The sequence below is a fragment of the Eupeodes corollae genome, chromosome 3, assembly GCF_945859685.1.
Source record: "Eupeodes corollae chromosome 3, idEupCoro1.1, whole genome shotgun sequence".
Lineage (NCBI taxonomy): Eukaryota > Metazoa > Arthropoda > Insecta > Diptera > Syrphidae > Eupeodes > Eupeodes corollae.
Genome location: NC_079149.1, coordinates 74,164,039 through 74,276,068, shown reverse-complemented (window position 1 = coordinate 74,276,068; position 112,030 = coordinate 74,164,039). Strand labels below are relative to the sequence as shown.

Sequence of the window (112,030 nt, the reverse complement as noted above, 5' to 3'; positions counted from 1 at the left end):
ATTTTATATTATTGTTTTTTAAATATTTTTTACAAAAGAAAAAACACAAGAGAGCTCACTATTTCACTGTTCACTGTATCACTGCACACTGTAGAATGACAAAATTTTCGAACTGTGCGCTGTCTTTTATCTAAATTTTCGTATGCTCGCACACAGAAAAAAGAGGGTTGTGGCCTTAGAAAGCCGTTGTGGAAAGAGACAATATAATTCGTGAGTTTTTCAGAAAAATTCACAGTTCTCGTTCAGTCGTCATTGTGTGCAGTTCGTTAATAGTGAAAGTGAAGTGAATTATAAAAATAAAATGCCGCCAAAAACTAGTGGTAAAGCAGCTAAAAAAGCCGGAAAGGCACAAAAAAATATCACCAAGACCGATAAGAAGAAGAAGCGCAAGAGGAAGGAAAGCTACGCAATCTACATTTACAAAGTTTTGAAGCAAGTTCATCCTGACACTGGAATTTCATCGAAGGCCATGAGCATCATGAATAGTTTTGTGAACGACATCTTCGAAAGAATTGCTGCTGAAGCCTCTCGCTTAGCTCACTACAACAAGCGTTCAACAATCACAAGTCGGGAAATCCAGACTGCCGTGCGATTGTTGTTGCCTGGTGAACTAGCCAAGCATGCTGTTAGTGAAGGAACAAAGGCGGTTACCAAATACACAAGCTCGAAGTAATTTTTTTTTTATTGAATTTCTTCAAAAATGGCCCTTTTCAGGGCCGCAAAAATATCAATAAGAGATTAGAGAATTGAAAAAAAAATATTTTTTCTACCTGCGGAAAAATTCGTTAAATAAATATTTTTATTTGTGATTGAAGTAATTTTTTTTTATTTAATTTCTTCAAAAATGGCCCTTTTCAGGGCCGCAAAAATATCAATAAGAGATTAGAGAATTGACAAAAAAATATATTTTTTTTTCTACCTGCGGAAAAATTCGTTAAATAAATATTTTTATTTGTGATTGTAAGAGTATTTTCTATGAAAAAAATAAATTTTGTAAATTGTTCCAGACGCCACGTGAATCATGTCGCGTCCAATAGAAACACAAACATTTTTTTTATTGTTCTACGCATCGTGTACAGTCTCGAAGCGTCGCAAAAGTTTTAATAAGAAACTAGAGATTTGAGAAGAAAGGTATATACATATATTTTTTTTGCCTGTGGAATGATTTTATGAATCTATTTTGTTTTTCTTTGTGATTTTTGATTAGAAAATATATTTTCTATCAAAAGAAATACAAAAGTTAGTTCTGTTAATTGTTCCAGACACCACGTGTATCGTGCCGAGTCAAGTAGAAACGAAAAACATACAAAAAATACATTTTATTAAATAATTTTGTTTGTTTTGTTCTACCCATCGTGTCCAGTTATGTCGCTATGTGTACAGTGTACAGTCACGTAGCGTCACAAAAATATCTATAAAATATTAGAGAATTAAATTTGTTTGTGTTTTTTGATGTCAGATGTATGTAATTTCTATGAAAAGAAATACAAAATTCTTGTTATTTTGTTTAAGATTTTTTTTATTGTTCTACGCATCGAGTACAGTCTCGAAGCGTCACAAAATTTTTAATAAGAAACTAGAGAATTTAAAGAAATGTATGTTTTCTTTGCCTGTGGAATACATATTGTTTTTTGTTTTAATTTTTGATTACAAAATATATTTTCTATGAAAAGAAATACAAAACTTACTTTTGTTGATTGTTCCAGACACGACGTGTATCATGCCGAGTCAACTAAAAACAAAAAAATATAAATTTTGTTTGTATTGTTCTACCCATCGTGTCCAGTTATGTCGCTATGTGTACAGTCACGTAGCGTCGCAAAAACATCTAGGTATAAAATATTAGAGAATTAAATTTGTTTGTGTTTTTTGATGTCAGATGTACGTATGTAATTTCTATGAAAAGAAATACAACACTCTTGATATTTTGTTTAAGAATTTTCTTAATTGTTGCGGATATACTTCATGTCGCGTCCAGTCGATAAAAATATATGAAAATATATGTAATTTCTATGAAAAGAAATACAAAACTCTTGATAAATTGTGTAAGAATTTTTTTATTTGTTGCAGGAATGCGTCATGTCGCGTCCAGTCGATAAAAATATATGAAAAACATATGTAATTCCTGAAATAAAATACAAAACTCTTGATATTTTGTTTAAGAATTTTGTAAATTGTTGCAGGTATACGTCATGTCGCGTCTAGTCCATAAAAATACATGAAAACAAATACCTACATTTTGCCAAAGTATTTCGTTTGTATTTTTCTACGCATCGTGTACAGTCACATAGCGTGGAAACATTTCAATAATTACGTAGGTATTAGAGAAATGCAAAAAAAGAAAAATATGTTGTTGTCTTATTTGATAGTAAAAGTATTTTCTATGAAAGATATTTATTGTTGAAGGCATCGCATCGCGTCCAATCACAAAAAAGTAGAAAATAAACAGTACAGTCTCGCCCATACATATCGCATCGTACCTAGTAGCTGTAGTTAGAAAATAGGCGCAAAAATATATATTATTTATTTGTATTGATATTTCCTTTCTTTCTGCCCAATGAGAAATACATATGAATACAAATAAATTAAGTTTGCTTTTGAATACCTATTTCATAAAAAAACTATTTTCTGTAGAACAAAAAAAGGACGAAAATAAATGCAAAACTAAATACGTTTTCGGTTGTTCAGTCTCGCCCAGACAAATCGCATCGTGCCTAGTAGCTGTAGTAAGAAAATAGGCGCAAAAATATATTATTTATTTGTATTGATATTTCCTTTCTTTCTGCCCAATGAGAAAAACATATGAATACAAATAAATGAAGTTTGCATTTGCAATACCTATTTCATTAAAAAAAGTATTTTCTGTAGAACAAAAAAGCGCGAAAATAAATGCAAAACAAAATACGTTTCCGTTTGTTCAGTAGTGGTAGTCCCGTAGCGGCGACAGCGCGCGCCGGCCGCGCGGCGGCGTCGCATCGCATCCAGCCACTTCACCACCTATCCCGTCGCCGTTGCTCCACCAGCCCATCGCATCTCAACGCTATCATCGAGATAGTCCAAAAATTCTCCCTCCTTTTTAATAAAAAAAAGTTTTTATATCTCATTTTAGTATATTTTTTGTAGCCCTGAAAAGGACTGTGGATTTTTGTTTTGATTTCAACTTTGTTTTTCATTGAAATGGAAATTTTACTTCTTTGCCTTTTTAACAGCGACTGCCTTTTTTGGCTTGGCTGCTGCTGTGGCTGATTTTGCTTTTGGCACTTTAGGTTTAGGCGCGGCTGCCTTTGCTTTTGTTGGCTTTGCCTTAACTGCACTCGTTTTTTTAACACTTTTCACTTTTGGTTTTTCCACCTTCTTTTTATCTGCACTGGCACTTTTTTTTGTTGTGGCGGCTACTTTTTTTACTTTCTTTTCACCAGACACTTTTTTTAATTTTTTGTCACCAGCAGCGGCAGCTTTTGGTTTGGCGGCAGATTTTTTCTTCTCAGCAGACTTGGCCTTTGGTTCCTTGTTGGCACTAGGCGACAATTTAAAAGAACCCGCAGCTCCTTTTCCTTTGGTTTGCACTAATTTACCACTTATTACAGCACCTTTTAAATATTTTTTTATAAACGGAGCAAGTTTTTGTACATCAACTTTGTAAGTAGCAGCAATATATTTTTTGATTGCCAAAAGGGAAGAACCACCGCGATCTTTCAATGTTTTAATTGCCGCATCCACCATTTGCTGAGTCGGAGGATGAGTTGGTGCCGATTTTGGTTTTTTTGACCCACTTGCGGCGGCAGCTTTTTTTGGTTTTTTTTCCGCAACGATTGCAGGAGACGTAGCTACAGTATCTGCCATTTTGAATTCACTATTATTAATCACTTTAGAGCACAATTTTAAGAAATAGAAACACGTTTTTGTTAAAATTGCGCCAAATCCGCACCTACAGAAACGGCTAAATGAGAATCAAAGAGAGCGAAGGTATACAAAAAATTCATTTTGTACATAATTTGTACACTTTTGCAACTTAGTTTCCTCTTAAAACTTCAAAAATTTACGTCTTTTCGACCTAAATATTATAAAACAATTGACAAAATTTATTCTTACAATAATAATAGATAATTTAATAAATAATTTGATTGAAAAAACACTATCTATCAATGCATTAATAACAATTAAAGTAAATGTTTGGTGGTATTTTTTTAATACTTACCAACAAGAATGTTTATATTTAATAAATTAAACATATTTTCAGCTTGAAATTATTTTTAACATAAAGCTGATAGTTTATTTAAACTAAATAACTAAAAATTTCATCAAATTCTTACTTAATTTCTTTTTAATAAAATTAAAACAATATGGGTAATGAAACGCGTAGCATTTTTTCCCTAGGCTGTGACTTTTTCTTAGAAAATTTGTTAAACATTATCCCAAGCAAGAAAACAAATGAAAAACTATATTTATATTATTTTGTTCATAAATATTAAATATTTAATCCATAACAAACATTAAAATACCAAAAATTTAAACAAATAATCAAGCAATCAAAACTCATAAACTATCGAATATTCGCTTGCCAAGGTTTACAAATTCACATTTGTATTACAAAAATCTGTACATTGAAAAAAAAACTTTCTTGCTTCAAAATTTGCCTTCAGATATATAAAAAAAAACAAAGCATAGACTTATAAAATACATCATTGAAATATTAAAAATTAAAACACACAAAACTCAAACATTTTCGAGTATTGACTTGCTTAGTAGACAAATTCACATTTTTACGAGTATTACAAAAAACTGTACATAGAAAAAAATTCTTACTTGAAAATTTGCCTTCAGACATAAAAAAAAGAAGCAATGCCTTATAAAATAACTATAATTAAAAAAGAAAAACAAAATTCATAAATTTTCGAGCATTGGCTTGCGTAGGTATAAATATTTTCATTTGTATGATAAAAACTATGCATAGAAAGCAAGCAATAACATTTTCAAAATTTGCCTTCAAAGTAAATTATCACATTATCTTTCTACCTAAAATAAAAAAAAAATCGTGGAAATCGATAGGTACGTAATTACTAGATTGAATTAAAATTCATTTATATCTCTTTTAAATATTTTGTGGTCCTGAAAAGGACCGTTGAATATTTTTTTTAACCTCGATGATTTAAGCACGTTCGCCACGAATGCGTCTGGCCAATTGAATGTCTTTTGGCATAATTGTGACACGTTTGGCATGGATGGCGCACAAATTTGTGTCTTCAAACAGGCCAACCAAATAAGCTTCACTTGCTTCTTGAAGCGCCATAACAGCTGAGCTCTGGAAACGCAAATCTGTTTTGAAATCTTGAGCAATTTCACGAACTAAACGTTGGAAAGGCAATTTACGAATTAACAATTCGGTGCTTTTCTGATAACGACGAATCTCACGAAGAGCCACTGTTCCAGGACGATAACGATGTGGTTTCTTTACACCTCCTGTTGCTGGAGCACTTTTACGAGCTGCCTTTGTTGCCAGTTGCTTACGTGGGGCTTTTCCACCAGTCGATTTACGGGCAGTTTGCTTTGTACGAGCCATGATTTCACTTTTTTTCACTTCACTAATAAACACAACACTTTTGTTCACAATTTTTTTAGAAAAATCGAATGTAGATTTCTGTTTAAGTCATTAAATTGGCTATTCATGTTTCCGTTCGACTGTTTTTTTCATTTTCGTTGTCGATTTATTTGGCCAATCAAAATTAAGAATTGTTATGAAAAATAAGTATAAATACTTGTGGTATTTCGAGCGAAGAGCCACAGTTTAACAGTGACTCTTGTGCAGTGCAGTTCTCTAGTTCAGTTTAAGTGTTTTTTTAATTAAATAAATAAAAATGACTGGTCGTGGTAAAGGAGGAAAAGGTTTGGGCAAAGGCGGAGCTAAGCGGCATCGTAAGGTATTGCGTGATAACATTCAAGGAATCACGAAACCAGCAATTCGTCGATTGGCTCGTCGTGGAGGTGTAAAACGTATTTCTGGTTTGATTTACGAAGAAACACGTGGAGTGTTGAAAGTTTTTCTGGAAAATGTTATCCGAGATGCCGTTACTTACACCGAACACGCTAAGCGTAAGACAGTTACAGCTATGGATGTAGTTTACGCTTTGAAGAGACAAGGGCGTACTCTTTACGGTTTCGGAGGTTAAGAATTTTATTCGAAACAAACAATCGGTCCTTTTCAGGACCACAATTAAATATAAAAGAGATTGAAAATAGAAATCATACACCGTTGACGAACAAAATACCTAATTTTTTTTCATTTGCCAATGAATATATGTATGTATATACTAAATACCTGATGATTATCAAAAAAAATTATTTTGCTAATTTACTTACTTTTTTGTACCAAAATATTTTTTTTGAAATGGAAACATAAAATAAAATTCCTTTTTGTGAAAAAATTTTTTTTTTGCTTTAGTCGCAAAAACATATTTTATTCCTTGTATTATTCTTTTTTCGAAATGGAAACAAAAATTAAATAAAATTCCTTTTTCTGAAATTTTTTTTGTTGCTTTGCACATTTTATTCTTTTTTCCGTAGAAAAAATTTTTTTTTTGCTGCTTTACGGATTGGATACGAACAAATATTTCTTTTTCCAAAGGAAGAAAAAACATTTGTTTGTTGCTTTCTTTTTCTTCGTACGAGAATATTTTAGAATATATACAAAAAATTGAAAAATAAACACATCTCTTAATAGAAATTATTGGATACGAACAAATATTTCTTTTTGCAGAGGAAGAAAAAAACATTTTTTGTTTGTTGGTTTCTTTTTCTTTGAAAAAAAATAAAAAATATTTTTTCCGAACTGAAAAAAAAATGTTTTGTTGCTTTACGGATTGGATACGAACAAATATTTCTTTTTCTTCGTACCAGAATATTTTAAAATTGCTATATACCTACAAGAAATTGAAAAATAACCACATCTTTTAACAGAAATTAGAATTGCATACGAACAAATATTTCTTTTTCCAAAGAAAGAAAAAAACATGTTTGTTGGTTTCTATTTCTTTGAAAAAAAAAAAAATAAAAAATATTTTTTCCGAACTGAAAAAAAAATGTTTTGTTGCTTTACGGATTGGATACGAACAAATATTTCTTTTTGCAAAGGAAGAAAAAACATTTGTTTGGTTTCTTCTTCTTTGAAAAAAAAATGTGTTGCTTTACGGATTGGATACAAACAAATATTTCTTTTTGCAAAGAAAGAAAAAACATTTGTTTGTTGGTTTCTTCTTCTTCGTATTTTAAAATATATAAAAAAAATGAAAAATATACACATCTCTTAATAGAAATTATTTGTCGTCCTGAAAAGGACGGTTTTTTTTTTTGTTTGCTGTCACTACATAGATTTAAGCACTTTTCTCTGTCTTCTTTGGCAACAAAACAGCTTGAATATTTGGAAGAACACCTCCTTGTGCGATTGTGACTCCAGAAAGTAATTTATTCAATTCCTCGTCGTTCCGAATAGCCAATTGCAAATGGCGGGGAATAATTCTAGTTTTTTTGTTGTCACGAGCAGCATTTCCCGCCAATTCCAAGACTTCTGCCGCCAAATATTCCATCACAGCTGCCAAATACACAGGGGCACCGGCTCCGACGCGCTCAGCATAGTTTCCCTTTCGCAGCAGACGATGAATACGACCAACAGGGAATTGTAATCCAGCACGATTAGAGCGGGACTTTGCCTTTCCCTTCACTTTTCCACCTTTACCACGACCAGACATTTTATATTATTGTTTTTTAAATATTTTTTACAAAAGAAAAAACACAAGAGAGCTCACTATTTCACTGTTCACTGTATCACTGCACACTGTAGAATGACAAAATTTTCGAACTGTGCGCTGTCTTTTATCTAAATTTTCGTATGCTCGCACACAGAAAAAAGAGGGTTGTGGCCTTAGAAAGCCGTTGTGGAAAGAGACAATATAATTCGTGAGTTTTTCAGAAAAATTCACAGTTCTCGTTCAGTCGTCATTGTGTGCAGTTCGTTAATAGTGAAAGTGAAGTGAATTATAAAAATAAAATGCCGCCAAAAACTAGTGGTAAAGCAGCTAAAAAAGCCGGAAAGGCACAAAAAAATATCACCAAGACCGATAAGAAGAAGAAGCGCAAGAGGAAGGAAAGCTACGCAATCTACATTTACAAAGTTTTGAAGCAAGTTCATCCTGACACTGGAATTTCATCGAAGGCCATGAGCATCATGAATAGTTTTGTGAACGACATCTTCGAAAGAATTGCTGCTGAAGCCTCTCGCTTAGCTCACTACAACAAGCGTTCAACAATCACAAGTCGGGAAATCCAGACTGCCGTGCGATTGTTGTTGCCTGGTGAACTAGCCAAGCATGCTGTTAGTGAAGGAACAAAGGCGGTTACCAAATACACAAGCTCGAAGTAATTTTTTTTTTATTGAATTTCTTCAAAAATGGCCCTTTTCAGGGCCGCAAAAATATCAATAAGAGATTAGAGAATTGAAAAAAAAATATTTTTTCTACCTGCGGAAAAATTCGTTAAATAAATATTTTTATTTGTGATTGAAGTAATTTTTTTTTATTTAATTTCTTCAAAAATGGCCCTTTTCAGGGCCGCAAAAATATCAATAAGAGATTAGAGAATTGACAAAAAAAATATTTTTTTTTCTACCTGCGGAAAAATTCGTTAAATAAATATTTTTATTTGTGATTGTAAGAGTATTTTCTATGAAAAAAATAAATTTTGTAAATTGTTCCAGACGCCACGTGAATCATGTCGCGTCCAATAGAAACACAAACATTTTTTTTATTGTTCTACGCATCGTGTACAGTCTCGAAGCGTCGCAAAAGTTTTAATAAGAAACTAGAGATTTGAGAAGAAAGGTATATACATATATTTTTTTTGCCTGTGGAATGATTTTATGAATCTATTTTGTTTTTCTTTGTGATTTTTGATTAGAAAATATATTTTCTATCAAAAGAAATACAAAAGTTAGTTCTGTTAATTGTTCCAGACACCACGTGTATCGTGCCGAGTCAAGTAGAAACGAAAAACATACAAAAAATACATTTTATTAAATAATTTTGTTTGTTTTGTTCTACCCATCGTGTCCAGTTATGTCGCTATGTGTACAGTGTACAGTCACGTAGCGTCACAAAAATATCTATAAAATATTAGAGAATTAAATTTGTTTGTGTTTTTTGATGTCAGATGTATGTAATTTCTATGAAAAGAAATACAAAATTCTTGTTATTTTGTTTAAGATTTTTTTTATTGTTCTACGCATCGAGTACAGTCTCGAAGCGTCACAAAATTTTTAATAAGAAACTAGAGAATTTAAAGAAATGTATGTTTTCTTTGCCTGTGGAATACATATTGTTTTTTGTTTTAATTTTTGATTACAAAATATATTTTCTATGAAAAGAAATACAAAACTTACTTTTGTTGATTGTTCCAGACACGACGTGTATCATGCCGAGTCAACTAAAAACAAAAAAATATAAATTTTGTTTGTATTGTTCTACCCATCGTGTCCAGTTATGTCGCCATGTGTACAGTCACGTAGCGTCGCAAAAACATCTAGGTATAAAATATTAGAGAATTAAATTTGTTTGTGTTTTTTGATGTCAGATGTACGTATGTAATTTCTATGAAAAGAAATACAACACTCTTGATATTTTGTTTAAGAATTTTCTTAATTGTTGCGGATATACTTCATGTCGCGTCCAGTCGATAAAAATATATGAAAATATATGTAATTTCTATGAAAAGAAATACAAAACTCTTGATAAATTGTGTAAGAATTTTTTTATTTGTTGCAGGAATGCGTCATGTCGCGTCCAGTCGATAAAAATATATGAAAAACATATGTAATTCCTGAAATAAAATACAAAACTCTTGATATTTTGTTTAAGAATTTTGTAAATTGTTGCAGGTATACGTCATGTCGCGTCTAGTCCATAAAAATACATGAAAACAAATACCTACATTTTGCCAAAGTATTTCGTTTGTATTTTTCTACGCATCGTGTACAGTCACATAGCGTGGAAACATTTCAATAATTACGTAGGTATTAGAGAAATGCAAAAAAAGAAAAATATGTTGTTGTCTTATTTGATAGTAAAAGTATTTTCTATGAAAGATATTTATTGTTGAAGGCATCGCATCGCGTCCAATCACAAAAAAGTAGAAAATAAACAGTACAGTCTCGCCCATACATATCGCATCGTACCTAGTAGCTGTAGTTAGAAAATAGGCGCAAAAATATATATTATTTATTTGTATTGATATTTCCTTTCTTTCTGCCCAATGAGAAATACATATGAATACAAATAAATTAAGTTTGCTTTTGAATACCTATTTCATAAAAAAACTATTTTCTGTAGAACAAAAAAAGGACGAAAATAAATGCAAAACTAAATACGTTTTCGGTTGTTCAGTCTCGCCCAGACAAATCGCATCGTGCCTAGTAGCTGTAGTAAGAAAATAGGCGCAAAAATATATTATTTATTTGTATTGATATTTCCTTTCTTTCTGCCCAATGAGAAAAACATATGAATACAAATAAATGAAGTTTGCATTTGCAATACCTATTTCATTAAAAAAAGTATTTTCTGTAGAACAAAAAAGCGCGAAAATAAATGCAAAACAAAATACGTTTCCGTTTGTTCAGTAGTGGTAGTCCCGTAGCGGCGACAGCGCGCGCCGGCCGCGCGGCGGCGTCGCATCGCATCCAGCCACTTCACCACCTATCCCGTCGCCGTTGCTCCACCAGCCCATCGCATCTCAACGCTATCATCGAGATAGTCCAAAAATTCTCCCTCCTTTTTAATAAAAAAAAGTTTTTATATCTCATTTTAGTATATTTTTTGTAGCCCTGAAAAGGACTGTGGATTTTTGTTTTGATTTCAACTTTGTTTTTCATTGAAATGGAAATTTTACTTCTTTGCCTTTTTAACAGCGACTGCCTTTTTTGGCTTGGCTGCTGCTGTGGCTGATTTTGCTTTTGGCACTTTAGGTTTAGGCGCGGCTGCCTTTGCTTTTGTTGGCTTTGCCTTAACTGCACTCGTTTTTTTAACACTTTTCACTTTTGGTTTTTCCACCTTCTTTTTATCTGCACTGGCACTTTTTTTTGTTGTGGCGGCTACTTTTTTTACTTTCTTTTCACCAGACACTTTTTTTAATTTTTTGTCACCAGCAGCGGCAGCTTTTGGTTTGGCGGCAGATTTTTTCTTCTCAGCAGACTTGGCCTTTGGTTCCTTGTTGGCACTAGGCGACAATTTAAAAGAACCCGCAGCTCCTTTTCCTTTGGTTTGCACTAATTTACCACTTATTACAGCACCTTTTAAATATTTTTTTATAAACGGAGCAAGTTTTTGTACATCAACTTTGTAAGTAGCAGCAATATATTTTTTGATTGCCAAAAGGGAAGAACCACCGCGATCTTTCAATGTTTTAATTGCCGCATCCACCATTTGCTGAGTCGGAGGATGAGTTGGTGCCGATTTTGGTTTTTTTGACCCACTTGCGGCGGCAGCTTTTTTTGGTTTTTTTTCCGCAACGATTGCAGGAGACGTAGCTACAGTATCTGCCATTTTGAATTCACTATTATTAATCACTTTAGAGCACAATTTTAAGAAATAGAAACACGTTTTTGTTAAAATTGCGCCAAATCCGCACCTACAGAAACGGCTAAATGAGAATCAAAGAGAGCGAAGGTATACAAAAAATTCATTTTGTACATAATTTGTACACTTTTGCAACTTAGTTTCCTCTTAAAACTTCAAAAATTTACGTCTTTTCGACCTAAATATTATAAAACAATTGACAAAATTTATTCTTACAATAATAATAGATAATTTAATAAATAATTTGATTGAAAAAACACTATCTATCAATGCATTAATAACAATTAAAGTAAATGTTTGGTGGTATTTTTTTAATACTTACCAACAAGAATGTTTATATTTAATAAATTAAACATATTTTCAGCTTGAAATTATTTTTAACATAAAGCTGATAGTTTATTTAAACTAAATAACTAAAAATTTCATCAAATTCTTACTTAATTTCTTTTTAATAAAATTAAAACAATATGGGTAATGAAACGCGTAGCATTTTTTCCCTAGGCTGTGACTTTTTCTTAGAAAATTTGTTAAACATTATCCCAAGCAAGAAAACAAATGAAAAACTACCTATATTTATATTATTTTGTTCATAAATATTAAATATTTAATCCATAACAAACATTAAAATACCAAAAATTTAAACAAATAATCAAGCAATCAAAACTCATAAACTATCGAATATTCGCTTGCCAAGGTTTACAAATTCACATTTGTATTACAAAAATCTGTACATTGAAAAAAAAACTTTCTTGCTTCAAAATTTGCCTTCAGATATATAAAAAAAAACAAAGCATAGACTTATAAAATACATCATTGAAATATTAAAAATTAAAACACACAAAACTCAAACATTTTCGAGTATTGACTTGCTTAGTAGACAAATTCACATTTTTACGAGTATTACAAAAAACTGTACATAGAAAAAAATTCTTACTTGAAAATTTGCCTTCAGACATAAAAAAAAGAAGCAATGCCTTATAAAATAACTATAATTAAAAAAGAAAAACAAAATTCATAAATTTTCGAATATATTTATACCTACGCATTTTCATTTGTATGATAAAAACTATGCATAGAAAGCAAGCAATAACATTTTCAAAATTTGCCTTCAAAGTAAATTATCACATTATCTTTCTACCTAAAATAAAAAAAAAATCGTGGAAATCGATAGGTACGTAATTACTAGATTGAATTAAAATTCATTTATATCTCTTTTAAATATTTTGTGGTCCTGAAAAGGACCGTTGAATATTTTTTTTAACCTCGATGATTTAAGCACGTTCGCCACGAATGCGTCTGGCCAATTGAATGTCTTTTGGCATAATTGTGACACGTTTGGCATGGATGGCGCACAAATTTGTGTCTTCAAACAGGCCAACCAAATAAGCTTCACTTGCTTCTTGAAGCGCCATAACAGCTGAGCTGTGGAAACGCAAATCTGTTTTGAAATCTTGAGCAATTTCACGAACTAAACGTTGGAAAGGCAATTTACGAATTAACAATTCGGTGCTTTTCTGATAACGACGAATCTCACGAAGAGCCACTGTTCCAGGACGATAACGATGTGGTTTCTTTACACCTCCTGTTGCTGGAGCACTTTTACGAGCTGCCTTTGTTGCCAGTTGCTTACGTGGGGCTTTTCCACCAGTCGATTTACGGGCAGTTTGCTTTGTACGAGCCATGATTTCACTTTTTTTCACTTCACTAATAAACACAACACTTTTGTTCACAATTTTTTTAGAAAAATCGAATGTAGATTTCTGTTTAAGTCATTAAATTGGCTATTCATGTTTCCGTTCGACTGTTTTTTTCATTTTCGTTGTCGATTTATTTGGCCAATCAAAATTAAGAATTGTTATGAAAAATAAGTATAAATACTTGTGGTATTTCGAGCGAAGAGCCACAGTTTAACAGTGACTCTTGTGCAGTGCAGTTCTCTAGTTCAGTTTAAGTGTTTTTTTAATTAAATAAATAAAAATGACTGGTCGTGGTAAAGGAGGAAAAGGTTTGGGCAAAGGCGGAGCTAAGCGGCATCGTAAGGTATTGCGTGATAACATTCAAGGAATCACGAAACCAGCAATTCGTCGATTGGCTCGTCGTGGAGGTGTAAAACGTATTTCTGGTTTGATTTACGAAGAAACACGTGGAGTGTTGAAAGTTTTTCTGGAAAATGTTATCCGAGATGCCGTTACTTACACCGAACACGCTAAGCGTAAGACAGTTACAGCTATGGATGTAGTTTACGCTTTGAAGAGACAAGGGCGTACTCTTTACGGTTTCGGAGGTTAAGAATTTTATTCGAAACAAACAATCGGTCCTTTTCAGGACCACAATTAAATATAAAAGAGATTGAAAATAGAAATCATACACCGTTGACGAACAAAATACCTAATTTTTTTTCATTTGCCAATGAATATATGTATGTATATACTAAATACCTGATGATTATCAAAAAAAATTATTTTGCTAATTTACTTACTTTTTTGTACCAAAATATTTTTTTTGAAATGGAAACATAAAATAAAATTCCTTTTTGTGAAAAATTTTTTTTTTTGCTTTAGTCGCAAAAACATATTTTATTCCTTGTTCTTATTCTTTTTTCGAAATGGAAACAAAAATTAAATAAAATTCCTTTTTCTGAAATTTTTTTTGTTGCTTTGCATATTTTATTCTTTTTTCCGTAGAAAAAATTTTTTTTTTGCTGCTTTACGGATTGGATACGAACAAATATTTCTTTTTCCAAAGGAAGAAAAAACATTTGTTTGTTGCTTTCTTTTTCTTCGTACGAGAATATTTTAGAATATATACAAAAAATTGAAAAATAAACACATCTCTTAATAGAAATTATTGGATACGAACAAATATTTCTTTTTGCAGAGGAAGAAAAAAACATTTTTTGTTTGTTGGTTTCTTTTTCTTTGAAAAAAAAATAAAAAATATTTTTTCCGAACTGAAAAAAAAATGTTTTGTTGCTTTACGGATTGGATACGAACAAATATTTCTTTTTCTTCGTACCAGAATATTTTAAAATTGCTATATACCTACAAGAAATTGAAAAATAACCACATCTTTTAACAGAAATTAGAATTGCATACGAACAAATATTTCTTTTTCCAAAGAAAGAAAAAAACATGTTTGTTGGTTTCTATTTCTTTGAAAAAAAAAAAAAATAAAAAATATTTTTTCCGAACTGAAAAAAAAATGTTTTGTTGCTTTACGGATTGGATACGAACAAATATTTCTTTTTGCAAAGGAAGAAAAAACATTTGTTTGGTTTCTTCTTCTTTGAAAAAAAAATGTGTTGCTTTACGGATTGGATACAAACAAATATTTCTTTTTGCAAAGAAAGAAAAAACATTTGTTTGTTGGTTTCTTCTTCTTCGTATTTTAAAATATATAAAAAAAATGAAAAATATACACATCTCTTAATAGAAATTATTTGTCGTCCTGAAAAGGACGGTTTTTTTTTTGTTTGCTGTCACTACATAGATTTAAGCACTTTTCTCTGTCTTCTTTGGCAACAAAACAGCTTGAATATTTGGAAGAACACCTCCTTGTGCGATTGTGACTCCAGAAAGTAATTTATTCAATTCCTCGTCGTTCCGAATAGCCAATTGCAAATGGCGGGGAATAATTCTAGTTTTTTTGTTGTCACGAGCAGCATTTCCCGCCAATTCCAAGACTTCTGCCGCCAAATATTCCATCACAGCTGCCAAATACACAGGGGCACCGGCTCCGACGCGCTCAGCATAGTTTCCCTTTCGCAGCAGACGATGAATACGACCAACAGGGAATTGTAATCCAGCACGATTAGAGCGGGACTTTGCCTTTCCCTTCACTTTTCCACCTTTACCACGACCAGACATTTTATATTATTGTTTTTTAAATATTTTTTACAAAAGAAAAAACACAAGAGAGCTCACTATTTCACTGTTCACTGTATCACTGCACACTGTAGAATGACAAAATTTTCGAACTGTGCGCTGTCTTTTATCTAAATTTTCGTATGCTCGCACACAGAAAAAAGAGGGTTGTGGCCTTAGAAAGCCGTTGTGGAAAGAGACAATATAATTCGTGAGTTTTTCAGAAAAATTCACAGTTCTCGTTCAGTGGTCATTGTGTGCAGTTCGTTAATAGTGAAAGTGAAGTGAATTATAAAAATAAAATGCCGCCAAAAACTAGTGGTAAAGCAGCTAAAAAAGCCGGAAAGGCACAAAAAAATATCACCAAGACCGATAAGAAGAAGAAGCGCAAGAGGAAGGAAAGCTACGCAATCTACATTTACAAAGTTTTGAAGCAAGTTCATCCTGACACTGGAATTTCATCGAAGGCCATGAGCATCATGAATAGTTTTGTGAACGACATCTTCGAAAGAATTGCTGCTGAAGCCTCTCGCTTAGCTCACTACAACAAGCGTTCAACAATCACAAGTCGGGAAATCCAGACTGCCGTGCGATTGTTGTTGCCTGGTGAACTAGCCAAGCATGCTGTTAGTGAAGGAACAAAGGCGGTTACCAAATACACAAGCTCGAAGTAATTTTTTTTTTATTGAATTTCTTCAAAAATGGCCCTTTTCAGGGCCGCAAAAATATCAATAAGAGATTAGAGAATTGAAAAAAAAATATTTTTTCTACCTGCGGAAAAATTCGTTAAATAAATATTTTTATTTGTGATTGAAGTAATTTTTTTTTATTTAATTTCTTCAAAAATGGCCCTTTTCAGGGCCGCAAAAATATCAATAAGAGATTAGAGAATTGACAAAAAAATATATTTTTTTTTCTACCTGCGGAAAAATTCGTTAAATAAATATTTTTATTTGTGATTGTAAGAGTATTTTCTATGAAAAAAATAAATTTTGTAAATTGTTCCAGACGCCACGTGAATCATGTCGCGTCCAATAGAAACACAAACATTTTTTTTATTGTTCTACGCAGTGTACAGTCTCGAAGCGTCGCAAAAGTTTTAATAAGAAACTAGAGATTTGAGAAGAAAGGTATATACATATATTTTTTTTGCCTGTGGAATGATTTTATGAATCTATTTTGTTTTTCTTTGTGATTTTTGATTAGAAAATATATTTTCTATCAAAAGAAATACAAAAGTTAGTTCTGTTAATTGTTCCAGAACCACGTGTATCGTGCCGAGTCAAGTAGAAACGAAAAACATACAAAAAATACATTTTATTAAATAATTTTGTTTGTTTTGTTCTACCCATCGTGTCCAGTTATGTCGCTATGTGTACAGTGTACAGTCACGTAGCGTCACAAAAATATCTATAAAATATTAGAGAATTAAATTTGTTTGTGTTTTTTGATGTCAGATGTATGTAATTTCTATGAAAAGAAATACAAAATTCTTGTTATTTTGTTTAAGATTTTTTTTATTGTTCTACGCATCGAGTACAGTCTCGAAGCGTCACAAAATTTTTAATAAGAAACTAGAGAATTTAAAGAAATGTATGTTTTCTTTGCCTGTGGAATACATATTGTTTTTTGTTTTAATTTTTGATTACAAAATATATTTTCTATGAAAAGAAATACAAAACTTACTTTTGTTGATTGTTCCAGACACGACGTGTATCATGCCGAGTCAACTAAAAACAAAAAAATATAAATTTTGTTTGTATTGTTCTACCCATCGTGTCCAGTTATGTCGCTATGTGTACAGTCACGTAGCGTCGCAAAAACATCTAGGTATAAAATATTAGAGAATTAAATTTGTTTGTGTTTTTTGATGTCAGATGTACGTATGTAATTTCTATGAAAAGAAATACAACACTCTTGATATTTTGTTTAAGAATTTTCTTAATTGTTGCGGATATACTTCATGTCGCGTCCAGTCGATAAAAATATATGAAAATATATGTAATTTCTATGAAAAGAAATACAAAACTCTTGATAAATTGTGTAAGAATTTTTTTATTTGTTGCAGGAATGCGTCATGTCGCGTCCAGTCGATAAAAATATATGAAAAACATATGTAATTCCTGAAATAAAATACAAAACTCTTGATATTTTGTTTAAGAATTTTGTAAATTGTTGCAGGTATACGTCATGTCGCGTCTAGTCCATAAAAATACATGAAAACAAATACCTACATTTTGCCAAAGTATTTCGTTTGTATTTTTCTACGCATCGTGTACAGTCACATAGCGTGGAAACATTTCAATAATTACGTAGGTATTAGAGAAATGCAAAAAAAGAAAAATATGTTGTTGTCTTATTTGATAGTAAAAGTATTTTCTATGAAAGATATTTATTGTTGAAGGCATCGCATCGCGTCCAATCACAAAAAAGTAGAAAATAAACAGTACAGTCTCGCCCATACATATCGCATCGTACCTAGTAGCTGTAGTTAGAAAATAGGCGCAAAAATATATATTATTTATTTGTATTGATATTTCCATTCTTTCTGCCCAATGAGAAATACATATGAATACAAATAAATTAAGTTTGCTTTTGAATACCTATTTCATAAAAAAACTATTTTCTGTAGAATAAAAAAAGGACGAAAATAAATGCAAAACTAAATACGTTTTCGGTTGTTCAGTCTCGCCCAGACAAATCGCATCGTGCCTAGCAGCTGTAGTAAGAAAATAGGCGCAAAAATATATTATTTATTTGTATTGATATTTCCTTTCTTTCTGCCCAATGAGAAAAACATATGAATACAAATAAATGAAGTTTGCATTTGCAATACCTATTTCATTAAAAAAAGTATTTTCTGTAGAACAAAAAAGCGCGAAAATAAATGCAAAACAAAATACGTTTCCGTTTGTTCAGTAGTGGTAGTCCCGTAGCGGCGACAGCGCGCGCCGGCCGCGCGGCGACGTCGCATCGCATCCAGCCACTTCACCACTTATCCCGTCGCCGTTGCTCCACCAGCCCATCGCATCTCAACGCTATCATCGAGATAGTCCAAAAATTCTCCCTCCTTTTTAATAAAAAATTAAAAAAAAAAAGTTTTTATATCTCATTTTAGTATATTTTTTGTAGCCCTGAAAAGGACTGTGGATTTTTGTTTTGATTTCAACTTTGTTTTTCATTGAAATGGAAATTTTACTTCTTTGCCTTTTTAACAGCGACTGCCTTTTTTGGCTTGGCTGCTGCTGTGGCTGATTTTGCTTTTGGCACTTTAGGTTTAGGCGCGGCTGCCTTTGCTTTTGTTGGCTTTGCCTTAACTGCACTCGTTTTTTTAACACTTTTCACTTTTGGTTTTTCCACCTTCTTTTTATCTGCACTGGCACTTTTTTTTGTTGTGGCGGCTACTTTTTTTACTTTCTTTTCACCAGACACTTTTTTTAATTTTTTGTCACCAGCAGCGGCAGCTTTTGGTTTGGCGGCAGATTTTTTCTTCTCAGCAGACTTGGCCTTTGGTTCCTTGTTGGCACTAGGCGACAATTTAAAAGAACCCGCAGCTCCTTTTCCTTTGGTTTGCACTAATTTACCACTTATTACAGCACCTTTTAAATATTTTTTTATAAACGGAGCAAGTTTTTGTACATCAACTTTGTAAGTAGCAGCAATATATTTTTTGATTGCCAAAAGGGAAGAACCACCGCGATCTTTCAATGTTTTAATTGCCGCATCCACCATTTGCTGAGTCGGAGGATGAGTTGGTGCCGATTTTGGTTTTTTTGACCCACTTGCGGCGGCAGCTTTTTTTGGTTTTTTTTCCGCAACGATTGCAGGAGACGTAGCTACAGTATCTGCCATTTTGAATTCACTATTATTAATCACTTTAGAGCACAATTTTAAGAAATAGAAACACGTTTTTGTTAAAATTGCGCCAAATCCGCACCTACAGAAACGGCTAAATGAGAATCAAAGAGAGCGAAGGTATACAAAAAATTCATTTTGTACATAATTTGTACACTTTTGCAACTTAGTTTCCTCTTAAAACTTCAAAAATTTACGTCTTTTCGACCTAAATATTATAAAACAATTGACAAAATTTATTCTTACAATAATAATAGATAATTTAATAAATAATTTGATTGAAAAAACACTATCTATCAATGCATTAATAACAATTAAAGTAAATGTTTGGTGGTATTTTTTTAATACTTACCAACAAGAATGTTTATATTTAATAAATTAAACATATTTTCAGCTTGAAATTATTTTTAACATAAAGCTGATAGTTTATTTAAACTAAATAACTAAAAATTTCATCAAATTCTTACTTAATTTCTTTTTAATAAAATTAAAACAATATGGGTAATGAAACGCGTAGCATTTTTTCCCTAGGCTGTGACTTTTTCTTAGAAAATTTGTTAAACATTATCCCAAGCAAGAAAACAAATGAAAAACTATATTTATATTATTTTGTTCATAAATATTAAATATTTAATCCATAACAAACATTAAAATACCAAAAATTTAAACAAATAATCAAGCAATCAAAACTCATAAACTATCGAATATTCGCTTGCCAAGGTTTACAAATTCACATTTGTATTACAAAAATCTGTACATTGAAAAAAAAACTTTCTTGCTTCAAAATTTGCCTTCAGATATATAAAAAAAAACAAAGCATAGACTTATAAAATACATCATTGAAATATTAAAACACACAAAACTCAAACATTTTCGAGTATTGACTTGCTTAGTAGACAAATTCACATTTTTACGAGTATTACAAAAAACTGTACATAGAAAAAAATTCTTACTTGAAAATTTGCCTTCAGACATAAAAAAAAGAAGCAATGCCTTATAAAATAACTATAATTAAAAAAGAAAAACAAAATTCATAAATTTTCGAGCATTGGCTTGCGTAGGTATAAATATTTTCATTTGTATGATAAAAACTATGCATAGAAAGCAAGCAATAACATTTTCAAAATTTGCCTTCAAAGTAAATTATCACATTATCTTTCTACCTAAAATAAAAAAAAAATCGTGGAAATCGATAGGTACGTAATTACTAGATTGAATTAAAATTCATTTATATCTCTTTTAAATATTTTGTGGTCCTGAAAAGGACCGTTGAATATTTTTTTTAACCTCGATGATTTAAGCACGTTCGCCACGGATGCGTCTGGCCAATTGAATGTCTTTTGGCATAATTGTGACACGTTTGGCATGGATGGCGCACAAATTTGTGTCTTCAAACAGGCCAACCAAATAAGCTTCACTTGCTTCTTGAAGCGCCATAACAGCTGAGCTCTGGAAACGCAAATCTGTTTTGAAATCTTGAGCAATTTCACGAACTAAACGTTGGAAAGGCAATTTACGAATTAACAATTCGGTGCTTTTCTGATAACGACGAATCTCACGAAGAGCCACTGTTCCAGGACGATAACGATGTGGTTTCTTTACACCTCCTGTTGCTGGAGCACTTTTACGAGCTGCCTTTGTTGCCAGTTGCTTACGTGGGGCTTTTCCACCAGTCGATTTACGGGCAGTTTGCTTTGTACGAGCCATGATTTCACTTTTTTTCACTTCACTAATAAACACAACACTTTTGTTCACAATTTTTTTAGAAAAATCGAATGTAGATTTCTGTTTAAGTCATTAAATTGGCTATTCATGTTTCCGTTCGACTGTTTTTTTCATTTTCGTTGTCGATTTATTTGGCCAATCAAAATTAAGAATTGTTATGAAAAATAAGTATAAATACTTGTGGTATTTCGAGCGAAGAGCCACAGTTTAACAGTGACTCTTGTGCAGTGCAGTTCTCTAGTTCAGTTTAAGTGTTTTTTTAATTAAATAAATAAAAATGACTGGTCGTGGTAAAGGAGGAAAAGGTTTGGGCAAAGGCGGAGCTAAGCGGCATCGTAAGGTATTGCGTGATAACATTCAAGGAATCACGAAACCAGCAATTCGTCGATTGGCTCGTCGTGGAGGTGTAAAACGTATTTCTGGTTTGATTTACGAAGAAACACGTGGAGTGTTGAAAGTTTTTCTGGAAAATGTTATCCGAGATGCCGTTACTTACACCGAACACGCTAAGCGTAAGACAGTTACAGCTATGGATGTAGTTTACGCTTTGAAGAGACAAGGGCGTACTCTTTACGGTTTCGGAGGTTAAGAATTTTATTCGAAACAAACAATCGGTCCTTTTCAGGACCACAATTAAATATAAAAGAGATTGAAAATAGAAATCATACACCGTTGACGAACAAAATACCTAATTTTTTTTCATTTGCCAATGAATATATGTATGTATATACCTGATGATTATCAAAAAAAATTATTTTGCTAATTTACTTACTTTTTTGTACCAAAATATTTTTTTTGAAATGGAAACATAAAATAAAATTCCTTTTTGTGAAAAATTTTTTTTTTTGCTTTAGTCGCAAAAACATATTTTATTCCTTGTATTATTCTTTTTTCGAAATGGAAACAAAAATTAAATAAAATTCCTTTTTCTGAAATTTTTTTTGTTGCTTTGCATATTTTATTCTTTTTTCCGTAGAAAAATTTTTTTTTTTTTGCTGCTTTACGGATTGGATACGAACAAATATTTCTTTTTCCAAAGGAAGAAAAAACATTTGTTTGTTGCTTTCTTTTTCTTCGTACGAGAATATTTTAGAATATATACAAAAAATTGAAAAATAAACACATCTCTTAATAGAAATTATTGGATACGAACAAATATTTCTTTTTGCAGAGGAAGAAAAAAACATTTTTTGTTTGTTGGTTTCTTTTTCTTTGAAAAAAAATAAAAAATATTTTTTCCGAACTGAAAAAAAAATGTTTTGTTGCTTTACGGATTGGATACGAACAAATATTTCTTTTTCTTCGTACCAGAATATTTTAAAATTGCTATATACCTACAAGAAATTGAAAAATAACCACATCTTTTAACAGAAATTAGAATTGCATACGAACAAATATTTCTTTTTCCAAAGAAAGAAAAAAACATGTTTGTTGGTTTCTATTTCTTTGAAAAAAAAAAAAATAAAAAATATTTTTTCCGAACTGAAAAAAAAATGTTTTGTTGCTTTACGGATTGGATACGAACAAATATTTCTTTTTGCAAAGGAAGAAAAAACATTTGTTTGGTTTCTTCTTCTTTGAAAAAAAAATGTGTTGCTTTACGGATTGGATACAAACAAATATTTCTTTTTGCAAAGAAAGAAAAAACATTTGTTTGTTGGTTTCTTCTTCTTCGTATTTTAAAATATATAAAAAAAATGAAAAATATACACATCTCTTAATAGAAATTATTTGTCGTCCTGAAAAGGACGGTTTTTTTTTTGTTTGCTGTCACTACATAGATTTAAGCACTTTTCTCTGTCTTCTTTGGCAACAAAACAGCTTGAATATTTGGAAGAACACCTCCTTGTGCGATTGTGACTCCAGAAAGTAATTTATTCAATTCCTCGTCGTTCCGAATAGCCAATTGCAAATGGCGGGGAATAATTCTAGTTTTTTTGTTGTCACGAGCAGCATTTCCCGCCAATTCCAAGACTTCTGCCGCCAAATATTCCATCACAGCTGCCAAATACACAGGGGCACCGGCTCCGACGCGCTCAGCATAGTTTCCCTTTCGCAGCAGACGATGAATACGACCAACAGGGAATTGTAATCCAGCACGATTAGAGCGGGACTTTGCCTTTCCCTTCACTTTTCCACCTTTACCACGACCAGACATTTTATATTATTGTTTTTTAAATATTTTTTACAATACAAAAGAAAAAACACAAGAGAGCTCACTATTTCACTGTTCACTGTATCACTGCACACTGTAGAATGACAAAATTTTCGAACTGTGCGCTGTCTTTTATCTAAATTTTCGTATGCTCGCACACAGAAAAAAGAGGGTTGTGGCCTTAGAAAGCCGTTGTGGAAAGAGACAATATAATTCGTGAGTTTTTCAGAAAAATTCACAGTTCTCGTTCAGTGGTCATTGTGTGCAGTTCGTTAATAGTGAAAGTGAAGTGAATTATAAAAATAAAATGCCGCCAAAAACTAGTGGTAAAGCAGCTAAAAAAGCCGGAAAGGCACAAAAAAATATCACCAAGACCGATAAGAAGAAGAAGCGCAAGAGGAAGGAAAGCTACGCAATCTACATTTACAAAGTTTTGAAGCAAGTTCATCCTGACACTGGAATTTCATCGAAGGCCATGAGCATCATGAATAGTTTTGTGAACGACATCTTCGAAAGAATTGCTGCTGAAGCCTCTCGCTTAGCTCACTACAACAAGCGTTCAACAATCACAAGTCGGGAAATCCAGACTGCCGTGCGATTGTTGTTGCCTGGTGAACTAGCCAAGCATGCTGTTAGTGAAGGAACAAAGGCGGTTACCAAATACACAAGCTCGAAGTAATTTTTTTTTTATTGAATTTCTTCAAAAATGGCCCTTTTCAGGGCCGCAAAAATATCAATAAGAGATTAGAGAATTGAAAAAAAAATATTTTTTCTACCTGCGGAAAAATTCGTTAAATAAATATTTTTATTTGTGATTGAAGTAATTTTTTTTTTATTTAATTTCTTCAAAAATGGCCCTTTTCAGGGCCGCAAAAATATCAATAAGAGATTAGAGAATTGACAAAAAAATATATTTTTTTTTCTACCTGCGGAAAAATTCGTTAAATAAATATTTTTATTTGTGATTGTAAGAGTATTTTCTATGAAAAAAATAAATTTTGTAAATTGTTCCAGACGCCACGTGAATCATGTCGCGTCCAATAGAAACACAAACATTTTTTTTATTGTTCTACGCATCGTGTACAGTCTCGAAGCGTCGCAAAAGTTTTAATAAGAAACTAGAGATTTGAGAAGAAAGGTATATACATATATTTTTTTTGCCTGTGGAATGATTTTATGAATCTATTTTGTTTTTCTTTGTGATTTTTGATTAGAAAATATATTTTCTATCAAAAGAAATACAAAAGTTAGTTCTGTTAATTGTTCCAGACACCACGTGTATCGTGCCGAGTCAAGTAGAAACGAAAAACATACAAAAAATACATTTTATTAAATAATTTTGTTTGTTTTGTTCTACCCATCGTGTCCAGTTATGTCGCTATGTGTACAGTGTACAGTCACGTAGCGTCACAAAAATATCTATAAAATATTAGAGAATTAAATTTGTTTGTGTTTTTTGATGTCAGATGTATGTAATTTCTATGAAAAGAAATACAAAATTCTTGTTATTTTGTTTAAGATTTTTTTTATTGTTCTACGCATCGAGTACAGTCTCGAAGCGTCACAAAATTTTTAATAAGAAACTAGAGAATTTAAAGAAATGTATGTTTTCTTTGCCTGTGGAATACATATTGTTTTTTGTTTTAATTTTTGATTACAAAATATATTTTCTATGAAAAGAAATACAAAACTTACTTTTGTTGATTGTTCCAGACACGACGTGTATCATGCCGAGTCAACTAAAAACAAAAAAATATAAATTTTGTTTGTATTGTTCTACCCATCGTGTCCAGTTATGTCGCTATGTGTACAGTCACGTAGCGTCGCAAAAACATCTAGGTATAAAATATTAGAGAATTAAATTTGTTTGTGTTTTTTGATGTCAGATGTACGTATGTAATTTCTATGAAAAGAAATACAACACTCTTGATATTTTGTTTAAGAATTTTCTTAATTGTTGCGGATATACTTCATGTCGCGTCCAGTCGATAAAAATATATGAAAATATATGTAATTTCTATGAAAAGAAATACAAAACTCTTGATAAATTGTGTAAGAATTTTTTTATTTGTTGCAGGAATGCGTCATGTCGCGTCCAGTCGATAAAAATATATGAAAAACATATGTAATTCCTGAAATAAAATACAAAACTCTTGATATTTTGTTTAAGAATTTTGTAAATTGTTGCAGGTATACGTCATGTCGCGTCTAGTCCATATAAAATACATGAAAACAAATACCTACATTTTGCCAAAGTATTTCGTTTGTATTTTTCTACGCATCGTGTACAGTCACATAGCGTGGAAACATTTCAATAATTACGTAGGTATTAGAGAAATGCAAAAAAAGAAAAATATGTTGTTGTCTTATTTAATAGTAAAAGTATTTTCTATGAAAGATATTTATTGTTGAAGGCATCGCATCGCGTCCAATCACAAAAAAGTAGAAAATAAACAGTACAGTCTCGCCCATACATATCGCATCGTACCTAGTAGCTGTAGTTAGAAAATAGGCGCAAAAATATATATTATTTATTTGTATTGATATTTCCTTTCTTTCTGCCCAATGAGAAATACATATGAATACAAATAAATTAAGTTTGCTTTTGAATACCTATTTCATAAAAAAACTATTTTCTGTAGAACAAAAAAAGGACGAAAATAAATGCAAAACTAAATACGTTTTCGGTTGTTCAGTCTCGCCCAGACAAATCGCATCGTGCCTAGTAGCTGTAGTAAGAAAATAGGCGCAAAAATATATTATTTATTTGTATTGATATTTCCTTTCTTTCTGCCCAATGAGAAAAACATATGAATACAAATAAATGAAGTTTGCATTTGCAATACCTATTTCATTAAAAAAAGTATTTTCTGTAGAACAAAAAAGCGCGAAAATAAATGCAAAACAAAATACGTTTCCGTTTGTTCAGTAGTGGTAGTCCCGTAGCGGCGACAGCGCGCGCCGGCCGCGCGGCGGCGTCGCATCGCATCCAGCCACTTCACCACTTATCCCGTCGCCGTTGCTCCACCAGCCCATCGCATCTCAACGCTATCATCGAGATAGTCCAAAAATTCTCCCTCCTTTTTAATAAAAAATTAAAAAAAAAAAGTTTTTATATCTCATTTTAGTATATTTTTTGTAGCCCTGAAAAGGACTGTGGATTTTTGTTTTGATTTCAACTTTGTTTTTCATTGAAATGGAAATTTTACTTCTTTGCCTTTTTAACAGCGACTGCCTTTTTTGGCTTGGCTGCTGCTGTGGCTGATTTTGCTTTTGGCACTTTAGGTTTAGGCGCGGCTGCCTTTGCTTTTGTTGGCTTTGCCTTAACTGCACTCGTTTTTTTAACACTTTTCACTTTTGGTTTTTCCACCTTCTTTTTATCTGCACTGGCACTTTTTTTTGTTGTGGCGGCTACTTTTTTTACTTTCTTTTCACCAGACACTTTTTTTAATTTTTTGTCACCAGCAGCGGCAGCTTTTGGTTTGGCGGCAGATTTTTTCTTCTCAGCAGACTTGGCCTTTGGTTCCTTGTTGGCACTAGGCGACAATTTAAAAGAACCCGCAGCTCCTTTTCCTTTGGTTTGCACTAATTTACCACTTATTACAGCACCTTTTAAATATTTTTTTATAAACGGAGCAAGTTTTTGTACATCAACTTTGTAAGTAGCAGCAATATATTTTTTGATTGCCAAAAGGGAAGAACCACCGCGATCTTTCAATGTTTTAATTGCCGCATCCACCATTTGCTGAGTCGGAGGATGAGTTGGTGCCGATTTTGGTTTTTTTGACCCACTTGCGGCGGCAGCTTTTTTTGGTTTTTTTTCCGCAACGATTGCAGGAGACGTAGCTACAGTATCTGCCATTTTGAATTCACTATTATTAATCACTTTAGAGCACAATTTTAAGAAATAGAAACACGTTTTTGTTAAAATTGCGCCAAATCCGCACCTACAGAAACGGCTAAATGAGAATCAAAGAGAGCGAAGGTATACAAAAAATTCATTTTGTTCATAATTTGTACACTTTTGCAACTTAGTTTCCTCTTAAAACTTCAAAAATTTACGTCTTTTCGACCTAAATATTATAAAACAATTGACAAAATTTATTCTTACAATAATAATAGATAATTTAATAAATAATTTGATTGAAAAAACACTATCTATCAATGCATTAATAACAATTAAAGTAAATGTTTGGTGGTATTTTTTTAATACTTACCAACAAGAATGTTTATATTTAATAAATTAAACATATTTTCAGCTTGAAATTATTTTTAACATAAAGCTGATAGTTTATTTAAACTAAATAACTAAAAATTTCATCAAATTCTTACTTAATTTCTTTTTAATAAAATTAAAACAATATGGGTAATGAAACGCGTAGCATTTTTTCCCTAGGCTGTGACTTTTTCTTAGAAAATTTGTTAAACATTATCCCAAGCAAGAAAACAAATGAAAAACTATATTTATATTATTTTGTTCATAAATATTAAATATTTAATCCATAACAAACATTAAAATACCAAAAATTTAAACAAATAATCAAGCAATCAAAACTCATAAACTATCGAATATTCGCTTGCCAAGGTTTACAAATTCACATTTGTATTACAAAAATCTGTACATTGAAAAAAAAACTTTCTTGCTTCAAAATTTGCCTTCAGATATATAAAAAAAAAACAAAGCATAGACTTATAAAATACATCATTGAAATATTAAAAATTAAAACACACAAAACTCAAACATTTTCGAGTATTGACTTGCTTAGTAGACAAATTCACATTTTTACGAGTATTACAAAAAACTGTACATAGAAAAAAATTCTTACTTGAAAATTTGCCTTCAGACATAAAAAAAAGAAGCAATGCCTTATAAAATAACTATAATTAAAAAAGAAAAACAAAATTCATAAATTTTCGAGCATTGGCTTGCGTAGGTATAAATATTTTCATTTGTATGATAAAAACTATGCATAGAAAGCAAGCAATAACATTTTCAAAATTTGCCTTCAAAGTAAATTATCACATTATCTTTCTACCTAAAATAAAAAAAAAATCGTGGAAATCGATAGGTACGTAATTACTAGATTGAATTAAAATTCATTTATACCTCTTTTAAATATTTTGTGGTCCTGAAAAGGACCGTTGAATATTTTTTTTAACCTCGATGATTTAAGCACGTTCGCCACGGATGCGTCTGGCCAATTGAATGTCTTTTGGCATAATTGTGACACGTTTGGCATGGATGGCGCACAAATTTGTGTCTTCAAACAGGCCAACCAAATAAGCTTCACTTGCTTCTTGAAGCGCCATAACAGCTGAGCTCTGGAAACGCAAATCTGTTTTGAAATCTTGAGCAATTTCACGAACTAAACGTTGGAAAGGCAATTTACGAATTAACAATTCGGTGCTTTTCTGATAACGACGAATCTCACGAAGAGCCACTGTTCCAGGACGATAACGATGTGGTTTCTTTACACCTCCTGTTGCTGGAGCACTTTTACGAGCTGCCTTTGTTGCCAGTTGCTTACGTGGGGCTTTTCCACCAGTCGATTTACGGGCAGTTTGCTTTGTACGAGCCATGATTTCACTTTTTTTCACTTCACTAATAAACACAACACTTTTGTTCACAATTTTTTTAGAAAAATCGAATGTAGATTTCTGTTTAAGTCATTAAATTGGCTATTCATGTTTCCGTTCGACTGTTTTTTTCATTTTCGTTGTCGATTTATTTGGCCAATCAAAATTAAGAATTGTTATGAAAAATAAGTATAAATACTTGTGGTATTTCGAGCGAAGAGCCACAGTTTAACAGTGACTCTTGTGCAGTGCAGTTCTCTAGTTCAGTTTAAGTGTTTTTTTAATTAAATAAATAAAAATGACTGGTCGTGGTAAAGGAGGAAAAGGTTTGGGCAAAGGCGGAGCTAAGCGGCATCGTAAGGTATTGCGTGATAACATTCAAGGAATCACGAAACCAGCAATTCGTCGATTGGCTCGTCGTGGAGGTGTAAAACGTATTTCTGGTTTGATTTACGAAGAAACACGTGGAGTGTTGAAAGTTTTTCTGGAAAATGTTATCCGAGATGCCGTTACTTACACCGAACACGCTAAGCGTAAGACAGTTACAGCTATGGATGTAGTTTACGCTTTGAAGAGACAAGGGCGTACTCTTTACGGTTTCGGAGGTTAAGAATTTTATTCGAAACAAACAATCGGTCCTTTTCAGGACCACAATTAAATATAAAAGAGATTGAAAATAGAAATCATACACCGTTGACGAACAAAATACCTAATTTTTTTTCATTTGCCAATGAATATATGTATGTATATACCTGATGATTATCAAAAAAAATTATTTTGCTAATTTACTTACTTTTTTGTACCAAAATATTTTTTTTGAAATGGAAACATAAAATAAAATTCCTTTTTGTGAAAAATTTTTTTTTTTGCTTTAGTCGCAAAAACATATTTTATTCCTTGTATTATTCTTTTTTCGAAATGGAAACAAAAATTAAATAAAATTCCTTTTTCTGAAATTTTTTTTGTTGCTTTGCATATTTTATTCTTTTTTCCGTAGAAAAATTTTTTTTTTTTGCTGCTTTACGGATTGGATACGAACAAATATTTCTTTTTCCAAAGGAAGAAAAAACATTTGTTTGTTGCTTTCTTTTTCTTCGTACGAGAATATTTTAGAATATATACAAAAAATTGAAAAATAAACACATCTCTTAATAGAAATTATTGGATACGAACAAATATTTCTTTTTGCAGAGGAAGAAAAAAACATTTTTTGTTTGTTGGTTTCTTTTTCTTTGAAAAAAAATAAAAAATATTTTTTCCGAACTGAAAAAAAAATGTTTTGTTGCTTTACGGATTGGATACGAACAAATATTTCTTTTTCTTCGTACCAGAATATTTTAAAATTGCTATATACCTACAAGAAATTGAAAAATAACCACATCTTTTAACAGAAATTAGAATTGCATACGAACAAATATTTCTTTTTCCAAAGAAAGAAAAAAACATGTTTGTTGGTTTCTATTTCTTTGAAAAAAAAAAAAATAAAAAATATTTTTTCCGAACTGAAAAAAAAATGTTTTGTTGCTTTACGGATTGGATACGAACAAATATTTCTTTTTGCAAAGGAAGAAAAAACATTTGTTTGGTTTCTTCTTCTTTGAAAAAAAAATGTGTTGCTTTACGGATTGGATACAAACAAATATTTCTTTTTGCAAAGAAAGAAAAAACATTTGTTTGTTGGTTTCTTCTTCTTCGTATTTTAAAATATATAAAAAAAATGAAAAATATACACATCTCTTAATAGAAATTATTTGTCGTCCTGAAAAGGACGGTTTTTTTTTTGTTTGCTGTCACTACATAGATTTAAGCACTTTTCTCTGTCTTCTTTGGCAACAAAACAGCTTGAATATTTGGAAGAACACCTCCTTGTGCGATTGTGACTCCAGAAAGTAATTTATTCAATTCCTCGTCGTTCCGAATAGCCAATTGCAAATGGCGGGGAATAATTCTAGTTTTTTTGTTGTCACGAGCAGCATTTCCCGCCAATTCCAAGACTTCTGCCGCCAAATATTCCATCACAGCTGCCAAATACACAGGGGCACCGGCTCCGACGCGCTCAGCATAGTTTCCCTTTCGCAGCAGACGATGAATACGACCAACAGGGAATTGTAATCCAGCACGATTAGAGCGGGACTTTGCCTTTCCCTTCACTTTTCCACCTTTACCACGACCAGACATTTTATATTATTGTTTTTTAAATATTTTTTACAAAAGAAAAAACACAAGAGAGCTCACTATTTCACTGTTCACTGTATCACTGCACACTGTAGAATGACAAAATTTTCGAACTGTGCGCTGTCTTTTATCTAAATTTTCGTATGCTCGCACACAGAAAAAAGAGGGTTGTGGCCTTAGAAAGCCGTTGTGGAAAGAGACAATATAATTCGTGAGTTTTTCAGAAAAATTCACAGTTCTCGTTCAGTCGTCATTGTGTGCAGTTCGTTAATAGTGAAAGTGAAGTGAATTATAAAAATAAAATGCCGCCAAAAACTAGTGGTAAAGCAGCTAAAAAAGCCGGAAAGGCACAAAAAAATATCACCAAGACCGATAAGAAGAAGAAGCGCAAGAGGAAGGAAAGCTACGCAATCTACATTTACAAAGTTTTGAAGCAAGTTCATCCTGACACTGGAATTTCATCGAAGGCCATGAGCATCATGAATAGTTTTGTGAACGACATCTTCGAAAGAATTGCTGCTGAAGCCTCTCGCTTAGCTCACTACAACAAGCGTTCAACAATCACAAGTCGGGAAATCCAGACTGCCGTGCGATTGTTGTTGCCTGGTGAACTAGCCAAGCATGCTGTTAGTGAAGGAACAAAGGCGGTTACCAAATACACAAGCTCGAAGTAATTTTTTTTTTATTGAATTTCTTCAAAAATGGCCCTTTTCAGGGCCGCAAAAATATCAATAAGAGATTAGAGAATTGAAAAAAAAATATTTTTTCTACCTGCGGAAAAATTCGTTAAATAAATATTTTTATTTGTGATTGAAGTAATTTTTTTTTTATTTAATTTCTTCAAAAATGGCCCTTTTCAGGGCCGCAAAAATATCAATAAGAGATTAGAGAATTGACAAAAAAATATATTTTTTTTTCTACCTGCGGAAAAATTCGTTAAATAAATATTTTTATTTGTGATTGTAAGAGTATTTTCTATGAAAAAAATAAATTTTGTAAATTGTTCCAGACGCCACGTGAATCATGTCGCGTCCAATAGAAACACAAACATTTTTTTTATTGTTCTACGCATCGTGTACAGTCTCGAAGCGTCGCAAAAGTTTTAATAAGAAACTAGAGATTTGAGAAGAAAGGTATATACATATATTTTTTTTGCCTGTGGAATGATTTTATGAATCTATTTTGTTTTTCTTTGTGATTTTTGATTAGAAAATATATTTTCTATCAAAAGAAATACAAAAGTTAGTTCTGTTAATTGTTCCAGACACCACGTGTATCGTGCCGAGTCAAGTAGAAACGAAAAACATACAAAAAATACATTTTATTAAATAATTTTGTTTGTTTTGTTCTACCCATCGTGTCCAGTTATGTCGCTATGTGTACAGTGTACAGTCACGTAGCGTCACAAAAATATCTATAAAATATTAGAGAATTAAATTTGTTTGTGTTTTTTGATGTCAGATGTATGTAATTTCTATGAAAAGAAATACAAAATTCTTGTTATTTTGTTTAAGATTTTTTTTATTGTTCTACGCATCGAGTACAGTCTCGAAGCGTCACAAAATTTTTAATAAGAAACTAGAGAATTTAAAGAAATGTATGTTTTCTTTGCCTGTGGAATACATATTGTTTTTTGTTTTAATTTTTGATTACAAAATATATTTTCTATGAAAAGAAATACAAAACTTACTTTTGTTGATTGTTCCAGACACGACGTGTATCATGCCGAGTCAACTAAAAACAAAAAAATATAAATTTTGTTTGTATTGTTCTACCCATCGTGTCCAGTTATGTCGCTATGTGTACAGTCACGTAGCGTCGCAAAAACATCTAGGTATAAAATATTAGAGAATTAAATTTGTTTGTGTTTTTTGATGTCAGATGTACGTATGTAATTTCTATGAAAAGAAATACAACACTCTTGATATTTTGTTTAAGAATTTTCTTAATTGTTGCGGATATACTTCATGTCGCGTCCAGTCGATAAAAATATATGAAAATATATGTAATTTCTATGAAAAGAAATACAAAACTCTTGATAAATTGTGTAAGAATTTTTTTATTTGTTGCAGGAATGCGTCATGTCGCGTCCAGTCGATAAAAATATATGAAAAACATATGTAATTCCTGAAATAAAATACAAAACTCTTGATATTTTGTTTAAGAATTTTGTAAATTGTTGCAGGTATACGTCATGTCGCGTCTAGTCCATAAAAATACATGAAAACAAATACCTACATTTTGCCAAAGTATTTCGTTTGTATTTTTCTACGCATCGTGTACAGTCACATAGCGTGGAAACATTTCAATAATTACGTAGGTATTAGAGAAATGCAAAAAAAGAAAAATATGTTGTTGTCTTATTTGATAGTAAAAGTATTTTCTATGAAAGATATTTATTGTTGAAGGCATCGCATCGCGTCCAATCACAAAAAAGTAGAAAATAAACAGTACAGTCTCGCCCATACATATCGCATCGTACCTAGTAGCTGTAGTTAGAAAATAGGCGCAAAAATATATATTATTTATTTGTATTGATATTTCCTTTCTTTCTGCCCAATGAGAAATACATATGAATACAAATAAATTAAGTTTGCTTTTGAATACCTATTTCATAAAAAAACTATTTTCTGTAGAACAAAAAAAGGACGAAAATAAATGCAAAACTAAATACGTTTTCGGTTGTTCAGTCTCGCCCAGACAAATCGCATCGTGCCTAGCAGCTGTAGTAAGAAAATAGGCGCAAAAATATATTATTTATTTGTATTGATATTTCCTTTCTTTCTGCCCAATGAGAAAAACATATGAATACAAATAAATGAAGTTTGCATTTGCAATACCTATTTCATTAAAAAAAGTATTTTCTGTAGAACAAAAAAGCGCGAAAATAAATGCAAAACAAAATACGTTTCCGTTTGTTCAGTAGTGGTAGTCCCGTAGCGGCGACAGCGCGCGCCGGCCGCGCGGCGACGTCGCATCGCATCCAGCCACTTCACCACTTATCCCGTCGCCGTTGCTCCACCAGCCCATCGCATCTCAACGCTATCATCGAGATAGTCCAAAAATTCTCCCTCCTTTTTAATAAAAAATTAAAAAAAAAAAGTTTTTATATCTCATTTTAGTATATTTTTTGTAGCCCTGAAAAGGACTGTGGATTTTTGTTTTGATTTCAACTTTGTTTTTCATTGAAATGGAAATTTTACTTCTTTGCCTTTTTAACAGCGACTGCCTTTTTTGGCTTGGCTGCTGCTGTGGCTGATTTTGCTTTTGGCACTTTAGGTTTAGGCGCGGCTGCCTTTGCTTTTGTTGGCTTTGCCTTAACTGCACTCGTTTTTTTAACACTTTTCACTTTTGGTTTTTCCACCTTCTTTTTATCTGCACTGGCACTTTTTTTTGTTGTGGCGGCTACTTTTTTTACTTTCTTTTCACCAGACACTTTTTTTAATTTTTTGTCACCAGCAGCGGCAGCTTTTGGTTTGGCGGCAGATTTTTTCTTCTCAGCAGACTTGGCCTTTGGTTCCTTGTTGGCACTAGGCGATAATTTAAAAGAACCCGCAGCTCCTTTTCCTTTGGTTTGCACTAATTTACCACTTATTACAGCACCTTTTAAATATTTTTTTATAAACGGAGCAAGTTTTTGTACATCAACTTTGTAAGTAGCAGCAATATATTTTTTGATTGCCAAAAGGGAAGAACCACCGCGATCTTTCAATGTTTTAATTGCCGCATCCACCATTTGCTGAGTCGGAGGATGAGTTGGTGCCGATTTTGGTTTTTTTGACCCACTTGCGGCGGCAGCTTTTTTTGGTTTTTTTTCCGCAACGATTGCAGGAGACGTAGCTACAGTATCTGCCATTTTGAATTCACTATTATTAATCACTTTAGAGCACAATTTTAAGAAATAGAAACACGTTTTTGTTAAAATTGCGCCAAATCCGCACCTACAGAAACGGCTAAATGAGAATCAAAGAGAGCGAAGGTATACAAAAAATTCATTTTGTACATAATTTGTACACTTTTGCAACTTAGTTTCCTCTTAAAACTTCAAAAATTTACGTCTTTTCGACCTAAATATTATAAAACAATTGACAAAATTTATTCTTACAATAATAATAGATAATTTAATAAATAATTTGATTGAAAAAACACTATCTATCAATGCATTAATAACAATTAAAGTAAATGTTTGGTGGTATTTTTTTAATACTTACCAACAAGAATGTTTATATTTAATAAATTAAACATATTTTCAGCTTGAAATTATTTTTAACATAAAGCTGATAGTTTATTTAAACTAAATAACTAAAAATTTCATCAAATTCTTACTTAATTTCTTTTTAATAAAATTAAAACAATATGGGTAATGAAACGCGTAGCATTTTTTCCCTAGGCTGTGACTTTTTCTTAGAAAATTTGTTAAACATTATCCCAAGCAAGAAAACAAATGAAAAACTATATTTATATTATTTTGTTCATAAATATTAAATATTTAATCCATAACAAACATTAAAATACCAAAAATTTAAACAAATAATCAAGCAATCAAAACTCATAAACTATCGAATATTCGCTTGCCAAGGTTTACAAATTCACATTTGTATTACAAAAATCTGTACATTGAAAAAAAAACTTTCTTGCTTCAAAATTTGCCTTCAGATATATAAAAAAAAAACAAAGCATAGACTTATAAAATACATCATTGAAATATTAAAAATTAAAACACACAAAACTCAAACATTTTCGAGTATTGACTTGCTTAGTAGACAAATTCACATTTTTACGAGTATTACAAAAAACTGTACATAGAAAAAAATTCTTACTTGAAAATTTGCCTTCAGACATAAAAAAAAGAAGCAATGCCTTATAAAATAACTATAATTAAAAAAGAAAAACAAAATTCATAAATTTTCGAGCATTGGCTTGCGTAGGTATAAATATTTTCATTTGTATGATAAAAACTATGCATAGAAAGCAAGCAATAACATTTTCAAAATTTGCCTTCAAAGTAAATTATCACATTATCTTTCTACCTAAAATAAAAAAAAAATCGTGGAAATCGATAGGTACGTAATTACTAGATTGAATTAAAATTCATTTATACCTCTTTTAAATATTTTGTGGTCCTGAAAAGGACCGTTGAATATTTTTTTTAACCTCGATGATTTAAGCACGTTCGCCACGGATGCGTCTGGCCAATTGAATGTCTTTTGGCATAATTGTGACACGTTTGGCATGGATGGCGCACAAATTTGTGTCTTCAAACAGGCCAACCAAATAAGCTTCACTTGCTTCTTGAAGCGCCATAACAGCTGAGCTCTGGAAACGCAAATCTGTTTTGAAATCTTGAGCAATTTCACGAACTAAACGTTGGAAAGGCAATTTACGAATTAACAATTCGGTGCTTTTCTGATAACGACGAATCTCACGAAGAGCCACTGTTCCAGGACGATAACGATGTGGTTTCTTTACACCTCCTGTTGCTGGAGCACTTTTACGAGCTGCCTTTGTTGCCAGTTGCTTACGTGGGGCTTTTCCACCAGTCGATTTACGGGCAGTTTGCTTTGTACGAGCCATGATTTCACTTTTTTTCACTTCACTAATAAACACAACACTTTTGTTCACAATTTTTTTAGAAAAATCGAATGTAGATTTCTGTTTAAGTCATTAAATTGGCTATTCATGTTTCCGTTCGACTGTTTTTTTCATTTTCGTTGTCGATTTATTTGGCCAATCAAAATTAAGAATTGTTATGAAAAATAAGTATAAATACTTGTGGTATTTCGAGCGAAGAGCCACAGTTTAACAGTGACTCTTGTGCAGTGCAGTTCTCTAGTTCAGTTTAAGTGTTTTTTTAATTAAATAAATAAAAATGACTGGTCGTGGTAAAGGAGGAAAAGGTTTGGGCAAAGGCGGAGCTAAGCGGCATCGTAAGGTATTGCGTGATAACATTCAAGGAATCACGAAACCAGCAATTCGTCGATTGGCTCGTCGTGGAGGTGTAAAACGTATTTCTGGTTTGATTTACGAAGAAACACGTGGAGTGTTGAAAGTTTTTCTGGAAAATGTTATCCGAGATGCCGTTACTTACACCGAACACGCTAAGCGTAAGACAGTTACAGCTATGGATGTAGTTTACGCTTTGAAGAGACAAGGGCGTACTCTTTACGGTTTCGGAGGTTAAGAATTTTATTCGAAACAAACAATCGGTCCTTTTCAGGACCACAATTAAATATAAAAGAGATTGAAAATAGAAATCATACACCGTTGACGAACAAAATACCTAATTTTTTTTCATTTGCCAATGAATATATGTATGTATATACCTGATGATTATCAAAAAAAATTATTTTGCTAATTTACTTACTTTTTTGTACCAAAATATTTTTTTTGAAATGGAAACATAAAATAAAATTCCTTTTTGTGAAAAATTTTTTTTTTTGCTTTAGTCGCAAAAACATATTTTATTCCTTGTATTATTCTTTTTTCGAAATGGAAACAAAAATTAAATAAAATTCCTTTTTCTGAAATTTTTTTTGTTGCTTTGCATATTTTATTCTTTTTTCCGTAGAAAAATTTTTTTTTTTTGCTGCTTTACGGATTGGATACGAACAAATATTTCTTTTTCCAAAGGAAGAAAAAACATTTGTTTGTTGCTTTCTTTTTCTTCGTACGAGAATATTTTAGAATATATACAAAAAATTGAAAAATAAACACATCTCTTAATAGAAATTATTGGATACGAACAAATATTTCTTTTTGCAGAGGAAGAAAAAAACATTTTTTGTTTGTTGGTTTCTTTTTCTTTGAAAAAAAATAAAAAATATTTTTTCCGAACTGAAAAAAAAATGTTTTGTTGCTTTACGGATTGGATACGAACAAATATTTCTTTTTCTTCGTACCAGAATATTTTAAAATTGCTATATACCTACAAGAAATTGAAAAATAACCACATCTTTTAACAGAAATTAGAATTGCATACGAACAAATATTTCTTTTTCCAAAGAAAGAAAAAAACATGTTTGTTGGTTTCTATTTCTTTGAAAAAAAAAAAAATAAAAAATATTTTTTCCGAACTGAAAAAAAAATGTTTTGTTGCTTTACGGATTGGATACGAACAAATATTTCTTTTTGCAAAGGAAGAAAAAACATTTGTTTGGTTTCTTCTTCTTTGAAAAAAAAATGTGTTGCTTTACGGATTGGATACAAACAAATATTTCTTTTTGCAAAGAAAGAAAAAACATTTGTTTGTTGGTTTCTTCTTCTTCGTATTTTAAAATATATAAAAAAAATGAAAAATATACACATCTCTTAATAGAAATTATTTGTCGTCCTGAAAAGGACGGTTTTTTTTTTGTTTGCTGTCACTACATAGATTTAAGCACTTTTCTCTGTCTTCTTTGGCAACAAAACAGCTTGAATATTTGGAAGAACACCTCCTTGTGCGATTGTGACTCCAGAAAGTAATTTATTCAATTCCTCGTCGTTCCGAATAGCCAATTGCAAATGGCGGGGAATAATTCTAGTTTTTTTGTTGTCACGAGCAGCATTTCCCGCCAATTCCAAGACTTCTGCCGCCAAATATTCCATCACAGCTGCCAAATACACAGGGGCACCGGCTCCGACGCGCTCAGCATAGTTTCCCTTTCGCAGCAGACGATGAATACGACCAACAGGGAATTGTAATCCAGCACGATTAGAGCGGGACTTTGCCTTTCCCTTCACTTTTCCACCTTTACCACGACCAGACATTTTATATTATTGTTTTTTAAATATTTTTTACAAAAGAAAAAACACAAGAGAGCTCACTATTTCACTGTTCACTGTATCACTGCACACTGTAGAATGACAAAATTTTCGAACTGTGCGCTGTCTTTTATCTAAATTTTCGTATGCTCGCACACAGAAAAAAGAGGGTTGTGGCCTTAGAAAGCCGTTGTGGAAAGAGACAATATAATTCGTGAGTTTTTCAGAAAAATTCACAGTTCTCGTTCAGTCGTCATTGTGTGCAGTTCGTTAATAGTGAAAGTGAAGTGAATTATAAAAATAAAATGCCGCCAAAAACTAGTGGTAAAGCAGCTAAAAAAGCCGGAAAGGCACAAAAAAATATCACCAAGACCGATAAGAAGAAGAAGCGCAAGAGGAAGGAAAGCTACGCAATCTACATTTACAAAGTTTTGAAGCAAGTTCATCCTGACACTGGAATTTCATCGAAGGCCATGAGCATCATGAATAGTTTTGTGAACGACATCTTCGAAAGAATTGCTGCTGAAGCCTCTCGCTTAGCTCACTACAACAAGCGTTCAACAATCACAAGTCGGGAAATCCAGACTGCCGTGCGATTGTTGTTGCCTGGTGAACTAGCCAAGCATGCTGTTAGTGAAGGAACAAAGGCGGTTACCAAATACACAAGCTCGAAGTAATTTTTTTTTTATTGAATTTCTTCAAAAATGGCCCTTTTCAGGGCCGCAAAAATATCAATAAGAGATTAGAGAATTGAAAAAAAAATATTTTTTCTACCTGCGGAAAAATTCGTTAAATAAATATTTTTATTTGTGATTGAAGTAATTTTTTTTTTATTTAATTTCTTCAAAAATGGCCCTTTTCAGGGCCGCAAAAATATCAATAAGAGATTAGAGAATTGACAAAAAAATATATTTTTTTTTCTACCTGCGGAAAAATTCGTTAAATAAATATTTTTATTTGTGATTGTAAGAGTATTTTCTATGAAAAAAATAAATTTTGTAAATTGTTCCAGACGCCACGTGAATCATGTCGCGTCCAATAGAAACACAAACATTTTTTTTATTGTTCTACGCATCGTGTACAGTCTCGAAGCGTCGCAAAAGTTTTAATAAGAAACTAGAGATTTGAGAAGAAAGGTATATACATATATTTTTTTTGCCTGTGGAATGATTTTATGAATCTATTTTGTTTTTCTTTGTGATTTTTGATTAGAAAATATATTTTCTATCAAAAGAAATACAAAAGTTAGTTCTGTTAATTGTTCCAGACACCACGTGTATCGTGCCGAGTCAAGTAGAAACGAAAAACATACAAAAAATACATTTTATTAAATAATTTTGTTTGTTTTGTTCTACCCATCGTGTCCAGTTATGTCGCTATGTGTACAGTGTACAGTCACGTAGCGTCACAAAAATATCTATAAAATATTAGAGAATTAAATTTGTTTGTGTTTTTTGATGTCAGATGTATGTAATTTCTATGAAAAGAAATACAAAATTCTTGTTATTTTGTTTAAGATTTTTTTTATTGTTCTACGCATCGAGTACAGTCTCGAAGCGTCACAAAATTTTTAATAAGAAACTAGAGAATTTAAAGAAATGTATGTTTTCTTTGCCTGTGGAATACATATTGTTTTTTGTTTTAATTTTTGATTACAAAATATATTTTCTATGAAAAGAAATACAAAACTTACTTTTGTTGATTGTTCCAGACACGACGTGTATCATGCCGAGTCAACTAAAAACAAAAAAATATAAATTTTGTTTGTATTGTTCTACCCATCGTGTCCAGTTATGTCGCTATGTGTACAGTCACGTAGCGTCGCAAAAACATCTAGGTATAAAATATTAGAGAATTAAATTTGTTTGTGTTTTTTGATGTCAGATGTACGTATGTAATTTCTATGAAAAGAAATACAACACTCTTGATATTTTGTTTAAGAATTTTCTTAATTGTTGCGGATATACTTCATGTCGCGTCCAGTCGATAAAAATATATGAAAATATATGTAATTTCTATGAAAAGAAATACAAAACTCTTGATAAATTGTGTAAGAATTTTTTTATTTGTTGCAGGAATGCGTCATGTCGCGTCCAGTCGATAAAAATATATGAAAAACATATGTAATTCCTGAAATAAAATACAAAACTCTTGATATTTTGTTTAAGAATTTTGTAAATTGTTGCAGGTATACGTCATGTCGCGTCTAGTCCATAAAAATACATGAAAACAAATACCTACATTTTGCCAAAGTATTTCGTTTGTATTTTTCTACGCATCGTGTACAGTCACATAGCGTGGAAACATTTCAATAATTACGTAGGTATTAGAGAAATGCAAAAAAAGAAAAATATGTTGTTGTCTTATTTGATAGTAAAAGTATTTTCTATGAAAGATATTTATTGTTGAAGGCATCGCATCGCGTCCAATCACAAAAAAGTAGAAAATAAACAGTACAGTCTCGCCCATACATATCGCATCGTACCTAGTAGCTGTAGTTAGAAAATAGGCGCAAAAATATATATTATTTATTTGTATTGATATTTCCTTTCTTTCTGCCCAATGAGAAATACATATGAATACAAATAAATTAAGTTTGCTTTTGAATACCTATTTCATAAAAAAACTATTTTCTGTAGAACAAAAAAAGGACGAAAATAAATGCAAAACTAAATACGTTTTCGGTTGTTCAGTCTCGCCCAGACAAATCGCATCGTGCCTAGCAGCTGTAGTAAGAAAATAGGCGCAAAAATATATTATTTATTTGTATTGATATTTCCTTTCTTTCTGCCCAATGAGAAAAACATATGAATACAAATAAATGAAGTTTGCATTTGCAATACCTATTTCATTAAAAAAAGTATTTTCTGTAGAACAAAAAAGCGCGAAAATAAATGCAAAACAAAATACGTTTCCGTTTGTTCAGTAGTGGTAGTCCCGTAGCGGCGACAGCGCGCGCCGGCCGCGCGGCGACGTCGCATCGCATCCAGCCACTTCACCACTTATCCCGTCGCCGTTGCTCCACCAGCCCATCGCATCTCAACGCTATCATCGAGATAGTCCAAAAATTCTCCCTCCTTTTTAATAAAAAATTAAAAAAAAAAAGTTTTTATATCTCATTTTAGTATATTTTTTGTAGCCCTGAAAAGGACTGTGGATTTTTGTTTTGATTTCAACTTTGTTTTTCATTGAAATGGAAATTTTACTTCTTTGCCTTTTTAACAGCGACTGCCTTTTTTGGCTTGGCTGCTGCTGTGGCTGATTTTGCTTTTGGCACTTTAGGTTTAGGCGCGGCTGCCTTTGCTTTTGTTGGCTTTGCCTTAACTGCACTCGTTTTTTTAACACTTTTCACTTTTGGTTTTTCCACCTTCTTTTTATCTGCACTGGCACTTTTTTTTGTTGTGGCGGCTACTTTTTTTACTTTCTTTTCACCAGACACTTTTTTTAATTTTTTGTCACCAGCAGCGGCAGCTTTTGGTTTGGCGGCAGATTTTTTCTTCTCAGCAGACTTGGCCTTTGGTTCCTTGTTGGCACTAGGCGATAATTTAAAAGAACCCGCAGCTCCTTTTCCTTTGGTTTGCACTAATTTACCACTTATTACAGCACCTTTTAAATATTTTTTTATAAACGGAGCAAGTTTTTGTACATCAACTTTGTAAGTAGCAGCAATATATTTTTTGATTGCCAAAAGGGAAGAACCACCGCGATCTTTCAATGTTTTAATTGCCGCATCCACCATTTGCTGAGTCGGAGGATGAGTTGGTGCCGATTTTGGTTTTTTTGACCCACTTGCGGCGGCAGCTTTTTTTGGTTTTTTTTCCGCAACGATTGCAGGAGACGTAGCTACAGTATCTGCCATTTTGAATTCACTATTATTAATCACTTTAGAGCACAATTTTAAGAAATAGAAACACGTTTTTGTTAAAATTGCGCCAAATCCGCACCTACAGAAACGGCTAAATGAGAATCAAAGAGAGCGAAGGTATACAAAAAATTCATTTTGTACATAATTTGTACACTTTTGCAACTTAGTTTCCTCTTAAAACTTCAAAAATTTACGTCTTTTCGACCTAAATATTATAAAACAATTGACAAAATTTATTCTTACAATAATAATAGATAATTTAATAAATAATTTGATTGAAAAAACACTATCTATCAATGCATTAATAACAATTAAAGTAAATGTTTGGTGGTATTTTTTTAATACTTACCAACAAGAATGTTTATATTTAATAAATTAAACATATTTTCAGCTTGAAATTATTTTTAACATAAAGCTGATAGTTTATTTAAACTAAATAACTAAAAATTTCATCAAATTCTTACTTAATTTCTTTTTAATAAAATTAAAACAATATGGGTAATGAAACGCGTAGCATTTTTTCCCTAGGCTGTGACTTTTTCTTAGAAAATTTGTTAAACATTATCCCAAGCAAGAAAACAAATGAAAAACTATATTTATATTATTTTGTTCATAAATATTAAATATTTAATCCATAACAAACATTAAAATACCAAAAATTTAAACAAATAATCAAGCAATCAAAACTCATAAACTATCGAATATTCGCTTGCCAAGGTTTACAAATTCACATTTGTATTACAAAAATCTGTACATTGAAAAAAAAACTTTCTTGCTTCAAAATTTGCCTTCAGATATATAAAAAAAAAACAAAGCATAGACTTATAAAATACATCATTGAAATATTAAAAATTAAAACACACAAAACTCAAACATTTTCGAGTATTGACTTGCTTAGTAGACAAATTCACATTTTTACGAGTATTACAAAAAACTGTACATAGAAAAAAATTCTTACTTGAAAATTTGCCTTCAGACATAAAAAAAAGAAGCAATGCCTTATAAAATAACTATAATTAAAAAAGAAAAACAAAATTCATAAATTTTCGAGCATTGGCTTGCGTAGGTATAAATATTTTCATTTGTATGATAAAAACTATGCATAGAAAGCAAGCAATAACATTTTCAAAATTTGCCTTCAAAGTAAATTATCACATTATCTTTCTACCTAAAATAAAAAAAAAATCGTGGAAATCGATAGGTACGTAATTACTAGATTGAATTAAAATTCATTTATATCTCTTTTAAATATTTTGTGGTCCTGAAAAGGACCGTTGAATATTTTTTTTAACCTCGATGATTTAAGCACGTTCGCCACGGATGCGTCTGGCCAATTGAATGTCTTTTGGCATAATTGTGACACGTTTGGCATGGATGGCGCACAAATTTGTGTCTTCAAACAGGCCAACCAAATAAGCTTCACTTGCTTCTTGAAGCGCCATAACAGCTGAGCTCTGGAAACGCAAATCTGTTTTGAAATCTTGAGCAATTTCACGAACTAAACGTTGGAAAGGCAATTTACGAATTAACAATTCGGTGCTTTTCTGATAACGACGAATCTCACGAAGAGCCACTGTTCCAGGACGATAACGATGTGGTTTCTTTACACCTCCTGTTGCTGGAGCACTTTTACGAGCTGCCTTTGTTGCCAGTTGCTTACGTGGGGCTTTTCCACCAGTCGATTTACGGGCAGTTTGCTTTGTACGAGCCATGATTTCACTTTTTTTCACTTCACTAATAAACACAACACTTTTGTTCACAATTTTTTTAGAAAAATCGAATGTAGATTTCTGTTTAAGTCATTAAATTGGCTATTCATGTTTCCGTTCGACTGTTTTTTTCATTTTCGTTGTCGATTTATTTGGCCAATCAAAATTAAGAATTGTTATGAAAAATAAGTATAAATACTTGTGGTATTTCGAGCGAAGAGCCACAGTTTAACAGTGACTCTTGTGCAGTGCAGTTCTCTAGTTCAGTTTAAGTGTTTTTTTAATTAAATAAATAAAAATGACTGGTCGTGGTAAAGGAGGAAAAGGTTTGGGCAAAGGCGGAGCTAAGCGGCATCGTAAGGTATTGCGTGATAACATTCAAGGAATCACGAAACCAGCAATTCGTCGATTGGCTCGTCGTGGAGGTGTAAAACGTATTTCTGGTTTGATTTACGAAGAAACACGTGGAGTGTTGAAAGTTTTTCTGGAAAATGTTATCCGAGATGCCGTTACTTACACCGAACACGCTAAGCGTAAGACAGTTACAGCTATGGATGTAGTTTACGCTTTGAAGAGACAAGGGCGTACTCTTTACGGTTTCGGAGGTTAAGAATTTTATTCGAAACAAACAATCGGTCCTTTTCAGGACCACAATTAAATATAAAAGAGATTGAAAATAGAAATCATACACCGTTGACGAACAAAATACCTAATTTTTTTTCATTTGCCAATGAATATATGTATGTATATACCTGATGATTATCAAAAAAAATTATTTTGCTAATTTACTTACTTTTTTGTACCAAAATATTTTTTTTGAAATGGAAACATAAAATAAAATTCCTTTTTGTGAAAAATTTTTTTTTTTGCTTTAGTCGCAAAAACATATTTTATTCCTTGTATTATTCTTTTTTCGAAATGGAAACAAAAATTAAATAAAATTCCTTTTTCTGAAATTTTTTTTGTTGCTTTGCATATTTTATTCTTTTTTCCGTAGAAAAATTTTTTTTTTTTGCTGCTTTACGGATTGGATACGAACAAATATTTCTTTTTCCAAAGGAAGAAAAAACATTTGTTTGTTGCTTTCTTTTTCTTCGTACGAGAATATTTTAGAATATATACAAAAAATTGAAAAATAAACACATCTCTTAATAGAAATTATTGGATACGAACAAATATTTCTTTTTGCAGAGGAAGAAAAAAACATTTTTTGTTTGTTGGTTTCTTTTTCTTTGAAAAAAAATAAAAAATATTTTTTCCGAACTGAAAAAAAAATGTTTTGTTGCTTTACGGATTGGATACGAACAAATATTTCTTTTTCTTCGTACCAGAATATTTTAAAATTGCTATATACCTACAAGAAATTGAAAAATAACCACATCTTTTAACAGAAATTAGAATTGCATACGAACAAATATTTCTTTTTCCAAAGAAAGAAAAAAACATGTTTGTTGGTTTCTATTTCTTTGAAAAAAAAAAAAATAAAAAATATTTTTTCCGAACTGAAAAAAAAATGTTTTGTTGCTTTACGGATTGGATACGAACAAATATTTCTTTTTGCAAAGGAAGAAAAAACATTTGTTTGGTTTCTTCTTCTTTGAAAAAAAAATGTGTTGCTTTACGGATTGGATACAAACAAATATTTCTTTTTGCAAAGAAAGAAAAAACATTTGTTTGTTGGTTTCTTCTTCTTCGTATTTTAAAATATATAAAAAAAATGAAAAATATACACATCTCTTAATAGAAATTATTTGTCGTCCTGAAAAGGACGGTTTTTTTTTTGTTTGCTGTCACTACATAGATTTAAGCACTTTTCTCTGTCTTCTTTGGCAACAAAACAGCTTGAATATTTGGAAGAACACCTCCTTGTGCGATTGTGACTCCAGAAAGTAATTTATTCAATTCCTCGTCGTTCCGAATAGCCAATTGCAAATGGCGGGGAATAATTCTAGTTTTTTTGTTGTCACGAGCAGCATTTCCCGCCAATTCCAAGACTTCTGCCGCCAAATATTCCATCACAGCTGCCAAATACACAGGGGCACCGGCTCCGACGCGCTCAGCATAGTTTCCCTTTCGCAGCAGACGATGAATACGACCAACAGGGAATTGTAATCCAGCACGATTAGAGCGGGACTTTGCCTTTCCCTTCACTTTTCCACCTTTACCACGACCAGACATTTTATATTATTGTTTTTTAAATATTTTTTACAAAAGAAAAAACACAAGAGAGCTCACTATTTCACTGTTCACTGTATCACTGCACACTGTAGAATGACAAAATTTTCGAACTGTGCGCTGTCTTTTATCTAAATTTTCGTATGCTCGCACACAGAAAAAAGAGGGTTGTGGCCTTAGAAAGCCGTTGTGGAAAGAGACAATATAATTCGTGAGTTTTTCAGAAAAATTCACAGTTCTCGTTCAGTCGTCATTGTGTGCAGTTCGTTAATAGTGAAAGTGAAGTGAATTATAAAAATAAAATGCCGCCAAAAACTAGTGGTAAAGCAGCTAAAAAAGCCGGAAAGGCACAAAAAAATATCACCAAGACCGATAAGAAGAAGAAGCGCAAGAGGAAGGAAAGCTACGCAATCTACATTTACAAAGTTTTGAAGCAAGTTCATCCTGACACTGGAATTTCATCGAAGGCCATGAGCATCATGAATAGTTTTGTGAACGACATCTTCGAAAGAATTGCTGCTGAAGCCTCTCGCTTAGCTCACTACAACAAGCGTTCAACAATCACAAGTCGGGAAATCCAGACTGCCGTGCGATTGTTGTTGCCTGGTGAACTAGCCAAGCATGCTGTTAGTGAAGGAACAAAGGCGGTTACCAAATACACAAGCTCGAAGTAATTTTTTTTTTATTGAATTTCTTCAAAAATGGCCCTTTTCAGGGCCGCAAAAATATCAATAAGAGATTAGAGAATTGAAAAAAAAATATTTTTTCTACCTGCGGAAAAATTCGTTAAATAAATATTTTTATTTGTGATTGAAGTAATTTTTTTTTTATTTAATTTCTTCAAAAATGGCCCTTTTCAGGGCCGCAAAAATATCAATAAGAGATTAGAGAATTGACAAAAAAATATATTTTTTTTTCTACCTGCGGAAAAATTCGTTAAATAAATATTTTTATTTGTGATTGTAAGAGTATTTTCTATGAAAAAAATAAATTTTGTAAATTGTTCCAGACGCCACGTGAATCATGTCGCGTCCAATAGAAACACAAACATTTTTTTTATTGTTCTACGCATCGTGTACAGTCTCGAAGCGTCGCAAAAGTTTTAATAAGAAACTAGAGATTTGAGAAGAAAGGTATATACATATATTTTTTTTGCCTGTGGAATGATTTTATGAATCTATTTTGTTTTTCTTTGTGATTTTTGATTAGAAAATATATTTTCTATCAAAAGAAATACAAAAGTTAGTTCTGTTAATTGTTCCAGACACCACGTGTATCGTGCCGAGTCAAGTAGAAACGAAAAACATACAAAAAATACATTTTATTAAATAATTTTGTTTGTTTTGTTCTACCCATCGTGTCCAGTTATGTCGCTATGTGTACAGTGTACAGTCACGTAGCGTCACAAAAATATCTATAAAATATTAGAGAATTAAATTTGTTTGTGTTTTTTGATGTCAGATGTATGTAATTTCTATGAAAAGAAATACAAAATTCTTGTTATTTTGTTTAAGATTTTTTTTATTGTTCTACGCATCGAGTACAGTCTCGAAGCGTCACAAAATTTTTAATAAGAAACTAGAGAATTTAAAGAAATGTATGTTTTCTTTGCCTGTGGAATACATATTGTTTTTTGTTTTAATTTTTGATTACAAAATATATTTTCTATGAAAAGAAATACAAAACTTACTTTTGTTGATTGTTCCAGACACGACGTGTATCATGCCGAGTCAACTAAAAACAAAAAAATATAAATTTTGTTTGTATTGTTCTACCCATCGTGTCCAGTTATGTCGCTATGTGTACAGTCACGTAGCGTCGCAAAAACATCTAGGTATAAAATATTAGAGAATTAAATTTGTTTGTGTTTTTTGATGTCAGATGTACGTATGTAATTTCTATGAAAAGAAATACAACACTCTTGATATTTTGTTTAAGAATTTTCTTAATTGTTGCGGATATACTTCATGTCGCGTCCAGTCGATAAAAATATATGAAAATATATGTAATTTCTATGAAAAGAAATACAAAACTCTTGATAAATTGTGTAAGAATTTTTTTATTTGTTGCAGGAATGCGTCATGTCGCGTCCAGTCGATAAAAATATATGAAAAACATATGTAATTCCTGAAATAAAATACAAAACTCTTGATATTTTGTTTAAGAATTTTGTAAATTGTTGCAGGTATACGTCATGTCGCGTCTAGTCCATAAAAATACATGAAAACAAATACCTACATTTTGCCAAAGTATTTCGTTTGTATTTTTCTACGCATCGTGTACAGTCACATAGCGTGGAAACATTTCAATAATTACGTAGGTATTAGAGAAATGCAAAAAAAGAAAAATATGTTGTTGTCTTATTTGATAGTAAAAGTATTTTCTATGAAAGATATTTATTGTTGAAGGCATCGCATCGCGTCCAATCACAAAAAAGTAGAAAATAAACAGTACAGTCTCGCCCATACATATCGCATCGTACCTAGTAGCTGTAGTTAGAAAATAGGCGCCAAAATATATATTATTTATTTGTATTGATATTTCCTTTCTTTCTGCCCAATGAGAAATACATATGAATACAAATAAATTAAGTTTGCTTTTGAATACCTATTTCATAAAAAAACTATTTTCTGTAGAACAAAAAAAGGACGAAAATAAATGCAAAACTAAATACGTTTTCGGTTGTTCAGTCTCGCCCAGACAAATCGCATCGTGCCTAGCAGCTGTAGTAAGAAAATAGGCGCAAAAATATATTATTTATTTGTATTGATATTTCCTTTCTTTCTGCCCAATGAGAAAAACATATGAATACAAATAAATGAAGTTTGCATTTGCAATACCTATTTCATTAAAAAAAGTATTTTCTGTAGAACAAAAAAGCGCGAAAATAAATGCAAAACAAAATACGTTTCCGTTTGTTCAGTAGTGGTAGTCCCGTAGCGGCGACAGCGCGCGCCGGCCGCGCGGCGACGTCGCATCGCATCCAGCCACTTCACCACTTATCCCGTCGCCGTTGCTCCACCAGCCCATCGCATCTCAACGCTATCATCGAGATAGTCCAAAAATTCTCCCTCCTTTTTAATAAAAAATTAAAAAAAAAAAGTTTTTATATCTCATTTTAGTATATTTTTTGTAGCCCTGAAAAGGACTGTGGATTTTTGTTTTGATTTCAACTTTGTTTTTCATTGAAATGGAAATTTTACTTCTTTGCCTTTTTAACAGCGACTGCCTTTTTTGGCTTGGCTGCTGCTGTGGCTGATTTTGCTTTTGGCACTTTAGGTTTAGGCGCGGCTGCCTTTGCTTTTGTTGGCTTTGCCTTAACTGCACTCGTTTTTTTAACACTTTTCACTTTTGGTTTTTCCACCTTCTTTTTATCTGCACTGGCACTTTTTTTTGTTGTGGCGGCTACTTTTTTTACTTTCTTTTCACCAGACACTTTTTTTAATTTTTTGTCACCAGCAGCGGCAGCTTTTGGTTTGGCGGCAGATTTTTTCTTCTCAGCAGACTTGGCCTTTGGTTCCTTGTTGGCACTAGGCGATAATTTAAAAGAACCCGCAGCTCCTTTTCCTTTGGTTTGCACTAATTTACCACTTATTACAGCACCTTTTAAATATTTTTTTATAAACGGAGCAAGTTTTTGTACATCAACTTTGTAAGTAGCAGCAATATATTTTTTGATTGCCAAAAGGGAAGAACCACCGCGATCTTTCAATGTTTTAATTGCCGCATCCACCATTTGCTGAGTCGGAGGATGAGTTGGTGCCGATTTTGGTTTTTTTGACCCACTTGCGGCGGCAGCTTTTTTTGGTTTTTTTTCCGCAACGATTGCAGGAGACGTAGCTACAGTATCTGCCATTTTGAATTCACTATTATTAATCACTTTAGAGCACAATTTTAAGAAATAGAAACACGTTTTTGTTAAAATTGCGCCAAATCCGCACCTACAGAAACGGCTAAATGAGAATCAAAGAGAGCGAAGGTATACAAAAAATTCATTTTGTACATAATTTGTACACTTTTGCAACTTAGTTTCCTCTTAAAACTTCAAAAATTTACGTCTTTTCGACCTAAATATTATAAAACAATTGACAAAATTTATTCTTACAATAATAATAGATAATTTAATAAATAATTTGATTGAAAAAACACTATCTATCAATGCATTAATAACAATTAAAGTAAATGTTTGGTGGTATTTTTTTAATACTTACCAACAAGAATGTTTATATTTAATAAATTAAACATATTTTCAGCTTGAAATTATTTTTAACATAAAGCTGATAGTTTATTTAAACTAAATAACTAAAAATTTCATCAAATTCTTACTTAATTTCTTTTTAATAAAATTAAAACAATATGGGTAATGAAACGCGTAGCATTTTTTCCCTAGGCTGTGACTTTTTCTTAGAAAATTTGTTAAACATTATCCCAAGCAAGAAAACAAATGAAAAACTATATTTATATTATTTTGTTCATAAATATTAAATATTTAATCCATAACAAACATTAAAATACCAAAAATTTAAACTAATAATCAAGCAATCAAAACTCATAAACTATCGAATATTCGCTTGCCAAGGTTTACAAATTCACATTTGTATTACAAAAATCTGTACATTGAAAAAAAAACTTTCTTGCTTCAAAATTTGCCTTCAGATATATAAAAAAAAAACAAAGCATAGACTTATAAAATACATCATTGAAATATTAAAAACTAAAACACACAAAACTCAAACATTTTCGAGTATTGACTTGCTTAGTAGACAAATTCACATTTTTACGAGTATTACAAAAAACTGTACATAGAAAAAAATTCTTACTTGAAAATTTGCCTTCAGACATAAAAAAAAGAAGCAATGCCTTATAAAATAACTATAATTAAAAAAGAAAAACAAAATTCATAAATTTTCGAGCATTGGCTTGCGTAGGTATAAATATTTTCATTTGTATGATAAAAACTATGCATAGAAAGCAAGCAATAACATTTTCAAAATTTGCCTTCAAAGTAAATTATCACATTATCTTTCTACCTAAAATAAAAAAAAAATCGTGGAAATCGATAGGTACGTAATTACTAGATTGAATTAAAATTCATTTATATCTCTTTTAAATATTTTGTGGTCCTGAAAAGGACCGTTGAATATTTTTTTTAACCTCGATGATTTAAGCACGTTCGCCACGGATGCGTCTGGCCAATTGAATGTCTTTTGGCATAATTGTGACACGTTTGGCATGGATGGCGCACAAATTTGTGTCTTCAAACAGGCCAACCAAATAAGCTTCACTTGCTTCTTGAAGCGCCATAACAGCTGAGCTCTGGAAACGCAAATCTGTTTTGAAATCTTGAGCAATTTCACGAACTAAACGTTGGAAAGGCAATTTACGAATTAACAATTCGGTGCTTTTCTGATAACGACGAATCTCACGAAGAGCCACTGTTCCAGGACGATAACGATGTGGTTTCTTTACACCTCCTGTTGCTGGAGCACTTTTACGAGCTGCCTTTGTTGCCAGTTGCTTACGTGGGGCTTTTCCACCAGTCGATTTACGGGCAGTTTGCTTTGTACGAGCCATGATTTCACTTTTTTTCACTTCACTAATAAACACAACACTTTTGTTCACAATTTTTTTAGAAAAATCGAATGTAGATTTCTGTTTAAGTCATTAAATTGGCTATTCATGTTTCCGTTCGACTGTTTTTTTCATTTTCGTTGTCGATTTATTTGGCCAATCAAAATTAAGAATTGTTATGAAAAATAAGTATAAATACTTGTGGTATTTCGAGCGAAGAGCCACAGTTTAACAGTGACTCTTGTGCAGTGCAGTTCTCTAGTTCAGTTTAAGTGTTTTTTTAATTAAATAAATAAAAATGACTGGTCGTGGTAAAGGAGGAAAAGGTTTGGGCAAAGGCGGAGCTAAGCGGCATCGTAAGGTATTGCGTGATAACATTCAAGGAATCACGAAACCAGCAATTCGTCGATTGGCTCGTCGTGGAGGTGTAAAACGTATTTCTGGTTTGATTTACGAAGAAACACGTGGAGTGTTGAAAGTTTTTCTGGAAAATGTTATCCGAGATGCCGTTACTTACACCGAACACGCTAAGCGTAAGACAGTTACAGCTATGGATGTAGTTTACGCTTTGAAGAGACAAGGGCGTACTCTTTACGGTTTCGGAGGTTAAGAATTTTATTCGAAACAAACAATCGGTCCTTTTCAGGACCACAATTAAATATAAAAGAGATTGAAAATAGAAATCATACACCGTTGACGAACAAAATACCTAATTTTTTTTCATTTGCCAATGAATATATGTATGTATATACTAAATACCTGATGATTATCAAAAAAAATTATTTTGCTAATTTACTTACTTTTTTGTACCAAAATATTTTTTTTGAAATGGAAACATAAAATAAAATTCCTTTTTGTGAAAAATTTTTTTTTTTGCTTTAGTCGCAAAAACATATTTTATTCCTTGTATTATTCTTTTTTCGAAATGGAAACAAAAATTAAATAAAATTCCTTTTTCTGAAATTTTTTTTGTTGCTTTGCATATTTTATTCTTTTTTCCGTAGAAAAATTTTTTTTTTTGCTGCTTTACGGATTGGATACGAACAAATATTTCTTTTTCCAAAGGAAGAAAAAACATTTGTTTGTTGCTTTCTTTTTCTTCGTACGAGAATATTTTAGAATATATACAAAAAATTGAAAAATAAACACATCTCTTAATAGAAATTATTGGATACGAACAAATATTTCTTTTTGCAGAGGAAGAAAAAAACATTTTTTGTTTGTTGGTTTCTTTTTCTTTGAAAAAAAATAAAAAATATTTTTTCCGAACTGAAAAAAAAATGTTTTGTTGCTTTACGGATTGGATACGAACAAATATTTCTTTTTCTTCGTACCAGAATATTTTAAAATTGCTATATACCTACAAGAAATTGAAAAATAACCACATCTTTTAACAGAAATTAGAATTGCATACGAACAAATATTTCTTTTTCCAAAGAAAGAAAAAAACATGTTTGTTGGTTTCTATTTCTTTGAAAAAAAAAAAAATAAAAAATATTTTTTCCGAACTGAAAAAAAAATGTTTTGTTGCTTTACGGATTGGATACGAACAAATATTTCTTTTTGCAAAGGAAGAAAAAACATTTGTTTGGTTTCTTCTTCTTTGAAAAAAAAATGTGTTGCTTTACGGATTGGATACAAACAAATATTTCTTTTTGCAAAGAAAGAAAAAACATTTGTTTGTTGGTTTCTTCTTCTTCGTATTTTAAAATATATAAAAAAAATGAAAAATATACACATCTCTTAATAGAAATTATTTGTCGTCCTGAAAAGGACGGTTTTTTTTTTGTTTGCTGTCACTACATAGATTTAAGCACTTTTCTCTGTCTTCTTTGGCAACAAAACAGCTTGAATATTTGGAAGAACACCTCCTTGTGCGATTGTGACTCCAGAAAGTAATTTATTCAATTCCTCGTCGTTCCGAATAGCCAATTGCAAATGGCGGGGAATAATTCTAGTTTTTTTGTTGTCACGAGCAGCATTTCCCGCCAATTCCAAGACTTCTGCCGCCAAATATTCCATCACAGCTGCCAAATACACAGGGGCACCGGCTCCGACGCGCTCAGCATAGTTTCCCTTTCGCAGCAGACGATGAATACGACCAACAGGGAATTGTAATCCAGCACGATTAGAGCGGGACTTTGCCTTTCCCTTCACTTTTCCACCTTTACCACGACCAGACATTTTATATTATTGTTTTTTAAATATTTTTTACAAAAGAAAAAACACAAGAGAGCTCACTATTTCACTGTTCACTGTATCACTGCACACTGTAGAATGACAAAATTTTCGAACTGTGCGCTGTCTTTTATCTAAATTTTCGTATGCTCGCACACAGAAAAAAGAGGGTTGTGGCCTTAGAAAGCCGTTGTGGAAAGAGACAATATAATTCGTGAGTTTTTCAGAAAAATTCACAGTTCTCGTTCAGTCGTCATTGTGTGCAGTTCGTTAATAGTGAAAGTGAAGTGAATTATAAAAATAAAATGCCGCCAAAAACTAGTGGTAAAGCAGCTAAAAAAGCCGGAAAGGCACAAAAAAATATCACCAAGACCGATAAGAAGAAGAAGCGCAAGAGGAAGGAAAGCTACGCAATCTACATTTACAAAGTTTTGAAGCAAGTTCATCCTGACACTGGAATTTCATCGAAGGCCATGAGCATCATGAATAGTTTTGTGAACGACATCTTCGAAAGAATTGCTGCTGAAGCCTCTCGCTTAGCTCACTACAACAAGCGTTCAACAATCACAAGTCGGGAAATCCAGACTGCCGTGCGATTGTTGTTGCCTGGTGAACTAGCCAAGCATGCTGTTAGTGAAGGAACAAAGGCGGTTACCAAATACACAAGCTCGAAGTAATTTTTTTTTTATTGAATTTCTTCAAAAATGGCCCTTTTCAGGGCCGCAAAAATATCAATAAGAGATTAGAGAATTGAAAAAAAAATATTTTTTCTACCTGCGGAAAAATTCGTTAAATAAATATTTTTATTTGTGATTGAAGTAATTTTTTTTTTATTTAATTTCTTCAAAAATGGCCCTTTTCAGGGCCGCAAAAATATCAATAAGAGATTAGAGAATTGACAAAAAAATATATTTTTTTTTCTACCTGCGGAAAAATTCGTTAAATAAATATTTTTATTTGTGATTGTAAGAGTATTTTCTATGAAAAAAATAAATTTTGTAAATTGTTCCAGACGCCACGTGAATCATGTCGCGTCCAATAGAAACACAAACATTTTTTTTATTGTTCTACGCATCGTGTACAGTCTCGAAGCGTCGCAAAAGTTTTAATAAGAAACTAGAGATTTGAGAAGAAAGGTATATACATATATTTTTTTTGCCTGTGGAATGATTTTATGAATCTATTTTGTTTTTCTTTGTGATTTTTGATTAGAAAATATATTTTCTATCAAAAGAAATACAAAAGTTAGTTCTGTTAATTGTTCCAGACACCACGTGTATCGTGCCGAGTCAAGTAGAAACGAAAAACATACAAAAAATACATTTTATTAAATAATTTTGTTTGTTTTGTTCTACCCATCGTGTCCAGTTATGTCGCTATGTGTACAGTGTACAGTCACGTAGCGTCACAAAAATATCTATAAAATATTAGAGAATTAAATTTGTTTGTGTTTTTTGATGTCAGATGTATGTAATTTCTATGAAAAGAAATACAAAATTCTTGTTATTTTGTTTAAGATTTTTTTTATTGTTCTACGCATCGAGTACAGTCTCGAAGCGTCACAAAATTTTTAATAAGAAACTAGAGAATTTAAAGAAATGTATGTTTTCTTTGCCTGTGGAATACATATTGTTTTTTGTTTTAATTTTTGATTACAAAATATATTTTCTATGAAAAGAAATACAAAACTTACTTTTGTTGATTGTTCCAGACACGACGTGTATCATGCCGAGTCAACTAAAAACAAAAAAATATAAATTTTGTTTGTATTGTTCTACCCATCGTGTCCAGTTATGTCGCTATGTGTACAGTCACGTAGCGTCGCAAAAACATCTAGGTATAAAATATTAGAGAATTAAATTTGTTTGTGTTTTTTGATGTCAGATGTACGTATGTAATTTCTATGAAAAGAAATACAACACTCTTGATATTTTGTTTAAGAATTTTCTTAATTGTTGCGGATATACTTCATGTCGCGTCCAGTCGATAAAAATATATGAAAATATATGTAATTTCTATGAAAAGAAATACAAAACTCTTGATAAATTGTGTAAGAATTTTTTTATTTGTTGCAGGAATGCGTCATGTCGCGTCCAGTCGATAAAAATATATGAAAAACATATGTAATTCCTGAAATAAAATACAAAACTCTTGATATTTTGTTTAAGAATTTTGTAAATTGTTGCAGGTATACGTCATGTCGCGTCTAGTCCATATAAAATACATGAAAACAAATACCTACATTTTGCCAAAGTATTTCGTTTGTATTTTTCTACGCATCGTGTACAGTCACATAGCGTGGAAACATTTCAATAATTACGTAGGTATTAGAGAAATGCAAAAAAAGAAAAATATGTTGTTGTCTTATTTAATAGTAAAAGTATTTTCTATGAAAGATATTTATTGTTGAAGGCATCGCATCGCGTCCAATCACAAAAAAGTAGAATAAACAGTACAGTCTCGCCCATACATATCGCATCGTACCTAGTAGCTGTAGTTAGAAAATAGGCTCAAAAATATATATTATTTATTTGTATTGATATTTCCTTTCTTTCTGCCCAATGAGAAATACATATGAATACAAATAAATTAAGTTTGCTTTTGAATACCTATTTCATAAAAAAACTATTTTCTGTAGAACAAAAAAAGGACGAAAATAAATGCAAAACTAAATACGTTTTCGGTTGTTCAGTCTCGCCCAGACAAATCGCATCGTGCCTAGTAGCTGTAGTAAGAAAATAGGCGCAAAAATATATTATTTATTTGTATTGATATTTCCTTTCTTTCTGCCCAATGAGAAAAACATATGAATACAAATAAATGAAGTTTGCATTTGCAATACCTATTTCATTAAAAAAAGTATTTTCTGTAGAACAAAAAAGCGCGAAAATAAATGCAAAACAAAATACGTTTCCGTTTGTTCAGTAGTGGTAGTCCCGTAGCGGCGACAGCGCGCGCCGGCCGCGCGGCGGCGTCGCATCGCATCCAGCCACTTCACCACTTATCCCGTCGCCGTTGCTCCACCAGCCCATCGCATCTCAACGCTATCATCGAGATAGTCCAAAAATTCTCCCTCCTTTTTAATAAAAAATTAAAAAAAAAAAGTTTTTATATCTCATTTTAGTATATTTTTTGTAGCCCTGAAAAGGACTGTGGATTTTTGTTTTGATTTCAACTTTGTTTTTCATTGAAATGGAAATTTTACTTCTTTGCCTTTTTAACAGCGACTGCCTTTTTTGGCTTGGCTGCTGCTGTGGCTGATTTTGCTTTTGGCACTTTAGGTTTAGGCGCGGCTGCCTTTGCTTTTGTTGGCTTTGCCTTAACTGCACTCGTTTTTTTAACACTTTTCACTTTTGGTTTTTCCACCTTCTTTTTATCTGCACTGGCACTTTTTTTTGTTGTGGCGGCTACTTTTTTTACTTTCTTTTCACCAGACACTTTTTTTAATTTTTTGTCACCAGCAGCGGCAGCTTTTGGTTTGGCGGCAGATTTTTTCTTCTCAGCAGACTTGGCCTTTGGTTCCTTGTTGGCACTAGGCGACAATTTAAAAGAACCCGCAGCTCCTTTTCCTTTGGTTTGCACTAATTTACCACTTATTACAGCACCTTTTAAATATTTTTTTATAAACGGAGCAAGTTTTTGTACATCAACTTTGTAAGTAGCAGCAATATATTTTTTGATTGCCAAAAGGGAAGAACCACCGCGATCTTTCAATGTTTTAATTGCCGCATCCACCATTTGCTGAGTCGGAGGATGAGTTGGTGCCGATTTTGGTTTTTTTGACCCACTTGCGGCGGCAGCTTTTTTTGGTTTTTTTTCCGCAACGATTGCAGGAGACGTAGCTACAGTATCTGCCATTTTGAATTCACTATTATTAATCACTTTAGAGCACAATTTTAAGAAATAGAAACACGTTTTTGTTAAAATTGCGCCAAATCCGCACCTACAGAAACGGCTAAATGAGAATCAAAGAGAGCGAAGGTATACAAAAAATTCATTTTGTACATAATTTGTACACTTTTGCAACTTAGTTTCCTCTTAAAACTTCAAAAATTTACGTCTTTTCGACCTAAATATTATAAAACAATTGACAAAATTTATTCTTACAATAATAATAGATAATTTAATAAATAATTTGATTGAAAAAACACTATCTATCAATGCATTAATAACAATTAAAGTAAATGTTTGGTGGTATTTTTTTAATACTTACCAACAAGAATGTTTATATTTAATAAATTAAACATATTTTCAGCTTGAAATTATTTTTAACATAAAGCTGATAGTTTATTTAAACTAAATAACTAAAAATTTCATCAAATTCTTACTTAATTTCTTTTTAATAAAATTAAAACAATATGGGTAATGAAACGCGTAGCATTTTTTCCCTAGGCTGTGACTTTTTCTTAGAAAATTTGTTAAACATTATCCCAAGCAAGAAAACAAATGAAAAACTATATTTATATTATTTTGTTCATAAATATTAAATATTTAATCCATAACAAACATTAAAATACCAAAAATTTAAACAAATAATCAAGCAATCAAAACTCATAAACTATCGAATATTCGCTTGCCAAGGTTTACAAATTCACATTTGTATTACAAAAATCTGTACATTGAAAAAAAAACTTTCTTGCTTCAAAATTTGCCTTCAGATATATAAAAAAAAAAACAAAGCATAGACTTATAAAATACATCATTGAAATATTAAAACACACAAAACTCAAACATTTTCGAGTATTGACTTGCTTACTAGACAAATTCACATTTTTACGAGTATTACAAAAAACTGTACATAGAAAAAAATTCTTACTTGAAAATTTGCCTTCAGACATAAAAAAAAGAAGCAATGCCTTATAAAATAACTATAATTAAAAAAGAAAAACAAAATTCATAAATTTTCGAGCATTGGCTTGCGTAGGTATAAATATTTTCATTTGTATGATAATAACTATGCATAGAAAGCAAGCAATAACATTTTCAAAATTTGCCTTCAAAGTAAATTATCACATTATCTTTCTACCTAAAATAAAAAAAAATTCGTGGAAATCGATAGGTACGTAATTACTAGATTGAATTAAAATTCATTTATATCTCTTTTAAATATTTTGTGGTCCTGAAAAGGACCGTTGAATATTTTTTTTAACCTCGATGATTTAAGCACGTTCGCCACGGATGCGTCTGGCCAATTGAATGTCTTTTGGCATAATTGTGACACGTTTGGCATGGATGGCGCACAAATTTGTGTCTTCAAACAGGCCAACCAAATAAGCTTCACTTGCTTCTTGAAGCGCCATAACAGCTGAGCTCTGGAAACGCAAATCTGTTTTGAAATCTTGAGCAATTTCACGAACTAAACGTTGGAAAGGCAATTTACGAATTAACAATTCGGTGCTTTTCTGATAACGACGAATCTCACGAAGAGCCACTGTTCCAGGACGATAACGATGTGGTTTCTTTACACCTCCTGTTGCTGGAGCACTTTTACGAGCTGCCTTTGTTGCCAGTTGCTTACGTGGGGCTTTTCCACCAGTCGATTTACGGGCAGTTTGCTTTGTACGAGCCATGATTTCACTTTTTTTCACTTCACTAATAAACACAACACTTTTGTTCACAATTTTTTTAGAAAAATCGAATGTAGATTTCTGTTTAAGTCATTAAATTGGCTATTCATGTTTCCGTTCGACTGTTTTTTTCATTTTCGTTGTCGATTTATTTGGCCAATCAAAATTAAGAATTGTTATGAAAAATAAGTATAAATACTTGTGGTATTTCGAGCGAAGAGCCACAGTTTAACAGTGACTCTTGTGCAGTGCAGTTCTCTAGTTCAGTTTAAGTGTTTTTTTAATTAAATAAATAAAAATGACTGGTCGTGGTAAAGGAGGAAAAGGTTTGGGCAAAGGCGGAGCTAAGCGGCATCGTAAGGTATTGCGTGATAACATTCAAGGAATCACGAAACCAGCAATTCGTCGATTGGCTCGTCGTGGAGGTGTAAAACGTATTTCTGGTTTGATTTACGAAGAAACACGTGGAGTGTTGAAAGTTTTTCTGGAAAATGTTATCCGAGATGCCGTTACTTACACCGAACACGCTAAGCGTAAGACAGTTACAGCTATGGATGTAGTTTACGCTTTGAAGAGACAAGGGCGTACTCTTTACGGTTTCGGAGGTTAAGAATTTTATTCGAAACAAACAATCGGTCCTTTTCAGGACCACAATTAAATATAAAAGAGATTGAAAATAGAAATCATACACCGTTGACGAACAAAATACCTAATTTTTTTTCATTTGCCAATGAATATATGTATGTATATACCTGATGATTATCAAAAAAAATTATTTTGCTAATTTACTTACTTTTTTGTACCAAAATATTTTTTTTGAAATGGAAACATAAAATAAAATTCCTTTTTGTGAAAATTTTTTTTTTTGCTTTAGTCGCAAAAACATATTTTATTCCTTGTATTATTCTTTTTTCGAAATGGAAACAAAAATTAAATAAAATTCCTTTTTCTGAAATTTTTTTTGTTGCTTTGCATATTTTATTCTTTTTTCCGTAGAAAAATTTTTTTTTTTTGCTGCTTTACGGATTGGATACGAACAAATATTTCTTTTTCCAAAGGAAGAAAAAACATTTGTTTGTTGCTTTCTTTTTCTTCGTACGAGAATATTTTAGAATATATACAAAAAATTGAAAAATAAACACATCTCTTAATAGAAATTATTGGATACGAACAAATATTTCTTTTTGCAGAGGAAGAAAAAAACATTTTTTGTTTGTTGGTTTCTTTTTCTTTGAAAAAAAATAAAAAATATTTTTTCCGAACTGAAAAAAAAATGTTTTGTTGCTTTACGGATTGGATACGAACAAATATTTCTTTTTCTTCGTACCAGAATATTTTAAAATTGCTATATACCTACAAGAAATTGAAAAATAACCACATCTTTTAACAGAAATTAGAATTGCATACGAACAAATATTTCTTTTTCCAAAGAAAGAAAAAAACATGTTTGTTGGTTTCTATTTCTTTGAAAAAAAAAAAAATAAAAAATATTTTTTCCGAACTGAAAAAAAAATGTTTTGTTGCTTTACGGATTGGATACGAACAAATATTTCTTTTTGCAAAGGAAGAAAAAACATTTGTTTGGTTTCTTCTTCTTTGAAAAAAAAATGTGTTGCTTTACGGATTGGATACAAACAAATATTTCTTTTTGCAAAGAAAGAAAAAACATTTGTTTGTTGGTTTCTTCTTCTTCGTATTTTAAAATATATAAAAAAAATGAAAAATATACACATCTCTTAATAGAAATTATTTGTCGTCCTGAAAAGGACGGTTTTTTTTTTGTTTGCTGTCACTACATAGATTTAAGCACTTTTCTCTGTCTTCTTTGGCAACAAAACAGCTTGAATATTTGGAAGAACACCTCCTTGTGCGATTGTGACTCCAGAAAGTAATTTATTCAATTCCTCGTCGTTCCGAATAGCCAATTGCAAATGGCGGGGAATAATTCTAGTTTTTTTGTTGTCACGAGCAGCATTTCCCGCCAATTCCAAGACTTCTGCCGCCAAATATTCCATCACAGCTGCCAAATACACAGGGGCACCGGCTCCGACGCGCTCAGCATAGTTTCCCTTTCGCAGCAGACGATGAATACGACCAACAGGGAATTGTAATCCAGCACGATTAGAGCGGGACTTTGCCTTTCCCTTCACTTTTCCACCTTTACCACGACCAGACATTTTATATTATTGTTTTTTAAATATTTTTTACAAAAGAAAAAACACAAGAGAGCTCACTATTTCACTGTTCACTGTATCACTGCACACTGTAGAATGACAAAATTTTCGAACTGTGCGCTGTCTTTTATCTAAATTTTCGTATGCTCGCACACAGAAAAAAGAGGGTTGTGGCCTTAGAAAGCCGTTGTGGAAAGAGACAATATAATTCGTGAGTTTTTCAGAAAAATTCACAGTTCTCGTTCAGTCGTCATTGTGTGCAGTTCGTTAATAGTGAAAGTGAAGTGAATTATAAAAATAAAATGCCGCCAAAAACTAGTGGTAAAGCAGCTAAAAAAGCCGGAAAGGCACAAAAAAATATCACCAAGACCGATAAGAAGAAGAAGCGCAAGAGGAAGGAAAGCTACGCAATCTACATTTACAAAGTTTTGAAGCAAGTTCATCCTGACACTGGAATTTCATCGAAGGCCATGAGCATCATGAATAGTTTTGTGAACGACATCTTCGAAAGAATTGCTGCTGAAGCCTCTCGCTTAGCTCACTACAACAAGCGTTCAACAATCACAAGTCGGGAAATCCAGACTGCCGTGCGATTGTTGTTGCCTGGTGAACTAGCCAAGCATGCTGTTAGTGAAGGAACAAAGGCGGTTACCAAATACACAAGCTCGAAGTAATTTTTTTTTTATTGAATTTCTTCAAAAATGGCCCTTTTCAGGGCCGCAAAAATATCAATAAGAGATTAGAGAATTGAAAAAAAAATATTTTTTCTACCTGCGGAAAAATTCGTTAAATAAATATTTTTATTTGTGATTGAAGTAATTTTTTTTTATTTAATTTCTTCAAAAATGGCCCTTTTCAGGGCCGCAAAAATATCAATAAGAGATTAGAGAATTGACAAAAAAATATATTTTTTTTTCTACCTGCGGAAAAATTCGTTAAATAAATATTTTTATTTGTGATTGTAAGAGTATTTTCTATGAAAAAAATAAATTTTGTAAATTGTTCCAGACGCCACGTGAATCATGTCGCGTCCAATAGAAACACAAACATTTTTTTTATTGTTCTACGCATCGTGTACAGTCTCGAAGCGTCGCAAAAGTTTTAATAAGAAACTAGAGATTTGAGAAGAAAGGTATATACATATATTTTTTTTGCCTGTGGAATGATTTTATGAATCTATTTTGTTTTTCTTTGTGATTTTTGATTAGAAAATATATTTTCTATCAAAAGAAATACAAAAGTTAGTTCTGTTAATTGTTCCAGAACCACGTGTATCGTGCCGAGTCAAGTAGAAACGAAAAACATACAAAAAATACATTTTATTAAATAATTTTGTTTGTTTTGTTCTACCCATCGTGTCCAGTTATGTCGCTATGTGTACAGTGTACAGTCACGTAGCGTCACAAAAATATCTATAAAATATTAGAGAATTAAATTTGTTTGTGTTTTTTGATGTCAGATGTATGTAATTTCTATGAAAAGAAATACAAAATTCTTGTTATTTTGTTTAAGATTTTTTTTATTGTTCTACGCATCGAGTACAGTCTCGAAGCGTCACAAAATTTTTAATAAGAAACTAGAGAATTTAAAGAAATGTATGTTTTCTTTGCCTGTGGAATACATATTGTTTTTTGTTTTAATTTTTGATTACAAAATATATTTTCTATGAAAAGAAATACAAAACTTACTTTTGTTGATTGTTCCAGACACGACGTGTATCATGCCGAGTCAACTAAAAACAAAAAAATATAAATTTTGTTTGTATTGTTCTACCCATCGTGTCCAGTTATGTCGCTATGTGTACAGTCACGTAGCGTCGCAAAAACATCTAGGTATAAAATATTAGAGAATTAAATTTGTTTGTGTTTTTTGATGTCAGATGTACGTATGTAATTTCTATGAAAAGAAATACAACACTCTTGATATTTTGTTTAAGAATTTTCTTAATTGTTGCGGATATACTTCATGTCGCGTCCAGTCGATAAAAATATATGAAAATATATGTAATTTCTATGAAAAGAAATACAAAACTCTTGATAAATTGTGTAAGAATTTTTTTATTTGTTGCAGGAATGCGTCATGTCGCGTCCAGTCGATAAAAATATATGAAAAACATATGTAATTCCTGAAATAAAATACAAAACTCTTGATATTTTGTTTAAGAATTTTGTAAATTGTTGCAGGTATACGTCATGTCGCGTCTAGTCCATAAAAATACATGAAAACAAATACCTACATTTTGCCAAAGTATTTCGTTTGTATTTTTCTACGCATCGTGTACAGTCACATAGCGTGGAAACATTTCAATAATTACGTAGGTATTAGAGAAATGCAAAAAAAGAAAAATATGTTGTTGTCTTATTTGATAGTAAAAGTATTTTCTATGAAAGATATTTATTGTTGAAGGCATCGCATCGCGTCCAATCACAAAAAAGTAGAAAATAAACAGTACAGTCTCGCCCATACATATCGCATCGTACCTAGTAGCTGTAGTTAGAAAATAGGCGCAAAAATATATATTATTTATTTGTATTGATATTTCCTTTCTTTCTGCCCAATGAGAAATACATATGAATACAAATAAATTAAGTTTGCTTTTGAATACCTATTTCATAAAAAAACTATTTTCTGTAGAACAAAAAAAGGACGAAAATAAATGCAAAACTAAATACGTTTTCGGTTGTTCAGTCTCGCCCAGACAAATCGCATCGTGCCTAGCAGCTGTAGTAAGAAAATAGGCGCAAAAATATATTATTTATTTGTATTGATATTTCCTTTCTTTCTGCCCAATGAGAAAAACATATGAATACAAATAAATGAAGTTTGCATTTGCAATACCTATTTCATTAAAAAAAGTATTTTCTGTAGAACAAAAAAGCGCGAAAATAAATGCAAAACAAAATACGTTTCCGTTTGTTCAGTAGTGGTAGTCCCGTAGCGGCGACAGCGCGCGCCGGCCGCGCGGCGACGTCGCATCGCATCCAGCCACTTCACCACTTATCCCGTCGCCGTTGCTCCACCAGCCCATCGCATCTCAACGCTATCATCGAGATAGTCCAAAAATTCTCCCTCCTTTTTAATAAAAAATTAAAAAAAAAAAGTTTTTATATCTCATTTTAGTATATTTTTTGTAGCCCTGAAAAGGACTGTGGATTTTTGTTTTGATTTCAACTTTGTTTTTCATTGAAATGGAAATTTTACTTCTTTGCCTTTTTAACAGCGACTGCCTTTTTTGGCTTGGCTGCTGCTGTGGCTGATTTTGCTTTTGGCACTTTAGGTTTAGGCGCGGCTGCCTTTGCTTTTGTTGGCTTTGCCTTAACTGCACTCGTTTTTTTAACACTTTTCACTTTTGGTTTTTCCACCTTCTTTTTATCTGCACTGGCACTTTTTTTTGTTGTGGCGGCTACTTTTTTTACTTTCTTTTCACCAGACACTTTTTTTAATTTTTTGTCACCAGCAGCGGCAGCTTTTGGTTTGGCGGCAGATTTTTTCTTCTCAGCAGACTTGGCCTTTGGTTCCTTGTTGGCACTAGGCGACAATTTAAAAGAACCCGCAGCTCCTTTTCCTTTGGTTTGCACTAATTTACCACTTATTACAGCACCTTTTAAATATTTTTTTATAAACGGAGCAAGTTTTTGTACATCAACTTTGTAAGTAGCAGCAATATATTTTTTGATTGCCAAAAGGGAAGAACCACCGCGATCTTTCAATGTTTTAATTGCCGCATCCACCATTTGCTGTGTCGGAGGATGAGTTGGTGCCGATTTTGGTTTTTTTGACCCACTTGCGGCGGCAGCTTTTTTTGGTTTTTTTTCCGCAACGATTGCAGGAGACGTAGCTACAGTATCTGCCATTTTGAATTCACTATTATTAATCACTTTAGAGCACAATTTTAAGAAATAGAAACACGTTTTTGTTAAAATTGCGCCAAATCCGCACCTACAGAAACGGCTAAATGAGAATCAAAGAGAGCGAAGGTATACAAAAAATTCATTTTGTACATAATTTGTACACTTTTGCAACTTAGTTTCCTCTTAAAACTTCAAAAATTTACGTCTTTTCGACCTAAATATTATAAAACAATTGACAAAATTTATTCTTACAATAATAATAGATAATTTAATAAATAATTTGATTGAAAAAACACTATCTATCAATGCATTAATAACAATTAAAGTAAATGTTTGGTGGTATTTTTTTAATACTTACCAACAAGAATGTTTATATTTAATAAATTAAACATATTTTCAGCTTGAAATTATTTTTAACATAAAGCTGATAGTTTATTTAAACTAAATAACTAAAAATTTCATCAAATTCTTACTTAATTTCTTTTTAATAAAATTAAAACAATATGGGTAATGAAACGCGTAGCATTTTTTCCCTAGGCTGTGACTTTTTCTTAGAAAATTTGTTAAACATTATCCCAAGCAAGAAAACAAATGAAAAACTATATTTATATTATTTTGTTCATAAATATTAAATATTTAATCCATAACAAACATTAAAATACCAAAAATTTAAACAAATAATCAAGCAATCAAAACTCATAAACTATCGAATATTCGCTTGCCAAGGTTTACAAATTCACATTTGTATTACAAAAATCTGTACATTGAAAAAAAAACTTTCTTGCTTCAAAATTTGCCTTCAGATATATAAAAAAAAACAAAGCATAGACTTATAAAATACATCATTGAAATATTAAAAATTAAAACACACAAAACTCAAACATTTTCGAGTATTGACTTGCTTAGTAGACAAATTCACATTTTTACGAGTATTACAAAAAACTGTACATAGAAAAAAATTCTTACTTGAAAATTTGCCTTCAGACATAAAAAAAAGAAGCAATGCCTTATAAAATAACTATAATTAAAAAAGAAAAACAAAATTCATAAATTTTCGAGCATTGGCTTGCGTAGGTATAAATATTTTCATTTGTATGATAAAAACTATGCATAGAAAGCAAGCAATAACATTTTCAAAATTTGCCTTCAAAGTAAATTATCACATTATCTTTCTACCTAAAATAAAAAAAAAATCGTGGAAATCGATAGGTACGTAATTACTAGATTGAATTAAAATTCATTTATATCTCTTTTAAATATTTTGTGGTCCTGAAAAGGACCGTTGAATATTTTTTTTAACCTCGATGATTTAAGCACGTTCGCCACGGATGCGTCTGGCCAATTGAATGTCTTTTGGCATAATTGTGACACGTTTGGCATGGATGGCGCACAAATTTGTGTCTTCAAACAGGCCAACCAAATAAGCTTCACTTGCTTCTTGAAGCGCCATAACAGCTGAGCTCTGGAAACGCAAATCTGTTTTGAAATCTTGAGCAATTTCACGAACTAAACGTTGGAAAGGCAATTTACGAATTAACAATTCGGTGCTTTTCTGATAACGACGAATCTCACGAAGAGCCACTGTTCCAGGACGATAACGATGTGGTTTCTTTACACCTCCTGTTGCTGGAGCACTTTTACGAGCTGCCTTTGTTGCCAGTTGCTTACGTGGGGCTTTTCCACCAGTCGATTTACGGGCAGTTTGCTTTGTACGAGCCATGATTTCACTTTTTTTCACTTCACTAATAAACACAACACTTTTGTTCACAATTTTTTTAGAAAAATCGAATGTAGATTTCTGTTTAAGTCATTAAATTGGCTATTCATGTTTCCGTTCGACTGTTTTTTTCATTTTCGTTGTCGATTTATTTGGCCAATCAAAATTAAGAATTGTTATGAAAAATAAGTATAAATACTTGTGGTATTTCGAGCGAAGAGCCACAGTTTAACAGTGACTCTTGTGCAGTGCAGTTCTCTAGTTCAGTTTAAGTGTTTTTTTAATTAAATAAATAAAAATGACTGGTCGTGGTAAAGGAGGAAAAGGTTTGGGCAAAGGCGGAGCTAAGCGGCATCGTAAGGTATTGCGTGATAACATTCAAGGAATCACGAAACCAGCAATTCGTCGATTGGCTCGTCGTGGAGGTGTAAAACGTATTTCTGGTTTGATTTACGAAGAAACACGTGGAGTGTTGAAAGTTTTTCTGGAAAATGTTATCCGAGATGCCGTTACTTACACCGAACACGCTAAGCGTAAGACAGTTACAGCTATGGATGTAGTTTACGCTTTGAAGAGACAAGGGCGTACTCTTTACGGTTTCGGAGGTTAAGAATTTTATTCGAAACAAACAATCGGTCCTTTTCAGGACCACAATTAAATATAAAAGAGATTGAAAATAGAAATCATACACCGTTGACGAACAAAATACCTAATTTTTTTTCATTTGCCAATGAATATATGTATGTATATACCTGATGATTATCAAAAAAAATTATTTTGCTAATTTACTTACTTTTTTGTACCAAAATATTTTTTTTGAAATGGAAACATAAAATAAAATTCCTTTTTGTGAAAAATTTTTTTTTTTGCTTTAGTCGCAAAAACATATTTTATTCCTTGTATTATTCTTTTTTCGAAATGGAAACAAAAATTAAATAAAATTCCTTTTTCTGAAATTTTTTTTGTTGCTTTGCATATTTTATTCTTTTTTCCGTAGAAAAAATTTTTTTTTTTGCTGCTTTACGGATTGGATACGAACAAATATTTCTTTTTCCAAAGGAAGAAAAAACATTTGTTTGGTTTCTTCTTCTTTGAAAAAAAAAATGTGTTGCTTTACGGATTGGATACAAACAAATATTTCTTTTTGCAAAGAAAGAAAAAACATTTGTTTGTTGGTTTCTTCTTCTTCGTATTTTAAAATATATAAAAAAAATGAAAAATATACACATCTCTTAATAGAAATTATTTGTCGTCCTGAAAAGGACGGTTTTTTTTTTGTTTGCTGTCACTACATAGATTTAAGCACTTTTCTCTGTCTTCTTTGGCAACAAAACAGCTTGAATATTTGGAAGAACACCTCCTTGTGCGATTGTGACTCCAGAAAGTAATTTATTCAATTCCTCGTCGTTCCGAATAGCCAATTGCAAATGGCGGGGAATAATTCTAGTTTTTTTGTTGTCACGAGCAGCATTTCCCGCCAATTCCAAGACTTCTGCCGCCAAATATTCCATCACAGCTGCCAAATACACAGGGGCACCGGCTCCGACGCGCTCAGCATAGTTTCCCTTTCGCAGCAGACGATGAATACGACCAACAGGGAATTGTAATCCAGCACGATTAGAGCGGGACTTTGCCTTTCCCTTCACTTTTCCACCTTTACCACGACCAGACATTTTATATTATTGTTTTTTAAATATTTTTTACAAAAGAAAAAACACAAGAGAGCTCACTATTTCACTGTTCACTGTATCACTGCACACTGTAGAATGACAAAATTTTCGAACTGTGCGCTGTCTTTTATCTAAATTTTCGTATGCTCGCACACAGAAAAAAGAGGGTTGTGGCCTTAGAAAGCCGTTGTGGAAAGAGACAATATAATTCGTGAGTTTTTCAGAAAAATTCACAGTTCTCGTTCAGTCGTCATTGTGTGCAGTTCGTTAATAGTGAAAGTGAAGTGAATTATAAAAATAAAATGCCGCCAAAAACTAGTGGTAAAGCAGCTAAAAAAGCCGGAAAGGCACAAAAAAATATCACCAAGACCGATAAGAAGAAGAAGCGCAAGAGGAAGGAAAGCTACGCAATCTACATTTACAAAGTTTTGAAGCAAGTTCATCCTGACACTGGAATTTCATCGAAGGCCATGAGCATCATGAATAGTTTTGTGAACGACATCTTCGAAAGAATTGCTGCTGAAGCCTCTCGCTTAGCTCACTACAACAAGCGTTCAACAATCACAAGTCGGGAAATCCAGACTGCCGTGCGATTGTTGTTGCCTGGTGAACTAGCCAAGCATGCTGTTAGTGAAGGAACAAAGGCGGTTACCAAATACACAAGCTCGAAGTAATTTTTTTTTTATTGAATTTCTTCAAAAATGGCCCTTTTCAGGGCCGCAAAAATATCAATAAGAGATTAGAGAATTGAAAAAAAAATATTTTTTCTACCTGCGGAAAAATTCGTTAAATAAATATTTTTATTTGTGATTGAAGTAATTTTTTTTTATTTAATTTCTTCAAAAATGGCCCTTTTCAGGGCCGCAAAAATATCAATAAGAGATTAGAGAATTGACAAAAAAATATATTTTTTTTTCTACCTGCGGAAAAATTCGTTAAATAAATATTTTTATTTGTGATTGTAAGAGTATTTTCTATGAAAAAAATAAATTTTGTAAATTGTTCCAGACGCCACGTGAATCATGTCGCGTCCAATAGAAACACAAACATTTTTTTTATTGTTCTACGCATCGTGTACAGTCTCGAAGCGTCGCAAAAGTTTTAATAAGAAACTAGAGATTTGAGAAGAAAGGTATATACATATATTTTTTTTGCCTGTGGAATGATTTTATGAATCTATTTTGTTTTTCTTTGTGATTTTTGATTAGAAAATATATTTTCTATCAAAAGAAATACAAAAGTTAGTTCTGTTAATTGTTCCAGAACCACGTGTATCGTGCCGAGTCAAGTAGAAACGAAAAACATACAAAAAATACATTTTATTAAATAATTTTGTTTGTTTTGTTCTACCCATCGTGTCCAGTTATGTCGCTATGTGTACAGTGTACAGTCACGTAGCGTCACAAAAATATCTATAAAATATTAGAGAATTAAATTTGTTTGTGTTTTTTGATGTCAGATGTATGTAATTTCTATGAAAAGAAATACAAAATTCTTGTTATTTTGTTTAAGATTTTTTTTATTGTTCTACGCATCGAGTACAGTCTCGAAGCGTCACAAAATTTTTAATAAGAAACTAGAGAATTTAAAGAAATGTATGTTTTCTTTGCCTGTGGAATACATATTGTTTTTTGTTTTAATTTTTGATTACAAAATATATTTTCTATGAAAAGAAATACAAAACTTACTTTTGTTGATTGTTCCAGACACGACGTGTATCATGCCGAGTCAACTAAAAACAAAAAAATATAAATTTTGTTTGTATTGTTCTACCCATCGTGTCCAGTTATGTCGCTATGTGTACAGTCACGTAGCGTCGCAAAAACATCTAGGTATAAAATATTAGAGAATTAAATTTGTTTGTGTTTTTTGATGTCAGATGTACGTATGTAATTTCTATGAAAAGAAATACAACACTCTTGATATTTTGTTTAAGAATTTTCTTAATTGTTGCGGATATACTTCATGTCGCGTCCAGTCGATAAAAATATATGAAAATATATGTAATTTCTATGAAAAGAAATACAAAACTCTTGATAAATTGTGTAAGAATTTTTTTATTTGTTGCAGGAATGCGTCATGTCGCGTCCAGTCGATAAAAATATATGAAAAACATATGTAATTCCTGAAATAAAATACAAAACTCTTGATATTTTGTTTAAGAATTTTGTAAATTGTTGCAGGTATACGTCATGTCGCGTCTAGTCCATAAAAATACATGAAAACAAATACCTACATTTTGCCAAAGTATTTCGTTTGTATTTTTCTACGCATCGTGTACAGTCACATAGCGTGGAAACATTTCAATAATTACGTAGGTATTAGAGAAATGCAAAAAAAGAAAAATATGTTGTTGTCTTATTTGATAGTAAAAGTATTTTCTATGAAAGATATTTATTGTTGAAGGCATCGCATCGCGTCCAATCACAAAAAAGTAGAAAATAAACAGTACAGTCTCGCCCATACATATCGCATCGTACCTAGTAGCTGTAGTTAGAAAATAGGCGCAAAAATATATATTATTTATTTGTATTGATATTTCCTTTCTTTCTGCCCAATGAGAAATACATATGAATACAAATAAATTAAGTTTGCTTTTGAATACCTATTTCATAAAAAAACTATTTTCTGTAGAACAAAAAAAGGACGAAAATAAATGCAAAACTAAATACGTTTTCGGTGGTTCAGTCTCGCCCAGACAAATCGCATCGTGCCTAGCAGCTGTAGTAAGAAAATAGGCGCAAAAATATATTATTTATTTGTATTGATATTTCCTTTCTTTCTGCCCAATGAGAAAAACATATGAATACAAATAAATGAAGTTTGCATTTGCAATACCTATTTCATTAAAAAAAATATTTTCTGTAGAACAAAAAAGCGCGAAAATAAATGCAAAACAAAATACGTTTCCGTTTGTTCAGTAGTGGTAGTCCCGTAGCGGCGACAGCGCGCGCCGGCCGCGCGGCGACGTCGCATCGCATCCAGCCACTTCACCACTTATCCCGTCGCCGTTGCTCCACCAGCCCATCGCATCTCAACGCTATCATCGAGATAGTCCAAAAATTCTCCCTCCTTTTTAATAAAAAATTAAAAAAAAAAAGTTTTTATATCTCATTTTAGTATATTTTTTGTAGCCCTGAAAAGGACTGTGGATTTTTGTTTTGATTTCAACTTTGTTTTTCATTGAAATGGAAATTTTACTTCTTTGCCTTTTTAACAGCGACTGCCTTTTTTGGCTTGGCTGCTGCTGTGGCTGATTTTGCTTTTGGCACTTTAGGTTTAGGCGCGGCTGCCTTTGCTTTTGTTGGCTTTGCCTTAACTGCACTCGTTTTTTTAACACTTTTCACTTTTGGTTTTTCCACCTTCTTTTTATCTGCACTGGCACTTTTTTTTGTTGTGGCGGCTACTTTTTTTACTTTCTTTTCACCAGACACTTTTTTTAATTTTTTGTCACCAGCAGCGGCAGCTTTTGGTTTGGCGGCAGATTTTTTCTTCTCAGCAGACTTGGCCTTTGGTTCCTTGTTGGCACTAGGCGACAATTTAAAAGAACCCGCAGCTCCTTTTCCTTTGGTTTGCACTAATTTACCACTTATTACAGCACCTTTTAAATATTTTTTTATAAACGGAGCAAGTTTTTGTACATCAACTTTGTAAGTAGCAGCAATATATTTTTTGATTGCCAAAAGGGAAGAACCACCGCGATCTTTCAATGTTTTAATTGCCGCATCCACCATTTGCTGAGTCGGAGGATGAGTTGGTGCCGATTTTGGTTTTTTTGACCCACTTGCGGCGGCAGCTTTTTTTGGTTTTTTTTCCGCAACGATTGCAGGAGACGTAGCTACAGTATCTGCCATTTTGAATTCACTATTATTAATCACTTTAGAGCACAATTTTAAGAAATAGAAACACGTTTTTGTTAAAATTGCGCCAAATCCGCACCTACAGAAACGGCTAAATGAGAATCAAAGAGAGCGAAGGTATACAAAAAATTCATTTTGTACATAATTTGTACACTTTTGCAACTTAGTTTCCTCTTAAAACTTCAAAAATTTACGTCTTTTCGACCTAAATATTATAAAACAATTGACAAAATTTATTCTTACAATAATAATAGATAATTTAATAAATAATTTGATTGAAAAAACACTATCTATCAATGCATTAATAACAATTAAAGTAAATGTTTGGTGGTATTTTTTTAATACTTACCAACAAGAATGTTTATATTTAATAAATTAAACATATTTTCAGCTTGAAATTATTTTTAACATAAAGCTGATAGTTTATTTAAACTAAATAACTAAAAATTTCATCAAATTCTTACTTAATTTCTTTTTAATAAAATTAAAACAATATGGGTAATGAAACGCGTAGCATTTTTTCCCTAGGCTGTGACTTTTTCTTAGAAAATTTGTTAAACATTATCCCAAGCAAGAAAACAAATGAAAAACTATATTTATATTATTTTGTTCATAAATATTAAATATTTAATCCATAACAAACATTAAAATACCAAAAATTTAAACAAATAATCAAGCAATCAAAACTCATAAACTATCGAATATTCGCTTGCCAAGGTTTACAAATTCACATTTGTATTACAAAAATCTGTACATTGAAAAAAAAACTTTCTTGCTTCAAAATTTGCCTTCAGATATATAAAAAAAAACAAAGCATAGACTTATAAAATACATCATTGAAATATTAAAAATTAAAACACACAAAACTCAAACATTTTCGAGTATTGACTTGCTTAGTAGACAAATTCACATTTTTACGAGTATTACAAAAAACTGTACATAGAAAAAAATTCTTACTTGAAAATTTGCCTTCAGACATAAAAAAAAGAAGCAATGCCTTATAAAATAACTATAATTAAAAAAGAAAAACAAAATTCATAAATTTTCGAGCATTGGCTTGCGTAGGTATAAATATTTTCATTTGTATGATAAAAACTATGCATAGAAAGCAAGCAATAACATTTTCAAAATTTGCCTTCAAAGTAAATTATCACATTATCTTTCTACCTAAAATAAAAAAAAAATCGTGGAAATCGATAGGTACGTAATTACTAGATTGAATTAAAATTCATTTATATCTCTTTTAAATATTTTGTGGTCCTGAAAAGGACCGTTGAATATTTTTTTTAACCTCGATGATTTAAGCACGTTCGCCACGGATGCGTCTGGCCAATTGAATGTCTTTTGGCATAATTGTGACACGTTTGGCATGGATGGCGCACAAATTTGTGTCTTCAAACAGGCCAACCAAATAAGCTTCACTTGCTTCTTGAAGCGCCATAACAGCTGAGCTCTGGAAACGCAAATCTGTTTTGAAATCTTGAGCAATTTCACGAACTAAACGTTGGAAAGGCAATTTACGAATTAACAATTCGGTGCTTTTCTGATAACGACGAATCTCACGAAGAGCCACTGTTCCAGGACGATAACGATGTGGTTTCTTTACACCTCCTGTTGCTGGAGCACTTTTACGAGCTGCCTTTGTTGCCAGTTGCTTACGTGGGGCTTTTCCACCAGTCGATTTACGGGCAGTTTGCTTTGTACGAGCCATGATTTCACTTTTTTTCACTTCACTAATAAACACAACACTTTTGTTCACAATTTTTTTAGAAAAATCGAATGTAGATTTCTGTTTAAGTCATTAAATTGGCTATTCATGTTTCCGTTCGACTGTTTTTTTCATTTTCGTTGTCGATTTATTTGGCCAATCAAAATTAAGAATTGTTATGAAAAATAAGTATAAATACTTGTGGTATTTCGAGCGAAGAGCCACAGTTTAACAGTGACTCTTGTGCAGTGCAGTTCTCTAGTTCAGTTTAAGTGTTTTTTTAATTAAATAAATAAAAATGACTGGTCGTGGTAAAGGAGGAAAAGGTTTGGGCAAAGGCGGAGCTAAGCGGCATCGTAAGGTATTGCGTGATAACATTCAAGGAATCACGAAACCAGCAATTCGTCGATTGGCTCGTCGTGGAGGTGTAAAACGTATTTCTGGTTTGATTTACGAAGAAACACGTGGAGTGTTGAAAGTTTTTCTGGAAAATGTTATCCGAGATGCCGTTACTTACACCGAACACGCTAAGCGTAAGACAGTTACAGCTATGGATGTAGTTTACGCTTTGAAGAGACAAGGGCGTACTCTTTACGGTTTCGGAGGTTAAGAATTTTATTCGAAACAAACAATCGGTCCTTTTCAGGACCACAATTAAATATAAAAGAGATTGAAAATAGAAATCATACACCGTTGACGAACAAAATACCTAATTTTTTTTCATTTGCCAATGAATATATGTATGTATATACCTGATGATTATCAAAAAAAATTATTTTGCTAATTTACTTACTTTTTTGTACCAAAATATTTTTTTTGAAATGGAAACATAAAATAAAATTCCTTTTTGTGAAAAATTTTTTTTTTTGCTTTAGTCGCAAAAACATATTTTATTCCTTGTATTATTCTTTTTTCGAAATGGAAACAAAAATTAAATAAAATTCCTTTTTCTGAAATTTTTTTTGTTGCTTTGCATATTTTATTCTTTTTTCCGTAGAAAAATTTTTTTTTTTTGCTGCTTTACGGATTGGATACGAACAAATATTTCTTTTTCCAAAGGAAGAAAAAACATTTGTTTGTTGCTTTCTTTTTCTTCGTACGAGAATATTTTAGAATATATACAAAAAATTGAAAAATAAACACATCTCTTAATAGAAATTATTGGATACGAACAAATATTTCTTTTTGCAGAGGAAGAAAAAAACATTTTTTGTTTGTTGGTTTCTTTTTCTTTGAAAAAAAATAAAAAATATTTTTTCCGAACTGAAAAAAAAATGTTTTGTTGCTTTACGGATTGGATACGAACAAATATTTCTTTTTCTTCGTACCAGAATATTTTAAAATTGCTATATACCTACAAGAAATTGAAAAATAACCACATCTTTTAACAGAAATTAGAATTGCATACGAACAAATATTTCTTTTTCCAAAGAAAGAAAAAAACATGTTTGTTGGTTTCTATTTCTTTGAAAAAAAAAAAAATAAAAAATATTTTTTCCGAACTGAAAAAAAAATGTTTTGTTGCTTTACGGATTGGATACGAACAAATATTTCTTTTTGCAAAGGAAGAAAAAACATTTGTTTGGTTTCTTCTTCTTTGAAAAAAAAATGTGTTGCTTTACGGATTGGATACAAACAAATATTTCTTTTTGCAAAGAAAGAAAAAACATTTGTTTGTTGGTTTCTTCTTCTTCGTATTTTAAAATATATAAAAAAAATGAAAAATATACACATCTCTTAATAGAAATTATTTGTCGTCCTGAAAAGGACGGTTTTTTTTTTGTTTGCTGTCACTACATAGATTTAAGCACTTTTCTCTGTCTTCTTTGGCAACAAAACAGCTTGAATATTTGGAAGAACACCTCCTTGTGCGATTGTGACTCCAGAAAGTAATTTATTCAATTCCTCGTCGTTCCGAATAGCCAATTGCAAATGGCGGGGAATAATTCTAGTTTTTTTGTTGTCACGAGCAGCATTTCCCGCCAATTCCAAGACTTCTGCCGCCAAATATTCCATCACAGCTGCCAAATACACAGGGGCACCGGCTCCGACGCGCTCAGCATAGTTTCCCTTTCGCAGCAGACGATGAATACGACCAACAGGGAATTGTAATCCAGCACGATTAGAGCGGGACTTTGCCTTTCCCTTCACTTTTCCACCTTTACCACGACCAGACATTTTATATTATTGTTTTTTAAATATTTTTTACAAAAGAAAAAACACAAGAGAGCTCACTATTTCACTGTTCACTGTATCACTGCACACTGTAGAATGACAAAATTTTCGAACTGTGCGCTGTCTTTTATCTAAATTTTCGTATGCTCGCACACAGAAAAAAGAGGGTTGTGGCCTTAGAAAGCCGTTGTGGAAAGAGACAATATAATTCGTGAGTTTTTCAGAAAAATTCACAGTTCTCGTTCAGTCGTCATTGTGTGCAGTTCGTTAATAGTGAAAGTGAAGTGAATTATAAAAATAAAATGCCGCCAAAAACTAGTGGTAAAGCAGCTAAAAAAGCCGGAAAGGCACAAAAAAATATCACCAAGACCGATAAGAAGAAGAAGCGCAAGAGGAAGGAAAGCTACGCAATCTACATTTACAAAGTTTTGAAGCAAGTTCATCCTGACACTGGAATTTCATCGAAGGCCATGAGCATCATGAATAGTTTTGTGAACGACATCTTCGAAAGAATTGCTGCTGAAGCCTCTCGCTTAGCTCACTACAACAAGCGTTCAACAATCACAAGTCGGGAAATCCAGACTGCCGTGCGATTGTTGTTGCCTGGTGAACTAGCCAAGCATGCTGTTAGTGAAGGAACAAAGGCGGTTACCAAATACACAAGCTCGAAGTAATTTTTTTTTTATTGAATTTCTTCAAAAATGGCCCTTTTCAGGGCCGCAAAAATATCAATAAGAGATTAGAGAATTGAAAAAAAAATATTTTTTCTACCTGCGGAAAAATTCGTTAAATAAATATTTTTATTTGTGATTGAAGTAATTTTTTTTTATTTAATTTCTTCAAAAATGGCCCTTTTCAGGGCCGCAAAAATATCAATAAGAGATTAGAGAATTGACAAAAAAATATATTTTTTTTTCTACCTGCGGAAAAATTCGTTAAATAAATATTTTTATTTGTGATTGTAAGAGTATTTTCTATGAAAAAAATAAATTTTGTAAATTGTTCCAGACGCCACGTGAATCATGTCGCGTCCAATAGAAACACAAACATTTTTTTTATTGTTCTACGCATCGTGTACAGTCTCGAAGCGTCGCAAAAGTTTTAATAAGAAACTAGAGATTTGAGAAGAAAGGTATATACATATATTTTTTTTGCCTGTGGAATGATTTTATGAATCTATTTTGTTTTTCTTTGTGATTTTTGATTAGAAAATATATTTTCTATCAAAAGAAATACAAAAGTTAGTTCTGTTAATTGTTCCAGAACCACGTGTATCGTGCCGAGTCAAGTAGAAACGAAAAACATACAAAAAATACATTTTATTAAATAATTTTGTTTGTTTTGTTCTACCCATCGTGTCCAGTTATGTCGCTATGTGTACAGTGTACAGTCACGTAGCGTCACAAAAATATCTATAAAATATTAGAGAATTAAATTTGTTTGTGTTTTTTGATGTCAGATGTATGTAATTTCTATGAAAAGAAATACAAAATTCTTGTTATTTTGTTTAAGATTTTTTTTATTGTTCTACGCATCGAGTACAGTCTCGAAGCGTCACAAAATTTTTAATAAGAAACTAGAGAATTTAAAGAAATGTATGTTTTCTTTGCCTGTGGAATACATATTGTTTTTTGTTTTAATTTTTGATTACAAAATATATTTTCTATGAAAAGAAATACAAAACTTACTTTTGTTGATTGTTCCAGACACGACGTGTATCATGCCGAGTCAACTAAAAACAAAAAAATATAAATTTTGTTTGTATTGTTCTACCCATCGTGTCCAGTTATGTCGCTATGTGTACAGTCACGTAGCGTCGCAAAAACATCTAGGTATAAAATATTAGAGAATTAAATTTGTTTGTGTTTTTTGATGTCAGATGTACGTATGTAATTTCTATGAAAAGAAATACAACACTCTTGATATTTTGTTTAAGAATTTTCTTAATTGTTGCGGATATACTTCATGTCGCGTCCAGTCGATAAAAATATATGAAAATATATGTAATTTCTATGAAAAGAAATACAAAACTCTTGATAAATTGTGTAAGAATTTTTTTATTTGTTGCAGGAATGCGTCATGTCGCGTCCAGTCGATAAAAATATATGAAAAACATATGTAATTCCTGAAATAAAATACAAAACTCTTGATATTTTGTTTAAGAATTTTGTAAATTGTTGCAGGTATACGTCATGTCGCGTCTAGTCCATAAAAATACATGAAAACAAATACCTACATTTTGCCAAAGTATTTCGTTTGTATTTTTCTACGCATCGTGTACAGTCACATAGCGTGGAAACATTTCAATAATTACGTAGGTATTAGAGAAATGCAAAAAAAGAAAAATATGTTGTTGTCTTATTTGATAGTAAAAGTATTTTCTATGAAAGATATTTATTGTTGAAGGCATCGCATCGCGTCCAATCACAAAAAAGTAGAAAATAAACAGTACAGTCTCGCCCATACATATCGCATCGTACCTAGTAGCTGTAGTTAGAAAATAGGCGCAAAAATATATATTATTTATTTGTATTGATATTTCCTTTCTTTCTGCCCAATGAGAAATACATATGAATACAAATAAATTAAGTTTGCTTTTGAATACCTATTTCATAAAAAAACTATTTTCTGTAGAACAAAAAAAGGACGAAAATAAATGCAAAACTAAATACGTTTTCGGTTGTTCAGTCTCGCCCAGACAAATCGCATCGTGCCTAGTAGCTGTAGTAAGAAAATAGGCGCAAAAATATATTATTTATTTGTATTGATATTTCCTTTCTTTCTGCCCAATGAGAAAAACATATGAATACAAATAAATGAAGTTTGCATTTGCAATACCTATTTCATTAAAAAAAGTATTTTCTGTAGAACAAAAAAGCGCGAAAATAAATGCAAAACAAAATACGTTTTCGTTTGTTCAGTAGTGGTAGTCCCGTAGCGGCGACAGCGCGGCGGCGTCGCATCGCATCCAGCCACTTCACCACTTATCCCGTCGCCGTTGCTCCACCAGCCCATCGCATCTCAACGCTATCATCGAGATAGTCCAAAAATTCTCCCTCCTTTTTAATAAAAAATTAAAAAAAAAAAGTTTTTATATCTCATTTTAGTATATTTTTTGTAGCCCTGAAAAGGACTGTGGATTTTTGTTTTGATTTCAACTTTGTTTTTCATTGAAATGGAAATTTTACTTCTTTGCCTTTTTAACAGCGACTGCCTTTTTTGGCTTGGCTGCTGCTGTGGCTGATTTTGCTTTTGGCACTTTAGGTTTAGGCGCGGCTGCCTTTGCTTTTGTTGGCTTTGCCTTAACTGCACTCGTTTTTTTAACACTTTTCACTTTTGGTTTTTCCACCTTCTTTTTATCTGCACTGGCACTTTTTTTTGTTGTGGCGGCTACTTTTTTTACTTTCTTTTCACCAGACACTTTTTTTAATTTTTTGTCACCAGCAGCGGCAGCTTTTGGTTTGGCGGCAGATTTTTTCTTCTCAGCAGACTTGGCCTTTGGTTCCTTGTTGGCACTAGGCGACAATTTAAAAGAACCCGCAGCTCCTTTTCCTTTGGTTTGCACTAATTTACCACTTATTACAGCACCTTTTAAATATTTTTTTATAAACGGAGCAAGTTTTTGTACATCAACTTTGTAAGTAGCAGCAATATATTTTTTGATTGCCAAAAGGGAAGAACCACCGCGATCTTTCAATGTTTTAATTGCCGCATCCACCATTTGCTGAGTCGGAGGATGAGTTGGTGCCGATTTTGGTTTTTTTGACCCACTTGCGGCGGCAGCTTTTTTTGGTTTTTTTTCCGCAACGATTGCAGGAGACGTAGCTACAGTATCTGCCATTTTGAATTCACTATTATTAATCACTTTAGAGCACAATTTTAAGAAATAGAAACACGTTTTTGTTAAAATTGCGCCAAATCCGCACCTACAGAAACGGCTAAATGAGAATCAAAGAGAGCGAAGGTATACAAAAAATTCATTTTGTACATAATTTGTACACTTTTGCAACTTAGTTTCCTCTTAAAACTTCAAAAATTTACGTCTTTTCGACCTAAATATTATAAAACAATTGACAAAATTTATTCTTACAATAATAATAGATAATTTAATAAATAATTTGATTGAAAAAACACTATCTATCAATGCATTAATAACAATTAAAGTAAATGTTTGGTGGTATTTTTTTAATACTTACCAACAAGAATGTTTATATTTAATAAATTAAACATATTTTCAGCTTGAAATTATTTTTAACATAAAGCTGATAGTTTATTTAAACTAAATAACTAAAAATTTCATCAAATTCTTACTTAATTTCTTTTTAATAAAATTAAAACAATATGGGTAATGAAACGCGTAGCATTTTTTCCCTAGGCTGTGACTTTTTCTTAGAAAATTTGTTAAACATTATCCCAAGCAAGAAAACAAATGAAAAACTATATTTATATTATTTTGTTCATAAATATTAAATATTTAATCCATAACAAACATTAAAATACCAAAAATTTAAACAAATAATCAAGCAATCAAAACTCATAAACTATCGAATATTCGCTTGCCAAGGTTTACAAATTCACATTTGTATTACAAAAATCTGTACATTGAAAAAAAAACTTTCTTGCTTCAAAATTTGCCTTCAGATATATAAAAAAAAACAAAGCATAGACTTATAAAATACATCATTGAAATATTAAAAATTAAAACACACAAAACTCAAACATTTTCGAGTATTGACTTGCTTAGTAGACAAATTCACATTTTTACGAGTATTACAAAAAGCTGTACATAGAAAAAAATTCTTACTTGAAAATTTGCCTTCAGACATAAAAAAAAGAAGCAATGCCTTATAAAATAACTATAATTAAAAAAGAAAAACAAAATTCATAAATTTTCGAGCATTGGCTTGCGTAGGTATAAATATTTTCATTTGTATGATAAAAACTATGCATAGAAAGCAAGCAATAACATTTTCAAAATTTGCCTTCAAAGTAAATTATCACATTATCTTTCTACCTAAAATAAAAAAAAAATCGTGGAAATCGATAGGTACGTAATTACTAGATTGAATTAAAATTCATTTATATCTCTTTTAAATATTTTGTGGTCCTGAAAAGGACCGTTGAATATTTTTTTTAACCTCGATGATTTAAGCACGTTCGCCACGGATGCGTCTGGCCAATTGAATGTCTTTTGGCATAATTGTGACACGTTTGGCATGGATGGCGCACAAATTTGTGTCTTCAAACAGGCCAACCAAATAAGCTTCACTTGCTTCTTGAAGCGCCATAACAGCTGAGCTCTGGAAACGCAAATCTGTTTTGAAATCTTGAGCAATTTCACGAACTAAACGTTGGAAAGGCAATTTACGAATTAACAATTCGGTGCTTTTCTGATAACGACGAATCTCACGAAGAGCCACTGTTCCAGGACGATAACGATGTGGTTTCTTTACACCTCCTGTTGCTGGAGCACTTTTACGAGCTGCCTTTGTTGCCAGTTGCTTACGTGGGGCTTTTCCACCAGTCGATTTACGGGCAGTTTGCTTTGTACGAGCCATGATTTCACTTTTTTTCACTTCACTAATAAACACAACACTTTTGTTCACAATTTTTTTAGAAAAATCGAATGTAGATTTCTGTTTAAGTCATTAAATTGGCTATTCATGTTTCCGTTCGACTGTTTTTTTCATTTTCGTTGTCGATTTATTTGGCCAATCAAAATTAAGAATTGTTATGAAAAATAAGTATAAATACTTGTGGTATTTCGAGCGAAGAGCCACAGTTTAACAGTGACTCTTGTGCAGTGCAGTTCTCTAGTTCAGTTTAAGTGTTTTTTTAATTAAATAAATAAAAATGACTGGTCGTGGTAAAGGAGGAAAAGGTTTGGGCAAAGGCGGAGCTAAGCGGCATCGTAAGGTATTGCGTGATAACATTCAAGGAATCACGAAACCAGCAATTCGTCGATTGGCTCGTCGTGGAGGTGTAAAACGTATTTCTGGTTTGATTTACGAAGAAACACGTGGAGTGTTGAAAGTTTTTCTGGAAAATGTTATCCGAGATGCCGTTACTTACACCGAACACGCTAAGCGTAAGACAGTTACAGCTATGGATGTAGTTTACGCTTTGAAGAGACAAGGGCGTACTCTTTACGGTTTCGGAGGTTAAGAATTTTATTCGAAACAAACAATCGGTCCTTTTCAGGACCACAATTAAATATAAAAGAGATTGAAAATAGAAATCATACACCGTTGACGAACAAAATACCTAATTTTTTTTCATTTGCCAATGAATATATGTATGTATATACTAAATACCTGATGATTATCAAAAAAAATTATTTTGCTAATTTACTTACTTTTTTGTACCAAAATATTTTTTTTGAAATGGAAACATAAAATAAAATTCCTTTTTGTGAAAAATTTTTTTTTTTGCTTTAGTCGCAAAAACATATTTTATTCCTTGTATTATTCTTTTTTCGAAATGGAAACAAAAATTAAATAAAATTCCTTTTTCTGAAATTTTTTTTGTTGCTTTGCATATTTTATTCTTTTTTCCGTAGAAAAATTTTTTTTTTTTTGCTGCTTTACGGATTGGATACGAACAAATATTTCTTTTTCCAAAGGAAGAAAAAACATTTGTTTGTTGCTTTCTTTTTCTTCGTACGAGAATATTTTAGAATATATACAAAAAATTGAAAAATAAACACATCTCTTAATAGAAATTATTGGATACGAACAAATATTTCTTTTTGCAGAGGAAGAAAAAAACATTTTTTGTTTGTTGGTTTCTTTTTCTTTGAAAAAAAATAAAAAATATTTTTTCCGAACTGAAAAAAAAATGTTTTGTTGCTTTACGGATTGGATACGAACAAATATTTCTTTTTCTTCGTACCAGAATATTTTAAAATTGCTATATACCTACAAGAAATTGAAAAATAACCACATCTTTTAACAGAAATTAGAATTGCATACGAACAAATATTTCTTTTTCCCAAGAAAGAAAAAAACATGTTTGTTGGTTTCTATTTCTTTGAAAAAAAAAAAATAAAAAATATTTTTTCCGAACTGAAAAAAAAATGTTTTGTTGCTTTACGGATTGGATACGAACAAATATTTCTTTTTGCAAAGGAAGAAAAAACATTTGTTTGGTTTCTTCTTCTTTGAAAAAAAAAATGTGTTGCTTTACGGATTGGATACAAACAAATATTTCTTTTTGCAAAGAAAGAAAAAACATTTGTTTGTTGGTTTCTTCTTCTTCGTATTTTAAAATATATAAAAAAAATGAAAAATATACACATCTCTTAATAGAAATTATTTGTCGTCCTGAAAAGGACGGTTTTTTTTTTGTTTGCTGTCACTACATAGATTTAAGCACTTTTCTCTGTCTTCTTTGGCAACAAAACAGCTTGAATATTTGGAAGAACACCTCCTTGTGCGATTGTGACTCCAGAAAGTAATTTATTCAATTCCTCGTCGTTCCGAATAGCCAATTGCAAATGGCGGGGAATAATTCTAGTTTTTTTGTTGTCACGAGCAGCATTTCCCGCCAATTCCAAGACTTCTGCCGCCAAATATTCCATCACAGCTGCCAAATACACAGGGGCACCGGCTCCGACGCGCTCAGCATAGTTTCCCTTTCGCAGCAGACGATGAATACGACCAACAGGGAATTGTAATCCAGCACGATTAGAGCGGGACTTTGCCTTTCCCTTCACTTTTCCACCTTTACCACGACCAGACATTTTATATTATTGTTTTTTAAATATTTTTTACAAAAGAAAAAACACAAGAGAGCTCACTATTTCACTGTTCACTGTATCACTGCACACTGTAGAATGACAAAATTTTCGAACTGTGCGCTGTCTTTTATCTAAATTTTCGTATGCTCGCACACAGAAAAAAGAGGGTTGTGGCCTTAGAAAGCCGTTGTGGAAAGAGACAATATAATTCGTGAGTTTTTCAGAAAAATTCACAGTTCTCGTTCAGTCGTCATTGTGTGCAGTTCGTTAATAGTGAAAGTGAAGTGAATTATAAAAATAAAATGCCGCCAAAAACTAGTGGTAAAGCAGCTAAAAAAGCCGGAAAGGCACAAAAAAATATCACCAAGACCGATAAGAAGAAGAAGCGCAAGAGGAAGGAAAGCTACGCAATCTACATTTACAAAGTTTTGAAGCAAGTTCATCCTGACACTGGAATTTCATCGAAGGCCATGAGCATCATGAATAGTTTTGTGAACGACATCTTCGAAAGAATTGCTGCTGAAGCCTCTCGCTTAGCTCACTACAACAAGCGTTCAACAATCACAAGTCGGGAAATCCAGACTGCCGTGCGATTGTTGTTGCCTGGTGAACTAGCCAAGCATGCTGTTAGTGAAGGAACAAAGGCGGTTACCAAATACACAAGCTCGAAGTAATTTTTTTTTTATTGAATTTCTTCAAAAATGGCCCTTTTCAGGGCCGCAAAAATATCAATAAGAGATTAGAGAATTGAAAAAAAAATATTTTTTCTACCTGCGGAAAAATTCGTTAAATAAATATTTTTATTTGTGATTGAAGTAATTTTTTTTTATTTAATTTCTTCAAAAATGGCCCTTTTCAGGGCCGCAAAAATATCAATAAGAGATTAGAGAATTGACAAAAAAATATATTTTTTTTTCTACCTGCGGAAAAATTCGTTAAATAAATATTTTTATTTGTGATTGTAAGAGTATTTTCTATGAAAAAAATAAATTTTGTAAATTGTTCCAGACGCCACGTGAATCATGTCGCGTCCAATAGAAACACAAACATTTTTTTTATTGTTCTACGCATCGTGTACAGTCTCGAAGCGTCGCAAAAGTTTTAATAAGAAACTAGAGATTTGAGAAGAAAGGTATATACATATATTTTTTTTGCCTGTGGAATGATTTTATGAATCTATTTTGTTTTTCTTTGTGATTTTTGATTAGAAAATATATTTTCTATCAAAAGAAATACAAAAGTTAGTTCTGTTAATTGTTCCAGAACCACGTGTATCGTGCCGAGTCAAGTAGAAACGAAAAACATACAAAAAATACATTTTATTAAATAATTTTGTTTGTTTTGTTCTACCCATCGTGTCCAGTTATGTCGCTATGTGTACAGTGTACAGTCACGTAGCGTCACAAAAATATCTATAAAATATTAGAGAATTAAATTTGTTTGTGTTTTTTGATGTCAGATGTATGTAATTTCTATGAAAAGAAATACAAAATTCTTGTTATTTTGTTTAAGATTTTTTTTATTGTTCTACGCATCGAGTACAGTCTCGAAGCGTCACAAAATTTTTAATAAGAAACTAGAGAATTTAAAGAAATGTATGTTTTCTTTGCCTGTGGAATACATATTGTTTTTTGTTTTAATTTTTGATTACAAAATATATTTTCTATGAAAAGAAATACAAAACTTACTTTTGTTGATTGTTCCAGACACGACGTGTATCATGCCGAGTCAACTAAAAACAAAAAAATATAAATTTTGTTTGTATTGTTCTACCCATCGTGTCCAGTTATGTCGCTATGTGTACAGTCACGTAGCGTCGCAAAAACATCTAGGTATAAAATATTAGAGAATTAAATTTGTTTGTGTTTTTTGATGTCAGATGTACGTATGTAATTTCTATGAAAAGAAATACAACACTCTTGATATTTTGTTTAAGAATTTTCTTAATTGTTGCGGATATACTTCATGTCGCGTCCAGTCGATAAAAATATATGAAAATATATGTAATTTCTATGAAAAGAAATACAAAACTCTTGATAAATTGTGTAAGAATTTTTTTATTTGTTGCAGGAATGCGTCATGTCGCGTCCAGTCGATAAAAATATATGAAAAACATATGTAATTCCTGAAATAAAATACAAAACTCTTGATATTTTGTTTAAGAATTTTGTAAATTGTTGCAGGTATACGTCATGTCGCGTCTAGTCCATAAAAATACATGAAAACAAATACCTACATTTTGCCAAAGTATTTCGTTTGTATTTTTCTACGCATCGTGTACAGTCACATAGCGTGGAAACATTTCAATAATTACGTAGGTATTAGAGAAATGCAAAAAAAGAAAAATATGTTGTTGTCTTATTTGATAGTAAAAGTATTTTCTATGAAAGATATTTATTGTTGAAGGCATCGCATCGCGTCCAATCACAAAAAAGTAGAAAATAAACAGTACAGTCTCGCCCATACATATCGCATCGTACCTAGTAGCTGTAGTTAGAAAATAGGCGCAAAAATATATATTATTTATTTGTATTGATATTTCCTTTCTTTCTGCCCAATGAGAAATACATATGAATACAAATAAATTAAGTTTGCTTTTGAATACCTATTTCATAAAAAAACTATTTTCTGTAGAACAAAAAAAGGACGAAAATAAATGCAAAACTAAATACGTTTTCGGTTGTTCAGTCTCGCCCAGACAAATCGCATCGTGCCTAGCAGCTGTAGTAAGAAAATAGGCGCAAAAATATATTATTTATTTGTATTGATATTTCCTTTCTTTCTGCCCAATGAGAAAAACATATGAATACAAATAAATGAAGTTTGCATTTGCAATACCTATTTCATTAAAAAAAGTATTTTCTGTAGAACAAAAAAGCGCGAAAATAAATGCAAAACAAAATACGTTTCCGTTTGTTCAGTAGTGGTAGTCCCGTAGCGGCGACAGCGCGCGCCGGCCGCGCGGCGACGTCGCATCGCATCCAGCCACTTCACCACTTATCCCGTCGCCGTTGCTCCACCAGCCCATCGCATCTCAACGCTATCATCGAGATAGTCCAAAAATTCTCCCTCCTTTTTAATAAAAAATTAAAAAAAAAAAGTTTTTATATCTCATTTTAGTATATTTTTTGTAGCCCTGAAAAGGACTGTGGATTTTTGTTTTGATTTCAACTTTGTTTTTCATTGAAATGGAAATTTTACTTCTTTGCCTTTTTAACAGCGACTGCCTTTTTTGGCTTGGCTGCTGCTGTGGCTGATTTTGCTTTTGGCACTTTAGGTTTAGGCGCGGCTGCCTTTGCTTTTGTTGGCTTTGCCTTAACTGCACTCGTTTTTTTAACACTTTTCACTTTTGGTTTTTCCACCTTCTTTTTATCTGCACTGGCACTTTTTTTTGTTGTGGCGGCTACTTTTTTTACTTTCTTTTCACCAGACACTTTTTTTAATTTTTTGTCACCAGCAGCGGCAGCTTTTGGTTTGGCGGCAGATTTTTTCTTCTCAGCAGACTTGGCCTTTGGTTCCTTGTTGGCACTAGGCGATAATTTAAAAGAACCCGCAGCTCCTTTTCCTTTGGTTTGCACTAATTTACCACTTATTACAGCACCTTTTAAATATTTTTTTATAAACGGAGCAAGTTTTTGTACATCAACTTTGTAAGTAGCAGCAATATATTTTTTGATTGCCAAAAGGGAAGAACCACCGCGATCTTTCAATGTTTTAATTGCCGCATCCACCATTTGCTGAGTCGGAGGATGAGTTGGTGCCGATTTTGGTTTTTTTGACCCACTTGCGGCGGCAGCTTTTTTTGGTTTTTTTTCCGCAACGATTGCAGGAGACGTAGCTACAGTATCTGCCATTTTGAATTCACTATTATTAATCACTTTAGAGCACAATTTTAAGAAATAGAAACACGTTTTTGTTAAAATTGCGCCAAATCCGCACCTACAGAAACGGCTAAATGAGAATCAAAGAGAGCGAAGGTATACAAAAAATTCATTTTGTACATAATTTGTACACTTTTGCAACTTAGTTTCCTCTTAAAACTTCAAAAATTTACGTCTTTTCGACCTAAATATTATAAAACAATTGACAAAATTTATTCTTACAATAATAATAGATAATTTAATAAATAATTTGATTGAAAAAACACTATCTATCAATGCATTAATAACAATTAAAGTAAATGTTTGGTGGTATTTTTTTAATACTTACCAACAAGAATGTTTATATTTAATAAATTAAACATATTTTCAGCTTGAAATTATTTTTAACATAAAGCTGATAGTTTATTTAAACTAAATAACTAAAAATTTCATCAAATTCTTACTTAATTTCTTTTTAATAAAATTAAAACAATATGGGTAATGAAACGCGTAGCATTTTTTCCCTAGGCTGTGACTTTTTCTTAGAAAATTTGTTAAACATTATCCCAAGCAAGAAAACAAATGAAAAACTATATTTATATTATTTTGTTCATAAATATTAAATATTTAATCCATAACAAACATTAAAATACCAAAAATTTAAACAAATAATCAAGCAATCAAAACTCATAAACTATCGAATATTCGCTTGCCAAGGTTTACAAATTCACATTTGTATTACAAAAATCTGTACATTGAAAAAAAAACTTTCTTGCTTCAAAATTTGCCTTCAGATATATAAAAAAAAAACAAAGCATAGACTTATAAAATACATCATTGAAATATTAAAAATTAAAACACACAAAACTCAAACATTTTCGAGTATTGACTTGCTTAGTAGACAAATTCACATTTTTACGAGTATTACAAAAAGCTGTACATAGAAAAAAATTCTTACTTGAAAATTTGCCTTCAGACATAAAAAAAAGAAGCAATGCCTTATAAAATAACTATAATTAAAAAAGAAAAACAAAATTCATAAATTTTCGAGCATTGGCTTGCGTAGGTATAAATATTTTCATTTGTATGATAAAAACTATGCATAGAAAGCAAGCAATAACATTTTCAAAATTTGCCTTCAAAGTAAATTATCACATTATCTTTCTACCTAAAATAAAAAAAAAATCGTGGAAATCGATAGGTACGTAATTACTAGATTGAATTAAAATTCATTTATATCTCTTTTAAATATTTTGTGGTCCTGAAAAGGACCGTTGAATATTTTTTTTAACCTCGATGATTTAAGCACGTTCGCCACGGATGCGTCTGGCCAATTGAATGTCTTTTGGCATAATTGTGACACGTTTGGCATGGATGGCGCACAAATTTGTGTCTTCAAACAGGCCAACCAAATAAGCTTCACTTGCTTCTTGAAGCGCCATAACAGCTGAGCTCTGGAAACGCAAATCTGTTTTGAAATCTTGAGCAATTTCACGAACTAAACGTTGGAAAGGCAATTTACGAATTAACAATTCGGTGCTTTTCTGATAACGACGAATCTCACGAAGAGCCACTGTTCCAGGACGATAACGATGTGGTTTCTTTACACCTCCTGTTGCTGGAGCACTTTTACGAGCTGCCTTTGTTGCCAGTTGCTTACGTGGGGCTTTTCCACCAGTCGATTTACGGGCAGTTTGCTTTGTACGAGCCATGATTTCACTTTTTTTCACTTCACTAATAAACACAACACTTTTGTTCACAATTTTTTTAGAAAAATCGAATGTAGATTTCTGTTTAAGTCATTAAATTGGCTATTCATGTTTCCGTTCGACTGTTTTTTTCATTTTCGTTGTCGATTTATTTGGCCAATCAAAATTAAGAATTGTTATGAAAAATAAGTATAAATACTTGTGGTATTTCGAGCGAAGAGCCACAGTTTAACAGTGACTCTTGTGCAGTGCAGTTCTCTAGTTCAGTTTAAGTGTTTTTTTAATTAAATAAATAAAAATGACTGGTCGTGGTAAAGGAGGAAAAGGTTTGGGCAAAGGCGGAGCTAAGCGGCATCGTAAGGTATTGCGTGATAACATTCAAGGAATCACGAAACCAGCAATTCGTCGATTGGCTCGTCGTGGAGGTGTAAAACGTATTTCTGGTTTGATTTACGAAGAAACACGTGGAGTGTTGAAAGTTTTTCTGGAAAATGTTATCCGAGATGCCGTTACTTACACCGAACACGCTAAGCGTAAGACAGTTACAGCTATGGATGTAGTTTACGCTTTGAAGAGACAAGGGCGTACTCTTTACGGTTTCGGAGGTTAAGAATTTTATTCGAAACAAACAATCGGTCCTTTTCAGGACCACAATTAAATATAAAAGAGATTGAAAATAGAAATCATACACCGTTGACGAACAAAATACCTAATTTTTTTTCATTTGCCAATGAATATATGTATGTATATACCTGATGATTATCAAAAAAAATTATTTTGCTAATTTACTTACTTTTTTGTACCAAAATATTTTTTTTGAAATGGAAACATAAAATAAAATTCCTTTTTGTGAAAAATTTTTTTTTTGCTTTAGTCGCAAAAACATATTTTATTCCTTGTATTATTCTTTTTTCGAAATGGAAACAAAAATTAAATAAAATTCCTTTTTCTGAAATTTTTTTTGTTGCTTTGCATATTTTATTCTTTTTTCCGTAGAAAAATTTTTTTTTTTTGCTGCTTTACGGATTGGATACGAACAAATATTTCTTTTTCCAAAGGAAGAAAAAACATTTGTTTGTTGCTTTCTTTTTCTTCGTACGAGAATATTTTAGAATATATACAAAAAATTGAAAAATAAACACATCTCTTAATAGAAATTATTGGATACGAACAAATATTTCTTTTTGCAGAGGAAGAAAAAAACATTTTTTGTTTGTTGGTTTCTTTTTCTTTGAAAAAAAATAAAAAATATTTTTTCCGAACTGAAAAAAAAATGTTTTGTTGCTTTACGGATTGGATACGAACAAATATTTCTTTTTCTTCGTACCAGAATATTTTAAAATTGCTATATACCTACAAGAAATTGAAAAATAACCACATCTTTTAACAGAAATTAGAATTGCATACGAACAAATATTTCTTTTTCCCAAGAAAGAAAAAAACATGTTTGTTGGTTTCTATTTCTTTGAAAAAAAAAAAATAAAAAATATTTTTTCCGAACTGAAAAAAAAATGTTTTGTTGCTTTACGGATTGGATACGAACAAATATTTCTTTTTGCAAAGGAAGAAAAAACATTTGTTTGGTTTCTTCTTCTTTGAAAAAAAAAATGTGTTGCTTTACGGATTGGATACAAACAAATATTTCTTTTTGCAAAGAAAGAAAAAACATTTGTTTGTTGGTTTCTTCTTCTTCGTATTTTAAAATATATAAAAAAAATGAAAAATATACACATCTCTTAATAGAAATTATTTGTCGTCCTGAAAAGGACGGTTTTTTTTTTGTTTGCTGTCACTACATAGATTTAAGCACTTTTCTCTGTCTTCTTTGGCAACAAAACAGCTTGAATATTTGGAAGAACACCTCCTTGTGCGATTGTGACTCCAGAAAGTAATTTATTCAATTCCTCGTCGTTCCGAATAGCCAATTGCAAATGGCGGGGAATAATTCTAGTTTTTTTGTTGTCACGAGCAGCATTTCCCGCCAATTCCAAGACTTCTGCCGCCAAATATTCCATCACAGCTGCCAAATACACAGGGGCACCGGCTCCGACGCGCTCAGCATAGTTTCCCTTTCGCAGCAGACGATGAATACGACCAACAGGGAATTGTAATCCAGCACGATTAGAGCGGGACTTTGCCTTTCCCTTCACTTTTCCACCTTTACCACGACCAGACATTTTATATTATTGTTTTTTAAATATTTTTTACAAAAGAAAAAACACAAGAGAGCTCACTATTTCACTGTTCACTGTATCACTGCACACTGTAGAATGACAAAATTTTCGAACTGTGCGCTGTCTTTTATCTAAATTTTCGTATGCTCGCACACAGAAAAAAGAGGGTTGTGGCCTTAGAAAGCCGTTGTGGAAAGAGACAATATAATTCGTGAGTTTTTCAGAAAAATTCACAGTTCTCGTTCAGTCGTCATTGTGTGCAGTTCGTTAATAGTGAAAGTGAAGTGAATTATAAAAATAAAATGCCGCCAAAAACTAGTGGTAAAGCAGCTAAAAAAGCCGGAAAGGCACAAAAAAATATCACCAAGACCGATAAGAAGAAGAAGCGCAAGAGGAAGGAAAGCTACGCAATCTACATTTACAAAGTTTTGAAGCAAGTTCATCCTGACACTGGAATTTCATCGAAGGCCATGAGCATCATGAATAGTTTTGTGAACGACATCTTCGAAAGAATTGCTGCTGAAGCCTCTCGCTTAGCTCACTACAACAAGCGTTCAACAATCACAAGTCGGGAAATCCAGACTGCCGTGCGATTGTTGTTGCCTGGTGAACTAGCCAAGCATGCTGTTAGTGAAGGAACAAAGGCGGTTACCAAATACACAAGCTCGAAGTAATTTTTTTTTTATTGAATTTCTTCAAAAATGGCCCTTTTCAGGGCCGCAAAAATATCAATAAGAGATTAGAGAATTGAAAAAAAAATATTTTTTCTACCTGCGGAAAAATTCGTTAAATAAATATTTTTATTTGTGATTGAAGTAATTTTTTTTTATTTAATTTCTTCAAAAATGGCCCTTTTCAGGGCCGCAAAAATATCAATAAGAGATTAGAGAATTGACAAAAAAATATATTTTTTTTTCTACCTGCGGAAAAATTCGTTAAATAAATATTTTTATTTGTGATTGTAAGAGTATTTTCTATGAAAAAAATAAATTTTGTAAATTGTTCCAGACGCCACGTGAATCATGTCGCGTCCAATAGAAACACAAACATTTTTTTTATTGTTCTACGCATCGTGTACAGTCTCGAAGCGTCGCAAAAGTTTTAATAAGAAACTAGAGATTTGAGAAGAAAGGTATATACATATATTTTTTTTGCCTGTGGAATGATTTTATGAATCTATTTTGTTTTTCTTTGTGATTTTTGATTAGAAAATATATTTTCTATCAAAAGAAATACAAAAGTTAGTTCTGTTAATTGTTCCAGAACCACGTGTATCGTGCCGAGTCAAGTAGAAACGAAAAACATACAAAAAATACATTTTATTAAATAATTTTGTTTGTTTTGTTCTACCCATCGTGTCCAGTTATGTCGCTATGTGTACAGTGTACAGTCACGTAGCGTCACAAAAATATCTATAAAATATTAGAGAATTAAATTTGTTTGTGTTTTTTGATGTCAGATGTATGTAATTTCTATGAAAAGAAATACAAAATTCTTGTTATTTTGTTTAAGATTTTTTTTATTGTTCTACGCATCGAGTACAGTCTCGAAGCGTCACAAAATTTTTAATAAGAAACTAGAGAATTTAAAGAAATGTATGTTTTCTTTGCCTGTGGAATACATATTGTTTTTTGTTTTAATTTTTGATTACAAAATATATTTTCTATGAAAAGAAATACAAAACTTACTTTTGTTGATTGTTCCAGACACGACGTGTATCATGCCGAGTCAACTAAAAACAAAAAAATATAAATTTTGTTTGTATTGTTCTACCCATCGTGTCCAGTTATGTCGCTATGTGTACAGTCACGTAGCGTCGCAAAAACATCTAGGTATAAAATATTAGAGAATTAAATTTGTTTGTGTTTTTTGATGTCAGATGTACGTATGTAATTTCTATGAAAAGAAATACAACACTCTTGATATTTTGTTTAAGAATTTTCTTAATTGTTGCGGATATACTTCATGTCGCGTCCAGTCGATAAAAATATATGAAAATATATGTAATTTCTATGAAAAGAAATACAAAACTCTTGATAAATTGTGTAAGAATTTTTTTATTTGTTGCAGGAATGCGTCATGTCGCGTCCAGTCGATAAAAATATATGAAAAACATATGTAATTCCTGAAATAAAATACAAAACTCTTGATATTTTGTTTAAGAATTTTGTAAATTGTTGCAGGTATACGTCATGTCGCGTCTAGTCCATAAAAATACATGAAAACAAATACCTACATTTTGCCAAAGTATTTCGTTTGTATTTTTCTACGCATCGTGTACAGTCACATAGCGTGGAAACATTTCAATAATTACGTAGGTATTAGAGAAATGCAAAAAAAGAAAAATATGTTGTTGTCTTATTTGATAGTAAAAGTATTTTCTATGAAAGATATTTATTGTTGAAGGCATCGCATCGCGTCCAATCACAAAAAAGTAGAAAATAAACAGTACAGTCTCGCCCATACATATCGCATCGTACCTAGTAGCTGTAGTTAGAAAATAGGCGCAAAAATATATATTATTTATTTGTATTGATATTTCCTTTCTTTCTGCCCAATGAGAAATACATATGAATACAAATAAATTAAGTTTGCTTTTGAATACCTATTTCATAAAAAAACTATTTTCTGTAGAACAAAAAAAGGACGAAAATAAATGCAAAACTAAATACGTTTTCGGTTGTTCAGTCTCGCCCAGACAAATCGCATCGTGCCTAGCAGCTGTAGTAAGAAAATAGGCGCAAAAATATATTATTTATTTGTATTGATATTTCCTTTCTTTCTGCCCAATGAGAAAAACATATGAATACAAATAAATGAAGTTTGCATTTGCAATACCTATTTCATTAAAAAAAGTATTTTCTGTAGAACAAAAAAGCGCGAAAATAAATGCAAAACAAAATACGTTTCCGTTTGTTCAGTAGTGGTAGTCCCGTAGCGGCGACAGCGCGCGCCGGCCGCGCGGCGACGTCGCATCGCATCCAGCCACTTCACCACTTATCCCGTCGCCGTTGCTCCACCAGCCCATCGCATCTCAACGCTATCATCGAGATAGTCCAAAAATTCTCCCTCCTTTTTAATAAAAAATTAAAAAAAAAAAGTTTTTATATCTCATTTTAGTATATTTTTTGTAGCCCTGAAAAGGACTGTGGATTTTTGTTTTGATTTCAACTTTGTTTTTCATTGAAATGGAAATTTTACTTCTTTGCCTTTTTAACAGCGACTGCCTTTTTTGGCTTGGCTGCTGCTGTGGCTGATTTTGCTTTTGGCACTTTAGGTTTAGGCGCGGCTGCCTTTGCTTTTGTTGGCTTTGCCTTAACTGCACTCGTTTTTTTAACACTTTTCACTTTTGGTTTTTCCACCTTCTTTTTATCTGCACTGGCACTTTTTTTTGTTGTGGCGGCTACTTTTTTTACTTTCTTTTCACCAGACACTTTTTTTAATTTTTTGTCACCAGCAGCGGCAGCTTTTGGTTTGGCGGCAGATTTTTTCTTCTCAGCAGACTTGGCCTTTGGTTCCTTGTTGGCACTAGGCGATAATTTAAAAGAACCCGCAGCTCCTTTTCCTTTGGTTTGCACTAATTTACCACTTATTACAGCACCTTTTAAATATTTTTTTATAAACGGAGCAAGTTTTTGTACATCAACTTTGTAAGTAGCAGCAATATATTTTTTGATTGCCAAAAGGGAAGAACCACCGCGATCTTTCAATGTTTTAATTGCCGCATCCACCATTTGCTGAGTCGGAGGATGAGTTGGTGCCGATTTTGGTTTTTTTGACCCACTTGCGGCGGCAGCTTTTTTTGGTTTTTTTTCCGCAACGATTGCAGGAGACGTAGCTACAGTATCTGCCATTTTGAATTCACTATTATTAATCACTTTAGAGCACAATTTTAAGAAATAGAAACACGTTTTTGTTAAAATTGCGCCAAATCCGCACCTACAGAAACGGCTAAATGAGAATCAAAGAGAGCGAAGGTATACAAAAAATTCATTTTGTACATAATTTGTACACTTTTGCAACTTAGTTTCCTCTTAAAACTTCAAAAATTTACGTCTTTTCGACCTAAATATTATAAAACAATTGACAAAATTTATTCTTACAATAATAATAGATAATTTAATAAATAATTTGATTGAAAAAACACTATCTATCAATGCATTAATAACAATTAAAGTAAATGTTTGGTGGTATTTTTTTAATACTTACCAACAAGAATGTTTATATTTAATAAATTAAACATATTTTCAGCTTGAAATTATTTTTAACATAAAGCTGATAGTTTATTTAAACTAAATAACTAAAAATTTCATCAAATTCTTACTTAATTTCTTTTTAATAAAATTAAAACAATATGGGTAATGAAACGCGTAGCATTTTTTCCCTAGGCTGTGACTTTTTCTTAGAAAATTTGTTAAACATTATCCCAAGCAAGAAAACAAATGAAAAACTATATTTATATTATTTTGTTCATAAATATTAAATATTTAATCCATAACAAACATTAAAATACCAAAAATTTAAACAAATAATCAAGCAATCAAAACTCATAAACTATCGAATATTCGCTTGCCAAGGTTTACAAATTCACATTTGTATTACAAAAATCTGTACATTGAAAAAAAAACTTTCTTGCTTCAAAATTTGCCTTCAGATATATAAAAAAAAAACAAAGCATAGACTTATAAAATACATCATTGAAATATTAAAAATTAAAACACACAAAACTCAAACATTTTCGAGTATTGACTTGCTTAGTAGACAAATTCACATTTTTACGAGTATTACAAAAAGCTGTACATAGAAAAAAATTCTTACTTGAAAATTTGCCTTACATAAAAAAAAGAAGCAATGCCTTATAAAATAACTATAATTAAAAAAGAAAAACAAAATTCATAAATTTTCGAGCATTGGCTTGCGTAGGTATAAATATTTTCATTTGTATGATAAAAACTATGCATAGAAAGCAAGCAATAACATTTTCAAAATTTGCCTTCAAAGTAAATTATCACATTATCTTTCTACCTAAAATAAAAAAAAAATCGTGGAAATCGATAGGTACGTAATTACTAGATTGAATTAAAATTCATTTATATCTCTTTTAAATATTTTGTGGTCCTGAAAAGGACCGTTGAATATTTTTTTTAACCTCGATGATTTAAGCACGTTCGCCACGGATGCGTCTGGCCAATTGAATGTCTTTTGGCATAATTGTGACACGTTTGGCATGGATGGCGCACAAATTTGTGTCTTCAAACAGGCCAACCAAATAAGCTTCACTTGCTTCTTGAAGCGCCATAACAGCTGAGCTCTGGAAACGCAAATCTGTTTTGAAATCTTGAGCAATTTCACGAACTAAACGTTGGAAAGGCAATTTACGAATTAACAATTCGGTGCTTTTCTGATAACGACGAATCTCACGAAGAGCCACTGTTCCAGGACGATAACGATGTGGTTTCTTTACACCTCCTGTTGCTGGAGCACTTTTACGAGCTGCCTTTGTTGCCAGTTGCTTACGTGGGGCTTTTCCACCAGTCGATTTACGGGCAGTTTGCTTTGTACGAGCCATGATTTCACTTTTTTTCACTTCACTAATAAACACAACACTTTTGTTCACAATTTTTTTAGAAAAATCGAATGTAGATTTCTGTTTAAGTCATTAAATTGGCTATTCATGTTTCCGTTCGACTGTTTTTTTCATTTTCGTTGTCGATTTATTTGGCCAATCAAAATTAAGAATTGTTATGAAAAATAAGTATAAATACTTGTGGTATTTCGAGCGAAGAGCCACAGTTTAACAGTGACTCTTGTGCAGTGCAGTTCTCTAGTTCAGTTTAAGTGTTTTTTTAATTAAATAAATAAAAATGACTGGTCGTGGTAAAGGAGGAAAAGGTTTGGGCAAAGGCGGAGCTAAGCGGCATCGTAAGGTATTGCGTGATAACATTCAAGGAATCACGAAACCAGCAATTCGTCGATTGGCTCGTCGTGGAGGTGTAAAACGTATTTCTGGTTTGATTTACGAAGAAACACGTGGAGTGTTGAAAGTTTTTCTGGAAAATGTTATCCGAGATGCCGTTACTTACACCGAACACGCTAAGCGTAAGACAGTTACAGCTATGGATGTAGTTTACGCTTTGAAGAGACAAGGGCGTACTCTTTACGGTTTCGGAGGTTAAGAATTTTATTCGAAACAAACAATCGGTCCTTTTCAGGACCACAATTAAATATAAAAGAGATTGAAAATAGAAATCATACACCGTTGACGAACAAAATACCTAATTTTTTTTCATTTGCCAATGAATATATGTATGTATATACTCCTGATGATTATCAAAAAAAATTATTTTGCTAATTTACTTACTTTTTTGTACCAAAATATTTTTTTTGAAATGGAAACATAAAATAAAATTCCTTTTTGTGAAAAATTTTTTTTTTGCTTTAGTCGCAAAAACATATTTTATTCCTTGTATTATTCTTTTTTCGAAATGGAAACAAAAATTAAATAAAATTCCTTTTTCTGAAATTTTTTTTGTTGCTTTGCATATTTTATTCTTTTTTCCGTAGAAAAATTTTTTTTTTTTTGCTGCTTTACGGATTGGATACGAACAAATATTTCTTTTTCCAAAGGAAGAAAAAACATTTGTTTGTTGCTTTCTTTTTCTTCGTACGAGAATATTTTAGAATATATACAAAAAATTGAAAAATAAACACATCTCTTAATAGAAATTATTGGATACGAACAAATATTTCTTTTTGCAGAGGAAGAAAAAAACATTTTTTGTTTGTTGGTTTCTTTTTCTTTGAAAAAAAATAAAAAATATTTTTTCCGAACTGAAAAAAAAATGTTTTGTTGCTTTACGGATTGGATACGAACAAATATTTCTTTTTCTTCGTACCAGAATATTTTAAAATTGCTATATACCTACAAGAAATTGAAAAATAACCACATCTTTTAACAGAAATTAGAATTGCATACGAACAAATATTTCTTTTTCCCAAGAAAGAAAAAAACATGTTTGTTGGTTTCTATTTCTTTGAAAAAAAAAAAATAAAAAATATTTTTTCCGAACTGAAAAAAAAATGTTTTGTTGCTTTACGGATTGGATACGAACAAATATTTCTTTTTGCAAAGGAAGAAAAAACATTTGTTTGGTTTCTTCTTCTTTGAAAAAAAAAATGTGTTGCTTTACGGATTGGATACAAACAAATATTTCTTTTTGCAAAGAAAGAAAAAACATTTGTTTGTTGGTTTCTTCTTCTTCGTATTTTAAAATATATAAAAAAAATGAAAAATATACACATCTCTTAATAGAAATTATTTGTCGTCCTGAAAAGGACGGTTTTTTTTTTGTTTGCTGTCACTACATAGATTTAAGCACTTTTCTCTGTCTTCTTTGGCAACAAAACAGCTTGAATATTTGGAAGAACACCTCCTTGTGCGATTGTGACTCCAGAAAGTAATTTATTCAATTCCTCGTCGTTCCGAATAGCCAATTGCAAATGGCGGGGAATAATTCTAGTTTTTTTGTTGTCACGAGCAGCATTTCCCGCCAATTCCAAGACTTCTGCCGCCAAATATTCCATCACAGCTGCCAAATACACAGGGGCACCGGCTCCGACGCGCTCAGCATAGTTTCCCTTTCGCAGCAGACGATGAATACGACCAACAGGGAATTGTAATCCAGCACGATTAGAGCGGGACTTTGCCTTTCCCTTCACTTTTCCACCTTTACCACGACCAGACATTTTATATTATTGTTTTTTAAATATTTTTTACAAAAGAAAAAACACAAGAGAGCTCACTATTTCACTGTTCACTGTATCACTGCACACTGTAGAATGACAAAATTTTCGAACTGTGCGCTGTCTTTTATCTAAATTTTCGTATGCTCGCACACAGAAAAAAGAGGGTTGTGGCCTTAGAAAGCCGTTGTGGAAAGAGACAATATAATTCGTGAGTTTTTCAGAAAAATTCACAGTTCTCGTTCAGTCGTCATTGTGTGCAGTTCGTTAATAGTGAAAGTGAAGTGAATTATAAAAATAAAATGCCGCCAAAAACTAGTGGTAAAGCAGCTAAAAAAGCCGGAAAGGCACAAAAAAATATCACCAAGACCGATAAGAAGAAGAAGCGCAAGAGGAAGGAAAGCTACGCAATCTACATTTACAAAGTTTTGAAGCAAGTTCATCCTGACACTGGAATTTCATCGAAGGCCATGAGCATCATGAATAGTTTTGTGAACGACATCTTCGAAAGAATTGCTGCTGAAGCCTCTCGCTTAGCTCACTACAACAAGCGTTCAACAATCACAAGTCGGGAAATCCAGACTGCCGTGCGATTGTTGTTGCCTGGTGAACTAGCCAAGCATGCTGTTAGTGAAGGAACAAAGGCGGTTACCAAATACACAAGCTCGAAGTAATTTTTTTTTTATTGAATTTCTTCAAAAATGGCCCTTTTCAGGGCCGCAAAAATATCAATAAGAGATTAGAGAATTGAAAAAAAAATATTTTTTCTACCTGCGGAAAAATTCGTTAAATAAATATTTTTATTTGTGATTGAAGTAATTTTTTTTTATTTAATTTCTTCAAAAATGGCCCTTTTCAGGGCCGCAAAAATATCAATAAGAGATTAGAGAATTGACAAAAAAATATATTTTTTTTTCTACCTGCGGAAAAATTCGTTAAATAAATATTTTTATTTGTGATTGTAAGAGTATTTTCTATGAAAAAAATAAATTTTGTAAATTGTTCCAGACGCCACGTGAATCATGTCGCGTCCAATAGAAACACAAACATTTTTTTTATTGTTCTACGCATCGTGTACAGTCTCGAAGCGTCGCAAAAGTTTTAATAAGAAACTAGAGATTTGAGAAGAAAGGTATATACATATATTTTTTTTGCCTGTGGAATGATTTTATGAATCTATTTTGTTTTTCTTTGTGATTTTTGATTAGAAAATATATTTTCTATCAAAAGAAATACAAAAGTTAGTTCTGTTAATTGTTCCAGAACCACGTGTATCGTGCCGAGTCAAGTAGAAACGAAAAACATACAAAAAATACATTTTATTAAATAATTTTGTTTGTTTTGTTCTACCCATCGTGTCCAGTTATGTCGCTATGTGTACAGTGTACAGTCACGTAGCGTCACAAAAATATCTATAAAATATTAGAGAATTAAATTTGTTTGTGTTTTTTGATGTCAGATGTATGTAATTTCTATGAAAAGAAATACAAAATTCTTGTTATTTTGTTTAAGATTTTTTTTATTGTTCTACGCATCGAGTACAGTCTCGAAGCGTCACAAAATTTTTAATAAGAAACTAGAGAATTTAAAGAAATGTATGTTTTCTTTGCCTGTGGAATACATATTGTTTTTTGTTTTAATTTTTGATTACAAAATATATTTTCTATGAAAAGAAATACAAAACTTACTTTTGTTGATTGTTCCAGACACGACGTGTATCATGCCGAGTCAACTAAAAACAAAAAAATATAAATTTTGTTTGTATTGTTCTACCCATCGTGTCCAGTTATGTCGCTATGTGTACAGTCACGTAGCGTCGCAAAAACATCTAGGTATAAAATATTAGAGAATTAAATTTGTTTGTGTTTTTTGATGTCAGATGTACGTATGTAATTTCTATGAAAAGAAATACAACACTCTTGATATTTTGTTTAAGAATTTTCTTAATTGTTGCGGATATACTTCATGTCGCGTCCAGTCGATAAAAATATATGAAAATATATGTAATTTCTATGAAAAGAAATACAAAACTCTTGATAAATTGTGTAAGAATTTTTTTATTTGTTGCAGGAATGCGTCATGTCGCGTCCAGTCGATAAAAATATATGAAAAACATATGTAATTCCTGAAATAAAATACAAAACTCTTGATATTTTGTTTAAGAATTTTGTAAATTGTTGCAGGTATACGTCATGTCGCGTCTAGTCCATAAAAATACATGAAAACAAATACCTACATTTTGCCAAAGTATTTCGTTTGTATTTTTCTACGCATCGTGTACAGTCACATAGCGTGGAAACATTTCAATAATTACGTAGGTATTAGAGAAATGCAAAAAAAGAAAAATATGTTGTTGTCTTATTTGATAGTAAAAGTATTTTCTATGAAAGATATTTATTGTTGAAGGCATCGCATCGCGTCCAATCACAAAAAAGTAGAAAATAAACAGTACAGTCTCGCCCATACATATCGCATCGTACCTAGTAGCTGTAGTTAGAAAATAGGCGCAAAAATATATATTATTTATTTGTATTGATATTTCCTTTCTTTCTGCCCAATGAGAAATACATATGAATACAAATAAATTAAGTTTGCTTTTGAATACCTATTTCATAAAAAAACTATTTTCTGTAGAACAAAAAAAGGACGAAAATAAATGCAAAACTAAATACGTTTTCGGTGGTTCAGTCTCGCCCAGACAAATCGCATCGTGCCTAGCAGCTGTAGTAAGAAAATAGGCGCAAAAATATATTATTTATTTGTATTGATATTTCCTTTCTTTCTGCCCAATGAGAAAAACATATGAATACAAATAAATGAAGTTTGCATTTGCAATACCTATTTCATTAAAAAAAGTATTTTCTGTAGAACAAAAAAGCGCGAAAATAAATGCAAAACAAAATACGTTTCCGTTTGTTCAGTAGTGGTAGTCCCGTAGCGGCGACAGCGCGCGCCGGCCGCGCGGCGACGTCGCATCGCATCCAGCCACTTCACCACTTATCCCGTCGCCGTTGCTCCACCAGCCCATCGCATCTCAACGCTATCATCGAGATAGTCCAAAAATTCTCCCTCCTTTTTAATAAAAAATTAAAAAAAAAAAGTTTTTATATCTCATTTTAGTATATTTTTTGTAGCCCTGAAAAGGACTGTGGATTTTTGTTTTGATTTCAACTTTGTTTTTCATTGAAATGGAAATTTTACTTCTTTGCCTTTTTAACAGCGACTGCCTTTTTTGGCTTGGCTGCTGCTGTGGCTGATTTTGCTTTTGGCACTTTAGGTTTAGGCGCGGCTGCCTTTGCTTTTGTTGGCTTTGCCTTAACTGCACTCGTTTTTTTAACACTTTTCACTTTTGGTTTTTCCACCTTCTTTTTATCTGCACTGGCACTTTTTTTTGTTGTGGCGGCTACTTTTTTTACTTTCTTTTCACCAGACACTTTTTTTAATTTTTTGTCACCAGCAGCGGCAGCTTTTGGTTTGGCGGCAGATTTTTTCTTCTCAGCAGACTTGGCCTTTGGTTCCTTGTTGGCACTAGGCGACAATTTAAAAGAACCCGCAGCTCCTTTTCCTTTGGTTTGCACTAATTTACCACTTATTACAGCACCTTTTAAATATTTTTTTATAAACGGAGCAAGTTTTTGTACATCAACTTTGTAAGTAGCAGCAATATATTTTTTGATTGCCAAAAGGGAAGAACCACCGCGATCTTTCAATGTTTTAATTGCCGCATCCACCATTTGCTGAGTCGGAGGATGAGTTGGTGCCGATTTTGGTTTTTTTGACCCACTTGCGGCGGCAGCTTTTTTTGGTTTTTTTTCCGCAACGATTGCAGGAGACGTAGCTACAGTATCTGCCATTTTGAATTCACTATTATTAATCACTTTAGAGCACAATTTTAAGAAATAGAAACACGTTTTTGTTAAAATTGCGCCAAATCCGCACCTACAGAAACGGCTAAATGAGAATCAAAGAGAGCGAAGGTATACAAAAAATTCATTTTGTACATAATTTGTACACTTTTGCAACTTAGTTTCCTCTTAAAACTTCAAAAATTTACGTCTTTTCGACCTAAATATTATAAAACAATTGACAAAATTTATTCTTACAATAATAATAGATAATTTAATAAATAATTTGATTGAAAAAACACTATCTATCAATGCATTAATAACAATTAAAGTAAATGTTTGGTGGTATTTTTTTAATACTTACCAACAAGAATGTTTATATTTAATAAATTAAACATATTTTCAGCTTGAAATTATTTTTAACATAAAGCCGATAGTTTATTTAAACTAAATAACTAAAAATTTCATCAAATTCTTACTTAATTTCTTTTTAATAAAATTAAAACAATATGGGTAATGAAACGCGTAGCATTTTTTCCCTAGGCTGTGACTTTTTCTTAGAAAATTTGTTAAACATTATCCCAAGCAAGAAAACAAATGAAAAACTATATTTATATTATTTTGTTCATAAATATTAAATATTTAATCCATAACAAACATTAAAATACCAAAAATTTAAACAAATAATCAAGCAATCAAAACTCATAAACTATCGAATATTCGCTTGCCAAGGTTTACAAATTCACATTTGTATTACAAAAATCTGTACATTGAAAAAAAAACTTTCTTGCTTCAAAATTTGCCTTCAGATATATAAAAAAAAACAAAGCATAGACTTATAAAATACATCATTGAAATATTAAAAATTAAAACACACAAAACTCAAACATTTTCGAGTATTGACTTGCTTAGTAGACAAATTCACATTTTTACGAGTATTACAAAAAACTGTACATAGAAAAAAATTCTTACTTGAAAATTTGCCTTCAGACATAAAAAAAAGAAGCAATGCCTTATAAAATAACTATAATTAAAAAAGAAAAACAAAATTCATAAATTTTCGAGCATTGGCTTGCGTAGGTATAAATATTTTCATTTGTATGATAAAAACTATGCATAGAAAGCAAGCAATAACATTTTCAAAATTTGCCTTCAAAGTAAATTATCACATTATCTTTCTACCTAAAATAAAAAAAAAATCGTGGAAATCGATAGGTACGTAATTACTAGATTGAATTAAAATTCATTTATATCTCTTTTAAATATTTTGTGGTCCTGAAAAGGACCGTTGAATATTTTTTTTAACCTCGATGATTTAAGCACGTTCGCCACGGATGCGTCTGGCCAATTGAATGTCTTTTGGCATAATTGTGACACGTTTGGCATGGATGGCGCACAAATTTGTGTCTTCAAACAGGCCAACCAAATAAGCTTCACTTGCTTCTTGAAGCGCCATAACAGCTGAGCTCTGGAAACGCAAATCTGTTTTGAAATCTTGAGCAATTTCACGAACTAAACGTTGGAAAGGCAATTTACGAATTAACAATTCGGTGCTTTTCTGATAACGACGAATCTCACGAAGAGCCACTGTTCCAGGACGATAACGATGTGGTTTCTTTACACCTCCTGTTGCTGGAGCACTTTTACGAGCTGCCTTTGTTGCCAGTTGCTTACGTGGGGCTTTTCCACCAGTCGATTTACGGGCAGTTTGCTTTGTACGAGCCATGATTTCACTTTTTTTCACTTCACTAATAAACACAACACTTTTGTTCACAATTTTTTTAGAAAAATCGAATGTAGATTTCTGTTTAAGTCATTAAATTGGCTATTCATGTTTCCGTTCGACTGTTTTTTTCATTTTCGTTGTCGATTTATTTGGCCAATCAAAATTAAGAATTGTTATGAAAAATAAGTATAAATACTTGTGGTATTTCGAGCGAAGAGCCACAGTTTAACAGTGACTCTTGTGCAGTGCAGTTCTCTAGTTCAGTTTAAGTGTTTTTTTAATTAAATAAATAAAAATGACTGGTCGTGGTAAAGGAGGAAAAGGTTTGGGCAAAGGCGGAGCTAAGCGGCATCGTAAGGTATTGCGTGATAACATTCAAGGAATCACGAAACCAGCAATTCGTCGATTGGCTCGTCGTGGAGGTGTAAAACGTATTTCTGGTTTGATTTACGAAGAAACACGTGGAGTGTTGAAAGTTTTTCTGGAAAATGTTATCCGAGATGCCGTTACTTACACCGAACACGCTAAGCGTAAGACAGTTACAGCTATGGATGTAGTTTACGCTTTGAAGAGACAAGGGCGTACTCTTTACGGTTTCGGAGGTTAAGAATTTTATTCGAAACAAACAATCGGTCCTTTTCAGGACCACAATTAAATATAAAAGAGATTGAAAATAGAAATCATACACCGTTGACGAACAAAATACCTAATTTTTTTTCATTTGCCAATGAATATATGTATGTATATACTAAATACCTGATGATTATCAAAAAAAATTATTTTGCTAATTTACTTACTTTTTTGTACCAAAATATTTTTTTTGAAATGGAAACATAAAATAAAATTCCTTTTTGTGAAAAATTTTTTTTTTTGCTTTAGTCGCAAAAACATATTTTATTCCTTGTATTATTCTTTTTTCGAAATGGAAACAAAAATTAAATAAAATTCCTTTTTCTGAAATTTTTTTTGTTGCTTTGCATATTTTATTCTTTTTTCCGTAGAAAAATTTTTTTTTTTTTGCTGCTTTACGGATTGGATACGAACAAATATTTCTTTTTCCAAAGGAAGAAAAAACATTTGTTTGTTGCTTTCTTTTTCTTCGTACGAGAATATTTTAGAATATATACAAAAAATTGAAAAATAAACACATCTCTTAATAGAAATTATTGGATACGAACAAATATTTCTTTTTGCAGAGGAAGAAAAAAACATTTTTTGTTTGTTGGTTTCTTTTTCTTTGAAAAAAAATAAAAAATATTTTTTCCGAACTGAAAAAAAAATGTTTTGTTGCTTTACGGATTGGATACGAACAAATATTTCTTTTTCTTCGTACCAGAATATTTTAAAATTGCTATATACCTACAAGAAATTGAAAAATAACCACATCTTTTAACAGAAATTAGAATTGCATACGAACAAATATTTCTTTTTCCCAAGAAAGAAAAAAACATGTTTGTTGGTTTCTATTTCTTTGAAAAAAAAAAAAATAAAAAATATTTTTTCCGAACTGAAAAAAAAATGTTTTGTTGCTTTACGGATTGGATACGAACAAATATTTCTTTTTGCAAAGGAAGAAAAAACATTTGTTTGGTTTCTTCTTCTTTGAAAAAAAAAATGTGTTGCTTTACGGATTGGATACAAACAAATATTTCTTTTTGCAAAGAAAGAAAAAACATTTGTTTGTTGGTTTCTTCTTCTTCGTATTTTAAAATATATAAAAAAAATGAAAAATATACACATCTCTTAATAGAAATTATTTGTCGTCCTGAAAAGGACGGTTTTTTTTTTGTTTGCTGTCACTACATAGATTTAAGCACTTTTCTCTGTCTTCTTTGGCAACAAAACAGCTTGAATATTTGGAAGAACACCTCCTTGTGCGATTGTGACTCCAGAAAGTAATTTATTCAATTCCTCGTCGTTCCGAATAGCCAATTGCAAATGGCGGGGAATAATTCTAGTTTTTTTGTTGTCACGAGCAGCATTTCCCGCCAATTCCAAGACTTCTGCCGCCAAATATTCCATCACAGCTGCCAAATACACAGGGGCACCGGCTCCGACGCGCTCAGCATAGTTTCCCTTTCGCAGCAGACGATGAATACGACCAACAGGGAATTGTAATCCAGCACGATTAGAGCGGGACTTTGCCTTTCCCTTCACTTTTCCACCTTTACCACGACCAGACATTTTATATTATTGTTTTTTAAATATTTTTTACAAAAGAAAAAACACAAGAGAGCTCACTATTTCACTGTTCACTGTATCACTGCACACTGTAGAATGACAAAATTTTCGAACTGTGCGCTGTCTTTTATCTAAATTTTCGTATGCTCGCACACAGAAAAAAGAGGGTTGTGGCCTTAGAAAGCCGTTGTGGAAAGAGACAATATAATTCGTGAGTTTTTCAGAAAAATTCACAGTTCTCGTTCAGTCGTCATTGTGTGCAGTTCGTTAATAGTGAAAGTGAAGTGAATTATAAAAATAAAATGCCGCCAAAAACTAGTGGTAAAGCAGCTAAAAAAGCCGGAAAGGCACAAAAAAATATCACCAAGACCGATAAGAAGAAGAAGCGCAAGAGGAAGGAAAGCTACGCAATCTACATTTACAAAGTTTTGAAGCAAGTTCATCCTGACACTGGAATTTCATCGAAGGCCATGAGCATCATGAATAGTTTTGTGAACGACATCTTCGAAAGAATTGCTGCTGAAGCCTCTCGCTTAGCTCACTACAACAAGCGTTCAACAATCACAAGTCGGGAAATCCAGACTGCCGTGCGATTGTTGTTGCCTGGTGAACTAGCCAAGCATGCTGTTAGTGAAGGAACAAAGGCGGTTACCAAATACACAAGCTCGAAGTAATTTTTTTTTTATTGAATTTCTTCAAAAATGGCCCTTTTCAGGGCCGCAAAAATATCAATAAGAGATTAGAGAATTGAAAAAAAAATATTTTTTCTACCTGCGGAAAAATTCGTTAAATAAATATTTTTATTTGTGATTGAAGTAATTTTTTTTTATTTAATTTCTTCAAAAATGGCCCTTTTCAGGGCCGCAAAAATATCAATAAGAGATTAGAGAATTGACAAAAAAATATATTTTTTTTTCTACCTGCGGAAAAATTCGTTAAATAAATATTTTTATTTGTGATTGTAAGAGTATTTTCTATGAAAAAAATAAATTTTGTAAATTGTTCCAGACGCCACGTGAATCATGTCGCGTCCAATAGAAACACAAACATTTTTTTTATTGTTCTACGCATCGTGTACAGTCTCGAAGCGTCGCAAAAGTTTTAATAAGAAACTAGAGATTTGAGAAGAAAGGTATATACATATATTTTTTTTGCCTGTGGAATGATTTTATGAATCTATTTTGTTTTTCTTTGTGATTTTTGATTAGAAAATATATTTTCTATCAAAAGAAATACAAAAGTTAGTTCTGTTAATTGTTCCAGAACCACGTGTATCGTGCCGAGTCAAGTAGAAACGAAAAACATACAAAAAATACATTTTATTAAATAATTTTGTTTGTTTTGTTCTACCCATCGTGTCCAGTTATGTCGCTATGTGTACAGTGTACAGTCACGTAGCGTCACAAAAATATCTATAAAATATTAGAGAATTAAATTTGTTTGTGTTTTTTGATGTCAGATGTATGTAATTTCTATGAAAAGAAATACAAAATTCTTGTTATTTTGTTTAAGATTTTTTTTATTGTTCTACGCATCGAGTACAGTCTCGAAGCGTCACAAAATTTTTAATAAGAAACTAGAGAATTTAAAGAAATGTATGTTTTCTTTGCCTGTGGAATACATATTGTTTTTTGTTTTAATTTTTGATTACAAAATATATTTTCTATGAAAAGAAATACAAAACTTACTTTTGTTGATTGTTCCAGACACGACGTGTATCATGCCGAGTCAACTAAAAACAAAAAAATATAAATTTTGTTTGTATTGTTCTACCCATCGTGTCCAGTTATGTCGCTATGTGTACAGTCACGTAGCGTCGCAAAAACATCTAGGTATAAAATATTAGAGAATTAAATTTGTTTGTGTTTTTTGATGTCAGATGTACGTATGTAATTTCTATGAAAAGAAATACAACACTCTTGATATTTTGTTTAAGAATTTTCTTAATTGTTGCGGATATACTTCATGTCGCGTCCAGTCGATAAAAATATATGAAAATATATGTAATTTCTATGAAAAGAAATACAAAACTCTTGATAAATTGTGTAAGAATTTTTTTATTTGTTGCAGGAATGCGTCATGTCGCGTCCAGTCGATAAAAATATATGAAAAACATATGTAATTCCTGAAATAAAATACAAAACTCTTGATATTTTGTTTAAGAATTTTGTAAATTGTTGCAGGTATACGTCATGTCGCGTCTAGTCCATAAAAATACATGAAAACAAATACCTACATTTTGCCAAAGTATTTCGTTTGTATTTTTCTACGCATCGTGTACAGTCACATAGCGTGGAAACATTTCAATAATTACGTAGGTATTAGAGAAATGCAAAAAAAGAAAAATATGTTGTTGTCTTATTTGATAGTAAAAGTATTTTCTATGAAAGATATTTATTGTTGAAGGCATCGCATCGCGTCCAATCACAAAAAAGTAGAAAATAAACAGTACAGTCTCGCCCATACATATCGCATCGTACCTAGTAGCTGTAGTTAGAAAATAGGCGCAAAAATATATATTATTTATTTGTATTGATATTTCCTTTCTTTCTGCCCAATGAGAAATACATATGAATACAAATAAATTAAGTTTGCTTTTGAATACCTATTTCATAAAAAAACTATTTTCTGTAGAACAAAAAAAGGACGAAAATAAATGCAAAACTAAATACGTTTTCGGTGGTTCAGTCTCGCCCAGACAAATCGCATCGTGCCTAGCAGCTGTAGTAAGAAAATAGGCGCAAAAATATATTATTTATTTGTATTGATATTTCCTTTCTTTCTGCCCAATGAGAAAAACATATGAATACAAATAAATGAAGTTTGCATTTGCAATACCTATTTCATTAAAAAAAGTATTTTCTGTAGAACAAAAAAGCGCGAAAATAAATGCAAAACAAAATACGTTTCCGTTTGTTCAGTAGTGGTAGTCCCGTAGCGGCGACAGCGCGCGCCGGCCGCGCGGCGACGTCGCATCGCATCCAGCCACTTCACCACTTATCCCGTCGCCGTTGCTCCACCAGCCCATCGCATCTCAACGCTATCATCGAGATAGTCCAAAAATTCTCCCTCCTTTTTAATAAAAAATTAAAAAAAAAAAGTTTTTATATCTCATTTTAGTATATTTTTTGTAGCCCTGAAAAGGACTGTGGATTTTTGTTTTGATTTCAACTTTGTTTTTCATTGAAATGGAAATTTTACTTCTTTGCCTTTTTAACAGCGACTGCCTTTTTTGGCTTGGCTGCTGCTGTGGCTGATTTTGCTTTTGGCACTTTAGGTTTAGGCGCGGCTGCCTTTGCTTTTGTTGGCTTTGCCTTAACTGCACTCGTTTTTTTAACACTTTTCACTTTTGGTTTTTCCACCTTCTTTTTATCTGCACTGGCACTTTTTTTTGTTGTGGCGGCTACTTTTTTTACTTTCTTTTCACCAGACACTTTTTTTAATTTTTTGTCACCAGCAGCGGCAGCTTTTGGTTTGGCGGCAGATTTTTTCTTCTCAGCAGACTTGGCCTTTGGTTCCTTGTTGGCACTAGGCGACAATTTAAAAGAACCCGCAGCTCCTTTTCCTTTGGTTTGCACTAATTTACCACTTATTACAGCACCTTTTAAATATTTTTTTATAAACGGAGCAAGTTTTTGTACATCAACTTTGTAAGTAGCAGCAATATATTTTTTGATTGCCAAAAGGGAAGAACCACCGCGATCTTTCAATGTTTTAATTGCCGCATCCACCATTTGCTGAGTCGGAGGATGAGTTGGTGCCGATTTTGGTTTTTTTGACCCACTTGCGGCGGCAGCTTTTTTTGGTTTTTTTTCCGCAACGATTGCAGGAGACGTAGCTACAGTATCTGCCATTTTGAATTCACTATTATTAATCACTTTAGAGCACAATTTTAAGAAATAGAAACACGTTTTTGTTAAAATTGCGCCAAATCCGCACCTACAGAAACGGCTAAATGAGAATCAAAGAGAGCGAAGGTATACAAAAAATTCATTTTGTACATAATTTGTACACTTTTGCAACTTAGTTTCCTCTTAAAACTTCAAAAATTTACGTCTTTTCGACCTAAATATTATAAAACAATTGACAAAATTTATTCTTACAATAATAATAGATAATTTAATAA

The 112,030-nt window shown here is 31.9% G+C and overlaps 24 protein-coding genes across 24 annotated transcripts; 3 read left to right on the top strand and 21 right to left on the bottom strand.

The window, feature by feature from the left end:
- Window positions 1–4,350: 4,350 nt before the first annotated feature.
- Window positions 4,351–5,815, bottom strand: LOC129949669 (histone H3). Its single transcript, XM_056061260.1, has one exon. The coding sequence runs from the start codon at window positions 5,558–5,560 to the stop codon at window positions 5,150–5,152; it is 411 nt and encodes a 136-aa protein (XP_055917235.1). The 5' UTR covers window positions 5,561–5,815; the 3' UTR covers window positions 4,351–5,149.
- LOC129950597 (histone H4-like) lies at window positions 5,807–14,053 on the top strand. The gene is made up of 2 exons (XM_056062528.1): window positions 5,807–6,155; window positions 13,593–14,053. The coding sequence occupies exons 1-2, from the start codon at window positions 5,856–5,858 to the stop codon at window positions 13,902–13,904; spliced, it is 612 nt and encodes a 203-aa protein (XP_055918503.1). The 5' UTR covers window positions 5,807–5,855; the 3' UTR covers window positions 13,905–14,053.
- On the bottom strand, window positions 12,712–13,552 carry LOC129949672 (histone H3-like). The gene has a single exon (XM_056061263.1). The coding sequence runs from the start codon at window positions 13,295–13,297 to the stop codon at window positions 12,887–12,889; it is 411 nt and encodes a 136-aa protein (XP_055917238.1). The 5' UTR covers window positions 13,298–13,552; the 3' UTR covers window positions 12,712–12,886.
- Window positions 14,054–20,454: 6,401 nt separating the features above from the next.
- LOC129949671 (histone H3) lies at window positions 20,455–21,264 on the bottom strand. Its single transcript, XM_056061262.1, has one exon. The coding sequence runs from the start codon at window positions 21,038–21,040 to the stop codon at window positions 20,630–20,632; it is 411 nt and encodes a 136-aa protein (XP_055917237.1). The 5' UTR covers window positions 21,041–21,264; the 3' UTR covers window positions 20,455–20,629.
- Window positions 21,265–21,318: 54 nt separating this feature from the next.
- LOC129950596 (histone H4-like) lies at window positions 21,319–37,240 on the top strand. The gene is made up of 2 exons (XM_056062527.1): window positions 21,319–21,635; window positions 36,835–37,240. The coding sequence occupies exons 1-2, from the start codon at window positions 21,336–21,338 to the stop codon at window positions 37,144–37,146; spliced, it is 612 nt and encodes a 203-aa protein (XP_055918502.1). The 5' UTR covers window positions 21,319–21,335; the 3' UTR covers window positions 37,147–37,240.
- Window positions 25,932–27,122, bottom strand: LOC129949663 (histone H1-like). Its single transcript, XM_056061254.1, has one exon. The coding sequence runs from the start codon at window positions 27,073–27,075 to the stop codon at window positions 26,419–26,421; it is 657 nt and encodes a 218-aa protein (XP_055917229.1). The 5' UTR covers window positions 27,076–27,122; the 3' UTR covers window positions 25,932–26,418.
- On the bottom strand, window positions 28,383–29,017 carry LOC129949674 (histone H3). The gene has a single exon (XM_056061266.1). The coding sequence runs from the start codon at window positions 28,791–28,793 to the stop codon at window positions 28,383–28,385; it is 411 nt and encodes a 136-aa protein (XP_055917241.1). The 5' UTR covers window positions 28,794–29,017.
- On the top strand, window positions 29,072–29,494 carry LOC129949676 (histone H4). Its single transcript, XM_056061268.1, has one exon. It carries the CDS (start codon window positions 29,089–29,091, stop codon window positions 29,398–29,400), a length of 312 nt encoding a protein of 103 aa, XP_055917243.1. The 5' UTR covers window positions 29,072–29,088; the 3' UTR covers window positions 29,401–29,494.
- On the bottom strand, window positions 33,997–34,869 carry LOC129949664 (histone H1-like). Its single transcript, XM_056061255.1, has one exon. It carries the CDS (start codon window positions 34,819–34,821, stop codon window positions 34,165–34,167), a length of 657 nt encoding a protein of 218 aa, XP_055917230.1. The 5' UTR covers window positions 34,822–34,869; the 3' UTR covers window positions 33,997–34,164.
- Window positions 36,129–36,763, bottom strand: LOC129949673 (histone H3). Its single transcript, XM_056061265.1, has one exon. It carries the CDS (start codon window positions 36,537–36,539, stop codon window positions 36,129–36,131), a length of 411 nt encoding a protein of 136 aa, XP_055917240.1. The 5' UTR covers window positions 36,540–36,763.
- A 4,502-nt stretch (window positions 37,241–41,742) lies between the features above and the next one.
- LOC129952033 (histone H1-like) lies at window positions 41,743–42,615 on the bottom strand. The gene has a single exon (XM_056064455.1). The coding sequence runs from the start codon at window positions 42,565–42,567 to the stop codon at window positions 41,911–41,913; it is 657 nt and encodes a 218-aa protein (XP_055920430.1). The 5' UTR covers window positions 42,568–42,615; the 3' UTR covers window positions 41,743–41,910.
- A 1,259-nt stretch (window positions 42,616–43,874) lies between these two features.
- LOC129952051 (histone H3) lies at window positions 43,875–44,509 on the bottom strand. Its single transcript, XM_056064477.1, has one exon. The coding sequence runs from the start codon at window positions 44,283–44,285 to the stop codon at window positions 43,875–43,877; it is 411 nt and encodes a 136-aa protein (XP_055920452.1). The 5' UTR covers window positions 44,286–44,509.
- A 4,979-nt stretch (window positions 44,510–49,488) lies between these two features.
- On the bottom strand, window positions 49,489–50,361 carry LOC129952017 (histone H1-like). The gene has a single exon (XM_056064439.1). It carries the CDS (start codon window positions 50,311–50,313, stop codon window positions 49,657–49,659), a length of 657 nt encoding a protein of 218 aa, XP_055920414.1. The 5' UTR covers window positions 50,314–50,361; the 3' UTR covers window positions 49,489–49,656.
- Window positions 50,362–51,620: 1,259 nt separating this feature from the next.
- LOC129951546 (histone H3) lies at window positions 51,621–52,286 on the bottom strand. Its single transcript, XM_056063755.1, has one exon. The coding sequence runs from the start codon at window positions 52,029–52,031 to the stop codon at window positions 51,621–51,623; it is 411 nt and encodes a 136-aa protein (XP_055919730.1). The 5' UTR covers window positions 52,032–52,286.
- A 4,645-nt stretch (window positions 52,287–56,931) lies between these two features.
- Window positions 56,932–58,111, bottom strand: LOC129951703 (histone H1-like). The gene has a single exon (XM_056063997.1). The coding sequence runs from the start codon at window positions 58,062–58,064 to the stop codon at window positions 57,408–57,410; it is 657 nt and encodes a 218-aa protein (XP_055919972.1). The 5' UTR covers window positions 58,065–58,111; the 3' UTR covers window positions 56,932–57,407.
- Window positions 58,112–59,365: 1,254 nt separating this feature from the next.
- LOC129952404 (histone H3) lies at window positions 59,366–60,000 on the bottom strand. Its single transcript, XM_056064964.1, has one exon. The coding sequence runs from the start codon at window positions 59,774–59,776 to the stop codon at window positions 59,366–59,368; it is 411 nt and encodes a 136-aa protein (XP_055920939.1). The 5' UTR covers window positions 59,777–60,000.
- A 4,980-nt stretch (window positions 60,001–64,980) lies between these two features.
- Window positions 64,981–65,848, bottom strand: LOC129951891 (histone H1-like). The gene has a single exon (XM_056064249.1). It carries the CDS (start codon window positions 65,799–65,801, stop codon window positions 65,145–65,147), a length of 657 nt encoding a protein of 218 aa, XP_055920224.1. The 5' UTR covers window positions 65,802–65,848; the 3' UTR covers window positions 64,981–65,144.
- A 460-nt stretch (window positions 65,849–66,308) lies between these two features.
- On the bottom strand, window positions 66,309–67,742 carry LOC129951872 (histone H3). The gene has a single exon (XM_056064222.1). The coding sequence runs from the start codon at window positions 67,516–67,518 to the stop codon at window positions 67,108–67,110; it is 411 nt and encodes a 136-aa protein (XP_055920197.1). The 5' UTR covers window positions 67,519–67,742; the 3' UTR covers window positions 66,309–67,107.
- Window positions 67,743–72,276: 4,534 nt separating this feature from the next.
- Window positions 72,277–73,086, bottom strand: LOC129951782 (histone H1-like). Its single transcript, XM_056064099.1, has one exon. It carries the CDS (start codon window positions 73,037–73,039, stop codon window positions 72,383–72,385), a length of 657 nt encoding a protein of 218 aa, XP_055920074.1. The 5' UTR covers window positions 73,040–73,086; the 3' UTR covers window positions 72,277–72,382.
- Window positions 73,087–79,921: 6,835 nt separating this feature from the next.
- On the bottom strand, window positions 79,922–80,816 carry LOC129951870 (histone H1-like). Its single transcript, XM_056064220.1, has one exon. The coding sequence runs from the start codon at window positions 80,767–80,769 to the stop codon at window positions 80,113–80,115; it is 657 nt and encodes a 218-aa protein (XP_055920195.1). The 5' UTR covers window positions 80,770–80,816; the 3' UTR covers window positions 79,922–80,112.
- A 6,879-nt stretch (window positions 80,817–87,695) lies between these two features.
- Window positions 87,696–88,568, bottom strand: LOC129952031 (histone H1-like). Its single transcript, XM_056064453.1, has one exon. It carries the CDS (start codon window positions 88,518–88,520, stop codon window positions 87,864–87,866), a length of 657 nt encoding a protein of 218 aa, XP_055920428.1. The 5' UTR covers window positions 88,521–88,568; the 3' UTR covers window positions 87,696–87,863.
- Window positions 88,569–95,438: 6,870 nt separating this feature from the next.
- Window positions 95,439–96,311, bottom strand: LOC129952020 (histone H1-like). The gene has a single exon (XM_056064441.1). It carries the CDS (start codon window positions 96,261–96,263, stop codon window positions 95,607–95,609), a length of 657 nt encoding a protein of 218 aa, XP_055920416.1. The 5' UTR covers window positions 96,264–96,311; the 3' UTR covers window positions 95,439–95,606.
- Window positions 96,312–103,243: 6,932 nt separating this feature from the next.
- On the bottom strand, window positions 103,244–104,053 carry LOC129951857 (histone H1-like). Its single transcript, XM_056064204.1, has one exon. It carries the CDS (start codon window positions 104,004–104,006, stop codon window positions 103,350–103,352), a length of 657 nt encoding a protein of 218 aa, XP_055920179.1. The 5' UTR covers window positions 104,007–104,053; the 3' UTR covers window positions 103,244–103,349.
- Window positions 104,054–110,995: 6,942 nt separating this feature from the next.
- On the bottom strand, window positions 110,996–111,805 carry LOC129951867 (histone H1-like). Its single transcript, XM_056064216.1, has one exon. The coding sequence runs from the start codon at window positions 111,756–111,758 to the stop codon at window positions 111,102–111,104; it is 657 nt and encodes a 218-aa protein (XP_055920191.1). The 5' UTR covers window positions 111,759–111,805; the 3' UTR covers window positions 110,996–111,101.
- Between the last annotated feature and the right edge of the window lie 225 nt (window positions 111,806–112,030).

Coding starts and splice junctions, on each gene's coding strand:
- LOC129949669 (XM_056061260.1), bottom strand. CDS start 5,560: ATGGCTCGTACAAAGCAAACTGCCCGTAAATCGACTGGTGGAAAAGCC.
- LOC129950597 (XM_056062528.1), top strand. CDS start 5,856: ATGACTGGTCGTGGTAAAGGAGGAAAAGGTTTGGGCAAAGGCGGAGCT. Junction 6,156..13,592: donor AAGGGCGTACTCTTTACGGT/TTCGGAGGTTAA, acceptor AAATAAATAAAA/ATGACTGGTCGTGGTAAAGG.
- LOC129949672 (XM_056061263.1), bottom strand. CDS start 13,297: ATGGCTCGTACAAAGCAAACTGCCCGTAAATCGACTGGTGGAAAAGCC.
- LOC129949671 (XM_056061262.1), bottom strand. CDS start 21,040: ATGGCTCGTACAAAGCAAACTGCCCGTAAATCGACTGGTGGAAAAGCC.
- LOC129950596 (XM_056062527.1), top strand. CDS start 21,336: ATGACTGGTCGTGGTAAAGGAGGAAAAGGTTTGGGCAAAGGCGGAGCT. Junction 21,636..36,834: donor AAGGGCGTACTCTTTACGGT/TTCGGAGGTTAA, acceptor AAATAAATAAAA/ATGACTGGTCGTGGTAAAGG.
- LOC129949663 (XM_056061254.1), bottom strand. CDS start 27,075: ATGGCAGATACTGTAGCTACGTCTCCTGCAATCGTTGCGGAAAAAAAA.
- LOC129949674 (XM_056061266.1), bottom strand. CDS start 28,793: ATGGCTCGTACAAAGCAAACTGCCCGTAAATCGACTGGTGGAAAAGCC.
- LOC129949676 (XM_056061268.1), top strand. CDS start 29,089: ATGACTGGTCGTGGTAAAGGAGGAAAAGGTTTGGGCAAAGGCGGAGCT.
- LOC129949664 (XM_056061255.1), bottom strand. CDS start 34,821: ATGGCAGATACTGTAGCTACGTCTCCTGCAATCGTTGCGGAAAAAAAA.
- LOC129949673 (XM_056061265.1), bottom strand. CDS start 36,539: ATGGCTCGTACAAAGCAAACTGCCCGTAAATCGACTGGTGGAAAAGCC.
- LOC129952033 (XM_056064455.1), bottom strand. CDS start 42,567: ATGGCAGATACTGTAGCTACGTCTCCTGCAATCGTTGCGGAAAAAAAA.
- LOC129952051 (XM_056064477.1), bottom strand. CDS start 44,285: ATGGCTCGTACAAAGCAAACTGCCCGTAAATCGACTGGTGGAAAAGCC.
- LOC129952017 (XM_056064439.1), bottom strand. CDS start 50,313: ATGGCAGATACTGTAGCTACGTCTCCTGCAATCGTTGCGGAAAAAAAA.
- LOC129951546 (XM_056063755.1), bottom strand. CDS start 52,031: ATGGCTCGTACAAAGCAAACTGCCCGTAAATCGACTGGTGGAAAAGCC.
- LOC129951703 (XM_056063997.1), bottom strand. CDS start 58,064: ATGGCAGATACTGTAGCTACGTCTCCTGCAATCGTTGCGGAAAAAAAA.
- LOC129952404 (XM_056064964.1), bottom strand. CDS start 59,776: ATGGCTCGTACAAAGCAAACTGCCCGTAAATCGACTGGTGGAAAAGCC.
- LOC129951891 (XM_056064249.1), bottom strand. CDS start 65,801: ATGGCAGATACTGTAGCTACGTCTCCTGCAATCGTTGCGGAAAAAAAA.
- LOC129951872 (XM_056064222.1), bottom strand. CDS start 67,518: ATGGCTCGTACAAAGCAAACTGCCCGTAAATCGACTGGTGGAAAAGCC.
- LOC129951782 (XM_056064099.1), bottom strand. CDS start 73,039: ATGGCAGATACTGTAGCTACGTCTCCTGCAATCGTTGCGGAAAAAAAA.
- LOC129951870 (XM_056064220.1), bottom strand. CDS start 80,769: ATGGCAGATACTGTAGCTACGTCTCCTGCAATCGTTGCGGAAAAAAAA.
- LOC129952031 (XM_056064453.1), bottom strand. CDS start 88,520: ATGGCAGATACTGTAGCTACGTCTCCTGCAATCGTTGCGGAAAAAAAA.
- LOC129952020 (XM_056064441.1), bottom strand. CDS start 96,263: ATGGCAGATACTGTAGCTACGTCTCCTGCAATCGTTGCGGAAAAAAAA.
- LOC129951857 (XM_056064204.1), bottom strand. CDS start 104,006: ATGGCAGATACTGTAGCTACGTCTCCTGCAATCGTTGCGGAAAAAAAA.
- LOC129951867 (XM_056064216.1), bottom strand. CDS start 111,758: ATGGCAGATACTGTAGCTACGTCTCCTGCAATCGTTGCGGAAAAAAAA.